General features: G+C 41.3%; 2 protein-coding genes across 2 annotated transcripts; both read left to right on the forward strand.

Moving 5' to 3' along the window:
• The first annotated feature begins 7,958 nt into the window (after positions 1-7,958).
• On the forward strand, positions 7,959-41,970 carry gpc1a (glypican 1a). The gene is made up of 10 exons (XM_079158591.1): positions 7,959-8,443; positions 29,932-30,090; positions 31,492-31,709; positions 32,818-32,991; positions 34,700-34,865; positions 35,689-35,819; positions 37,092-37,229; positions 37,570-37,700; positions 39,895-40,070; positions 40,399-41,970. Exons 1-10 carry the CDS (start codon positions 8,293-8,295, stop codon positions 40,578-40,580), a joined length of 1,626 nt encoding a protein of 541 aa, XP_079014717.1. The 5' UTR covers positions 7,959-8,292; the 3' UTR covers positions 40,581-41,970.
• Positions 41,971-43,397: 1,427 nt separating this feature from the next.
• On the forward strand, positions 43,398-119,715 carry LOC306694888 (ephrin type-B receptor 1-like; the record flags this gene model as incomplete). Its single annotated transcript, XM_079157932.1, has 22 exons — positions 43,398-43,470; positions 43,574-43,580; positions 45,738-45,838; positions 73,406-73,470; positions 74,092-74,382; positions 75,293-75,511; positions 75,615-75,795; positions 84,338-84,493; positions 89,066-89,328; positions 91,432-91,507; positions 92,844-92,968; positions 100,672-100,837; positions 101,257-101,362; positions 102,108-102,169; positions 102,270-102,467; positions 107,147-107,394; positions 109,570-109,637; positions 112,427-112,574; positions 112,961-113,110; positions 117,767-117,963; positions 118,052-118,210; positions 119,604-119,715. 22 exons carry the CDS (start codon positions 43,398-43,400, stop codon positions 119,713-119,715), a joined length of 3,171 nt encoding a protein of 1,056 aa, XP_079014058.1.
• Between the last annotated feature and the right edge of the window lie 24,464 nt (positions 119,716-144,179).

A 144,179-nucleotide genomic window follows, 5' to 3' on the forward strand; every position in this document is an offset into this window, starting at 1 on the left:
ATGTGAATTAACTGTAATTCATGTTAATTATGGCTCTGAAGTCCTCCCGCCTCTCTGTTGGATCTCAAAGCCCCCAAACTGCACAGCAGGACGGACAACTGGAATACTGATTAACACTCAAAATGGAGTTAAAGAACCCTCTGAAGGACACTGTGCATTTCTGTCTGATTGTGACTGACTTTCTCCTCGTAATTTTCTCACATAGTCCTTTGAATATCGCAGAATTCTCATATAAATCTATTCTTTTGCTGAAGAAATGTGACTGACAGTTGAGACAACATAGAAAATACCATTAATAGCCGACGTGTGTGAGTTATCTGGCAGTGAGCCCAAATACCGTGTTAGCTAGCGTGATGCTAAGTGGTGCTATTATTTGATTCATATTTAAACGTCATACCCAAATGAGATGAGAGTTTGGATTTGATCCCACCCCTTCATCTTTCACAGCTCTTCCTCTGCGACCTGAATAAACAAAACACCGGATGGTCTATTCACAGAAATATTTGAGTTTTGAAAATGTTAAAAAAAAACATTTTATTGGCCTATAAATTTGCAAAACATAAAACAATGAGCATTTACAGCTCTCTTGGGTAATCGTTCAAATGAAATCACCTGGAAAGTGAAGGTTGAATTGATGATATGATGTTACAAGTCATTCTGCGGATGCAGGTTGAAATCTTTGCAGCGAATGAAGTGCGAATCTTGTTAGATAAGCAAATGTTCTTCATATTTAGCATAGAAGGGACTTTCTGTTGTTCTTCCAGCACTGTGTTATCATAATGCTTCTCAGCGTGTGTGTTGAGGCACACTGGTGTGCCATGGGGGGGGGGGGGGGGGGGGGGGGGGGGGTGTCATTGTCAAAAAGATTTAATTAAATGTACTTTGTCATGGTTTAACAGTTTTTTATTGTGTGTGTAGAAATCTTAATGTTGTTGTAGCAGTGTGCAGGAACACCAGGATGCAACAAACAGCCAGTTAGCTACAGCGGTATGGTTTCTCTCCCCACGCTCTGAAAACCACTGTGCTAATTTAATTTGACTTAACCAGTTACTCTCATGGGAAACAGAAATAAACCTGCTGTATTACACTGTGTCCTGCTACTCTGCTGTGTCATTAATCTTCAGCTTAATATCATCAGTAATAAATTGTTTTCAAATACATACTGGACTTTGTCTTTTATATATTGTGTGACTGTCTTAGTGTAAGATGAGCCGCAAATAGGACTGAAATGAGGTGTAAAATGGAAAACATGATTTGTAAATAATAATAATGATAAAACGAAACTTCTTTAATTGATAAATTGTATGTGATTGAAAATAAAATATGGACATGGAGTAGTGGTCCTCGTGGAGTTAACAGTATGGTTCAAATTAAATCGTGTTGCTCTAAATATAGGTTTCATATGTGGTTGTGAAAAATCTTTAGATAAAATAAATAAACTTTTTTTTTTTTGCAGTGTCTTCTACGATCAGAGCATTTCTGAGTCGCAAAAATGTTTTAAATCATACAGCAGTTTGGTGCCATCACAGCCTTAGTACATATATATGCGCAGCTGCAGCTCTTTGGCCTCTGGCCCTTTGAGAGATTACTGTGATTGGATTGGCATGGTCAGGAAGTTGGCACAGATCGCTTGGTTGGCAGAGGGAACCTGCCAGGGGATGATGGGAAATAAAGACATCATTGAATGCAAATGTCTACGGAGAGGAAGACAGAGAGAGAGAGAAAGAGAGCATATAGGAGAAAGACTGCGAGAAGGAGGAGCGTTCCCATTACTCATCCTGGTGTTGGCACAATCTCGTCCCACCCATACCTTCTGTTGCAGTCTGAAAAAAAAAAGTTTCAAGATGTGTTTAAATGTAATACTTTAATTTTTTTGATCATTGTTGTTGGTTTGTCTTTTTGCTGTGCTGCTTTGATTTAACCACTTGGAAGCAAACTTGCACCAGTATACTCTGCACATCCCTGAACATACAGTAAGAACATACAGTGTATACTGAGAGGTGAAGAGGGATGCATCAGAGTTCATGACAGAGATAAGGAGCAAGACAGGAGATGTGCAGGATGTTGTCTCAACAAGCTGTTGAGCTTTGCTCTGCTGAATAATATCCTTCCTCTGCGCCAGCACTAATGAAATCAGAACTGTGATTATTTTAACCCTGCCCAAGGGTTAGAATTGAGGTGTGTGCTATTTAAATCATATTTATGTTCCTATCCTCGCCTTCGAGACACACATTATCAGATTACTCATTGTGTACATGTTGCAGCTCCACATGGTTTTTATAGCAGTTTGAAGCTATAAAAATATGAACAGAGGCTTTGTAAGGTATAGTGATCCCCCGGGAAAACACAAAACTACATTTATAATACATTTTTAAGGCTATGACAAAACTGTAAATATCAAATTAGGAAATGCATGCCCTGCACTAGACAGCATTTAAAAAAATAAATCTGAATCAATCTGGAAAGGGGCCCATGAATTTTTTTTTATTTTCTGATTTGCTCGAATCAAGTACTAGTTCAAGTTATGTGTCGGTACTTCTTTATGCTGAAGAACTGCAACGGAAGATTAAAGAACAAGCTCTTTTACCTTAAGTAAGTAGAATAAACTGCACTAGTCAACCTCGGATCTCTTATCCCTTTAATCTTTTAATTACTTTATTGTTACTGTGAAAAGCCAATTGTTTTCTCAAGCTTCTGGGTTAATAAAAGACCCTTGAATGTCAATGACTGCTGATGGAATCTGTTAGGCAGTGGTGTGGCAATAATTGTGGATCCGGTTTTTAGGACTTATTTAACCCTGAAAGATGATCCGCTTCACAGTGCTTGGCAGCCTCCTTATCCACAGTCTATGATGCCAACATAGAGCAGCTCTGCTGAAGCAATCAGAGATCAAGTGTCTTGCTGACACATCAGTTAGTTTCTGTGTGAAAGGAGAACTCTGAATCATCTAACTATCCTTAACACACCCATAGTTTCCCAATCATTCCTTGTATGCTCTGAACCACTAATTGTTTCCAGGAAAACCAGCAACTACAGATTTTGTTTTAAATGTTCCGGGCAGCTGAAACACGTTACAAGCACTGTCATATTATCACCATTTGAGTTAGCAAAGTTGCCTCTTTACACACCCAGCATCAGCCCTGTCTCCTAAAATGTTCCCACACAGTGATACTGCATTGTGATTTAAGTTTATTCAGCTTTTGACGTGGAAGAAATAAGTTTCAAATGAGTCCACTGAAGTCTGCATAGGTAGGAGGTTGGGGTGATGGATAGAGACCCAGGAGACTGCTGTTTGTGTCCCATGTGAACAAAGTACTTTTGTTTCCTTAACATAACCAAGTACACTGGTCTGTTGCTGGTCCAATCCACTGAGTTAAGTTCAGAACAAAACTAGCCTGGATCACAAAAAGCATTCACAAGCCAGTCAGAGTTGGCTGCTATTCCTATCTCACATGCATGTTCATTAGACTATATAGCCCCCCAAATGAGTATCTACCTCTACAGCTTGAGAAGTACTTTTGCAAAGGTGTAGCATATTTTTCTCATGAGCCAATCAAAGCAGGAGGGGGGCTTGAATAGACTGGTGTTAAGAGACAGAGGGTGAATACAGGTATAGTCTGACATACAGTATGAAAAAATAATGTGTTTTTTAACATTAAAATATTTCAACATGTTTCAGAAGAAACCCAAAATACAAGCATGAACCTTAAGATGAGCATGATTCACGCTGCCCTGTTTCAGTAAAGTCATTTCAGTTGGAAGTTTCTGTGTTAACAACAAAGGAGATGCACTTATGACTTCTGGTGACTAGTAGTTCCCTTGAATACCTATGTTGAATACACTTATTGTAAGTCGCTCTGCATAAAAGCCTCTGCTAAATGGCTGTAATGTAATGTTAAAGATTTGTTCGTACACGTCGTTGAGATATTTCAGTTTGGACCAAACAGCCTCATCATCAGCATTGCTCAGAAGTTACAAGCTCCTCCCCCGTCCGCTACCTTACGTTTACGCTAATGTTAACTGACTTTAGCCTTCAGCATTAACGTCACGTGCTTTTCAGGTTGAAGCAGGTTCACAATGATCTGGACGCCAGCCAGTCATTCTCTCCCATGCCATTTTGTCAGCATGTATTGGCTACGGCTCAGAGATATTATCTTAATTGACAAATAGTTGGGATCAAGTTTGCAAAGTAAGCTATTCAAATGTCATCATGTGTGATTTATTGCTCCCAAGAATGATCGACATGGGACTCAAGAGTGCCAATGGTTTAAAATCTGCTGAGAAGGAAATGTCTGTCTTACAGACTTGAAGGGAGAATGAGTCGAACAGAAAAATACGACAGTACAACACATTACAGGCCATGGCAGGCTAAGCTGTCTTTCATTATTATTCTCCCTGGTGTCTTCATGCTCTGCTGCTTCTCAAGCATGGATCTGGAAACGCATGAGCCCTCAAATGTAGAGCAAGGTGCAAAGATGGCGAACAGGGAATAGACTTGAAAAGTATTAAAGTATTAAAATGTTCTACTCTACAGTGTGTGGGCTTAGTTAGGGGCAGATGAAAGAGTGCAGGAAGTTCAGATGAGGAGAAAATGGAAGAAAACAAGATTGACGCCGAGTTTAAAAGAGACTGGGCTAAGCCGATGAAACTCAGTCATGTAATTAATGTAAGTGGGAGTCAATGACCTGGCTTGACTTGCCTCAGATACAGTCTTCAGCAAAGATCTTAGAGGTTCAGAATATGATAGAGACTCAGTTTGGAGGGAATGTTATTGCTCGGTCAAAGCACAACAGGGTTATATTTTGTCAAGACCAGTTTCCTACACTAACAACATTTTGACAACGTCGGCTCAGCGGCCCACAGTGAAGTCCTGTGGTGCCAAAAAGGAAAGATAACACTTGACTCCTCCACAGACAGTATCCACATTGTTGCATGAATTAATGAACTGAATATTTGTCTCACATCAGTTCAAACCAGTTTCCAGTTGTGACATCTTTGGTTTTTGTTGACGTGGAGCTCAATAACCTTTTCCTTGACTCATGCTGGATTACCCACTCATCCAAGCATTATCCGAGCTGCTTATCCTATTCAGCGTGGTATAGGGGGGTAGCCGATCTCACCTGGCACTGTTCGAAGGCAGGGTACACCCTGGACAGGTGGCCCGACTATCGCAGGGCACATGGCGACGGACAGCCATCGACGCTCACCTTCACATGCACCTACAGGCCGACGGGTAATTTAGAATCCTTAAGTCCTCAATTAAGCTAACCTGCATGTCTCGGGCAAGATGCCAGTTGGGACGTTATCTGACAGCCAGACAGACAGAAACCTGGCAAAGTAACCTCCTCTGTGGTAGTTCCTGCCGCTGTGGGTATCTCCAGGACCACATTTTACCATGATGACACACACACACACACACACACACACCAACTCACAAGGTGAGAACATTACCAATGTGGCTGTCTCGTAAAAACATCCTCATCCAAAATCTGGCTACATCAATACATTTCCACAACAGGAAGATGGCATGAGCACAGGTGCAGTCTGAGGGAGAAGCTGTTATTTGACATGTTACTCACCGTTTTATCTCACCGAGAACTGAAATAAAACGTCTTTCTCCCTGAAGGCTAAAGTGGCTGGTATGTGCCAATCGCTTTAAACACATTAATCCCAGAGGCACGGAGCCTGCCAAGGCAATAAATCATTGGCTGGATTAACACACTCACACTCCATAGGTGTGTATGGAGGGGAGCATGTGTGGGATTATGTGTGGGGCTCTAATTCTCTTCGAATGAGCTGGCTCGTGAAGGTGTGACCTAAAGATGTGGATGAACCGGTTGTTCTAAAATTAGATATTCCAGCCAAATAATAAATGGTGTATTTGACCTGGAAGTTGTCCTCAAACAGCCGACAAACTGGTCTTTAGTTAACTCCATGACACACAGAGGGGTCATGTGAACGTTCCTGACTTAACGAGTTGACGAGGACCAGCCGAGCGCACCATGGACCTTTTTCTCACATGTCACAGTGGGAAATGCACAGGTGAATAATAATAAAATGAATGATGTTCTATTTTTAGCTTCCTCTGTTTCAGAGTCCTGGTATTTTGCATGCTGGCCCATTGACACATGATTAGGGCTCAGTGGGACACCTACATCCTACAGAGCCACTGCTGGTGTTCTCAATAACACCTCTGCGTTTCCTACTATGACAAGTCAAAATGTTTGCTGTAGAAATAAAGATGTATTGACCAGTATGCTGCAAAAGAAGGATATTTTAGTTCTGTCTTGACTACCACAATGTTTTTTTAAATTCTTGGTTTATCTATTGGGTTCAGTTTACACTGCACTACCTGCTCTCAGCAGGCCAATCAAGTTCTTCAAAACCAAACTGGTTTGGTTCAGCAGTGTTTTTACTGTCTTGAGCGTTAGTTCGATCAAAAGATCAAACTGCGATCAGAGTTTCTAACAAGAATATTGTGATAAAGAAGTCACGACTGTGGTACAGTACACCGAGTTTCCTAATGTTCAGCGTTTAGTATTATTAATTAACATGCCTTAACCTTGTGCCTGAAGCATTAGCAGTGCTCACTGTTGCCTTCACTCTCTTTTGCCACATCCAATTTAAAAGTAATTAGGGCGCATTTAAACCCTTTTGTGGATTTCTTTTCACCTACAATTTGGTTTAATTTCCGCTGCATTTCTGGGGTGTGAGTCAGATTTCAGGACTGCCTGTGACCTTTCCCTGCCAGCCTTTGGACCCAGCACCGCTGATGGGGAGGATGTAGGAAGATTGGGGAGCGGCTGACAGCTCATCGGTCACGTCCATCAACACTGCCAGAGGAAGGCACTGAATCCTCACCAGACGCTGGTTTCTCTGCAGGGATACACAGCGTGTCTACAGCTTTGTGTGTGTTTGTGTGAGTCAGGTTTTGTTATGAAACACATTTTTTACAACAAAATTATTCTATTTCATCCCCTGTACTTTTAATATTTAATTTGATTTAATTGTAGTACAGAAAGTATTTTCCATGGAAAGTACCTACACCATTTTTTTTATTTTAATTGGTTGATCATATGTTTTAATTAGCGTAAAATGAATCAGAATAGACAACAGATTTGAGAGCTTCTCATGATTTTAGGGTCAATACAACATGCTGTATTTTTTTAAACTATAATGTGAGCAAATCATAAAGGTTTTATCATTTAATTTCAATCAAAATAACTTGCATTCGTACACATTGTTCTGGCAGAAGAGTTTTTCATGCAAAGAATACTGAAGATACTTGAGATTCAAAACATGGATCCCCATTTGATTTCATACAATGGAAAACTTTTTCTATATTTGTGATTTATAATGTTAAGCCTTGGCTTATGAGGACTGTGTGTAGGAATAATGAAACCAGTGTGTACTCTGTAATTTTCAATTAATGAGAATAAATATCATACATTTTTGATGGGGATTTCTCTGGAATACCTCTCTTCTACGCCTTCTCCCTAAAACCAGGACCTGCAGGTGGCGCTGTTTAGGCCCTGGTCCTTGCAGCAGAGGACACGCACTCATATTCACACACAAAGAGAGAACGAGAGAGAGAGAGAGAAAGAGAGAGAGAGCGTCGACACTTTCTACCGCACACCTTCTCATTTCATTGTCCCAAAGACTGGAAAGAGAGATGTACCGCACAGTTCTTCTCCTGTCTGAAACCTCAGTCAAGTACCGGGTTTTGCTCTATTGCTCCCTTTAAACGGGCTGATTCCCACAATCATGAACCGGTGGTCTACGCGTGGTGGATCTGCACCGCTTTGACTAAGCGACACCTGCTCGCAGACACACACACACTCTCTCTCTCTCTCTCTCTCTCTCTGTCTCTCTCTCTCTGTCTCTCTCTCTCCTTTCCTCTCTCTTTTGTCTCTGACACCTCTGCATCTCACAGCCAGCAGCGCTGAGGAAGAGGAGGAGGAGGAGGAGGAGCGGGGTGTACCTGACACCTACAACCGCGCGTCGCAGCTCTTCTCCCGCAGAAACACACAGGACTTGCCCGCCACCGGTGCCTTTTTATTTCTCTCTCTGTCTCGCCGGGTTGGTCCGTGCGTTAGTTGACCGGAGCTCTGTGCAGTTTGGACGGAGGAAACTGCTTCTCCTGACAGACTTAAAACTCTTAACAATATCTAAAAAGCAACACAGAAGACAGGGGAACTCCTGCTAGATTCACTGGGACCACAAATCTTCCGGATTTTCAGACTGACTGTGAGCAAAAAAAGAAAAAGGAAAAAAGGGACTACACTTCAGAAGATGCGTCTCCCGGTGCTTCTCTGTGTCTTGCTGTGTTTGTCTGCGGCACCGGGCCCGGTGGCCGGGGCGGACAGGAGCTGCACCGACCTGCGGCAGTTCTACACCGGGAAAGGGTTCACTCTCGTGGAGGTCCCCCAGACAGAGATCTCCGGTGAGTTTTTGTGGAGATCTTTCACATCACTTATTAAATCAGTCTTTATAATTATGATGAAAACATGACATAGCTGGCTCGCTCAAATATAACCGGATGTTAAGATATAATGTCCTCAACGATGACTTTTCTCGGACATCGTGGGGTTTTGTGTCTCCTATGGCAACAGTGCAAATGCTTGGTGAGTGCATTGTGAATACCGAAAGCTTGCTTAGCCAAGTTTTATCGTTGCAAAAGGCAGGTGTGATGAAATTAGGCTACATCTCAGTTTATGCCTCTTATTGTGCAATTGTCTTTATACACCCTCTCGTTTCTTTCCATTTCCCTCACTGAGCAATGCACCCATCCTAAGTGAGGTGTCTCCCAGTCGATGCTCTCCTGCACATCCCAGTGCTTTCTGGGGGCATTTTCATTGTCTGCTGAAGTCTGGGCTGCAGATGGGTGGGTGTGAGTAATGTGCCTTGTGGAGCTGTTGTGGTCTTTTCAGGGCATTTATGGTTGTTTGCGTTGCAGGTGTGAACAGCTTTTCATATAAACAAGAGAGGAGAATATGGATTTGCTTTCTGCCGGTGTCTGCTGTAACTCCATGTTAAACCACAATAATGTGTTCTGGGGCATTTTTTCATTGTCTGCTCTGCTCCGGACTGCAGGCGTGGGGTGTGTATGTGTCTATGTGTGCGTATGTGGGACTCAATAGATGCTGAAATGGCCTGTTTTTTTTGCTATTTGCGTAAACTAATAATTTAGACTTGCCTGGGGAAATATCCAATACAAAGCACAGCTGAGCAGGCTCGCAGCATAACCTGCTGTCACAAAGTTGGGATTGTTTTTCTATTCTTTTGTTTCATCGTGGCACCCTTCTCAGTCAGACAGCCATCCAGCTGTTCAAGCGATCATGTGTTTAATCAATCAGTCAATTACCCAGCCAGTCAATTAATCAATCAGCTCAACCCTCAGTCTACCAGACGTCCGTCTCTCTGGTCGCCACTCTTCACACATACTGATTAAATTGTCCCGGCCTTGAGGAAAGTGCAGATGGGATTTGTGGAAATGGAGTTGTTGCCCCCTTTAAGGCAATGGTCAGACTCTCTGTCTCTTCCTTTGTTTCACCTAAAGATGTACAGGAGGAGGAGGAGGAGGAGGAGATGAGAGAGAGGTGAGACTGAGGTGTGTGTATGTACACAGCGTGTATGATCTGAAGGTCGTTTCCTGTTGTGTCAATGAAAATAGTCATGTGTGCCGGTGAGTTATTGATATTGGATGTGTGTGTGTGTGTGTGTGTGTGTTTGAAATAGAGACCAACAAACAAGACAAGATTGAGCCAAAGAAAAGTGGAGACAGAAACAGACAGAGAAGGAGACAGACAGGGAGATGGGTTGACAGAGACCGAGCAAGTGAGTCGCTCAAGGTCTCAGTCAAACCCGACACGACTCTCTCCCTCCCTTTCCATTAAAAACTCATCTTTTATTGACAGATGAAGAACACAATGCTTCAGTCACTTGGACCTTGATCTGCTCTAGTTATTTGAGCAAGAGTTCCTCCTTCCCAGAACCCATTAAAAAACTGACAACCAGATAGGAACCGGGCCTCTTCAATCTTTCTCATCCCAGAGACCCAAGGTTGGTAAATTTAGCTTTGTTTTTTCCCCGCTCAGGGAGAAACCGACTCCCCTGCACTCCGGTATCAGTGTCACTCTGGAGGGTGTTAGCGTCGAGCAGGGTTCCTCACACAAACTAGCATTTGGTGCAACCGGCTCATGTTTGCACCTGAAATGCTGATTCATTCATTTGGATGCCTTTTCTGCACCTTTATGGCCATTTGGGGGAATATAAATTGTTTGGATGATGCAACTTCATTCAGGTTTGATGCCACCGCTGCCTGTCAGAACTTGTTAAAGGTCTTAAAACTGACGGGGAGAGGAATGCTGGATGAACCTAAGAAGATTTTAAGGATAACTGATCTGTAATGTCTTTTTTTTTTTTATCTAAGACTGTGTAGTTCAAATAATCAGTAAGTTAGTTACAAAATCATCACAAGTCTAATTTTATTTACTTTAATGACTGTGATTTTGTAAATCATAAATGGTCTGCCCGGCCCGCACTATTGACACAGGGGGAGCTTAATAAAGTTATATATATTATTAACAGATATATTAATAGAATAAACACTTAAACATGTTTTACTGAAGGGAAATTATGTGTAAAATCAGTGAAAAATCAACATTAGAAGCAAAAATAGTTACATTAAAGCAAAACATTCAGGCTGGCTTGATTTCTAGATGTATCTTTGATCCCTCAGCACTGGAAACAGACATATAGATGTTTCAGCCCGTATTGTTCACGCAGGCTCGTCTTCGGAGGATCAATCTGTTATTAATGATTTGGGACAAGATCCAGCTGTTTCCAGTCAAGAGTAGTTCATGATTAGCATTACCTGCAGAGCACAATAGTGGTCGGGAAGCTTGTTTTTACTGACACCACTGGGAGACAAATCCCTTAATATACAGGATAATACTCCTGGTTAGGGATGGCTATTGATTTGGAATCTGTTGATACCAATACCTGCATCTCATTACCAAAACAGTAGTTTTTCCACAAACCCTTTCATAAAGAAAAACTTTCATTCAAACAGCCTCACGGATAAGTGATTCAATGTCAAACAAAAGTGCTTTGAAGATTAGTAATACATGACAAGAATGTGGGCAGAAAGTTGTTATTGCGAGGGCATTTTTCATAAATTTATATTTTTGCAGGTGAATTCTGGCAACTGTCACCTTCTACTACTACTACTACTCGGACTACTTTTACTACTACCAACTAGTAAAACATCAGTGACATGCAATTCTGCTCAATCTGTATCACTTGTTATTTATTTAAAACCAACATCGTAGTGTAGGATCTCAGTATACTTGTATGCCAGATATGCAGAAGACAGTCTGGATATGAAATGCACGTTACTGCCAGGTGTAAACAGGTTGTGAGATCTTTATCTGTAAGTGGATATGATAAATAGCATGACACCAAAGTAAACAGTGTGCAATTTGACAAGCAGATGCTCTTAATTCCTGCGCAGAGTTTAGGAAAAAGCCTCTATTCTTCTCGCACCCTTTTGTCCCGTAGGTTTAACGCCATGTGAATGGAAGTCGTCTTTCCTGCTGTCTACCCATCTGCCTCTGTGCCTGCGAGCGTTTTTAGCTCACTCACATTGTACCTGGTCAATAGTTAAAGACTAGCTCCTCCTATAGTGTCTGTGTGTGTGTGTGAATGTATGTTAGTGTGTTTAAAAGTCAGTGTAAGCCAACACCTTCTCCAGGGAAGACACTTAGTTTCATTCACACATGCATTGTCCATGCAGAGAAGCACACACCCATGTGATCGTATGACACAGGACAGAGAGAGACTCTGTGTCCTACACGCTTCATATTGGGCATTGGGAGGTGTTGAGTTTGGACGCCCGTGTGGGTTATGTAGCCTGCATATAGAGCATTTGTCACGTTTGTTTTGAAAGAACATAGGAAGGATGTGTGTTTTACATGGTACACTGTGTTTTAGGTCAGATTACCTGTAGATTATGACACATTACTGGTTCAGTTACCAGTCAATAACTCTGTAACAGCGCCAAGTCAGCTAGGGAGCCGCCATTCATTTACATTCACACAATGTCAATCCCCCTTCTTTAGATGCACTGTACCCGAGGCTGAGGAATAATTCAATATATCAGTCAAGTTTCCTTCTGAATTAAGCGCATATTTTCACAGAAAAACAATACAAAGATGTCAGTTTGGGCTCTAAATAACCCATTGATTACTTTAAACAATAATAGATAGGTTAATTGATGATGAAAAGGATCCATAGTTGCAGACTTACAATTATATAAAGAATGTTTAGAGAGAAATTGTGTGCAGCATTTTAGAACGCCACTGCTTAAGGTGCATTTTGCAAATGGTCAGTTTCGCACGTTGTTGGGAACCTTAAGGTGAAACTGCTGGTCAGAGGAAAGCAAACGGCTCTGATGAAAAACCTGTGAGGTTCCCTGCCTAAGAGCGCCTGAAGAGCATTTCCTCTCTGCGTGTTTTTATGTTTTACTTTACCTGTGACAATACTGCAATACTACAAAGCCCATCACAAATGTGCGTGTGTGAATTTAAGCCAGTTTAACCTGCTCTAGCATCCGGCATCCGGCTCATATCTGTCCACTGTGTCTGTCTGTCCCTTGTGTGTGTGTGTGTGTGTGTGTGTGTGAGCGTTTACGTATGTGTGTGTGTGAGGGAGAGGAAATTGATACTGTCCGTCATCTGTCACACATCACATGCTCACTCAGGCGCTCACAGCACACGCCACCAAGTGGAACGCCGGATATCCAGTCCACACACACACACACACACACACACACACACACACACACACACACACACACACACACACACATGCACACAGACAATCTCTTTATCACTTTTGCACTCATCCATTCCCCTGTCCCTTGTTGTCTGTCTTATTCCTGCTTCCATCTCTGCATTGTTTTCCAAGACAGGCTCAGATCTATGAGAGGAGGGTTGCCTTGTGTTTGTGAGAGAGCGGAGGAGGACGGGAGGTGTGGTTGGCTCGATGTGTTAAAAGCAGAGCTGTGAATCTTTCATGATGTCTGATCCAGCGACATGAGAGAGAGAGAGAGAGAGAGGGAGAGAGAGAGAGACGGACAGAGATAGAGGTGAGGAGGAAGAGGAGGAGGAGGAGGAGGGGAGTGAGCAGAGGAGATCAAAAGGAAGAAGGGTGGAGGCTCTGTCCTGTCATCTCTCCTTCATTGACATGAGATGGATGTCGCTACAAGTGGTTTGATAGTTCGATACTGATCGTGGCTCGGGTGCTCCCATAGCTATTATCCAGAATGACTGTGGGGAGAGGCCCAATAGATTCAGTTCCTCCATTGCCAACATATAATCAAGTCAAAGTCTTGAATGCAAGAGTAAGAGTCATACAGCCCTCCTGCGTCTCCACTATGATCACATATTAAAGGAGTGGTAGGTAGAGGGGGGAAAAAAAGGAACGGAGGAGCAAAAGCACAAACCGTTCAATGCCTTTGCATCAATCTTTGCACCTAAAATCAATGTGGTACAAACCGGCATCGTCTCTCGGTAACCTCTGCTTCTCTCTCCCTCCGCTCTGGTTCACACCTTGTTCTCCTCTCCTCCCTTTGAATGTTGACTTCCTCCTTCTTATCAGCTGCTATTTTTACTTCCTCCTCCTCCTCCTCCTCCCCCCAGTCCTCCTCTTCTCATCTTTCTGCCCCTCTCTGGGAGTCGAGCGTCCATCTGTTTCCCAAATGAAAAGAAGCGCAGTTTGTCTGATGTGGTGGACTCGGTGGTTGCTTGGTTGCTTTATGAGTCAACGCTTTTCATATGCTCCACGGGGCCCTATACACTGTCTGTGTGTGTGTGTGTGTGTGTGTGTGTGTGTGGGATGAAGATTTATTGGTGTAACCTGCATCTACACAGTGAAATGAACTGGTTATACTGGTGGTTTCTGAGCTGATATTTAGGTTACATTAATGCAGTCAAATAGCAATTACGGTAGTTGATAAATTGATTAATTTAACAAAAAAAATCTGGTTAATTGAATAATTGAGGAAAACAGTTATGAACACAATAGTTCATAATGAAAATAAAAGTTACTTGCAGCCCTACATTCATCTATTACTGATTAATTCATGTTCAGCAAAGAGTTACATTTTTTCATTGTGCGTTTTAATTGCCACATTCATTATCTACATCTGATAAAAGAGATTAATGAGATGAGTTTCATTACGTAATATAGTGCAACACTATATATAGTTGTGTAGTAACTTCACTTGCACTTGAAGCACTTTTAATAACTTCTCATGACAGTGAATCGACAGGACGGGAACGGATGAGATGTGTCGGCTTAGTGCATTCACTCGGCAGCTCGCAGCTCTGCTTATTAACTGTCATGCAATGGTGGTTTGTAATTTCAGGGAAGGACACGAGTGCAGTCCCCTCAGTGGGTTATCTACATGCGGTATTAGAGAATGTAGCGAGGCTTTACAAAGTCTCTGACGGCCAGATTCCTATTAATTGGTTATTACAAGGATTGATATCCATTGTTGCAATTCAAGTCTTGGCAGCAAAATAAATGTCGATAAGATGAAACACAATCAGTCCAGTTTTCCATGACATTGATTCATCATTGTGTAATCAACTGATTCTTTTCAATTGTTTTCTATAAATACACACTAAGTTGCCAGTTTATTAGGTACACCAAGCTAAAACTAACGCAGTGTAATACAACTCTGGTGACATAAATCTTACTGTCGTGAAGGAGGATTTATCGCAGGACACACACAGAGATGTTTCTGGTATTTGGCCTGCCCTGATTGATATAAATGGGGTGAAAAAATAAATAAAAGGACCACCTGCTAGAAACACCACTGTTTCAATGAAAACCGAAAAATCAAGACCGTATGGATTTATTGCAGGACTGCTGTGTGATGAGTCAAACATCAATGCATTGAAGTTTTTCATGGACATGCTGCTGCAACACAAAGTAAGACAGTTGAAAGTGAGCCAACTGAAAATGGCTGAAAATCAGTGAAGCAACATTTTATTTGTCAAGTAACAACATGAAAATGACCATAAAACATAATGTATTCACATGATAATTTATATTCAATCAGCAGCCAAGAATATGAAACGGTCAAATTAGACTCAGCATGTTGAATGGGTACGTTGGTTCGCTGTACTGTACAGCCACCAGGGGAGACATTACATTATTCCCGCTAATTACATAGCTTGTAAGTATTTTCCTCAAACCCCAGCAGGGCTTTTATCCATTTTTATAGCTTGATACGGTCTCGTAAGAAGGAAATGTAAAGCAACTCAGTGCTTTCGTGGAATAGAGGATGTTTTTTGCTCGTGACATAACAAAGAAGTCACAACCACACATGCACCATGCACACCCAGAGCACTGATAGGATCACTGACCGGTGCAGAGTATTATCAGAGGCAGGTCTCGTTGAGTGTGATTGGGCGTCTGTGGCAGGTGTCTCTGTCACAGCTCTAACAAGCTAACTTGGCACCAGTTTCCAACAGCAACAGAGGGCAGTGATCATGATATACGTTAGAAGTTAGTGGAGGGAAAAGATGATTGATTTGAATGCTGATGAAAGCCAGATCAATAAAGGATCATGCCGAAGCTTTTTCCCGAATCCAAGTGTAAGCTCTTTTGCTGCTTGTCACCGCCCCCTGTGCTATCAGTAGATGTGTAAATTAATAGAGAACGTGATACTAAATGCAGCATCTAAAGAAAGGATCCATCGCAGTGTGTCTTTCTCATGTGTGTCTCAGATAGAGGCCTATAATTAGACATGTTTCTGTTAAAATCCAAACTCCATGCTGTGTTTGTGTTTCTATGAGCTTTACTGTGCTCCGTACAGCAAGTTCTCCTCTTACTTTTTTAAACCTCCTGAGTGTTTGCTCAGAGGCTATTTCATGTTATTCTTTATTGTTATTTTTATGGCATTCCTGCTTTATTAGATAGTTTGCCATCGGGAGTGACGGATCATTTTATTTGATAGAGGTGGCGAACTGCATAAAAAACGGCTCCTTGGCTCATAACATTTTGAAGACGCGATGTGCGTTATAATCCTGACGATGCACTAGGGTGTCCCTATGAGTTTTTTTAAAAATGTATCACATTTTGTGCAGTAGATCCAGCACAGTTCTTACAGAGCCTTGCCCAAAGGCACCATGGGAGACATAATAATGAATTTCTGTGAATAGACTTCCAAGCGGAAGAAGAAGTGCTCCTTATGAAATTTAAAGAGCTGCTTTGCATTTTCCTAACTTTTCTTTTGAATCTTGTCAGACATTGTCAGTGCTGTTAGGCAGCAGTAAAGCCAACACTGATTGTCTGCTGCACATTTTGTCCCTGGCTTTGACAAACCCCCATGTTTTCTGATAAAGTAGTACAACTACTAAAGCACATTGGTGATGTTTTAGGACTCCAGAGCTCCATCCTAACCTCTAATGAAACAGGATGTTTGTGGTTTATTAACATACCAATGGCATAATTCATAAAGCACTAAACTGGTTTGCTTATTGTATTACAGCACATTTAAAGATCCAGTCCCTACAAATCATATCCATGATTGGACAACTTTACCAATGCAGGAAGTAGCGTGCCCAATATATAGCGAGGTGGAGGTGGGGGTGGGGCGGAGGATTAGCATGTAGGAAATCAGACTTGCATTAAGAAGAAACTAGTTTTAGCCTGTTACAGACCTTAACCATAGTTTATTTCCCATAACTGTTATCGTTCCCTTAACCTTCGCCATAGCTGCAATGCACAGACATTGTAGAAAGCAAGCATTTTACAAATGTTGGCTCTTTTTTTTAATCAAGAAATGTCCGGTATCACATTTCTTGTCTGTTAATCGGGTTGAAAGATCACGTCGAGCAGCCTCCAAACCAGATTCAGACCCTACATTTGAAGTTACAGAAGATGCCAAACACCTTGGCATTTTCCAGTGGTAACATTGCATTCATTTCAGCTCATATTAGCTTGTTTGAATGATGCAATCTCATTGCAGTGAACAATTGGCAAAGTAGCCAGGAGTACTGCAAGAATTACCTTCAGATAGTTCTTGTTTTAAATAATAACCCCTCTTTAACAACTGCATGCAGATGTACAGCGATACAGATGGTGTTTGAGGGTATTACATCAAAGGCTACAAGAGAGTTTCAAATTTAGTCAAACGTCAGATCACATCTCCGTCCAGCTCCCTCCAAAATCCCGTGTCTGTTCTCCCAGCAGCTCTAATCAGGCGGCGAGTGCCACATTCATTCAGTTTCTCCACTGTTCTGACATTGAAGTCTTGACCTGGAAACTGCTGACCTGGGGCTGTGACCTAATGTTCCCCCGACCGCAGAGATTTAACGTTCCCTGCTGAGAAAGAGCAGGGACGGAGAATCTGCCTCTGATGTGCCCCCATTACCCCTCATCTCACACACACTCACACACATTCACATATTCCACCCCTCTATTTGCTACCTCACCGTCACCACCACCAGCACTGTGCATTTGGATTAGAGCCTAATGTCTAATCTCCTGCTAATCCCAGCCTGTTAATCTATGTGTTAACAGTTTTTCAGCTCACAGCATGACAGCTATAATGCACTGACCTTGCCACGGAGGGAATAACACACTATCTCACTGAGTAATTTGCATATTTGTTTCTGTCTTTTTTGACCCTTCAGCACGTTTACATTTGCAGAAACACTCACAGGGCAACACAATCACAGGGCAGCACAATCACAGGGCAACACAATCCCTTATTTACGGCCAACTGTAATCAAGGACTAATCCCATCAGTCAAAGATAGCTGATTGATCCTTGATTTATCCACCCACTCGCACAAACGTGCACCGTCAGACACCGACTCTCCGCAGCGTGGCACACATCAGTTGACTGAGTGAAGGGAAGTCAAAGTAGTAGTTAGTTTGGGAGCCTTTAACTACTCCGAGAAATAACATAGAATTATGGCATTATACGGTGAAGTTGGTGCCATGTGAACACACACACACACACACACACACACACACACACACACACACACGCGCACACTTGCTGGGCAGCAGACAGGGCTGGACTGTGGCGCGGTGGGGTATTTTTAGTTCAGTAATTGTATAAAATAAGGAAAGCTTCACCCAAAACACTGGTAGCCTACACCTCCCTCTCCTCCACTCGCTGCCTCTTTACTCCGTCTTTCACCCTTTCATTCCCTTTTTATTTCATTTTTATAAGTCTAGTCTCAAGACGTTAATAGCATCAGCAATTACATTTTTCATTGCTCTGTGTTGCATGTTTGTTTCTTCTCATTAAACATGCCTATATTGGCAACAATAACCACAGTATTTCATATCTATTGACCATGGTTAATGCGTTGTATAAAGAATGAGCAAAACAAGTGGTGGCACTTAAAAAGTACTCGCGTCCACTGATTCAGACTGAAATATCTCAAAATAGCATTTTCTTGTGAGAATGTTAGCATCCTGATGTTAGCATATAGCTGCACCATTGTGCCCAAGTACAGCCTCACAGAGCTGCTAGCACGGCTGTAGACTCTTAGAGTTGTTGAATGAAGGCTTCAACTAACGATTATTTTCAGTATCAATTAATCTGACGATAATGTTCTCGATCATTTGATTTGATCACTTAGTTTTTTAATTGTTAAAAAAAAAACACAACTGCGTAGCCTGTGCAGCATTGCGAGCAGAGTAGCAGTCTTCCATATGTGTCAATGCATGAAGCGTTCAGGTACAATAGGTATCTTTTCTTTCAGACACGCCATGAGATGGATGTGGGAATTCAAAATATTCATTTCATGATCACATAAGACAGAGAAAAGAGAAAAAAAACACTCCAAAAAACCAGGGGATGTTATTAGTGGAAGGTTGGCACTGTTGCTTGAAAGAGAGTTTAAGAGACAGAGATTAATCAATCATCAAAATATTGACAAATCAGTTCACCTTGACTTGAGGTACAATTTGCATCTGCAAATACTGGTATAAGCCGCAAGACAAGCAGCCTCATTGATCTGCATGTTGACCGCTTCACATAGCTCTGCTTGCTGAGGGAAAATTATGATGAGCCGTCACAAACTGCAGCGTCAGTCATTTCTTGTGATGATGGAGAATTGTGTTCAATGAAGTGTCTATCAATTACGCAGTCATTTGTGAGAAACTGTGAATAAATAAGCCAAAAAAGAGACTTTAAATCACAAAGTCACAGAGAAAAGATGTAAACTTGAGATTTATTAGACACTTAGAAGTAGATTACAGCTTTGTATTCCCTTTTTTCCCCCCCTCTCTGCTTCCACTTCAGTCTCCACCGATGATCTTTCACTCCCCTCTCCCGCCTCTCCCTCTCCTTTGATTTCCATTTTATTGCGTTCTCATCCCTCCATCTCTCTCCCCTTTCATCATTACAGCTCCTCGGCTCCCCCCCCCCCGCTTTTCGTTGGATAGTAAAAAAGTAAAAGTGTACTTTGGGGAGGAAGGCCATGTGGAACGTTAAATCACATGCAGGTGCCCTTAAGAGAGTGTGACACGGAAACACACACACACACACACACACACATGCACACATAAGCACCATCAGCCCCTCATTTAGGTAGCAGTAAGTTGCCGCAGTAAGTGACGGGGTTATTGTAAGACGCTCATTAAGAAAGGGAAGCAGTGAATAAACGTCTGACTGAAGGGAATAAATTCAAACCAGTGCACCACTTTTACTGCTCAGCAATAAGCCGCTTTGATGTGGTGTGTCACACCAGCGCTGGGGCAGACTCAGGGCGTGTGAGTGTGTGTGTGTGTGTGTGTGTGTCAGTTGTAGTTCTGTCCTCTAACACAGATTGTACATTTTACATGTAATGTGATCACAGTATAACGTGTGATATTTTTGCTCTGCATGTATCATGTATGTGTGCACTGGACTGTGTGTATATGTCTGTCCTTACAGCTTTAAGGGTCAGAGGTCAGATCAGTTATTACGAGACAGAACTGTTACTGCGGTAACGCAGTGCTGGGTCACTTCCCGTGACAAACTTTCATCTCAGCAGAAGAGAGGGAGGAGCAGAGAACAGGAGGGATGGGTGGATGACGTTAGAGGAAATAAAATGACTGGATCGAACATGGAGCCTAAAAGAAAGTGCAACGGTGACTTGTTGCGTTGGTAATCTGTTTGTGAGTCCGTCTAGTCGTATTCTATGATATGGGACATGGAATGACATTGGCCATGAATGACTTCGATGATTATTATAACCAACAATGTATTTCAGACTCAATCCATCATATTATGTATACACTTTTAGCCAGCTAGCGGTGCAGTTCGAGGAAGGACCATGTTGGTTTGGACTGAAATTTCTCTGGATTACCATGAACTTTTGTACAGACATGTTCCCCAGAGGCTCGCTACTAACATTGGTGATACCCGGATTTTCCCTCTAGCACCATTAACAGGATAACATCTATTTCTTTTGAGTGAAATGTCTCAACAACTGACTTGAATTTGGTGCAGATATCCACGACCCCCTCTGAATGAATTGTAATAACTTTCCATCATCAGTAAACATGCGTAAGCATGTTAGCATCAAGCTAAAATAAGATGTATGGTAAACACTGTACCATCTAAATCACAGCATGTTAGCGTTGTCATTATGAGCATGATAGCATGTTTCGCTCAAAGCGTTTGCTGTGCCTAAGCTCAGCCTCACAGTGCATTTTACAGACAAACAAACCAGGGAGCCGACATATGGTAGCCAGCACAACTTCAGAACACATATTAGATGATGTATTTAGACACACTCAAGCACTCTTTATAGGCGCAGATACTTCTGTGTTATTACAATGTTAGTCCTGTTTTTGTTGTTTTTGCCATCATTTCTATCAGTTATGACCAAAGTAATTACTGAGATCTGAGGACGCAGTAACATTGCTACATAGCGGTCCGAAAGGGTAAGAAACTGTTTGTACATAAACCAAACTCTTTCGCCAGATTATCTAAACCATTTTATTTTAAGGTGAAACTAATAGTGACCGCCTGGTTAATGTGGTAATTTGTAAAAAACTTGACCGTAGGTGTATTGCAGGTAATGTAAAATATGTCGTAACAACTGAGTGCTTGTATTTCTTGCTGACTTATCGACAAACTGACTTTCCAGATCACTGCAATAAACCTGGTGAACACGATGTCAGTAACTCCGTTAGAAAAGATGAAAAGTGTGACTGATGTTGTGATGAACTGGAGTTACCTTTTAGGGTAATTGTTTCATCCTTTTAAATGGACAACAGTGATGCTCCACCCTGCAGGAGAGCTGTTTGTCAAACTCCACTTTTATTCCTTTGTCAGCAGCTGAAACAGGTTGAGCAACGTTGTAACATCTGGAAACTAGTGATTTGAGAGACTTCAGTTATGCTTTACAGTGCGCTGATTCAGCACTGTGTACTGTCCGACCTCTGAGAAAGATTGGTCTGCAGTGTTGGTGCAGGTTAGATGTGTGATGGAGCACTTTTGTGGCTGAGACTATAATTGGATTTACACGTCTCATTTAACCTGCTCGATGCCTCGACAATCCCAGATATTGGAAACATCGCTTGAGTTTCTCAAGTAAAACCAAATTGATCTTGTATTTTTCATGGTACAGAAATAGTCTTTCATTACTGTGCAAACAAAAACAACTTTCAACCAGTTCAGCAAAGTTCAGCCATTTAGATACTTTATTATGATTAAAGTTATAATTGCAAAGTCTGTTCAGTCTTTTGTCTTCATTCAAAACATCGGGGAATAAATTAGGATCTTCATTTGGTTGAAGCTGCAGTGATCCACAGTTTATGAAACACCAAAAACTGATGCGTTAATGGCTTTACAGAACATATTAAAAGCTGTGGTGTGTGTATGTATGTGTGTGTGTGTGTGTGTTTTAAAAAGATAAGAGATTATCTTGTGTGTACATTCCTTTTAGCGTAACCTACAGCCTCAGGGTATTATGTCTGTAACATGAAATGTCTCCCTACCTTTGTGTTAGTGTGTGTGTGTGTGTGTGTGTGTGTGTGTGTGTGTCCATGGATAAAAGCTTACACATATAATTTAAATAACTGGTGTGTGTGCTTTATGAAATACAGTGACCTGATCTTCTTAATTGTGTGTCTGGTGACCCTGATCCACCTAATCAAGGCCACAAGAAGAGCCACGTGTGTGTGTGTGTGTGTGTGTGTGTGTGTGTGTGTGTGTGTTCTCTTAAGCTCCCATTCACTGATGGAAATGGGCCCTTTTGCTAGTAGTATTAATCTCACCCTGTTTGGATTATCATTATATGTAGAGTGGTTTATGATTCAATAAAGAGATAAACTCAACCACTGTAAGATGTTGAGGATCCAAACCTGTCCTGATAAAAACAGCTTTTGGGAACTAAAGTGAAGCGTATTTCCTGCAATATACCTAAAGTTTAGTTTTAACTAACACAGCCAGCTAGTCAGAGACCAGTCTTTTCTGTTGCCATTTTGTTTTAATGTTTCTAATATACTAAAAAGTATGAATTTCAAAGAAACACGTCAACATTTTGGTAAATGCGGCGCTTTCTTTCGGAGAGTGAGATAAGGAGGTGCGTTATCTCTGAGGAGCACTAATTAACAAGATATGACTTGTTCGTTTAATCCACACCAAACTGTAAAATCTAATTTGTAATGTGTGGTTTTAGAAGGAGCCAATCTATACAGCTTTGTGCTAAACGAGGTAATTTGCCTCCTCTGACTCTGTATTAAAGGAAAAGAAACATGAGAGTGATTTAGATCTTATCATCTAACGAACCATTCCTGTTAACAGATGACAATAGCGGATTAAAAATGCAGATGCCACTGATAATAACTACGGTTACATGATCTCAGTGGAACTACTCTAGTTAGATCAGGACTTAAAAATTGGGCAGTTCGTCACAGTCAGTCGAAAACAATTCACTTGAGCTCAGCTACAGAAAATGTCTCATGTTTTTGCAAACAAATTCCGGTCCATGGTGATTGCTGGACCAAAATCTGTGTAGTCAGCTTGCCATGTCATGAAGCAAAGATAAACAACGTGTCGAGCAACAACATGAACATAAAAAATTCAATTTGCCGCAGGGGAAATACCAATTATCAGTCAGCAGCATGACACCATAAGTCGAAACAAAATTATAGTTAATGTGTCAGATAGTAGTAAAGAGACAGCTGCTGTCAAGCGTTTTTAATCAATTCCTGTATCTTTTATTGAATCTGGGTGTTGCCAAAACTAGAATATTTGACATATTTGAGAGTTTGACTTGATGGGAGTTTAATTTGAGTTTGAGTGTACTTCTGCTTAAAGTAATGGTGTCTAGATTATAGATGTTTCCCTGACACAAGAGGCAGAAGGCAGAAGGCAGAAAGCGTGGCTTTGATTCAGCTCTTGTTGTTGGATGGCTTCCTGTCGACCTGCATTGCGGTGCAGGGTACCTGTTCACCTGCTTGGCACACGCGCCGACTGCCGGCTCACTTGTTGGGACGGGCTCAGGTATGTTGGGGTTGCCACAAGGAATGCAGCGAAATAACAGGGAGGCAGAGCAGGAGGGTGTGACAGAGAGAAGAAAGTGAGAGCCAGATGCTTTTGATGGGAAAGGGAAATTAATGGCCCAGCAAAGTTGTCTTGATGTAGTCTCCATGGCGACCTTGTGTAAGCTGTTAAACGTCTGCAGGCAAAACCAAAAACAAGTTTTGAATTAAACGGATTTACTAATGATTAAGTGCACAAATGCCCCGCAGCAGAACAAGGTTCTGCAGTTTCTCTACAGCAGCACTTAGCTCCAGGAGGGCTGTGGGAAACTGTGATCTCTACTTGGCACAATATGCAGCATTTAATGAATTTATACCCATAAATATTACAGCAGATATTTCCACACAATCAATACTGAAGAATTTACCCCATCAGGATCCATGCCAGTTCAACGAGGTGAATATACACTATATCTGAGTTTACATGGTTTTTACCTTGACTTCATCCTTTGAGTCAGAGGCCATGAGGTTGTCGGTTTGAGTCCCTGAGCTGCTGGTAAAATGTAAGAGGAGAAAGTGAGTGAGCAGTGGCCAAAAATAGAAGAATGTGATTGAACTAAGGAGCACTCAGGGTTGATTGTGATGATGATTATATTAAGAGAAGCCGGATTTTACTGGATAGGAGCCCAGCTGACCTTTCCTGGATACATAAATGTTTAAAATATGAGTGGTAATGATTGTACAAGAGGTTTTTAAGTTAGATTACTTCTTGTTGCTTTTGTTTCTTTAGCCAATTTTTCTGGCAGGAGCGTCAAATTCATGTCAGGCAGAGGGGAGACACTAAATAACATACTTTATCTTTTCAATTTGAGTGCAGCTCCCCTTACAAAGTATAATGCATGCCGGATACATTCAATTAGGACATACTACTGTTGCACAACATTGGACCCTGTGCAGAAGATTGTGGATCAGACTAGTCAGAAAACCATGCTGCAAAATGCGATGATGCTTTTTGCATGCTGCATTTGACATACTACGTGTTGGGACATACTAAATATTTTCCTGCCATACTAAATAGTACAGTAGTATGGGTATTGATTGCACAGAAGGTCTCTTCTTTAGCTGCACACTCTCAAGTTTCATCTTTGTTTACAGTGCTGCAGGAAATCACCTTCTGCTGACCAGGTCTTTTCTAGGATGCAATAAAAGGTCATAATGTTCACACCGGGGCCCACTTCCTCCACTGTGACGACACTAGCGCCTTTCTGAAAGAATCGGATCATTTCAACTATAGAAGCTTTTCGCAGTGGCTGCGCAAAACAAGTCGGAGCTCTCTGATGATGTGACCACCGAGAGAAAAAGTGCTGGATCCAGCTCTACTCATTAGGAACAGTTGTGAACGCACGGTCAGCCTCACACTATCATACTTCTTAGTGATAGTCCATAAGGAGTTTGTCTTATCACTGCTGGACAGAAACTAAAGCTCTGCATTTATAAATAAGTGTGTTTCTGTTGTGTTTCTGTGCTCCTGTAATTCTACCCTATCTTTGTGCTGACCAGTTTCCATTTTCGACCTTGAGAGGTTTTCACTTCTTTAAAGTGCTCTTTATATGTTCAAACTTGGTAAAGTAATGCTTTCCCCCGAGTCACAAATCAGTTTGGAACAGACCACCAAGAGCAATGTTAGGTGAGGTCAGTCAGTGGGATAAGAGTGGAAATAATAAAGTGGAAATATTTGAGGTCAGGGTAAATCTTTTGTTGAGGGGATAAGAGAAGCTCCAGATTTAAGGGCAAGAGTTAGTAGCATAGTTGTGATTAGATTTTTTCACTCCCACATTAGCAGCAATTGACCATTCGCTTAGCCCCGCCCCCTGCTGCTACCATGGAGGCCACACTGTCACTAACTGTACTGGCAAGTTTGTTTGAAGCATACTGTGGCCTTTAGGGTTGGGGACGTACAGTATTTTGATAGGACGGCTGTGATACTGACTGAACGCAGCATAGACTAGCTTTCAAACCAGAACAGGCAACCAATGACTGACAACAAATCCTGGAAAACCAAATTATATTCCAGCGTACTTTTTATTGCATTTATTACTCCTGTCTCAAGGTTGATTTATTGTCATTGTACAGCACAGGGTTGAACAACAACATGCAGTTGTAGTCCCTTTATGCTACACAAGAAACACAAAGCAAAACAAAATCAGTAGTGCATTCCAGTAGTGCATTTTTCAGATAATATGGCCGACATCTTAACATTAACAATTCAACATCGGGCAAACATTTTCCATCAGCTTGGACTGCGTTTGAGCACCAAGCTGTTATTGTGTCTCACGATATCTCCTCCTCTTCCAATGCTCTTAGCGTCTTGTTTTTCTCATCTGAATGAGGCCTTGGGCACAAGGGATTCTTTTAAGTCAATGAGGGTCCTCGCAAGTGTGGTACAAGCTTGTGTCTGTGTGTGTGCCTCTCGGGATGTGGACTTTACTAAATATATACTGAAGCTTGAGGGAAAAAATAATGTGAGCAACCAAATCACCTTTGGAAATTGATTTTATTTGACCCAAATCTCTCCTCTCCTCTCCTCTCCTCTCCTCTCCTCTCCTCTCCTCTCCTCTCCTCTCTGTGTTTACACCCTTTTTCCATGCAGCACTTAAAAGCTGTGTTTTCTCTTCAAGGCTTTGCTTAAAAGGACTTTCCACCATTGTGATAATCTCACCCTCTCACTATAAGAAGATTGTTGCCCAAAGGCTTTACATTTCCCACCACAAAGCCCTCTTATTCACAGATTTTGCGAGATAGCCTGCAATAAGTTTTGATCTTTCAACTCCTGTGATGTGTCCGTCTGCATGTATTAGCATGTTGCCAAGCTTGCTTTTTGAACATGTGTTAGTGTGTCACCACTGTGTTCAGTTCTGTCTTTTCCCAAGTAAATTGCAAAGTACATTTTTATAGCAGGATGCCAGCTGCTTCCATTACCCAGTAACACAGGAATGCAGTAAAGCATATGTGTCTGTGGTAAACGCCCTGCGTCGTCGAGGTTAGCAAGGTAAGCAAACCAACAACTAAATGCTACTAACATTAGCTGCAGCACGTGAGCGTACAAAGAGTGTGTCTACTGCCTCTGACCCACATGTGTGACCGTGATGGTGTGGTTTGAAACCCCAGCAGAGGACTCTGTTCTCATTCTGTGAAGCCCTCTGAGACATTTTCAGAGAGGTGGTCTGATCAAAGAAAATGACATTGATTGATACGTCAGATCTCAGCTGTGTCACACATTATGATCAATTGACATTTTAGGACTGGCATTGCAACGAGAAGCACCAAGGCTGGATTACTAACCAGTCCCCAGACGGTTAGGGCCACATATTCACTGTATGACCATAGAATGTATGTAAGAAGTGGATGTAGTCATCATGACGTCACCCATTGGTTTGTGGACTGCCGTTATGAAGCCTCGAGTTCGGCGATTTGGCCGTCGCCATCTTGACTTTTTATACGGCTCTGGTAGCGGCAGCGACCTGTCAATCACAGTAAACCCGCCCCAAAGCATACTCTATAGGACCATCATTTACTAAATGAACAGGATGCTTTAGTGAAGAAGGAAGTTAAGTGACAATATCGTTGAACTATTGTAGGGTTGATTGATTGTATGAGATTGTACAGGCGCTGCTTTCTGATTTCAGTAGCATTTATGAAAAACTAAAGATTTCCCTCAGATGTTGCTCAACACAGAGGTGATGCAGTAGTTCTCTCTGGAAACTTACAGGATCCTGGTCGTGTGAAAATGAACAGCCAAAGTGTGAAGAGGCCGTTACATTTTAAAAACTCTTTCCAACTTTCAATAATCAGACTGGCACACGCACGCAAATGCACACACACACACACACACACACACACACACACACACACACACACACACACACACACACACACACACACACACAGCTCAGTAGAAAACAGGTGTGATTAGCAGGAAGTGATTTTGTTTGCTGGTGTTTGGCTTCAGAGGAGTGAAGCGTCTCATCTCAGACTGACTGACCTGCAGTTGACACTTGAGGATTACTTAAGAAACGAGAATATTAAATGAGTGTCGTGGTTGATCTGTGGAGTGTGTGTGTGTGTGTGTGTGTGTGTGTATTTGTGTGAGGTTTCAACTCCAGCTCCAGACCTGTATTCCTCTTCCACTTGTCCTTTTGTATTTGTGATAAGGCAAAAAACGGCTTCTTAAAATATCCCAAAATGGCACGTGAGAAAAGAAGTAAGATAGAACATAAACTGCTATTTCCTGTGACTACTATGACACACGCACACACAGACACACAGACACACACACACACACACCAGCCAGTGGCAATGAAAGATTCATGCAGGAGTGATGATTAAGGCGTCTCCTCTTCTGCTCCACTTACCCTGGTGGACAAATTCTGCCCCCAACCCACACATTCTCACACACACAAACACACACACACACACACACACACACACACACACACACACACACACACACACACACACACACACACACACACACACACACATACAGGACCTGTTAAGAAGAAGGAGAGCAGTGATGCACACAGCTGTGGGGTACTTACTTACCCTTAACCTTCCTAGGCGTGGGCATACACAGACACACACACACACACATTCACACACACACACACACACACACACACACACACCGAGACACACATCCAGTCTATCAAGAGACTGATGCTGCAGACTGCTTTCTAGGCTGTCTGGCAGACTCAGTGTGTGTGTGTTTGAAAAAAATCATTATTTTTACTCTCCCCCGTAGAAGTATCCCCCATAAGAATAGAAAGAAAACATGTTAAGGTTAGCAATTTTCTAGCCTCCTATTCTACATTTTTATATATTCTAAATGAGGGCAGAGGTTCAGGTTTTGTGTCACATGATGGTGTTATTTATTGGCTTAAGGATTAAAGGAGTCAGTAAAAAACAATCTCATTACTGTCAGCAATCATCCCAGCAGTTTCTGTGTTGCAATTCTGGCCGAACAAACTGTTTGTCCTGTAAACTGACACAAAACTGCACATGTAAAGGTTAATATAGTTACTTTTATTATTATGTTTTAAATGTAACTACATTTACTCAATTACTGCACTGTACATATCTGAGGTACTTCCACTCTTGACTATATATATTTTGTGCTACTTAATACTTTTGTCCTTTTTACACTACTAAATGTATTTAAAGCACACACACATACAACTAAATGACCTAGAGCACACTGTAAGTGAGTATAGAAAGAGACAAACATGGCTGCTAAATCAAGTTTACTGTTTTTACTGTACAGAGAGCTTTTCTGGTTGGTAACTATAAAAGGATTCCAATAAATGATTCATGCAGTGGTGTGAGAGGCACTCAAATCCTTTACTTGAAAAGTAGCAGAACCACATTGGAAAAACACTTCAGTCCAGCATTCAAATTGTAATTAAGTCAAAGTAAATAAGGAAAATGTACACCACACATCACACCAAAACGTTTCGCTCTAGAGGCTGTTTAAATCCTCTGTAAACGTTTACCCTTTCTAAAACTTTCTACATTATTTTTAAACTATCCTGATGCTAAAAGCTGGTTTTCTTTTCCATATTGTAGTTCCTGACAGGGCTGAGATTTGGAGATTTGCATCTGGATATTTCTATAAAAAGAATATTTCTATAAAAAGAACATCGATACACAGTCGGCTGTTGCTTTGATGAGTATAAGTATGTTTTCCATTGTCACACAGTGCATCTTACAGGCACAGCTGTGCCTAAAGCCTAAGACGAATGTGATTATGCTAACATGTTATTGTTCAGCAGGTATTATGTTTACCATGTTCAACATCTTAGTTTAGAATGTTAGCATGCATAACATTTGCTAATTAGTGCCAAACACAAAGTACAGCTGAGGCAAATGGGAGCTTTGAAGGTATTTAGTCTTAAATCCATAGTATAGATACACCTTAAAGTTATAGGACGCCTTAAAATAGATGACCTGATGAGAAGGCGAGGGGGGACATGAATGTCTGAAAAAAGATTCATCAAAAAAATAATCAAAGCCACGAACGTCAACCTCTTGGTGGCACTAGAGAAAACGTTAGGGGATCAATGCAATAATCAGACAGTAGGCTTCACCCTCTGGGAACCATGAATGTCTGTACAGAATTTAATGGCAGTCCGTCGAAAAAGATACTATAGATACATACAGTAGGGCCATGCCACTAATGTTGATAATAATAAATACTATACACCTGCATTTATAATTACTTTGCTTTTATCTTCCGCTCATTTAAGCCTGGTGTTGATTTGGTGGTACATGTACATGTTGAAGAGCTGACATATGCAGTGATTAAGATATATCAATTGAGTTAAATAAAACAACTAACGCTGTGTCTTCCCCACCTCGCCAGGTGAACATCTGAGGATGTGTCCTCAGGGTCCAACGTGTTGCACCAGCACCATGGAGGAAAACCTGGGCGGTCTGAGCGCCCGAGAGACCGAGGGACTGATTAAAGAGGCCGGCAGGTCGCTGCAGTCTGCCTTCAACGCTCTCCACAGGGCCTTCGACAGTAAGTACGATATGTGTGTGTTTGCAGGACAGAGATGCTCATTACTGCCTGCGCTCAATACCAAAGCGTCAGCAGTGGGCCCAGAGGAGTATGACATTAGTATGTTTGTTATTTGTGAATTTGTGTTTGGAACAAGCTCTGACTGTGCTTAGCGCTCAATACTGCAGCTTCAATATGCCTGCGCGTGTGTGTGCGTGTGTGTGCGTGCGTGCGTGTGCGTGTGTGTGCGTGCGTGTGTGTGCGTGTGTGTGCGTGCGTGTGTGCGACGTGTTTGTGTCCGGTGCGTCAAGGGGACCCCTGACTGGGTGTTATAATGACAGCGGAGTCAGCCAGACACAATGAAACGTGATAAGCCGATCCCCTGATCTCGAAAGGACACACATACACACGTGCGCACTCGCACACAAACAGAGGGGTGTCCCCTTAGGCAGCGGCTGGTTCAGCTAATGAGCAGTTGACCCACTGAGGAGCCGAGGCTGCAGATCACTGCACATCAGAGAGAGTGGGAGGAAGAAAAGAAGGAAAAAGGGGAGAAGTGCCACAGCTAACAACAGGACAGACAAATGCAGCGAGTGAGAAAAGTGTCATTAGTAGGAAAGAAACCTAGGAAAGAGTCAAAACAATGAAATGAAGAAGAAAAAGGAGCAGGAGGAGGGCTAGTCAGGGGAGAAAGAGGAGGACAGTAGTATTAGTCTCAAGGCAGCAGGCCACCTCAGTAGCAGTAATGTGGCCGCCCTTCTGGTTGTGGTTACAGCAGGCTGGCACTGGTCCAAAGCCTTTGAAGCATGAGGGAAAAAGCCCAGACCAATATACTGTAGAGACAGCGAGCTGACTCCCTTATTCTTTCTGTTTGACCTCTCCATCACTTTGTTCTCCATCTGGCTGCAAAGAAAAGTTCAAGGAAACCTTTAAAAGTGTTAAATAAATGGGCAGAAATTTAACCACATAGCATCCAAAGCCCTTTTCTATACACCATCTCATTCCTTATTTCTTTCTTTATGCTTCATGAGTATTACAATTGTGATTGTATATTTTTTTTCTCGGGTGTTTGATGTGAAAGGGGCTCATAACGACAAACAGAGAATTATCTCCCAACTCTGCAGTTTGCGTATTGATTTAACAGCCCACAACCTTTTCGTTGTGGTTCAACCTTTCCGCTCTCATTAGTAAAGTTCACAGAGGTAACAGGCAGCTCTGATAAACCCTCTACTTGCCCAGCATCAAAGAGCACATTGACAAAGGTAGTGGCTACCTGGGGAGCACCGTGGAGCATTTAGCGGCTCAGGAGTTGGTTTTCTGACTCCTTCCTCCTCCTCTTATTTCTCTGCTTATCAACTCTTCTCCCTCTATCTTTCCTTTGTTTATTGTCTTTTATTTTCTTTGTCTTCTCTCCGCCTCCAGCCTATTTCACTGAGCTGCATGGCCGCTCTGAGCGCTCCCTCCAGGAGATTCTGTCTCCCCTCGGTCCTCTGTACTCCCAGAACACCCGTCTCTACGGAGACCTCTATGCTGACCTGCGACAGTACTACCGGGGCTCCGCTCTCAACCTGGACGAGAACCTGTCTGAGTTCTGGTCCCGCCTCCTGGAGCGCACCTTTAAAATCTCTGCTCCCACAGATGTGAGTATAGAAGTTAAACCTTTTGACACACTTTGAATTGCTGGACTGGTGTACAGAATGATGAAAACAAAAGATAAGAATTAAAACAGTAAAGCAGAAATCAGAGTGCTGAAATCCTTTTTTTATATATTCAATTTAAATTCTATTCAGTTTATTTATATAGCGTAAATCATAACAGAAGTTACCCTGAGACACTTTTCATATAGAACAGGTCTAGGAACCAAAACATTTCCCCATGAAGAAGCTCTGGGGCATTACGATGGAAGGATTTTGTGAACTAGTTCTCCTGATCCATTCAGCTGCTGGCTGAACGGCCTCTCGTCAGTTCCTGCTTCTGTTCTGGCTCACAAAGAGAATAAACATGCAAAACTTCCATTTTTAGATGCATCACGCGGACCATTTTCATCTGTTATCACTATTAAATGCGAAACCATGAGCTGATTTATGTTCTACCGGTATGAAGTGCATTTTGTAATCTCTTCTAAATGACATACTTTTTAAGGTTCGCGTGGCTGCTCGTGTAATCACAATAGTCCTGGCCTGGAGTCTGGCCTGGGACCTTTGTTGCGTGTCCCCGTCCGTCTGTCTCTCCCTACATGTACCGTCAGCTCTCTCATGCACGCTATCTAATAACGGAACAACAGTTGTGGCACAATTATTGCTACCACTAAATCATGTATCGACCACGACTAACTGTAATATATTGTGTTTTGTTTACAGTACAATACAGGAACAATGTTCATGTCATCTTAAGTCAAAATAATTGTGCCTGGTTCTCAGAGAATAAACACACTGGTTTGTTTCTCCATTGCATTTTGTATTCATAGTCTATATTTACAGAATGCTACAAATGAAAAAATGCCAAAGACACTAGATAATAGTGTTTAATCAGTTTACAGTTGGCATATGGAAAGAGCCATTTATATGGTGTTTGTATGCAAAGTAGCGATGCAAAAATGTTTTGTATTTAGTCAATCTGTTTCTGCTTTTTATGTGTTGAGATTTGACAAAGAGTGCTCTCATTTCAGAAATGATGTTTTAGCAGTTGCAAAGACACTGTAGCACTCTTCACCTACATTTTGTCTTCTTGTCACCTCCTGTCTGGCAGGTCAGCCTGTCAGAGGACTACCTTGAATGTGTTGCTAAGCAACAGGAGACGCTGCGGCCATTTGGAGACATCCCACGGGACATGAAGGCGAAGCTGATCCGGGCTTTTGTCACAGCCAGGTCGTTTGTCCTGGGGCTGATAGTCAGCGGAGAGGTGGTCAGGAAGGTCTCACAGGTGAGAGAGTGTGTGTGTGTGTTTGTGTGTGTGTGTGTGTGTGTGTGTGTGTGTGTGTGTGTGTGTACATGAGACGTAAGGAGAGACACGGAGTGAGTCAGACAGAGAGAGACAGGATGAGTTGTTGGTGTGACAGAGACAGAGTTCAAGAGTCAGTGTTTGTGTCTTAGTGGGAGAAAACCGTGTGTGTGTGTGTGTGTGGGGGTGTGTGTGTGTGTGTGTGTGTGTGCGTGTGTGTGAGTGACACTAAGGCTGCTGGGCTGAGTCCCAGGAAAGCAGATATGATGGATGCATGGTCGTCACACCCTAACTGTCAGAGAAAACGTCTCCACCCTAAAAATGAAAAGAACAACAAAGATCATCAAGAAATGAAGCGTCAGACTCTGCCATCAGAACAATGTTGTCAAATTACGGGTGTGATGATGTCTTTTCAGCTCTCGGTGCAGTTTTCCTCCCAACACTTGAAGATGCAGTGTGTCAGATGTGACTGCGTGATTGTTTTCTTCTGTGTGTATTGTTGTGAAAAGGCTATTGTTAATATTTGACACCGCTTACATACTCACAAAAACATTTTTTACATCCATGCCCTATAAGTAATATGCTAGATTTACTGTATAAACTCTATCACAAATTCTGCAATGTACAGGACCATACCAGTGATTTTTCAAGTTTGAACCTGTTTCCCACTACTCCCATGTTCAGTTCTTCACAACACAGTTAATCATTTTGCAAAATGTTCTACTATCTTTTAGCAGTTTATATTAATTTCCCATTGATGTAAGAAACAAACCACGTTCTTGAAACTAGCCTGAAATGTGTAATCTATCACAGCGAACATCATGTCTGCATGAACTCTTAGCTGCATTATCGTTGCGTCCAGACTTTTTGTATCAATACTTCAACAACATTACCACACAACAATAGTGTAACATGAGCAATAGCAGAAGCAAGTGTATTTCTATAGCACAGTTTGTACACGGGGGCAATTCAGTGTGCTTTGCATAAATGAAAACAAAAAGGAACATCCACACATATAGAATATGATTAAAAGGTAAAAAGTACATAAAATACTAATTAAGTGAAGGGCAACATAATTAAAACATAAACAATATAAAATAAATACAAAGTACATACATACAATAGAATGATTCATCATATTTGATCAATCATGGGTACATTGACACAGTGAGGGATTATATACAGCTCAAGTCTGTAGACAATTTTTCATACTATAAAAATCAATGGATGCATCCAAATATCTAAAACTGTCTAGCATGGATTTTAGAATAGTCGCCACAATGTAGTGGAAATCTTGCAAACTTACTGGCGTGATCCCTTCTCTCCCTGCCCCCCATTGTGGAGGTGTGCCTCCATCACATCTGTGCAGGATAGTGGTAAAACAACTCCACTGTGGAACTGGACACCTTTTCATGACTAGCGAACATAATCAGAAGCTGACAGTGTAACAGAAACCATGTACTTTCTAAAGACAAGGAGGGCTGTCACTGCTTTCTTGTTCAGGTTGTGTTCCTTATAGTGTTACCATACCGCCCTCTGCTGTTTGTCCTTATCTTTGGGCTATTTGTACGCCATCGTGGAGTTAAATACACAGGGCCTTGTATGAACAAACTCCTGCGATATTAAATTCCCTTCTTTTACTGCTGGCCCTGAGGTTTGTGATGCTAACTGTTCTGTGGAACCTCCGCAGGTTCACCTGAGTCCAGAGTGCATGAAGGCCCTGATGAAAATGGTTTACTGCCCCCACTGTCGCGGCATGGCCTCGGTCAAACCCTGCTCCAACTACTGCTCCAACGTCATCAAGGGCTGCCTGGCCAACCAAGCTGACCTGAACCCCGAGTGGCAGAATCTTATCGGTGAGTGTCAGCACCCTGAACTAAGACATTGTGGAGTAAAGCTAGATCATCCAGATGTACTTAGTGTATGGACAAACATTGGTCCTCATGCAAGAACCACTCGTTTACAAACAGATTCATTCTCATGTGGCACATACGAATGATTTAAGAGAATTTGTGGAATTCAGCAATTTCCTTCCACTGACGATAAGTTTATTCGAATTTTCCCTTTGGGAATTAATGAGTAGTCCTCATTTTGAGCTACAATTATAATGGCTTAATCTGAATTAGTTCATAGTCAAGATATCATAATACAATGAAATATATAACTAAGACAAGCTTGATAATTATGTCTTCTCCATTTACTGAGAGTTCTTTTAACTGAGCATTTGTGATTTTATTGACCAACACGGTACCTTGCAGTAGTTGTCAGGATATTTCTCTCACTTCAACAGCTACTTCAGGTACTTTATGGTGGTCACTGTTCGTATCATCCTCTTTTGCACCCAACAATGAAACTTGTCCATCCATATATGGCAATTTTAGCAGCGATGATAGTGACCACATCTCAGGAACATGAACAGGTGGCTTTCATCTGGAGAAATTAAGCGATTTACTGACATGTTTGTCCAGTTAATAAAGCGTCGGGTGAATTCTACTTGGAAGTCTTGCACAAGCAAGTATGACAGATTTAAGCTAATAATACGAAAATGTTCTTGCATGAGGTCCACTGAGTGTAAGTCACAATGACGTTAAGATTAGAACTGCAGAAAAAAAACTGAACATGCATTTTAATGTGGTGCATAGAAATGTATCCCAAAAATCCTTCTCCCTCTCCATTCAGACACCATGATCCAGGTGGCCTCTAGTTTCAGCACGGAGCCCAGTCTGGATGTGGTTCTCTCCTCCATCCCGGCTCGAATCTATGAGGCTGTTCACTTCCTGCAGGAAAACATGGGCACCTTCACAGCAAGAGTAAAACATCTCACTTTCATTCGTCACGTACAAAAACTTCCCTGGGAGCATTTTTATCTCCAATCAAATGCCGTCTTACCTCTTACCTAAAGACGTGTCACCTCTTTATCAGATTGTCTCATTAAAGCTACAATTGGTCATTTCTTTGTCATATTTGCTCAGACTGTCAGGAGATCCGGACATTAGAACACGAGACAGATAATCTGTGAATACTTTTTAGTGCTCCTAATGGCATTTGCAAGATTCCACTGCCAATCAGAGCTGAGGGATCTCTTAACGTGGCTGCTCGTGAAGCCCGTGAACTCTGATTCAACTGTGAAACTAGGCAGCGCTGGTCAAATATGAAACAGGATTCTGTTACTGTATTGCCTGTTTTTGTGCCTCAAATGTTTTCAGGAACATATTTTAGTGCACTGTTTGGCTGTAAACTGCTCTGGTTGTTTTTCTTTGGGTAAAATCTTGCATATGCCATTAGCCACACTAACATGAGGCAGAGGAACATGATTATTTGTTTACAGATTGTCCGTCTCATGTACTGTCAGGACATGAGACGGACAATATAACAAATATGACAAATATGTTACCAACTGTAGCTTTAAAGGGCATGCAAAAAGTTATTTAAAAAATCTATTATCCTCCAGAAGCATTTGCCTTGAGCATACCTGAAGCAGAGCTCAACAATGTGCTCTAGTTTGAATGGGATCAACGTCTCACCACTGCTTTGTATTGGTTTTATAGATGCATCCTTCAAATAAGGCTTGGCAGCATTATTAATTAAATTGCATGGCTTTCATACTTTTACAGAAGAATATATCAATGCCCATTTATGAGACAAGCAGTGAGTGCCGCCATGAACAGTCTTGGTCTTGTTTTTAAAGCCGAGCCGCTCTAATCTTCACTTTGTTAAGTGCAGTTTTCAAGTGTGTTAACTTTCATTTTAACATCTATGTGAAGTGTAACATTTCCATTTATATCTGCTTTCTATCATACTTATCACTGTAGGCAACGTCAATGCTATGCTATTGGACACATAGGCCATGGTTGCTCACATGGCAACCAAACCAAATCCTCACAGTTTGAAAGACTCGTCGATGGCGACATCTAGTGGATGTTTTTAGTTCCTACAAAATGTTGTACTACAGACCAAACAATTTTATATGTCAAACTTCAGAGTTCACCGCTTCAAGTACGTGTTTGTGTTGATGTGCGTCTGTGTATCTGTATGTTTATGTGTGTGTGTGTGTGTGTGTGTGTGTGTGTGTGTGTGTGTAGGTGTACCAGACATGCGGAACTCCAGGTGAACCAGGAACAGGAAGTCCCACTCCCCATGAGCAGAAGAAGAAGAGCGGCTCCCTGACCGCATCTGAGTACAAACCCTCTCCAACCGCTGGGCTCAGATTGGAGATGCAGGTGTGTGTCTACCTGTGTGGATGGGGAGATATTATGAAAGAAGAGTGTAAATGTGAATGTAAGGGTCTGTTATTGTGAGAAGCGTTGTATCATTTTTTGTGAAAGAAAAGATGCACTATGTCATAGAAAACCTGGAATGTTTGAACCACTTAGTGTCTTATGTTGAGACTTCATTCCAGGATGTCATTGTCTATGTTGCATTTGAGTGCCTTTGTCAAATGCATTACAATGGATTCTACACTTTGTGTACAACACTTAATCCTTTCCTTATTACTTTCTGAAAGGGTATTTAAGATTTAAAACCCTTGACATACGAAAACAATACTGTCTCTGTCCTCAGGTGTCAGATCTGTCCAGTAAGTTGAGGGAGATGCGGCAGTACTGGACCCAGCTCCCTATGGCACTTTGCAGCAAATTGGCAGCAGGAGGTGCTGGTCAGGATAAATGCTGGAATGGCATCACCAAAGCCAGGTGAGGAAGAAACCTGCTCCAGGAAAACGGTGCTTGTCACTGACTGATCACAAGCTTGTTTCGGTTTAAATTATGACTTCAAGCACTAACTCCATCCATCCTGCTCTCCAAGAATCAAAATGCTCCTCAAATCCAGACTTTGTCTAGATTCTGTCGACTAGATTTCATTTAAACTCAGCATTGAGATTCCCACAGAAAACTGGATTGCAGAGAGTTGAATTAAAGGCTTTTAACGTCTGAAATCTGTTCAGCTCAAGTTGTATTCATGCAGCGCGGGAAATGGTTCATTACAGAAAGACAACTCATGTTCTTCAGCACTTAAAAGCTAAAAGATACTCCTGAGGTCAGGAGTATAAAGCGATGAAAGGGGGCGACTAGCTTCTGGTAAAGTTGCTTTGATACACGCCAGTTCTCTTCTTGTTGAAGGCCATGTGTATCCTTTGTGTCACAACAAAGAGGCAACAAGCTATTTCTTCTCAGACAACAGCATTGAATGGAAATGTATTCTATAGTATCATGAACTGACATTTCTTCCACATACAGCAATTCAAAAGCTCGTGGAGATTCACATCCTGCAACACAAGCAGTCATGGCCACACACGAACAACCCCAACGCCTCCCTAATCCACGCGTTACAAGTGATTCCATGTTGATATTTATGCATGTTGTGTGTGTGTGTGTGTGTGTGTGTGTGTGTGTGTGTGTGTGTGTGTGTGTGTGCTTGTGACTGTGAAAAGGGCCATGAAATATAGATGAAACGCTGACTGCGTTTGACAGATACAATAAATGATTGTGTCGGTGTGGCAGAGTGAATTGTAGCAGTTTGAGACTCTACAGCGACATCTCGTGGATTTCTTAAGAGCTCAATAAATGTCACACACACAATTATAACTAATAAATTCTCAGATGCAAGATGGAATGTAGTGTTGGAGTATGGAGTTTTAATAGGGTTACATGAATTCTGTAGCTGCAAGAACATAAATTGTGTGTGTGTGTGTGTGTGTGTGTGTGTGTTTTTTACCTCTATCTTTGTGAGGACAAAGAGTTTTAATCCTGAGGACCTTTAATTTCTCACTTTTTTCAAGGGAAATTTGGGAGTTAAAGCAAGGCTCAGATCTTTCATATGACAGACCTTGCTTACCGTAAACATTCCTCCTCTTCACACTCATGACAATGAAGAGATCCATGAAGAGAGACTTGGTTTAAGGATCGAAGTTGGATTTACATTTAGATTGGTTAAGGTCAGGGTAAGGATAGGTTTGAGCAATCATTCAAAAATATTGTATTTGCACTTTCAATGAAATTGTATCATGACGATACGATGACATTGTATAACAAAGGAAAATAAATACAATTAAAAAAGAGAATCAAAATGATTGTTAGTAGTTAGGAATATTTTTGTTCTGTTAATAGTTTTTTGTGATATGATACATAACTTAAATATGCTAAATTCAGCTATTTAAACAAAGCACAGAGAAGCTCAGACTACAACACACTGAGGGAGAGTGACTGGATTCTCTGCTCAGGTAGACATTACTGCACTATTTCTTTACATTACAAACAGTTGTTTGATGCAACATTATTGATCTGCATATTATATAGAGACTCTCTAAGTTTCAAGCAATAAAAAGCCAAAAGCTCGATCTTTATCTCTGCTTGAGGCTATCAGCTCGAGGCTAGTGGCATAACACACCCGAATCTCTCCACTCGAACTGTCAGTGATTGAGTTGCATTGTGGGTAATGAAGGCACCAGGGTTTGACAAGAAAGAAAAAAGCATGGAATAAGACAGACAATATGTCTGGTCCTGCTGCATGTTGTTGTTGTTGATCCTGTTCTTTTTTTTTAAACTATCCATGGGAGTCAAACAGTGTTGTGGGAGTGTAGAATCGGTGGAGCACTCTTGTCAGTAAAGGTTCCTCACAAGTGCAGAAGCACAAGCATCCGTGTGTGTGTTTGTTTGCTTGTGTGAGATTTATTTGTGTTCTTCAGCCTATCTGCTGACCAGGCGCTGTCAGCACAAGATGACATATGTTATTTAATAAAATTGAGCACAGTTGTGCAGAGTGAGCGCAAGCATGTGTTTTCAAGTTAACGTAATATTCCAATAGAGCTATATACCCTTTCATTAACCAGATCTTCTCCCTTATAACCATACAGATTTGTTTTTTCTATCCCTGCTCTCCTCCAATCAGGTACCTTCCAGAGGTGATGGGTGACGGCCTGGCCAATCAGATCAACAACCCAGAAGTGGAGCTTGACATCACAAAGCCGGACATGACCATCCGGCAGCAGATCATGCAACTCAAAATCATGAGCAACAGGCTGAAAAATGCACTGGATGGCAACGACGTGGACTTCCAGGATGCAAGTGGGTCTCTTTCTAATATTTGAATGAAAGATGGTGTTAATATTTCGTACACGGCACACCTTTTATGTTGTGTTTCTGCCTTTCACAAACTCAAACACGCACATATACCCCTGTATGATAGTATTTAATGGTCTGATGCCCTATTTTAAACCAGAACAAATACTCCCAACTGACTGATCAATGTAATTAGAATATTGATTCTATTCATGAAGGTCAAATGGTGCCCACTCAGTAATTAACACTTGCAAACTGAAAAGTGGGAGCTTAACAGGGGCTATTGAAGGTGACATCTTTCTTGTTTTCCGTCTCACTCCGATGACCTCCCTAGGTGATGACATCAGCGGCTCAGGAAGCGGGATGTGCGTAGGTGGCCAGTGTTCTCGGAACAGACCGGGATTGTACGCCTACGCGCCAGACAACAACCGGGTCAGAGGCGCAGCCGCGTCTCAAACCCGCCTCTCCGGCCTCCTTCTCCTGCTCCCTTTGGCAATCCTGCTGCTTCAGCGATGATGGACCGCCGCTGCCTCCAATCCGACTCTAAAGTCTAGAGGAGGGCTGAACGTCGGGATGGACCAAAAGGGGTTTGGTGGGGGGGGGGGAAGATTAGTAACGTAACTTTGCCAAAAAATGAAAATGACATTTTTCGAGTATGAATGGACGACATTTTCTTTGAGCAAGAGAAGCAAAACTTGACAGTGACAATGTTCTTTTATTTAGTTTTGCTCAGTTTTAATGTCTTAGTTCGGGTGTGATTCAGTTTGTTGAGCTGGTTTCAATGGATTGTTGGAAGAAGATGGAGATGACGAAGGTGACGAAGACAAAGAGAATGATGGCTGTGGATGACGATGAAGATAATGATGGTGATATTGATTTATTGACGCTCTATCAGGTCCATTCAGCTCAACTTTCCAGTCAGGAGGTGGCAGAGCTCAGTGTTTAGTTCCCCGATATGTGGTGCGTTCAACAAGGCTTGTTTTTTTATATTTTAGTTTTTTAACTCAAGTCGAGGTTGTCTACCTTTACAAACATTGTGTAAGTTGTAAATGTGTGTGTACATTAGCTAAAAGACTGGCACCATATTGAGCCATGAATGTACAGTATAATACTATATTGGCAATGAATCCCCCCCCCCCCCCCCCCATAATCTGTGATGTGGTCGTCCAGATGTTTTGGTGTGTGTTGGCATAAACATTAGGATTTATTTCAAATATTGCAGGTAAATTATCCCAGTCCTGAAATGTATTTTTGTTGTGATTTCACCTCAACCTAACCATCTCGGAAGAAAAAGGAAATGACGAACCTTTTTAACAAAACGAGCAGTGTCATGAAAGCCCTTGTAAACGAGCACAGACGCGCAGTTTCCTTAAATCCATTCGTGACGCACTAATGCCAGAGAGGACTCCTTGTTGAACGCACGCCTGCATTAAATAACTTTAAATGAAGTCCAAGCAACACAGTGGCTGATCTACAGCAGGTCAAACCAAAGCACTTGTCACACTGTACACTTTTTTTGTTTAAATGTTTTGACATCAGACCCCCCCCCCCCCCCCCCCGAGTACGTTGAACTTTAGTGACAACCCTTTCACAATGTTTTGCAACTACATATGTTAAAGAAGAAATATCAACACTAAGATAACAAATGTTTTGTACAAACAGTACAGGATATGTGCAGAATATTGACGTCATGTGTACAATTTGCCTGGTGATACATCATTTACTCGGCATGCCTTTCTTGCAGTCTACACTACTATACCGGTACATATGGGACTCCTGATTCACACAAGTCTCTTGCACATACACACATTTACACACACTGGGGTTGTGTATGAAGCAGATTTTTATTCATCGCTGTATTTAATCACACATTTCATTCATTAAACTCTGTTTGATTGTTGCAGTGGATTTTGCCACGTATATCTTTTGATTTGATTGTTTCTGATTAGCATCCATTAATAAGAAGGAAGCTCTTTATTTAAGGTCAGAATTGTATGATGTCCTCTGTGGCTCTGGATGCTGGAGCTTTCCAAAAGTTTGAGAAAATAAGCCTGAGATGGCCTTGGGAAGTCATCAGCTAGGGCTTGGAGGCTGAAATGTTGTGTGTTATAAACTCGGGACATCAAATTTGAAATACGTGGGTTTTTACCGGGCATGGAGGGTCAAACTAAATGATTGAGTTGAGCCTCTGCTGCTTCAATTTGTACCATTTTTTCACCACACTAGTAGCACGTCTGTAAATTGTTTCGTCACTTTGGTCCTAAGTGAAATATCTCAGCAACCTTTTGATCTATTGCCATAACATTAGTGTTCGCCAAGCATCCTAATGACTTTGATGATGCCTCGACTTTTCCTCAATGGCACTGCAATGAGGTTGGCGTTTGTGGTTTTAACTTTTAATCCGCCGCCATCAGCGGGTCAAAGTTGACACGTGTCCAGTGCTTTTATTTATGCCCAAGTACCTGCAAACCGCATTACATTCCCATGAACCTCAGCTGTGCGTAAACCAAAGGTAAACTAAAATGATGTAAACAGTATGCCTGCGTGGCATCATTTAGTATGTGAGCAACGTTATTGCGAGCATGTTAAAATGCTGATGTTTACACTGTGCCCATGTACTGCCCCACAGAGCCAGTAGCATGGGCACTTAGTGTCGTTCAAAAGTCTCTTACAAGTTCCCTTAACTTTATGGAGGTGCTTTCTGTTCCTCTCAGTGAAAAGCCATCTGATCCAGCTTTTCATTGTGTATCCAGGAATCTACCCATTAGCCACAGAGATATGACCAAGCACCAGTTGCTGTTGTCTTCACATTGCCTGTGCCTGATGCTCTGTGGCCACCAGATTTACCACTCACTCCCTGATTTCGCACTTTTTCTAGAAAAGCTCAATTTGCCAGCTGCACTACGGCTATAAATAAACATATAACTCTTTGTAACAGGCGCTGACAAGCCTCATGTGGCCCTGCTGGAGAAAAAACGGGGCCACGTGTTGTGTGTGGGGATGACAATCCTGCACCAGTCCGGGGATTTGGCATTAATGAATGATTTATTTTCCTGATGCGTGCAACATAATGAAGCAGAGCAGCAGGCACATGCACAAACAAGTTTCTGTCTTTAAATGATGGGAAAGTCTTACATCTTTTAGTGTACAGGGCTCACATTTCATTTCTCAACACCTGATCTGAACATCTGTCCCTTTTCTACATCGTGTGTCTTTCCTGTATTGTGTCTTGTCCTGTAATTGTGAATGATGTGGAAGTAAAAGTGAAATCTGAACTGAGATTCAATGAGAGCAGCCACAGTCTACCACACTGTTGACTTTCCTTGTCTAGACATGACGATGTATCGACGCTCAGCAATCAAAGAGTTGAGCTGTCCGTCTCCGATCGCCATGTTGAGTCCCCCAGGTGGGAGTTACCTCTGAACAAAACAACTCTTGCTGCACAAATTCAAGAAATGTAACGTAACTCTGGAGACAGCTTAAACATAATCGTTCTGCCCGTGTGGCAGCCGGCAGGTCTAGAATTGATTTCTGGGTCTCCAACGATTTATAATGCCTCCGACTGCTGGCTTTAAGATAAGAAGCATCTCCCTCTCTTTGTCTGCCTCTCTCTTACACACAGACATGAAAACAACTCTACAATACTGGTCAATGTGTACAAGGATGCGAGAGCCACTGAATAAAGGGGATTGTGGCAGTGGTACATGGTGTAGTGACACGAAAGCTATACTGACAAGTGAAATGTACTGTCTGCCCAGCAAATGAACTGTCTGAACTGGAAAATGCAGTGTCACAGCAATGATCTGAACTGTCGTGCTGTTCAGCAGCTTTCCCCCTTTAATACAGACAGTGTAAGAGACAGGAAGCTGCAGGAGATGAAGGAGGCGAGAGACAGGACAGAAACTTCAAGAGTAAATTGATCCAAGGCCATCAGGGGCTGAAATGTAACTTAGTTCAACTTTTAGCTTGTTGTTGCAGAGGGCCAAAAAAACTTTTTCCTATTTCCGGTTCACTCATTGCTTCATGATACAGCTATTGGGGATGCGCATATCCTACTTTTTCTCTCCTGTTAGCAATTTCAGTAGCTCAAAGCACCAATCAAAGACATGATGCTGTGTTTTCTTCAAATTTAACCCGATTTAAATCTTTTTTTAAGTAAGATGGCGTGAAGCTGGTGATTGTCTGTGGCACTGAAAGCTGGATCAGTCGTGACTGAATGACTGTGAGTGACTGGAAAGAATAAATTCATGATGACATTCACAAATAAACGCTATTTAATGTCACCTAGTAGAAAATACTGCTTCATTTAAGTAATTAACCTTTTACCACCACCCACTGTTCTGCCTGTGGGATGCTGAGAATATGAAGAAGTTTCACAGACAGCGAGGGTTATTACAAGTTACATAAATATCAGCATGTACTATGTGTTGGATATTTTTGGGGGGGTAATTGTGGTTACTTTAAAAAATAACTCACAATCCAGGGCAGTCCAATAGTGTCTTTAAAAACGTTACGTCTAAATGTATAAACAATATTTTGTTTTTTTTTATTTAAATGGGCCGACTCCAAAAGGGAAATGGGTGTTAAAGGTTTAAAGTTGATAGACTGGAAGGTTAAAGGTGCAGTGTGTTGGATTTGGCGACTTCTAGCAGTGAGGTTTCACATCGCAACAAACTGAAACTTCTCCCGCGGGTCAAGTGTGAAGTAGAACTACGGCGGCCGACATGAAAATGCAAAGACGCAGTTGGCCCTAAATATCTAAAGCCAGTGTTGGTTTGTCCATTCTGGGTCACTGAACAGAACCCGCTCCGCATGTAGCTACATATAAAGGGCTCATTCTAATGTTAAGGAAACACAACAATTCTTATTTTTAGTTTAGTTTAGTATTTAATCAACTTTAATACATGTCCCACAAGTCTGTCCCAGTACACCAGGACTTTCCAGCCGTGTTGCCTTCATCAGAGTGGTGTCTGACTACTGGTATACTGGTAATAATGTGACTTATAGATCATCATCAATTGCCGCAACAGAAACCTCAACTCTGGTGAAGGCATAGCCGAAAAAAAGGTCTGGTGAATGAAGTCTAGTGTATCGATGAAGAGCGGTGCTGTGGTTTTGTTCTGATGGACTTGTGTGTAGTAAGTTGTCAAAAGTCAGTTTACCTCTTGCATGTAGACTAGAACACTTACAATTCATATTACTGCACCATGCTTAAAAGACCGCAACTGTAATCCTCTCCTGTCTTTAGGCACGAGACGCGTCCTCTTCATGGACTGTGGATCCTCTCAGTTGAATTGCTGTACTGCCGTCTGACCGCTGGGTGTCGCTGTCTCGTCACACAAAGCCGCCACGCTGGGGTAGAGCGGAGACCTGTCCATTGGGCATTCATCGTAGGTCAGGTGGAAGGGAACGGGTGATTGGTTTACGATCCGCCATACTGTCGCCTGATTGGACAGAAAGGGGCGAGAGGCGAGAGAGCGCCGGAGATCCACCAGCGAGTGTATCCGCTTCAGTCCCCGCTGACTCTGCCAGTGAAGCACACACATACACGCGCACCCCCCCGCCCCCCCCGCACCCCCTCCCCACACACACACACATTGGGGGCTGAGATGTGACTGTCAACCAGAGGAATACAGCGTGTTTCTGTGGGATTTTTTTTTTTGGTACTGTCAGCCGGCTAACGAGAGAGGACAGCCGGGGAGTGATTTTGGCCATGCGGGCCACTTGGGTTGCGGTGCTTCTCTGTGTGATTACTTCGGTGTGCGCAGTGGAAGGTAGGTGTGCAAAGAGGGGGACATTTGTCGGTTCCGATGGTGCAGGGTGACGGCTTGAATGAATTTAACTGTGGTTAAAAAGCTGTCCTGTCAACTGACCTGCTTCTTATTATCTTTGTTATATTCTCCTGGACTTTAACTTTCTAACATGCACTTACATGTTGACATTTAGTCTGAGTGACACTTCTTTAGGATTTATCAGGATAAGTTTTCCTTGTTCGTCAGGGTATCGGGTTTCATATCGGGTTCATTTACCTCTCGACTGTGGAATTGTGGACAGTACAGGAATGCAGCTGTGGCTTATTGGAGTCACAGCCCGCATTTCTGTATGATATGAAATTACAAAATAAGTAAGCTACAGCCTCTGTGTGCTACTGCTCCAGCAGGCTCTTCTAAAAATGTTTATTCTGCATTTATACAATCATCTAATTGTCTTCTATAGTAAATATATAATAATAATCTTGAGGGACACAATGTACATGCAAACTGCTACCAAGCATTAAATAGCATGATAATATGTCCTCCAATATTATGCATTATGCCAATTATGCATTATTATGAAGTTAAAGGCTTGAATTACACCAGGTATTCTCCCATAATCTAATTGCACTTTGTGATGTCCTCTGTTATGCTGAAGCATATATTGTGTGGTGTTTAGTATTAAACATTATTGTGTTTCTACCTTCTGAGTGCACTGGAGTATTAACACACTCGCTGCTGCACACTTGGAGTGGCAAAGTCAATCATAATTATAGCTCACAGCTGTAGTAGCAGTGGCGGCTGCCACCTTCCCTGCTCCTCCTCCTCCTCCTCCCGCTCCTACCCGACATCACCTCCTGCTCGTTTTCCAAACATAACCTGCTGCCTCTTTTGTTGCACTTCTCCAAGAATGATCTCCTCCTGCTACTTCTCCCAACGCATCACCAGCTGATGCCCCTGCTGCTCTTTAGCTCCTGCTCCTCCACAACCATCTCCCGCTGCTGTTGCTCCTCTTTGAGCATATCTTACTGCTGCTGCTGCTGCTGCTGCTTCTCTGCGAGGATCACCAACTGCTCCCTCTGTTACTTCTCCTCACGCATCTCCTGCTGGCAGTGCGTCTCTCTCCAATTATCTTGCTGCACCTCACCAAGTGTGACCTCCTGCTCCTTCTCTCAATGCATTACGAAGCCCCCGCTGCTCCTCGCCCAGAATACTGCTCCACCAAAAGCATCACCTCCCGCTGCTCCCTCTCTGACAGCTGTAGCTGCTACTGCTCCTTCCTAAGCATTTACTAATGCTCCTCCTGACATTTCTTCCCAAGCATCGCTGGGTTGTTTCATCCTAAGCGTCACCTCCTGCTTCTCCTTTTCCAAGCATCCAATTCTACTACTTCTCCTCTTTCTTAAGAATAACCAAATCCGCCTCCAGCCACTCTGCAATCCTTGCCAGCTCTTTCTTATGCTCCTCCCCAAACATGACTTACTTACTTCTCCTGTTGCTCCTCTCCAAGCATCTCCTACTGGCGGTCCTCCTGCTCGTCCCCAAGAATCGATCCTGCTGCTCCTCTCTGAACATTGCCTATAGATCCTTAATGTTCCTTTCAAAGAACCACTCATTGATGCTCCGGCTTGTTATCCCCAAACATTAACTGCCTCCTCTTCCTCCTCAAGCATGACCTCCTACTAATTATCCCGCTCTCCCCCAAACATCACCTACTGTTTTTCCTATTGCTCCTCTGCAATTATCTCCTCTTCCTGTCGCCGGCCATGCATCACTTCCTGCTCCACCCGCTGCTCTTTCTTACACTTTACCTGCTGCTCCAGCTGCATTCCTTGCTCCGACATCCTCCCTCTCTGTTCTTCCCGCTGCTCCTCTCCCACTCATATCTCCTACTGCTCTCGCCACTGCATGCTCCCCCACAAGATCCCCCTCCTAGGTCCCAGTAGCAGCATCTCTGTTTGTATCTTAGTTTAGTTCAAAGGGATAGACATCTCATCCATTGTTGTATCAAGGCCAAACAGACGGTCATTTTGATTTAGTCTGCTCAACCAACATGTGTAAGTGTGTGTCATCTGTGTAGCCGTTGGATTTTGGATTGAACTTGTAGCTGATGTCACCCGATGGAAGCATATATAAGGAAACAGCAGGGGACCGAGACAGCTTCCGTGTGCAATACCAGCAAGTCATGCCTAAAACAGTTGCATGATCGCCGTGTATGTCTGATCAAAGCCAGTTTAAAGCACTGTCAGAGAGACAGGGACCCATGTCCTCTACCGCGTCTCCTCCTGTTCCTCCTCCTGCTGCTGCTGGTGCTGCTGCTGCTGCCTTACGGAAGCGCTAGATTAGTCTGCTGCTGTGTTTTAATGGTGCGCGTAATGACGGGCTCCGTAGTGAGTCCCCAACATTATGAGACATGTAAATGAGCAGGTCTATTTTGATTAAACAGAACACTGTGTGTGTCTGTGTGTGTGTGTGTGTTTGTGTGTGTGTGTGTTTGTGTGTGTGTGTGTGAGAGAGTGAGGTAGGAGGTTAAGATGGAGAAGAGAGACAAATAGGTGCCGTGTGGGTGGTGGGTTGTTTTGTGGTCATGGTGGCCTTTTCATGGTAAGTAGGTGCTTAATGAACTGATGCAGAAGCTGATCTGAGTCTGTTGGTGTAAAACAGACTCACTGCTGATGACACAGTCACTGCTATTATCTCTGCTCTGTGAACTCTTTCACACTTCTCTGTAAACTTTCAGACGTTGCTTTTTGCAAGAGCCCGATTGATATATTCACCGGGCCGATATTATTGGGTGATATTAGCCTCTCACGGATATATATATATTTAATCCGTTGTAGGGCTGCAACTCAAGATTCTTTTATCAATTTGTCTGCCGATTATCTTCTTAAATGGTCAATTAATGGAAATGTGGGAAAAATGTCCTTCATGGTTTTCCAGAATTGTGTCTGGGCGATATGAAGATATATATCTGCAAACAGTTTGAAATGTCTATTATTTATATGTTGGCATTGCAGAGCCCCGCGCGCCGAACCACAGATAAATAATTAGTGTACAAAGGTGTAATATTCAGTTAATTAACGCTTTATGTTGTGATTCCCAGGCCCAGCCCACCCAAAACAAGAAGAGCTTGTGGAAACAATCTTTTGAAGTTTGTTGAAAGTGTGTGCCTGTAGGTCCACACTACAGGTATAGTTAGAATCAGTTGTCATACCCGGCACAGTGTGCCTTTTTTTCTTCTCCACCTTAAATGGACTCCAGACTCCAGTACACATGATAAACTAATACATTAAGGCTGCTTAAGTAGGAACAGTATCTCAGAGATACAATAGTCAACGGATAAATGAAATAATCGATGGAGAAGCCGTGCATTCTCTTTGTGAATCTCAAAAGCTGATTGCCATTCACTTTAAAAATCCAGTATTAGTCATACTTGAGTGTTTTCTCTATTTGCCTCTGTCTTTTTCTGTTTCGCTTGAATCTTCTTTCTGCCCAAACCCTGCTGACTGCTGCTGCATGAAGTGAGTACGTTGCTAGATTTGAAATATTTTTGTCTTGATTATATCTGTTGTTTACAAATATACCCGGCAGCAGCTTTTTGAAAGCCTAAAGTAAGGCGGTCTTTGCAGATTCGGGCCAAAAATACTGGAAACGTTTGCTCTCAGGTATGAAAGTGTAATGAAAACATCCGTCTGGCTATAGCTGTTTGCTGTCATCAGCGTTGCCTGCACAAATACACTGACCTTTTACATTCCTTCAGGGCTTACACCTTTTCATAGATCCCAAAATGCAGTACAGTAATCCATATTTTGACCCTGTAATTTTGAAAGTCAATGCAAAACCTGACCCAGCGGATATTGTTCGGTATGAGTGCTACGTATCCCACAAACAAGCCCTGGGAGGGGTGGCAAAGTCATCTGTGTCTGAACCAAACGCCCAGTCAGCAGCAGGCTCTGTCACTGAAATTGCTGATTTGTGTCAGTGTTGAGTGTTGAGAGGTCGAGGAGTTAATTTCTTTCGACTTTTCCCATGCAAGAGCTGCTACTGTAGTCGGAGCCTAAATGAGCTGTCCTGAATTTGTTTTGTCGGTGCGGCATGACGCCATGTAAGAAATGCACTGCACATATGATTAACTGCACAAATCATTCTGCTCCTACACGTAAACTATTTTGGTCCTTTCCCCCCCCGGAGCCGAACACGTACGTGCGGAGCCCCATCTGTCATCTTCTGGGAATGCTAAAGGTTAAATATCGTAGATCCGTTTTGTTTATGTTGGTATTAACGTGTAACAAGTGTGTGTGTGTGTGTGTGTGTGTGTGTGTGCGTGTGTGTGTGTGTGCGTGCAACTAATGATGAACACATTATTTCCTCAGGGAAACCTATCACATACTTATTGCAAATAGACATGCAGATGATACACTGCACGTACACAGCACTGCCGCCACACGTACCTACACACACACACACACACACACACACACATACTGTACCCTGCACCATGCTCTGCCAGCTCATGTTTTAAAGATGTGGTTTCTATATTCATCTGGTGACAGGTTATCAATGTGACAGACACATTGTTGAACTGGGGAAAAGTAGGAGCCTGGAAGAAGATCCTTCACACCGGTCCTGAGGCTTTTTGCTCCAGTGTTTCCCCAGTCTACTTTTCCTCAGGGCCTCCCGTCAGTATAAAATATTTATTTCCATGTAGCATTCAAATTGTTTCAGAATACATTTTCTTCTGTAAGGTACTTGGAAGCTGTGGGGATATTTACCTTCTGCTGAGAGACTCATATTCCTGGGCTTTGGTGCTGTGTGTGTTTCCCACAGTGAATTGGGCATCAAGAAGCAATTTCTGATCAGTAAGTCTGGTTTTGGAAACTCTGCTTCCCTGATCCCACACGGGCTATCAGACCGCAATATCACAGCTTTCAGTAGTTCAGGAAGTCATTTCCAAGAAAACACGCTCAATGTTTACTGAGGTGTGATTAATAACTTCTATGAGTGTGAAAAGATATCCTTGACGATGTATCTTCACAGCTTGTCTGTGAATTTTCACACAACTCAACAATCCTTCGAGCATTCGAGGGAGAACTTGTTGTGATAAGTCAGTCGTGTCAATTACGGAGGAAAGATAGCTTTTTCTTCATGCGTACTGTTGGCAGAATTTCTGTACCAAATGTTTTGGTCACAATGTTCATCTCTGTCTCGTGTGGATTGTGGATGAGATCTGTGCAACTTGATGGTCAATAGTTTATACTGTAGCTGCAGCTTTAGCTCGTTTTCCAGCTAGTTTCTCGCTCATTTTTTGTTTTTCATTGTAACTGAATTACATACAGAGACCTTATTTGGCACTTTGTGCTCGCAGTATTGTGACTAGTGACTAGTGACTGATTCTAGGATTCAGATAAACAAGAGAATGTAAAAAACACAGTATCACTATGTAGAGGTTACAGGTTTAGCTCCTACAACTTTCCAAAAGTCCTTAATTGATCTTAAATAGCAGAGAATGCAATTACATTACAGTCATTTAGCAGACGCTTTTATCCAAAGCGACTCACAATTCAGATTCATACACCGCAGGCACAGCTACGGGAGCAATGTTTTTGGGGTTAAGTGTCTTGCTCAAGGACACATCGACATGCGACTAGTGGATCCGGAGCTGTTGAAGGACGGCCCCGCTCTCCACTTAGCCGCTGTCGCCCATCAGTGGTCGGCACATACAACGTAAACCTGTAACCTGCTGAATACGTTGGCAACTTCCAACAACTATATTGGACTCTGCGATCGTTTTGTTCCAGAGCTGATGATGGAAGTAACAAACGAGTGAGCCAATCTCTTGCTTGCTTCTCATCACCGTTGAGAGTTGCACATAAGACACCTGTTGTTGTTGTTCTTGTGTAGCATTAATGATCTGATAAACCATATAATAACCGGATATTGGAACAGTGCATATAGACTTGTGGACTTGCAGATACCCAATCCAGTACTTTAGGCTGTATCTGAGGAACTTCTGATACTGGTATAGGTATCGGAACAACTCTATGATAAGACCGATGTGCATGTTAAGTGTGTGCAAACAGCTGCCTATTTAAACATCAGTTACAGAGCAACAATAGCATTCATTACAAGTCGTCGTTTTGTTCACCTGATGAATCTAAGATCAATGTTCTCCGCCAACTCCTGAGGAGAGTATCTGTCTCTTTTGCTGCTAATTGCTCCACTGCGATTTCACAAGATAGTTGCACATTTGTTCTGCCGGTCACTTGCGCTTTGCAGACAGTCTACTGTCGGTTTATCAGGGCTTAAATAAGGTGGAGCATTTAGAGTGAACCAAAAGACCCAAACAATGAACTGAGAGACACTAAAATGCTCAGTAGCGCTGAGGGGATCATAGAGCAGCTTTCAGCTTGACATGGAAAATCTGCGCTGGTGTCTTATACCTCACCTAGAAAGTGCTGTGAAACGAGACAAGTCGCTTCTCCTGCAACCTGCTCAGTGAATATACGGTTCATATTAACAACAGTCAATCAGTCTCTAAGCACCTTTATTACAAACATTTACCTCCAATCACTATTTCTCCTCCACAGCTGCCATCACTGACATGTTTCAAAAAAAAAAACTAAATTGATTTTAGCTGCAGAGAGAAGCAGAAGGCTTGTGCATAATAAAACACTTCACCACCCAAACTCCTCAGGTTATTTGCATAACAAACCGGTCTAAATAGATTATATTTCCCTGATATGAGACTATAATTGATACAGAGCACTGGTGGGCAGAAAAGAAATGAAAGAATCCTTTGTTTTCACCTAAAATGCCCCTTTTCCTTTCACTTGGATCCATTATGCTGTCACTTCAACTAATTTGCAACTCAAAGAGTCACATCAATACACCGCCGTAGTAGACAGATGGAAATGGCATGCTCCTTGAGTTGTTCTGGCTCCTCCACATGCAAGGTAAGCGATAGCAACAATTGCACCTTTGCTTCAGGCTAAGGCAAAACAATTTTGTTCCAGGCAAAGGTAAAACCATTTCTCTACACTCTTGCAGTAGACTTCACCAATAGATAAACACCTGATTTCATCTTGACCTCAGGCCTCTCGCTGACTGCTATACCTGCCGGCCGTAGAAAAGAAAAAAACAGGGAGAATGAGAGAATTTGAAATATGCATTTACTTCTTTTGAATGCAAATTAGGCATAATGGGAAAGAAAGATAGCTCCAGATTGCAGTTCTTTTAGATATCCTGGAGTGATGGCACGGCACCATTATTCCACCTCAGAAGTGTTACATGCATATTCTTGTGTGGTGCTGGCTTGAAGTATACAGAACGTTAAGTAATACACTTTAAAAAAAAATAATATCACAATTACATCCAAGAACAATGAGGACAAAGCTGGTTGGAATGCGAACACGTTTTTATATTATGGCTGCAACTAACTATCCTTTACATTGTCGCTTGATCCCTGTTATCTGTTGAAATAATTGCATGGTTTATAATGTATTATAAAATACCCATCACATGTTGAGCCCAAGGTGACTCATTTAGACTTGCTTGTTTTTTTTTGTTGCTTAAAGAAATGATTTAAAACCCAATTTTTTCTGATGAATCAATAAGTTATTCGGCTGTTGTTATTTCAACACTAGGGTTCATTTAATTTGCGTGTTGGGATTGTTTTCATTCTTTACTCTCAAGCTACAGTTTGGAAATCAAGAAATGGAAACACACTTCATCAGTTTAGCAGTTAATTGCCCACCAATCTCAGAACCCATCGGCAATCGCTGTGTGACGACAGATATATTTCAAACCAATAAAAAGCTAAATCATCATCAGATGCTAGCCGGTGTGTTCCAAGATTGAATTTCGGCCAATGCGTTCTGCCTCTTTTGCTCTCCATATTGATTGTTCATTGCATTCATTCAAAGCCTGATTAGAAACAGAACTTATGATACCTAAACCTTGTCCTGTTCTCTTTAGCATATGAATGCAGAATTTGTTGACAGTAATTGCATACAATCAGTAAGGCATAACTGAAAGCTGTTAAGCTTTTGTGATTACATTTTTAATGAGTAACGATTACAGTGTGAAATTCATGAACATTTCGGTTACTAATCCCAGTAACAGATTGTTCTCTGTCGCACCGGGAGCGTGATGTTTGTTTCGTGTTTTCTTAGTGTTTAGCGGACAGACGTGTCAGCTTAGCTCGAGGTGTGGGGAGGCGGTTCGAGGTGAAATGCTTGTCCAGGTAGCTCCACGTTGTCTTACTTACATGCTGTTTTTTTGTTAGCTTGCCAACGTCGCAACCTTCAACCAGTAATCACAGGGTTGATCAGGTTTGGAAGGTGTTTACAGTCCCTCAGCTTCACCGAGCGGACAGCCTGTGTGCAGTCACTGGGTCTAATGCTAAGTGTCCTGTGACATAAGCTAGATGTTTGTGGATATTCCTCCAAACTGTAGACTGAAAATGGTTTTACATGTGTTAAACACAGAACGTGTAACATGTGGGTGAGGAGGGTTTGAAGTCGTTTAACAGCATCCTCGATGGGACTGAGTAATGTAATGAGTGGGATAACATAACAAATTACCTTTGCTGTTGAGTAACAGTAGTATCGGAGTATTATTGAAAGTACTCCCTTCTATTCGGTTGTGTTCTTTCCTGTTCTTCCCTCTGTACGCTGCATACTGCAGCTCTGAGCTTTAGACCTTTATAGCTCAGCATATGATTGAACATAATGGCCCATTATTTATTTGCTGGTTGAGAGTGGGCTCTCTGCCAGCATCTTCAGGGATCCTGCTGTGGGCATATGGTCTCACAGATAGCTGTGCTGGATATTAAGGACTGTGTCAGTGTTGAAGCAAAAGAAAATGGGGAGGGAACATAATGGGTGAGACAGCGCACATCAGTGAATTCGCCTCACCTTGAAAATGTTTTTTTTTGGGGGGGGGGGGGGGGGGAGTACCTCATCCGGAATTTGAATCAGTTTTGGATTTTTTTGTTTTGTTTTGCCGGCTGTATTCATTCCTCCTGTTGAAACAGACCGTATTCCCTCGTGATGTGCTTCTAATCTAAGTAATGGGGGACGAAATCCACAGCCCTCGTTCAGTGGAAAACAGCTTTATCTGAAGTTAATATGAGGCATCAGCATTCTGAGTTAGACAAATGTTGATATCCTTCAATTAGATTCCCTCTCTGTGTTTCCCTGTTAAGCTGCAGTGGAGGAAAACAATATTTGTTTAGATCTATAAAGGCTGTAACTGAAGAGATATCCACTAAACGCTTTTTAACAAAGGGACACGGGTGAGGCTTGAACCCATGCTGCTGCGGCTTGTGGAGCATCACCACTAACTTCAATATTCATATGGGCACCTGACTACTATTTTAATAAGATGGACTTGAAAAACTGTGAACCTTTGCTTTTAAGTCAAAAACAGTAAAAAAACAAAAGTCTATCATGATCAAGGTGATGTCAACCAGCAACATAAAAATAATCCTCACAATTGAGAAGCTGGAGACGGCACATGTCTGGGATCTTTCTTGATAAATGACTCAACGGATTTACTTTCAAAATCTTTTTTCTCCATGTTTGCTGTCAATTTAATATCATGATCAACGGTCTCATTGAAATCTCCCATTTTCAGCAGCTGTCAGAAACCAAGAATTATTTGTAGTATTTAAAATAAAAGAAGCAATATCAGCTCATAGCTGTAGTTCTCTACCCGCGCAGAGTACAGGTCATGTTATCCGGTGTTGCCATTTCAGTTTAAACTTTATCAACTCACGGTAGGTTGACCAAGCGCCCAATGCTCTTTTAAAGCTGCTTCACACTTGCTCGGTTTCATCCACACCTGCCTTTTACAGCCACAGGCTGACCGCTAAGCTGCTCTGCTGGAGCTGTGGGTATTCAGTGATTCTGCTCTGGAATAGATGGAAACTGACCGCAGGAAAAAGAGAGATTACTGTTCAGGTCCGACATGTGTGCTCTGAGTGTTGGCTTTTGTCCGGCAAAATGTCACATGCTTGAACAGTGCACGTATCGAGACCCAACATTTCAGGCTTTTTTTTTTTTCCTTCTTGTTTTTTTGGGGGGCCTTTTTGTTCTCCTGACTAAATTTTCATCGCACACAGGGGGCAAAGCAAAAATCAGGGCAGAGCAGTCAGGCGACGGGGACAATTTTAGTTTGACAGTTTTACTCTGCGTGACATCAGTTCTGATAGAAAATCTCCTGAGAGATGGAGAGCGCAAAAGAGGGATGGAGGAAGAAAGAAAACGAGTTCAAGCAAAGAAAAAGACATCAATACAGAGACGATGAACCCGGTGGTTAGCCCTCTGCAGTTTGATATATGGAGCAGAGAGCCAATAAGTGTCAGGTCCCTCCCACCAGGGAGCCATTTTAACAAGCTCTTAGTGTTTGAGTGGCTGTTAGCAGCCTTGTAATCCAGACTTGCAATTTCTGACTGCTGTGGAATTAACATTTTAAAGCTGTGAACTCACACAAAGGTATACACAAGTAAGCAAAATATAGCAACCTCTTTTTTTTAATTATTATTCTCGAAGGTATCGTCTCAGATGAAGATAGAAGAGATGTGAGGTAGAATGCATGCAACATTCTGTTGGTCGTGAGCCAAATTCAATATCCACAACGCAAACATTCAGCTACATTGCAAACATACAATGTGTGCTTTCAGCCAACGGTCCACCTGGACACTTCTGAGCTCGAACACATTTCTTCACCTCAAAATGAGAACATCTATTTTGTATGTGGGTCCTGGCCTGGAGTACACAGTAATGTACAGTATACTTGAATGTTTGGTGAAAATCTCCTTCACTGAGGACACTGACCTCTTTGGTGTACTCTTCAAGCTCATGACTCTCGCAGCTCTTTCTGACAGAACCATCAGTACACCGACGGTTAGCTGTCATGCCGAAGAGTCTGCCAGGAAGCTCACTCCTTTCCTTACAAAGTAGGCATTTTTGGTGGGATTAATTCATATATCAATGCATTGTTTGGTTTTCATACTGCGAATAGAGGCATCAACCACTCAGGTTGTATGAAAGGGACATATTCAAAATGTACACCATAGTGTACAACAACAGGGAGGCTCCATAGCCCGGACCAAGACGGCTAAACTTAACCCTTTTCAAGCTTGACAAAGGCAGCGCATACCAGATCCACTCCTTCCGGTCTTACCTTTCACAACATAAGCCCAGACGTAATACAATGCGTTTGTCAGAGGGAACTCAAATGAACTTGGAGCATTTTGCCAAAAAGGAAACTTCATAAAATTGCTTACAGTAGCTGAGGCTATACAACTGTTTACCTCAAACAGACTGCAAGACGCTGCTCTGGGTCAAAAGGATCACGGTTGAGTCCTTTGCCTGCACAAATGATTTTGTTAAAAACGTGTTAGCAAAATGAACATCTCTGCCGGTATGAAGGGTTTTGATACCAAATATTTGCGGTCAAGTCTTTAGCTTTTTCATGTTGTTCATCTGTCACGCCCCCGGGTTGTGTAAAGGCCTTTACTGTGCTTCATTTAATTAAGTGTTTAAGGTGTCTTATCTTTTCCTAAATTTATAATTAATCCATCATTAATTTGCCGTACTGAACTGCCAGTAGCTTATTGTTTAAAATGGCTTCTAGTAAACATTTCAAAGGCAAACTCTTCAAAAGTCTTCAGCTTTTATTGGAAGTATGTTTAACTTGCTGCATAACTGTGAACCTACACACACAGTGGAGGAAGAGGACGTATTCTCAACAAACTGTACATTTTAGGACAAATTTCATTGCAACTCTGTCACGTTGTTTTCAGTAGAATCTTTGCCAAGATGCTGATGACTACCAGACAAATGAAGAAGGAATGGTAATAGTTATTTGGTGTCCCCAACCTGATATGGAAGCTAGCTAAACAAGCTGCAAATAAATTAAAATAGGCATTTTGTTAAACTAAGCAATCTGTATGACAAACTTAATCCCGCCCTGACTGGTGCAATTGATAAAATATTTAACTAATATTTTGTTGGGAAAACATAATGTCAGTCCAACTTGTACATCACTTACTCTACACTGCTTCTCTGAGTGTAGAGTGTATATTTAAGGGACTTAGGAAGGCCACAACAAAGAGTAGGCTTGCTCTCAGTCGGGGACCCAATTTATACTTGAACACTGACAAGCTGTGCTTCAAGACCCTCCGAAAGTAAAAGACAGCAGTGATGGGGCAGAGGTGGAGATGGGGAGGGAGGGAGGGAGGGAAGCAGACATTCACAGAAGAAAAGTGGAGTTGGATGCAGCTGTTGTGTTGCAGCCCTGAGGGTGGATCCAGGAAGAGTCACAGGCTCATCTCTATTACAGTAGATCAAACTGTGTGCATATATGTGTATAAATGCACTCAAGCGAAGCAATGCGGTTGACTAGACTCCAACACTTGACTTTGACAACCCTCACACACACACACACACACACACACATAGCATCTTCAGGGCACAGATGATGAGCTTAGTACCCATCAAAGTGACGTGGAAACACTGCCGATGGTAAAACTAAACGCGGAGAAAAAAAGACAAGGTTAAAATCGGAGTCATATCTGAAGCTGTATATTAACAAATGTGTGATCTTTTCTCTGAGATGAACTGAACTCACGTTTATCCACTTGTCCTTCCTCAAACCCCCACCAGCAACTCATCCTCCGAAGGTTTCTACCTCGAGGAGCAAACTTAACACTCTAATCCCACGGCCAAACGTGTCTTTCACATTGCTGAAATTGTTTAGGTATGCTTGGTTTACCTTAGCTCGCATGCATCATTTACATAACCATCGTCACTGACTCAGAAAATAGCTGTGGCATGTCACGGTACAGGCGACCTTTTGGCGAACTCTGCTTCTTAAATTACATATCTTCACGTCTAAATCTGTTCCCCTCACCTCCGTGACACAAAACTGGTGGGTTTGTGAACAGAGAAATGGATTTTGAAGAGTTTTTCATGTCTGTTCAGTGCTGGCACTTGATTTCGCAGCACCTCTCCAAAATGTTTAGAGTGGCCTCTCAGAATTTAAATGAGTAACAGGAGGTATGAAATGCTACATGTTAAAGCGTCTTATACAGCAATGGAAAATGTCTATTCCACTGTTTGGAACAGTAATGATAAATTAGTAAAAATCTATTTGCAACTACTATTTCATAGAGGTGGTTTAATTTTATTTACAAGTTGTAGCTTTATCCTAAATTCTTTAAGTCGTTACAAAAATGTCCATGTGGTTACGTTGTTTTTGTTTTTTACTGTGTTACGTTGGGGGGAATTGCATATTGTGTTATTTTATTGCCAAAGTGATTGTGCAATTACTTAAAGACCGAAGTAACTACCTTTTTAATTGTATGAGTGTCTCATCCAGCATTTGTAGCTACACTTACGACAAGATAATGCATCGTAGTTCGTTATTCAATTATTTTGTATGTTATCCATCAATCATGACCGATGAAGTAAAAAGATTGCTAAAGCACACACAGGCCGGGTGGATGAGTCCAAAACCAGCAATCTCTCACCCAGGAGATCGGTGTTGGTTCCCCATGTGATACGAGACCTCAACGTTGATTTATTTGTCACGTAACTTGCGTACTTCAGTAGTGGCATCTCCGAAGTTATTTTCACCCAAACATCAATCTTTTCCTAAACTAACCGAGTAGTTTTGTTGCCTCAACCCAACTGTTTCCTGTGAAAATGGTTTGTTTTGAAAAGACACAATGAATATGCACGATGAAATGTAAGTTGTGGCATTTTCGCACTGCACACACTTAGAACATGTATACAAATATTTAAATTTCAATAAAGTAAAACAACACATGCAGTTCTTTATGTACATGATTATTCATACATGTATAAACCCAGAACGTGTGTACAGTGTGTGTCAGAGTAATTTTAAATGATGGTATATGGACTTTGGTTTATAGTGGGGATGAGTGTAGTGCAAAAGGTTGTGGTATGGTAATGTTCAAAACTAGCACAACAGAAAGTTCCATGTCCTGTATGAATGCTGTGTGGAGGATGAGGTGGAGTCTCACAGTCTGAGGAAAGAAGCTGCTCTGAAGTCTGGCGGTACGGCAGCTGATACCTCTATCGCTTGCCAGCCGGCAGCGGGGTGAGCAGGCTGTGGCTAGGGTGGGTATTGTCTTTTAGTATCCTTTGAAAATAATTGGTTAGTAACCCACAGTTTGCTCAGCAATGTGACATCTTCTGATTTTCTGTTGACCATGATTACGTTTCTCTGCCAAAATCAATCCTCAAAGGTTGAATCTTTGATGTACTCTTTTAAAATAAAGACACAGGTTTAGGATGGGTAATATATCTGTGTGTTGTCCATGTCTGGATATCAGGATAGATATTGTCTTCGATTTTTGGATATTGTAATATCGTAATATGGCATAAGTGTTGTCTTTCGGGAAAAATGCGATTCACAAATGACTGCTGCCCAAGATTACGTCTTCAAATGTCTTGTTTTCATCTCAACCAAAGATATTTAGTTAACATTGATATAAGATGGAGAAAAGCAGCAATGTATCACATTTGAGAGGCAGTTCTGAGACAATTTGGGTTTGAAAATAAAAAGGAAATATTTGTTTTAGCTGTGGATTTCTTTTCTTCAATGTGAGCACCACAAACACTTTTAATCTCACATCCATTTTATTGGTGGAAATGCACAAATTGAAGAAGTCTCAAAGCCTCAACATATACAACCAAAAACATCTGTCTGCATGACAAGACAGACTAATAGTAGACTTTCACAACACCAACCCAGTGCTGCCTCATGATCTACAAAGGTGTCTTCCTCTCAGGGCTCACGCCAGCAGCTACTCCACCCTCACATCGTGGTCCACAGTGAGTCTGGTAGTGTGCAGCACCACGCTGACAGGACCAAGCTTCATACTGTGCGAGCATGTGTCTCTCAGACATGTTGCACACTCCGAGTTAGCGCAAGGTGTCTCACTGAGCGAGCGGATGTCTTCCAGGCTGGCTTCGGCAGGAACATCTGTCACCAGATTGAGCCCTCTGATAGATTGAGACTGTCAGGGGAGATACAGCGGAGGCATGGTGGCATGTGGTCAGCTGATATCTTTCTTTCTTTGTTCATTTCTGTCTTTCTCTGGCTGTCTCCAGGGAGACAAGCGGAGACACATGCTGACATGTGATAAACAGATCTGTGACTAATGGTCTTGCCTTAAATGAATACCAATTAGACGATTAGACAACCTCTTTTATGCCAAGCAAGGAAAAGCAAGGTTAACAGTCTAATGCTTAAAGCTGGAGTCTGCTTGTTTGTAATTATCTTCTTGTATCCCATAAATGGGAGGGGGATGGGATAAGATGAGAGCTGGCATGGCTTGGTGATGTGCTTTGGTTTTTGGAAAATATTGATTGGCTTGCAGGTTATGCCTGTTCTGGTGTATAATGTCAGTAAATTAAAGAATATGTTCATGTTTAAATAAATATCGTGATTAAATCATATATTGAGATGTCATGATACACAATTATGGTCGTCTAAATTGATAATGACAAGCACATACTAACTAATTAACTAATTTTGCACTATAGAAAATACTTACTTTTCATTTGTCATGTATTTAATCCATCCTTTTATATGGCAGCCTGGGTTTTTTCTTTTTTGGTATTTTGTTTTTTTAAAGACTTAATTGATTACTTCAGAAGAAGAGAATACATTTTTGATTAATCAATAATATAATTTTCATTACAGAAATGATCATTAGTTGCAGCCCTAGTATGTTTTTATATTATTTGTCCAATGTCTAATGTTTGCTAAAACACGACCACATTCAGCACAGTTCAAAGGAACTGTTTCTTCTTACAAAGACTTGTAATTGTGGGCTCGGATGAAAATGTCGGCTTGTTGCATTCTTCAATACGCTGAAGATGTGTCATTTCTTAGACTTCTTTTTCACGATCCACATTTCCTCCTGAATGCACTTCTATAAACTTAAGAGGCTGCAATGCTGCTGTGGGTGTATTCTTTGTGAAAAGGATGATCTTGTCACTGTTTGAGATGCGTTGTAGGTTTACAGTACTTAGACACACAATGCACACTGTGGCCCATTTCCTTTCAGCTACGCTCTATTCAGCTATCAAGTCCTTTTCTATCAGGCTTTTTCTGAGTCACATGTAAAATTATTTTGACACCCCACTTTGATGGACTCCAGTGGGTTTGCTAAATTATTGTCAGTTTACATGTCAAAATGCAAAAGAAATATATAATGGAAGTATATTTACTCAAGATTGAGTTGATGAAAAATGTGGGGGATTAGGGCTTTGATGTCGGGGGCATGGAGATTAAATGTTGGCGTTTGGAGCTGTAATGCTTCAATGTGTAGCTCTCAGTTCTGCCTCGTCTGATTTCGTGTCCCACTCATCTTTCATTTCTGACTGGCAGCTCTGCGACACACTCAGTGAAAACATTGGAAATCTCTTGACGCTCTTAAAGCCCTGCTGGATTTTGCTGCGTAGTTTTGTGAGTTTGTGAGTTTCGTGAAAGTTGAAGTTGTAGCATCATTCACAGTGTACTCTAGGTGTCATTTCAAAAATAAAGTTTCTGACTATCAAACAGATGCCAGTAGAAGTTCACTTGACATATCAGTCCATTAAATGCAGTAGTAGTAGCTAAAAAGATGTGGGTGCTCATGAAGGGAGGGGTCTACCAAAAACATGATGTTGGTTGAATTATGAAAAATGTGATTCATCATTTTTTGGAACTCGACCTACATTAGAGACTAACAATCCTGATGTCTCTGCTTCAATATTGACCAATCCCTTGTTTCAATCTGTCTCTTATTAGTTCGCCAACTTTATGAAAATGCAATATTAAATCACTGAGATACCCATTTATCTTTTGATTTGACCTTTTGAAGCATTCATCTCCTATCGAACGCAACTGAAGCACGTGTTGAGGGGTGCATTGATCAGGATTACAGTGCATTTCAAGTGTCAAATATTATTCTGCAGATAAACATCAAACAACAAGCAGCAGCTTGGGAAGTATCAATCCGACTTTGCTCTCTCCCGATACAAATTCAGATACCGAACCTCTTACTCTACTCCTTATCCTAACCAATGTTGTTATTGTTTCCCTAATCATGATAATGCTTCCCTGCTGCGTTGCACACATGTGGCTCAGTCATGTTAAGAAACATCAGGCTGTATCTCCAGTCTCCTAAATAAGGCCTGTATCGGAATTGGTGCATCACTTGCTTCAGTATTCAACAGCTGTTTCCTCTCTCGCCCGGTTTTCACTCAGATGCCTCCAGACGTCTGCTGACAGTCTTCATGCACATGGAAGACACTCTATTCAGGCACACCAGAAATCAAACCAACAAACAAAGTATATATCCATTGTCCTTTAGCCCCATCACACATTCCTCCATTTTTTTATACCCATCTAACAAAATAGGACAAATGGCTGCCCATCCCACTCATCCATGTGCTCCACAGTGAGCACACACACTTTAACTTGCGCCTCAGCCTCACCGGTGCCCACTCATGCAGCCCTCTGAATTTCCCTGTCCAATCAAAGCACTCAACATTCACGTTAACAAATGTTTAATGTGGTGTCTACAGGCGTCGCTCTACTTAAAATACAGAGCATGTCAGTTAGAGGCCTGTTCCCCTTGTGTTCGTCACAAAGGCACAAAGGATTCTGCAACACTGACAGACTGGATGCTTCACACAGAGCTTGTGTCTCTGAGTGAGCGTGTGCACATGTTTGTGTACGTCTGTGTGCATGTGTGTGTGTGTGCGTGTGTGTGTGTGTGTGCGTGTTTCTTTTTGTGGTAGGGACAATTTCATGTTAAGCTTTCTTCCAGAGAGAGAGAGGAGAGGAGAGAGCGGCATCATCAGGACTCGGCTCTAAAAATACGAACCCAATATGTTCTCGTTTTACTGTTGTGCCACTTTTCTAAAAGACAATAAGTTAGTTATATATTTATTTTACAGTGACTAGCACATCCTGTTGTCTAAAAACTCAATATGCTGCAGTTGTATTTATAGTGACAAGCCTCTACTTTGACAAGCAATCATATTCTGGAGGACCACGATACATCTTCTGTGTTTTAAAGCCACAAACCTGCCCGGCTTCTTTAAAGGTTATGTATTGTCAGGTGTGCCCTGTTTTCCTGCGTTGTATTGAATTATCGAACATATCATATGTCTTTGTGACAAGTCATCAAACTATACTATTGTAAAGAAATCCAACATTATAGGAGCTATGTGCCAGCATTTCTCAGCCTTGATTTTCTAGACCGAAGCGATGAAGAAAGCTGTAAATTGTTAAAACGGACCGTTATCAGGTGATTTAACCGGCCCTTTTTCAGATTGCAGGTTTCTGTAGGACAGCGATGATGGGATATCTTTTCCAACAGTGACGAGCATGTCCTCTTTCATCAAGCGAACTCATGACACCACACATTTTCTAGGTCGGGGCTGTTGAACAACAGATGGAAGAGGAGAATAAGAGGAGAGGTGAAATCAGAGGGTGAGGGACACGGTAGAGAAAGAAAGAAAGAGTCTGAGCCTGAAAGTGTGTGCGTGTGTGTGTGTGTGTGTTTTTTTGTTTGGGATGCTTGTTCAATAATAGACTGCGACACAGATAAATGCTCGTGTGTGACAGCTTGGTTGTTCTTTTTAACACAGTGGCCCTGCGCCTCACCCAGCTCCCATTCACAACAGCGTGTCAGCAGTGAGAAAAACAGCCTGATAAGACAAGGCATTGGTTACACTTGTGCTCACATCTGATCCTACAGATCTGTAGCCGTGACAGCAGCACACTGCTTTGTGGACACATTTGGCCTGAAAACGTCTACAATGAGTGTGATGGATGGATGGATGGGTGGAGGAATGTCTTTAAATCTGTGTCCATTTATTATCTGCTTATCACCTGTGGTCAGCTTGTTCATGCTGCTGCTGCTTTGGATGGGGTTTATGGAAGGGTCAGAAGTTTCACATGTTTTGAAGATATATGAATAATATTGTGAAACCGGAGCTGAACAATCTATAAGCACAAGACTGACATCAACTCATTAACCTGGTGTGGTGTGTGCGTTAGCGGAACAGCTGCCTATTTACACATCTGGCAGACGCCGAGCAACATTAGCATTCATTCGGACCCATTGTTCTCATTTATCGATGAGCTTAAGTACAACATTCACTCTCCTTTTTGCTCTGTCGGGTCTTCATCAGCACCTGAGGGAAACATCTGGCTCCTTAGCTTCTAAGTGCTCCACGATGTTCACCCACTAGTCGCTAACATTGTTTTGCTGTTTGGTGCTGGGCAGGCAGCGTAAGGTGGGCTTATCCAAGCATCTTTTGCTGCAAACAGCTGTCTGCTGCAGCTGGAAAAAAAGATGAAAATAAAAAAGTTGCTGAGCCGAAAGACGCTAAAATGCTCCACAGAGCTCAGGAGGACTGTTGAGTCGGGCGATAATTGTCTGTGGGTTTGTCACTGTGAGCGACTTCTTTCTCATAGTCATTTGCTGCATTGTTACTGTAATATGAAATGTTTATAGTGCAGCTTTAATTCAGCTCAATTCAACACAGGTGGTAGGATCCGTGCAACAGCACAAATCCAAAAACATCACATGACAAATAACAACCTATACTTAACCTTCATATATCACACAACATGTAACATATATACACAACAGCATGATAGTATATCAACATGGTGCATTGGTGCATAAGGTGATCAGCTGAGGAGTTTTACATTTGAGGAGTTCAAGATGTGTTCTGCGGGGGGAGTAGTATCTTATTACTACTTATATTAAATGATAGTGGCAGTTGAAACACTGATACGGGCGTACACATAAAATCATTTGTATCAGGCCCTGTTATCCGTTTTTATGGTAGAGAACCAATATGTCACTGCAGTGGGCCCACTTATATCAAGTGACCAATTCAGCTCTTCCCATTTGACCTGTTTTACTACAACACTATGTTATGACTTCAAAATTCATTGCATGTCGTTCAACTGAACTGCTCTGTTCAGAATGGTCCGTGTGCCATAGTCTGTTTTAGCAGGGATGGAGTCTTGAATTACCCTTCTTGGTAAAGGAAGTTTAAATGTGCAGAAATAAGAGTGGAGCTGACAGTAGCTGAAACCAAAAATACTTAAAGAGGCGTAGCACCTAATTTAGCAGCTCGGAGCCGGAGAGCAAAAGCTGAAGAGCAATTCAGCAACCTCAAGTGGAACTTTGACACAAAGTTGCCTTTATTGATAAAGCATCACCTCTAGTTAAAAAGGAACCTCCGGTTCTACAGAGTGAAGCCGATGCAAGTTTTAAATGTCTTAAAACTTGGATTGAAAATGACCCTACTTCTCATTTGATTTATTACCTGAGTAACGATGTAAACATGAGTTAATGGTCTCAATCGCTAGTTTCAAGTCTTCTTCAATACAGCATGATGTTTATTTCTTAAATTCTGGTCCCTTTTTAGAGTAAAATAGACCATAAAGTGGAGTATGCTTGAGGGGGGGGGGGGGGGGTTTACTGTGATTGACAGGTCGCTGTAGCTACCAGAGCCGTACCCGGCATCACTACGTCAGTCTTTTGCATTCCAAATATGATAACTTCTGTTCATCTGTAACAAAAAAGCGAGGATGGCGATGGTCGTATTCCAAGATGGAACTCGAGGCGTCATAACAGTAGTCCACAAACCAATGAGTGACGTCACGATGACTTCGTCCACTTCTTATATACAGTCTATGGTTACGTGCTATGTTCACACTATAAGTGACAAAATCAACAAAATGGCCAAGCGTGGCCAGCTAGATGGTCGGCAGGCTGCTGTTGAAGCGTTGCTTAAGCACACGTTGACGTTTTATGTTGCTTAAATCGCACTGGGAACCGGCTAGTGTCATTTCTTTATTTGGAACAGGACAGGTTGAAACCAAACACATGATTGGTTGACGCTTGGCTGTGTCATCGGAGCGCTGAAGAAATGTTGAGACCAACTTTGATTTAAAGTGTCAGGCGTCACTTTGTAGCTTCATGTCACCAGCAGCCATGGACAATAACTTACTTATTAATAGACCGACTGACAGTTTAATTAATAATAGTTGAATTTACATCAGGGCTTCAGTTATAAAAGTGGCACCAGTATGTGTTAGTTTCACTCTGATGGATAAAATGAAGAAAATGCCCCAAAACCAAACTCTGTCCTTCATTCATGACATGATGGTGTTGTAGCAGAATTGTAATTTTCTCCACAACACTCCCTGTGTAAATCTACCCTTGTTGCATAGTTATGTCTATTTTGTGCTGATACAATGTGTTTTTGAACTGCTGAGCAGACTCTTTTAAGACAACAGGGTCAGCCCATTAGCCAGTATATACTTCAGATTGTTGTTGAATGTGAAAATTATCAGGTGAGACTTGTGTACCAGCCGACGCTGAAGGGAAGAGAACTGCGTGCAAATAAGTAGCAGTTTTGAGACACTAGGGCATAATACAGAGTCTGCCGGAGCTCCTGTGGGCCTAATACAAGAAAACATTTTGACAGGAGCTGGAACTTGATAAGACTTGTTATATACGTGCTTTTATTCTTTTTTTCTTATAATCCAAGCCATTTTTTTGTTTTCATCCCAGTGTGTTTAATTATAATTGCCTAATTTCCTGCAGATACGTAAATGTTCGCAAAGGTTACATGTGTGAAAGAGTTTTTTAGATGTTAGGGCAGTGTGCCCTGCCTCATACTTGTCTTCATAAACGATTTTAGTGGAAATGAGAGAAAAGAAAAGCTGCTCTGTGTGAATCCTGCAGAGTTTATTTGTGTGTGTGTGTGTGTGTGTGTACTGCATATCTTTTATATGCCTCTGAGAGAAAGAAAGAAAAGTACGCCTGGGAGCATCGTATTTATGGTTAAGGAAGCACACACCAAAATAACATGCACACCAGCCGAACGCACGCTAAAAGCCCTCCTGGAGTGAAAGACGTCATGCCGCCAGCAGAGGCAGCCGTTGACCAATCAGGCGTTAAAGTGAAATGGCACAGCATCACGGCAGGACAAGCGCATCACACATTCAGACGCAGTGTATGTGTAAGTGCAGATGTGCACTTACACATATCAAATATATGTAGGCTATACACATACTTGTGTACACCCTCATACACACACACTCACACACACACACACACACACACACACACACTCACACACACACTCGAACACATTAAGAGGCATATAAATCAGCACTTATTTGCAGTCTTTGAACAGTAGACTAATCTGGTTAGAACACTCTAGGCTAATTAGCATAAGAGGAACCAACCTTACCACCTGTACTTCATCACACACACACACACACACACACACACACACACACACACATACACACATACAGAGAGAGAGAGAAACAAAAGAAATAAGAGTTGGCAGTGAAACAGTAAAATTACTTCTAATTCAGCGTCTGTGATGGAAATACTTTTATTCCTCCCTCTTGGGCCACAACAAGGATTTAACAGCCTTTTTGACTGCTACAATATCGTACAGATTTACCTGCTGTTTCCTCTGCCATACAATGGTTTTGGTTCTGTTCAGTGGTGTGTGGATTTGTTTGAGGAGGTGCAGCACTGCGGGGGAGGTGGGCACACTGCTATCACAGCCTCCAATATGTCAAAAGTAATTAGGCTGATCGGAGAGTATACCCTATCATGCACAAAGAGGTGTGTGCTGTGCGCCGTTAATTAGACTGATGAGTGTGCACTCTAATAAGCCAAGCGTAGACTTCTTCTCTTAAAGTGAGAATTCACAAGGCATGTTTGCAGATATGGTTTGGTTATTCTGTGCCCATACTTGTAATTTTACAAAGATAAGAAGACAATCAGCCGAATAAATTGTAGATCGAAAGAAAACGAGTCAGTTAATAGTTAATACAAAAAATTTGGGGGCAAAAAAGGACAGAATGCTCGCATTTCACTTGTTTAACTGACTTGTTTAATAGACATATGCTCATACGTTTCGATACGAAGCCTTCTGCAGAGCGCTTGATGTAAACAGATTCAGTTCAGTAATAAACACAAGGGCAGAGTTAACACACAGCTGAGTGTTGGATTCAATTATTTAGGAACCAATCACTTTTCTTTTCCCATGGCTCTGGATACAGGGACCAATCACAAGCATGTAATCAAATTTAATCCAAACCCCATTACATACAATATTGAGCTCCACAAAACACTGTTTCTGGCCATCATTGTGTTACTGTCAAACTAAAAGAGGGGACACTTTAATAAAAATAAATATTTGATATATATATTGTTTAATTATAGGCTGGTATTACTGATGATCATATATCATCAAGAAGTCAGTGTTCACATTTGTAGTCGTCATAGGTTTGCTTCAACATAGTGTTTTGCGATTGCATATTCCATTCTGCTTGTACAGATTGCAGTTTTATGCTCAGATATTCAGTGTTTAAGGCGTTGTCTAGTTTCTCAGACATATGCCAGACCACGGGGACATAGTAACATATAGATCATATGTGTTCATTTACAGTTTAGCGGACGGGAACTTTCCTCCCTTTGTGGGGAAGATTGATCGATTTTGTGCTTGTTGTTTTGCTGCAGCAGGCGCAGTTCCCACATGGACACATGCCAGTTGTTGTCATCCATGTGGTCTTGTTTTGAGTCATATCTTTGTACGTGACGGTACTTTTAATTGTGGGTGCTCTCCTGAATGAGTAAAGGGGCAGTGATTTGCATTGTTTCAAGCAGAAGTGGTTCTGCTTGAAACACATGCCGGTGTCTCCTGAGTGCCTCTTTAATCTGTGAAGCACAATGATCGTATTCTGCGGAGAAACAGGCCCGGCTTGAATTCTTTGTTGTTGTTTTTTGCTCATTAGATAAGAGATCAGAGCGAGAGGTGGTGTTTACAAGATGCAGGGCTGTCTGATGTTATTCATGAACAGTTGTGTTATAACCTCAACAATTGACCAACTGGGATTATATTTTACTGGGATGATTGCTAGCAGCATGCAATATTGAGTTGTATTGTCCTTTCCGTAGATGGAAGTATGGCTCCAGTTTCATCTGCTTGCACGGTCAGGTTCAAGTAATTGATTTTGGCAGTGCTGTATTCACAGGTGATTTTCAGGAAACTGGAGCTGTTATTAAGATATGACACCATTTCTATCAATTCCCCCTGCACCCCCTCCCAAAATAGCACAATGCCATAAACAGACCATTTGTATAGCTTTGTCTTTGAGTGATATGGGTTGTTTTTGGGGTCATGTATAACCGTTTCTTTCCATTCTCCCACAACCAATCCCGCCACAGAGGGCACTGTTGCTGTCCCCATTGCAGTCCATTTCTGTTGGAGGTACCAGTTGGATTTGTATTGCATAGTTACAGATTATTAGCATAGCGCAGGACGAGGTGTCGCAGTTCAATAGGAATGCGTTGGTTGGACTTTGGTTTGTTTGTGTCTCGGATCGGTAAAAGGTAGAGTTCAAAGCCTCTTCATGGGGAATGCGACCATATACGTTTTCTACATCAAGGGAAACCAGTTTTCTGTTCTCATTCAAAGTGCAATCACTCAGAACATTCAGTGCATCTTTTCTGTCTACAAGAGAGGATGCATTTTGACAGAGCCTCTTCCTGAGACTGTTGGCCTGAGAGTGGGTTCTGTAGGATGTTTTGGGATTTTGGGAATGCTATAAATAATGGGGGTAACTGGATGCTAGTTAGTCAGATAGACACTCTTTGTTTTTGATTGCCAATGAAATATCTTTGTTTTTTTCCTGTTGGTCGACAAAACACAGGGTAAGAATGTTACCCTGTGCTTTGGGTAATTATGAGGAGCATTTTCACTTAAATGTTTGAAAACCTTCATGTTTTATAGGTACCTAGTGAGGTGCCTGTTCAAAACGTGCCCGTTTCGAATGGTTGGAAATGATTGCTTGGCATCCGGGATTGTTATTTACAGCTTTCTCGAGAACCTCTGAGTTGCATCATTTGTCTTTTGATGTGTGTATAGAAGACACTACTAATTAATATATCTCGTTGTTCTCAAAAGTTAACACTCGACACTGGAATTCAATACACTGGAAGTATGAAGGCGACCGGATGAACGGTTGTCGAGAAAATCAAAGAGCAGCCAGCCAGAAAGAGACTCAAAGAGAACCATTTTAGTTTGACAAGGTGCTGCTGTAATGGCCAGGATACAAGAGATTTTGAAACAAAATAAACATAATCAATGATGAAAATGATGGTTCGTTGCAGCCCAGAAAGAAGATCAGACGTTTGGTAGAGTTTCATATTTTCATTGATTTATTGAATATATGATAAGAAGTCTTTTCAATGTGTACACCCACATTACTCTCCCTGCACTTGGTCTTAATGCTCAAGCTGTGAACAGTATGCAATAACATGAAATGATGAATCGCAGAGGTCTCCCAAGAGTCCCTGGGCATTGTGGCGCAATCAATTTTCAATATACGTATTACCAGCAAAGCTGGTATTGTATGCTAAAAGTGCATGAGAATATGCCTTGAATACCCTGTTCTTGAAATAGAAATATGTTGGAGTATGACACTGCACAGCCATTGTTATATTCTTTAAGCAAAGCCCTGAATCAAATCCCGTCTTCTTTGCTGCAAGGTATAGCTTGTAAGACTACATAAGCTATTCCAACATCTCTTCTGTCAACATTGTGGATTTCTCTCGATATTACCATTTTTCTTTTAAGCCTCTTTTTTTTTTAAACCCAAACTTCAAAGACCTCTGAACAAGCAAAATATGCAAGGCATAAATATACTTGGTCTATATTCTGCTGTGGATTGGTGTTTGAAAATCTTTGTTGACAACATGCCACTAAACGCACTGAAGCTATAAATTAGATTGTGACAATTGTCACCGTTTGAATAAGCTTTGGTCCAAGACTTTTGATAGTCAACCACATTTTCGTGTGACAAGCATTTTTATATTCACAAACGACCTTCTCTCCCGAGGGAGAGCTGGAAAACTGGGTTCTGCTGTAATTAGGCTCGCTCGCTGGCAAGAAAAAGAAGCACCCAAGGTAGAGGGTGAGATAAAAGACGGGGAGGTAGAGTGAAGGAGAGGATGAAGGTGGGGGGGATGTGAGGAGGAGGAGGAGGAGGAGGGAGGGAGATAATGAGAGGCAGGGTGACGAATTGAATGGGTGCAAGAGGAGGAGAGCGTGTCAAGAATCAAGGGGGTTGTTTGCCTGTGGCTGCCTCGTGGTGTGATGTCGTTGAATCTTCTCACTATGTTTTATTACAAAGGACTAAGTGTTGAGGTCTGTATTGTCAGCATGCCAACTAACTTATGTCGACTCGCGGACCACAGCCGGTCCACTCACTGTACATTTTGCATACAGCAGCTTATTTCACCCACAAGTAACGTAGGAGAGCAAAGAAACAGCCTGAGCAAAATGGTGTTTAAAAACAAAAATGATACAACAAAGGGGAAATTGTTTTTTTTTTAGCTTCCTGTGTGGTTCAAATATTATTTTGGGTTTTACTTTTAGTCTAGTCTTTTAGTTGCAGGATAAGTAGCATTTCATGCACATTTTAAGGATTGCCATCTTGCTCCTCTGTCTGCAATAGAACTACCAATATGTAATGAAAAGTGTCTTCCATAACCGCCATTAATACGAATGGACATGTTGGCGCGTAAATCATTTTTTCTCTCATGAAATTTCTCTCATTTTCTAATTTTCCAGCCTGCCTTGCTTTGCACACACCAGAAAGAAAGGAAATAGTCTTGGGCTGCTCACATAGCAATATTTCCCCATTAACACAGTAGATGGTATAATATGAAGCGTTTTACTTTCACAATTAATGTTGCCATCTGTTTTTTTTTTGCTGTCAAGTCGGCTCGCTTTGCATTCATCTGTGTTGCCGTCTGAGAGGGAACATTTAGCTTAGCGATGCAGTATGTACTGCGCTCGGTGTGGCTCCCTGCTGTGATTTAATCAGGTTAGTATGTGAGACTACTGTAGCAGATAAAGCTGATACTGTAGGTTCAGGTGGGGACATGTAGTCATTAGTGGCACCCACATCAGCTGAGGGCTACCTACACACATTCACATGATATAGTTGTCTATTTAATTGCTATTGCTGGCACTGACTGATTTCTCCTGAATGTAGTTATTATTTAAATAGTGGTTAAAACGATACTGCCGCCACCTTCACCCTCACCCTTGGCCTTTACTTGACGTAAGACAATGTTGCCGGTAATTGCTTTCTGTTGCTAACTGCTCACTGCTGCTAACCGTCCCCTGTTGTTGCCAACTATTACAGCTGTTGCAAAGCTGTTTCCTTGTTACTTTTGTTTTTTTTATAATAACCAGAGGCGTGTTTATTTGTTTAGGTTTATTTGTGGCTATTATCTCTTTTTTGATAGGATGGAGAGGAAAAAAAAGGGGAAAAGCATTACAGAAAACAGAGTAAAGCGGGATTTTCATGAATATAAATGACCTGCATCACTATGCAGTGCTAAAGTTGGTGTCTGAGCGGACTATTAATTAAACTCATACCTCCCTCTTTTCACCTCTCTCCTTGTCTGTCTCTCTTTTTGTCTGACAGAGACAGTGATGGATACAAGGACAGCGACAGCTGAGCTTGGCTGGATATCGTTCCCTGCCAACGGAGTAAGAACAATGTGGAGAGCTGCAATGTGCTTGTGTGTAGTCGTACGAATGTGTATACTGTGTACCCTTGGGGAAAGCAGTTTGAGTACACTTTACTGTGCTCTAATATGGAGTCTGTCAAAATCCTAATTACAGTTGCAAGGTGACACCAATTAACCGCTATTGATGCAGAACAGAATGGATTCCAATAGATCAGGGAGGTGTAGCTTACAAGAGTCTGCAAATTAATAGAATAGATCAAATAAAATTGAATAAGAGGAAATTTCATTTCTTGAACTTCTTTGATTGTTTTAAATGCTGGCTTGGCTACTAGCCCGTTACAATAGTGTGGTCTCTGTGTGTGTGTTTGTGTTTGTGTGTGTGTGTTTGAGGTGAGCGGCTCTAATTGTGATGAATGGTTGTCCCTCTTTAAAAAAGAACAAGGTAGCAAGGAGAAAAAAAGCGAATGAGGGTGGGAATTGGGGAGGTAGGAAGCGAGAGAGAGACAAAATGGTAGGGAGGGAAAAAGAAAGTTTAATTTGTGTCAGGTCTTGGTAAACCCATTAATCATTTTGGCCTCCCCTCTCATCCAAACCCCCTGCCCCGTCCTCACACACACACACACACTCACACATTCCCCAGTGGGAGGAAGTGAGCGGCTATGATGAGAACCTCAACACCATCAGGACGTACCAGGTGTGCAACGTGTTTGAGCCCAGCCAGAACAACTGGCTCCTCACGACTTACATCGACCGGCGGGCGGCGCAACGCATCTACGTGGAGATCCGCTTCACCGTACGCGACTGCGCCTCCATCCCCAGCGTCTTGGGCTCCTGCAAAGAGACGTTCAACCTGTACTACCTGGAGACTGAAAGGGCCGTTTCAGAGGGCATCAAAGGGGTGGAGTACTGGGCCAATGCCCCCTTTCTTAAGGTAATGAGTCCAGAAAAGAAGCAAAGTATGTTGTCGGATTATAAATTGGCATTTCAAAGTATAATTTGGATGGTAATCTCAATGTTAAACACCTTGATTTTTTTCATTTAACATGGGAGTGCTAAGTGCTGTAGTACACATGGCCCTAATCAGTTCACCCTGGAGAAAATGTAGCACAGAGGCTAGAAATCTGACACCTGTGCTAATTCAGTATATTGGATTGGAGAACCCATTAGATTATCTGAAAACGTCTCTGTCACAGAGTTTACACCAGGATTTAGTTGTTCATAGCCTCGGAAAAGATGTCATTTTGGAGATACATTGTTTTCACTGGAAAGGGACAATATGCAATCTGAAAGACAACACTGCACAGAATCCAAAAATGTGCTGATAGTCCAGAAGTGGATCACAACAAATGCTGATTTTATTGAACAAAGTCTACAAGGTTCAAACTTTAGTTGTTAGAATTGAACACTTACTGATTGGATGTGTTTTTTCTAGTGCTCTTTGGTAATAATTATCTCTTAAAAATGTCATTTACACAGCCTCATGTGTTTGCGGCTTTTCAATTAACCAAATTGAATCAAGTTTCTGTGTTTCACACCGTTTGTGTTGATGAATCAAAGTGTTGGAAAGCATCCAAGTGTTGGAAATCTCCTAGCAGCCTCCTATCATCAAGGTTCATTGGGTAAATTAATAAATTCTGACTAAATTCTAAAATAATGAATTGATACAGTATGTGGTCATACAGCATTTATCCAATATTATACAGCAGATTCAAACATTACTTAGTGAATCTTAATTAAGAACCAAGAAACAGGGACAGAAGAACCTTAACTAATTCTCTTTCTTTCCTTTGCCATGCCCATCCTTCCCTCTGTCTGTCTCTGTCTGTCTCTGTCACTGTAAGGTGGACACCATCGCAGCAGATGAGAGTTTTTCCCAGGTTGATTTCGGGGGAAGGCTAATGAAGGTGAACACAGAAGTGCGGAGTTTCGGGCCACTGTCCAAAGGCAAAGGCTTCCACTTGGCCTTCCAGGATCTCGGTGCCTGCATGTCCCTGCTGGCTGTCAGAGTATTCTACAAGAAATGCCCCAGTGTGGTGCAAAACTTTGCTTTTTTCCCAGAGGTATGACTGAAAACGGTGGTGCTCTTTTCATCAGACTTTGGTGCAGCATGTATACAGACATTCAAGTATATATATATTTTTTTATGATTCTGATTCTCTGCAGACACTGACTGGAGCAGAGTCCACTTCATTAGTCATCGCTAGAGGAAACTGTATCCCCAACGCTGAGGAGGTGGACGTGCCCATAAAGCTCTACTGTAACGGAGACGGAGAGTGGATGGTACCCATCGGCAGCTGCAGCTGCAAGGCGGGTTATGAACCAGACAATGGCAACGTCTGTCGAGGTAAATCTGTGCATTAATGAGGCTGTGCCAGTCCAAATTGTGCTTGTGAAAAATGAAGAGGCATGTTTGCTGTGTTAATTCTCCTTATTTAAAACATTGTTCTGATGACCTTGCTACAGCAAACACTGTTGCATGCTGCACATAAATTTCGTATTGTTTTGTAGCACAAGCCAATGAGCCGGTATGACAGAAAATCAATATCCAGCAAACAAGCAAACATGCTTCTCATCAACCGTAGCAAACTATAGCAGCAGGAAATATCTCACAAAGCATACAACACAAGCACCACAAGAATCAAACAAATAGTTTCAACCTTAATTCTATAAAAATGTGTGCGTGAAACAAATATGGTATTCAAATTATCTTTTGAACAAAATATTTGCATATCCATTCTCTTTGTTTTTCATTCACTTAGAAAAATGTGCCATATTTAAGTGCTGGCCTGCTTTACAAAATATGGTGGACTATAATGCTGAGTCAATTCTGTTGAAAATGCAATTGTTTTTATTATGTGTAAGTGTGTCATTTCTGGCAGCCCTTGCTGTTTAATCACATGCATGTATACATTTTCAGATGTATTTTTGCCCAAGGGTGCGCTGTTCCATATGTTAATATTAGTAGAAGCAGACTTGGGTGAACATGGCACAGAAATAGCTCCTCTATCTCATTTACGTCCTTTTTATATCTGGCCTCCTTCCCCATTTCCTCTCCAAAGTAGTACCCATCATTTCCTATTCTGCCTGGAGAGTCTCATCCATTTTGTGTGTGCAAGAGAGAGTGTGTGTGTGTGTGTGTGTCTGTGTGTGTGTGTGGGGGGGGGGGGATGTATGTACATATGGTGAAATGATAAGTGAGGGGCCGCTTCATCCCATGTTAATTAGTTTAGCGTGTTCCAGCCAGATTAGTCTACTGCAAATTAGTCCTGAACTGCCAGAGAGTGTCGACAAGATAGAGGGGCATCTGGAAGGAAGGAAGGAAGGAGGGAGGGAGGGAGGGAGGGAAGGAAGGAAGGAAGGAAGGAAGGAAGGAAGGAAGATAAAGAAAGTACAGCAAAGCCCTCTGGAGAGTTGGACTGGCAAGGAAGTAAAAAAAAAAAGACAAACCAAGGACAGAAAGGTAAAAACTGTGAGAGATAAAAGAGATAGAGAACACAGAAGGGACTGATGAATAGTAGTCTATCTATCTCCAGTGAAATGCATTCAATTTGAGCATTGCCTTTGGTGTCAGTGTCTCTTTTGCACAGAAATACTTTTTCTTCATATCATATTTGTGTGCATAGAAAGCCAGAAAAGATTCATGGGAGACAGTGATTACATCTGACAATATTACAGGGCTGTTGATTGCCACTGCAGAAGGAATTACGGCGAAATCTTCCCAGTAATTTTCTGTCGATCTCTTAAAAGATATTGAGCTTGCAATTGTTGCCCTTGAAAAACCAAACCAGAAAGAAGATATGACAAAATATTTTATTGCAATAATAGGTTTCATATCAGTTGATGCGTTGGAATAAATTGTATATTCATGACGGTATAAATTAGTTGCGTTTCAGCTTGAAATTACCTGATAGGAGATTCACAACCTGAAACATGACAAAGAGAATCATACGAGCAGAAAACAGAATATCTAATTAGATCCATAAATTAAAATCCAATTTTAGACAGCACCCATTGGCACCATGTCTTTTGCTATTGTGTGATGTCGTAACGGAGGAAACACTATGATGTTACAGTTTGTTCGTGTTCCTGGTGATGGGTCTAATTGCTGGTGAGACTGCACTTGCTTAATGCTTCAGGTGATGAACTTAGGTCATGGTATTTCCTGTCTATGACGGCACAGCTTTTCCACTTTCTTAACCCATCTGCTTCGTGTCACGTTAAATAGCGTTAGCCGGGCTCTTTCTGATACTGTATCATCCACTGCATGACCAAACAGGACATTGAGTAGTCAGCGTATATCTCCACATTTTGTCCACAATCTTTCCGTGTTGTAACTATGTAGCTGCTGATCTGGGTGCCGACATGAAATAGTTTCCCCATCCAACTTCAGACATCAAAAGAAAGTGGTGTTTTAAGTGACTCAACCACTTTTTCAGTTCCTATAATACTGCTAAATGATTGGTTAGAAACAGCTTTGTTTCTGTGTTGGGATCGGGTTATTTGTAAGTTGTCACGCAATGTAACTTATGGACATTATATCAAAGTTTCTCATTTTCTGACAGAGAAAATGTTCCATTGTGAAAACTGTTCATATTGTTTGTATTGCCCAGCTGTACTAGAAAGGCATACTGGATGCAGACTTGACAGTTTCCACGTACACCTGCCTTGTGTGTTTTATTTAAAGCTTTCGTGCTTAAACGGTGATTTGAGACGTCGTAGGACGGAGCCTGTCCCGCCTGTCTGCATCAAGCTGGCATCTTTTGGGTGTGCTCTTCTGCCAATCAGCTGATAACAAGTTGGCAGGAAACTGGTCTGACTATTGGAACAGATGGTTGTCTTTCTGTGTGTGTGTGTGTGTGTGTGTCAGGCCACAGAGATGGTGTTTATTTTGCACTAAACCAGCATATTATGCAAACCATCCAGCAAAACTGGCTCGACAGTACAATAACTGTGTGTGTGTGTGTGTGTGTGTGTGTGTGTGTGTGCGCAAAGTATAGTAAACATATGTAAATAGACTCTTACTTCAAATGCACCACACTACAAATGTCAGCACTACCATTGAATACACACAAACAACCCCTGCTGTGGACTTCGACAATGAGAGTTTTTTTAAATCTGCAGCCTTTCACCACACACACACACAAACACACACACACACACACACACATGCAAGTCTTAAATAATTGATCAGTGAGTCTGTATGCCAACTTTCGACAATCATCCAGTCATCCACATGGTCGCTGTGTGACTCCACACAGCTGGCTAAAGGCATAGAGGAAAACGGAGGGAATAATCTTTTCCTCTCTCTTTGTACCTTTTTTAACTCTTCCTTTCTTTCTTTCTTTCTTTCTTTATCTTGAATTCTATGTGCTTTGCTATTATGTTTTTGTGTCACCATCCATTCTTAGATTTCTACTATTTGCATGATGGATTTTCTGTCTTGTGAGCTACGTTTTTTATTTTTGTCTGTTCCATCCACACCAAATATGTTACATTAAACTACAAGAATTAGAGTACATGTATCTACTATCTTCTTTTGTAACGGGATTCATAGCTTTTTCCATTAACTGATATTCAGTATCTAAAATGTCAATAACAAACGTTCAACTAGTGCCCCTAGAATGTTACCCTCCAAAGAGTTGATTTCAAACAGTGGTACACGATTGTGTGTGCACGTAAAGGCAAACATTCCGTGCTATTAATTCGCATGTCAATATAATTTTTTGTTGTCTTTGTTAGGAGTACTTTCACACAGTATGTGAATATTATGCAGCAAAAAATCGACATAAATCTTTTGCAGAACGTCAATTTTTTGAACTTTGCATCTGGAATGAAGGCATCAACCAATCCCGTTTTGCAGAACAGATATATTCCAAATGTACAGTATACGTATAGTGTACAACAGCATGGAGGCTCAATAGACTATCAAGGTTGAAAGGAGAAACAAAGTTTGCAAAGGCAGTGCAGATCCACTCCTTCCGTTCTTACCTTTCACACTAAAAGCCCGAGACATCCATGCTGCGTAACCAGAGGCAAATTCAATCAGAGCATTTTGCTAAAAGGAACCTCAATAGAACAGCTTACTGTGTCTCAGGCTAACAACAATGTACCTTAAACAGTCTGATTGGTCCTCTGTCTGCACAAACCTTTAATTGAATCATCACAAATTCCTTATCGCTGCCGGTATGAATACTTTTGATGCAAAATATTTGCTGACGATCTTACATTAATGAATGGCTTTTTAACATATTGGAGGCGGATAACATCTCAATCCCTCTCTTGTCAGACAGCAAATTGGCAGTTTTATTCTCCGACAACGGTACACTACCGTTCATGTGTAACAACATGCACGTATAGTGTTCGTAGAGACAGCGGGACACGGGGTGAGAGAGATAACTGTAGGCCACGGAGAGTCATTTAACAGAGAGGAAGGGAGCGGGACTCGTTGCCATGGTGACACACCCCATGATGCGTACGAGCAAGGTTGTTGAATAAATGACCTCGACAAGCCAGCTGTCTATCTGCCTATTCAAGGCACAAACAGGTAGAGAAAGGTCTGAATATAAAGAAACTAATAGAAAGGGAGACTGACACAGACAGACACGGAGGGAAAGTGTGTCTGACAAACAGGGAGATAAGAGGGAGACGACGGGAAAACTAGCTGAAGATCATTTGAATGAGTGAGATCAAATAATGGCTTGAATTGAATTTCACCCAACACACTTTGCGAACCGGTTTCAAGGGTACGAGACTCTCTGCCTTTCACAGCTATTCACTTTTTTTTTAAAAAAGTATTTTTGGGGGCATTTTTATTAAAGAGAGTTGAGAGATGAAAGGAGGGAATCTAGAGCTGCAGCTGCCGGAGTCAAACTGGGGACATTGCAGTTCATGGTCGCCACTTAACCCCGAAGCTACAGGTGCACCCTACAGTTCTCTACTATTGCAATAGATGATTTCTTAGGCCACTTTGGGGCAGCGGCAACCACAAGCACAAAATGGACTTACTATCGCCTTATAAAGTTGTTCGGGTGAATGTGTTAGCAAACAGTTGCTTTTACAGAGCAACGTTCTTATTCACTTGAAGTCGTGTTTCTGGTGCACACACGTTCAATATCCACTCGCATTTAGCTCCGTCTTTGGTCTCTTCCAACTCCTGAGGGAAATATCTGACTTTAGCTCGTAAATACTCAACTACGTTCACCGGAAGGCTTTTCAGCTAAAACAGCCACATTCTGCGGACGAAAATTGCGGTATGAAAGTGGTGAGAGTAGGAATGGTTATAGTCAGGCTTTTATCAATACTAGTGCTCTTATCGATACTGCCTGTTGGTTTGGTTCCTTATTGATACGCTTGATTATTTTGTGAAATAAAAAGACAATTAATTAGAAAAGAATCGACATTGCTGTAGACTATACTATTTCAATGCCAACAACAAATGTAAATAAATCAATAAATAGTTAAAATATTAAAATGAAGTTCAAACACGCAGCTGCTCCCCTTATTATCTATGTATTAAACAACTCAATATACACTGAAGGCTCATTAGTTGTTACCAAAATCCCTTTGACCCTTTGTCATCTTCCTTGTAGCTTCTAGCGTGATGGGACTTGGTAGAGGGAGGGGGGGGGGATGTGCTGGGTCATTGCTGCAGCCTCAGAATCTACAAAAAGTTCCAGAAACCTTAAAATACAGTCACAGCTAAACATTAGCTAAGCAACAGTTAGACTGTTCTTTTTATCAATCTCCGCATGGCAAAACTAACGTTACCTGCAGTGGACGAGGGTGGTTGTCTGCTCGCCAAACAGTGGGAAACAGTTTTGCAGACTTATGTTCTGCTTGTTATATTGTCTATAAGGTTTTTATAGATTGCTGGTGTAATACCTGTCTTACTTGTGAGGGTTCTATTGCATTTGAGACGACGACAGTTATCAGCATCTCCTCAAGTCAAATGTAGCCACACTTTCCATCTTTTTCTTCTCTCTGCCATGATGTGTGTCTCACACTGCACTGAGCCGGAGTTGGTGTGTGTGTGTGTGTGAGTGTGTGTGTGTGTGTGTGTGACAGAGTAAAGCACAACTCCGCCCCTCGTGTAAAGACAGAGACAGACAGAGAGGAGGATTGCAGGAGGTCGCTGCTTTTTTGTCTTACTCCGTAACTTCCAAAGTAACGATAGTAGAACCGTTAACTCTGGACCTTATCGGCACTCCGGGTAGTTGCTACTGTCTTATCGGTTCCCGTTTAGAACCGAGTTTCGGGGGGAATCCCTAGACATCCCTGGACAGATAAAAAAGGAGCAGAAAGTTCATATTTAATACAAGCTTGATAAAGTCCTGCCATATGATATGGAGTGTACTTCATATCTGAGATGTGAGTAGTTTCTTCAAGCTCTGCGGTTCATGCACAATGTAATATGCAGTAAAAAAAAAATGGGGGCAGAGCACAGCATCCTCCATTGTAAGTCATGTTAGAACAAAAGAATCAGCAAGGCCAAGAAATAACATGAGCGTTTCAGTAAGGAGAACACAATAGAGCAGTGCTGCAGAAATAGTGATATTGAGAGGGAAGAATAACAGCATTTATTTTGTTCCCCTCATCATCCTCAGCTCGATTTCTTAGTCTTTTCTATTTGAGTTTCCGTCTTTGTTTTTTCCTGACCCGTAAACCCTTTAATGTTTGATTAAGTGACACTTTGAGGCTCTCAGCTCGCTGGCACTTTGTCTAATTTACCTCTTCCCCTCAATTCCAGTTATCATTTGGGCTCCAGTTTGTACAGACTCCGTAAAAGCCTGCATGTGCAATCCTCGTCTGCCCGCCACCATAAATCTGTGTAACATTTGCATTTTGGTCTTACAGCATCTAAAGCATCTCCGAGATAAAGTGAACATTCATTACAGCGGAGGAAGTGCTAAAGATTAATCAAACCTGGAAACAAGTAACATTAAAAAAACTCATTTGGTTTTTCCCTCAGCCTTTTGGCAGAGCTTTCGTTTCAGTCTAATTTCTCATTTCACACTTCTGTTTCCCTGTTCTACTTTCTATTCTACTTGTAGTCATAATTCAGAATGTGTTTGTCCTCATCAGAAAAGGCACTTATGAAATCCTATGTGTTAATTAAAAGCAGGTGTCCTTCTGGGGTGCAAAGTACTCTCACTTAATGTGATATATTTAACTTAAGATGTTTGACCATGTCACGATGTTGCATTTCATTTGTTTAGTGAATCTTTTTCTACTTTTGCTTTAAACTAGATGTAAGACATTTATTTAGAATTGGCTGCCGGTCACGCAGTCAGTTGTACTGGTGCTGCGGAGGTGGCTGTGTTTTTGCACAAATTGGAGCTTTGAGGTGTTTAATTTACCCAAACTACTATCAAAATGCCTCGGACAAGAAACGTAAGATTAAGCAATCTAGCCTAAAAAGTGAGTTTGAACTCTTCTATACCTGAATAGATGAACAGTTGCTGTTCTTGGGTTTTACTTAAGATTCAAACCTAGATTTATTGATTTATTGATTTATTGATTTATTGATTGATTGATTGATTGATTGATTGATTGATTGTAGCTGCTCTGAAAGTTTTTTATTCATCTATTTATTATTTAATATTTGTAAACTGTTTTGGCTTGGACTTGCTTGAAAAACAGTTTTCCTGATCTCAAGAGACCCTTCTAGTAAAAAAAAAAAAAAGGTTGAATAAATATTACCAGCAAACAGTTCCAGAAAACATCTTTGAGGCAAGAGAGACGTGACATTTAACAGCAGCACTATTACTAACATGCTGTGATTAATTTGATCAAAGAGATGGTAAAATTGATACAGATGGCTACATTTAACCGGAACAGTAGCAGCCATGATTCTGGTCTGTGACATTATGTTCAGACAAAGGTCTAATAATAAAAAATGAATGCCAAAAATTAAAAATGCAATGGTACTTTCAGCAGACCAGCTGGAAAAAAGGGGATGATGTATACATAGGTGGCATCCCAGAAACTAAAAATACAGGGCGTGGTGTGAATTGGCAGTTGTGTAACAGATGGGTATTAAATGCACATGATTCAGTGGGGGGTACCTACAAAAGGCGTGTGTAAATGGGCGCTGTTCTTCCTCAAATTCAAGGAAGCAGAGGGACACATAACAAGACCTGCTGGCATTCACATTTAATGAACTGAAAGGGAGGGCCTTCATACAGCCTACTAAACACTGTCGATGAGAGACAGGCAGCTCTTTACATTCTCTACACAAGTGACACACCGACTCCAACCTCTATTCCTGGGCTTGTCTTATTCCAGTGGAGTTCAGTTCAGTCATTAATATCCCAGATGGGAAACTTGATTTGCACTCAGGTGCACACGATAAAAAACACAGGTACAAAACAAAAATAAAAACAGCAATATGCTAATGTGGTGCAAATGATGATAGTCCATAAAGGTGTATGAAAGCATGCTGTGCGCTCAGAAGATGAATAACAGTTGTATAAAGGGAAACATCATCTTTAAGAATTCATATATGCGTTTCATGTCACAAAGAATAATTCAATAATATTTATGGATAAACAACTATGACCCAGTTAAAGGAGCCAGATAAATGAAACTATAGTCTACAAGGAAGATAAACAGTGTGACACTGTGAATGTACACCAAATGTTTTTGTGTATCTTGTTAAGATGATGTGCTGCTCTTCCCAGAAAATCCCCCTCTGTGCTTTGTCAACCTTATACCACCAGTAATAACTCCATCTCTCTGCAACAAAGTTTGCCAAATGTCTTGCAATCAAGACAAACAAAAGGCGCAAACAGATCGTTTATTTGTTGTGTTTCATTCATGTCCATGGTTATTGAGTGTTTAATGTTTTACCTCTCTCTCTCTCTCTCTCTCTCTGTCTTTCTCCTCAGCTTGCCCTCAGGGCACCTTTAAGTCGTTCCAGGGGGTAGGATTGTGTCAGCAATGTCCGCTCAACAGTCGCTCTACCATCGAGGCCGCCACGATCTGCGGTTGTCGCAGCGGCTATTACCGCGGAGACATGGACAAAGCGGAGGACGTGTGCACCAGTGAGTCTGTCTTTCTCTGTCGAACAAACGCACACAAAGAACAAAAATACATACTCAATAAACCTTTCAGGAGCATAGCTGAGTGTGGTTGTGCCTCAGGGTGACCGAGACAGGTTTGTGAAGGCAGATTTTTGGACTGAAGTTACCAATAGCTGACATATTACCACAAAACAGCCGGTGACATCACTGACAGTCCAATATCTCATTATTGAATTAAAGGCCAATATCTGCTTTGATTTATTATTCCAACCCTAATTTCATGCACCTCATTCAGAGCTGGTGTGCCGTAATGTTCCCGTCCTTGTTTGGGGATTTGGGGAGCAGTAAGTAATAACACTGCCACACTCCTCAGGCTTTTCATTGAAGTGAATATGTGTTTAGTGTGTCAAAGAGGCGATGTTGCTATGCAAGACGAGGCACAGAGTTTGAAAAACGCTGCCTCTCTGTTCCACAGAGAGATGGTGTAAGTAGGTTGAGACATGAATCATTTTCGACTGTCTCTGTAGCTAGTCTCAAACTGTGAAACTGTGTGTTTATAGTCTGGGTGTGTCGGTACATGCCCATGTTTGTGCGCGCCCTGGTGACCTGAATAAAACTTAATGTTTTTCAAGGCTATAAAAAGCTCTGGTTCATTCATGGGCGGATCATTATTTTTCTGTCTTACATTCATGAATGAATTTGCAACATTCTGCAAGGAGAATGTATAACAGGTAACCCGAAAACTGTGTGCTGCAGTGTCAAAACGTGTGCAACGTTCAAATTATGAAAGTGAATATTGGCGACCATTTTGTTTCTCCACTTTAGAGAACTAGTTTTGATCTCTGTCTACTGTTGGGATCTGGCAGGAGCAGGTTTGGTTATTAGCAAGTATGACAACTAAACGATTGACATTAATACAATTATTATTATCAATACAATTATTAACATATATTAATAATAGGCGATCTCCCTGTGATCAGGGACCAATAACCAAACTTGCCTCCACCCGGGTCTCAACATAGTACGGTGCTAACAACACGAAGAGTGCAAGCAACGAATATGAGCGGCAGCCTGGTGTTGTAGGCTAGCCTTTGGAGCACACACACATGGGCTTGCATGCGCTAAAAGCACCTGCAGACGGGCCGGCTACATAAACAAAGCACAGAGAAGCTCAGATTACAACACACAAAGAGGAAGAATGACGAACGGTAGAAACGGGATGAAAAAGAGACATATTGTACCTTATGAGGGGCAATAGTTACTGCTTGGCATCGATGTTTCATTCACTTTTTAATAGGGGACTAACTATTAACTAAATTCCTGGATTCACTTACTGACACACAGATGTGTTTGGTTACCAGATTTGCTTGAGTAAGTGTAGCCTATAGTGCAGCGTTTATACTGTAATGACCACCCTATTTTAGACAGTTCCTGAGTTTATCTCTTGACGTCATGCTGAAATGACTCATCTGCTATCACACAATCCTGTGGTTGGTTTGCTCTGTGCTAATACCACAAACTGCACCTGAAGCAGTTTGCAAGAACCAACCTTTGAGGCAATCTTACTCTTTGTAAGTTGTCCCAAAGTTTGATTGATAGTTTCCTCTCCAGTCTATATGAATTGAACCAACAGCTCAAATGCTAACAGAGGTTAGGTGTGAAAATAGGCTTTGAGGCACAGTAAGCAATGTTGTTTTAAAAATAGTGACATAATGATCCATGAGAAAATCCATAGAGGCAGTAAATGATGTGATTTGTCATCAATAGATTCCAGTTCAGAAGGATTAAAGTTATTATTATTTGAATGTTATTATATTGGGGCTACATGCTGCAATATTTTCAATAGTTTTTGTTCCTTTACTGTTATTGCAATCAAACCATGTCAATACTGATGATCTATTGCAGTATATTACAGAGGGGAAAATATTTTGCCTCAGTAGTTATGGATCAATTTCTGAGGTTATCCTTTTCTGACAACAGAGAAATCGCATGAAAAGCCTCACCTCAACCAAGCAGCAGCACGTTGTCAAATTGATGCTGACAGATGGAAAAAAGAAAAATCAACTTTTCCAGTGAAAAGGTGTCGGGTGTCACCTTACTCAGCCTACACAGCTTTCTGAATTAACTTGATTCTTTCAATTTAAGGGAAAAAACAAACTCAGTCACAAGTTTTTTTTCAAACAAAAGCACTGGAAAAGAAGGGTTAGACTTTAACAATAGGAAAGAGCTTCAAATTATTTTTATTTGGTAAAAAAATCCGATATAAAATCTGATCAGTGAGATGGAAGCGTGGAGCGCAGTGTGCGAATAAGCTGCCTGACGGAAAATCATTCCCTTAGCTTGCCTCATTGACCGCAGGTACGGAGGACGTGTGTGTGTGTGTGTGTATGTGTGTGTCTAGTGTATCTGTGTGTTGTTTTTTGTGAAGTGCATTTTTGTGTCGGATTGATACTGAACAGACACTTTTAAGACAGTGAGGAAGCAGAGTGGTTGTGCATAGACGGCATTACAGCTAACCCTTTGAAGTGCAGCGGTTTCTATTGTTGCTGGAGTTTGAAATGATCATTACACCTTTTCTTACTTGTTTAGCATTTGAATGTTTACTGTATTTGCTGTGAACTCTGTGGATTTCTGACACTGTAAAATATTCTTTTATTTATGCTATTGACATCAAAAGTAAGATTTGAGTTAATATCGGTGTCGATTATTGTGAGTATGATTAAAATGCACAGTTTCTATCTCTGTTTATAAAATGGTACTACTTTAGATTTTCAACCTGTCACTGATTGTTTGCACTTTGATTCTGCAGTGTAGGTGTAATACACACATATTCATATTCCACAGGGCTATATTAGACGTTTCTCATGACTCTTTGATTTAACATAAGCCAGGGTTGAATACCCATTTCATTTCTTGTTCCAGCATGTCTTGTGGATGTGTCTGTCTGGGTCTTGGGTCTGTGTGATGTGTGTGAACAGTCGAGAAGTGAACCCGCTAGGTTTAACCTTGTGAAAACTCTGGGTGTGCGTTTAAGACTCACTATAACACCCTAAAAGCCAGAGTTTCTCCTCAGATCAAAGGGATGAGCTGACAGAAAAGAGAGGGAACCACCAAGAGAGAGACACTGACTGACTGAGTGAAGAGTGACAGATAAAAAGATTCTTTGGCTGGCGGTGAGCTGTTAGGTCACCTTCTGACTGTTAGCGACAGGGTTCGCTGAATTATTACAGCACTGACTGCCAGTAAGGTGAAAGTAAAGTAATCACCCTCATATTCCTCCACAGCGATGTGTCAGCGCTAAAGAAAAGTCTGACTCCACACATTATCATTCTGGTTTGGGGGAAAAAAAATGCCCTGCTGTGTTTATGATTGTTTTGAAGAAATACAATAGTCTTAGGCGACACTAGGCCCACAATGCAGCAGTAGATGCCGACTGAAATTGGCGACCAATGGCGGGGTTTTAACCAAAGTTTACATCGGGTGAGTCAGACTAGAAGAAATGTCCTGTTGTTGTTTCTCTTTTCTAGAACTTTTTCTATGGCCAGGAGTGTGTACCACTGTCCGCACTTTAATGCAGAAAATAATCCTGGTAAATAGTGAATTAAGGCTTCCACAAATACACGATTGATGGAGCCAAGGCGATATGGAGAAAATCAAATATCACAATATTTTTGACGGAATACCTCAACTATTGTTATATAATATAATATTGTAGGGTTGACTTTTTACAAAAAAAAAATAGAGAGGAAATGACTGAAATGCTTCCTTTTAAACCAGGAAAAGACAACACTCATGCCATATTGCAATATTACATCCAAAATCTGGTCTCATATCACAATATCGAACTAATATTGATATATTGCCCAACCCCTTTCTGTTGCAGCCCCAAGGGGTGTAAGAAGTATTTAGCTTCTTTAGATTAATTCATGTTTTGTATGAATAATTGAGGGTGCAGCTTATGATAATATCCGTATTAAAGAATTGTTTGAAAGTTGAAGAATAATCATTTATTAAGATTGTTGTCCTTTTCATTTTCTGTGGACCGACTAACTGTTTTTGTTCTATTGTCAAATCTTTATTTAAAAATGAGCTAGTAACTACTGCCATTAAATAAATAATAAACAAAGTGGCGCCTCAAATGTTTTGGAGGTTAGTCAGTAATGCTGTGTTTCTTCTTTGTCAGCTTCAATTTAAAAGTTTATTTGTATATCTTATCATGAGCCATGGGACACAAACTGTACTGTGTTTGTTAGTTTGTTGAATTTTTCACATTAGTTCGATAATGGGCCAGACTTGCTTGTGGAAAATATTGTGGGCAAAATGACTGATACTCAAGCTTTTGATGCGCTGCTTATACAACAGCTTGCTTAGCTATAAAATACCAGACATCCTGTGATAGTAAAAAAAAATAATGTCCATATGTAAGCCATTAGTAGGCACTGCTTAATGAAAAAACATATTTTCTCAAGTGCTTACCGTAATGAGGTTTGATAGCATCCAGGTGTGGCGCAGTAATTCACTTTAAGTTGACAGACTGACACAAACTCTGCAAAAATGTTGTCAAACCCGCAACGTGCAATTATCTTTCTCCAGGCGTCCCTTCAGCTCCTCGCAACGTGGTCTCAGTCGTCAACCAGACATCGGTGCAGCTGGAGTGGCACCCGCCACGGGACATCGGGCACCGTGACGACCTGTCGTATAACGTCGTGTGCCGGCGGTGCCACAGCAGCGAGCGCCGGGCGTGTCAGCCGTGTGACGACAGCGTGGCCTTCGTTTCGGGCAAGCAAGGGTTAAAGGAAACGAGAGTGGCGATCAGCAAGTTGCGAGCCCACACATCGTACACCTTCGAGATACAGGTTTGTCCACTGAAGATCCTTCCTGAAGCTTCATTTATTCAACATGCATGCTGTACAGTCTTCATTTCGACTATCACACGGTTACTACCTGTAGGCTTGAAATGTGTGTTGAAAGTCAACGTGTTCTTTCTGTACTTGGATCAATTCTTGTGTTAATATGCAAGTAGATGTCAGATATTCACTGTGGTGCTCAAGGATACTGAGGCTACATAGTTGCGTGCTGACATGGAGGCTTTTATGCACAGTTTCCAGTTATATTATGTTCCATCAAACTTCAAGGCCACTGATGCAATATAAAGCCAGTACGATGGTGAACCTTCAATCTGCTGCTATTGGCCGCCTTTACCATCAAGGCTGGGTGTCCAAATCAAGGTCACCAATGTTGTAATTGCTAAGGGAAGGAAGTGTGATACTTTACTTCCCCCATTCAGTCCTGGATTGGGAAATCTCTCATAGTCAGCGAATGTAAATGTGGCCAAATCTTTTGTCAAAGTCTGATGGACCTATTAATAATAAACAAGTTATTTTTGTAGGAATGCATGGGTTGATCCATTTTAAATGCAGTCTGTTGTGGGACGGGCGGATCAATAATGATGAATGAATGAATGACTTAAACAATGACCACATTGTGAAAGTATTGATTGTTATTCAATGTGCTCACTGAAAGCAGTCACTGTTGAAGACTGCTGAATATCCATGGAGATATCAATCAAAAATGTAATTATCCAACAAGTGAAAACACTGATAACCAACTGCTTTTAACAAAATGAATGGTGCCATCAAAGTTAGGACTTTTACCTCCCAAAGTAGTTTTTGATAGTAGAATTATTTATGTATCTAGGAAATAGTCACTAGTGAAATGTAGAAACATTTTTAAATATTGGCAATAGTGATATTTTTTTAATCTTCAGAATCTCAAGGAAAGAAAAGACACAAAATAAAATGTGAAATGAGAAAGAAAGAAAGAAAACAACATAGAATTAGAGCTTGGAGTAAGCCATTAAGCTAGCGTCACTAATTATTACGTCTTTGTTTAATGACTTGCTGTGACTGAAGACATTGTTTTGGCCGTCAAAATGATTAACTAAGCTCATGACAAACAATATCAGGCAGCTAATTAGGTGTTTTATAAAATGCACTCGGAACCTGTTAACTGTGTCTTTGTGTTGGCAAGATGAGACAGACGGTGAGACTTTACAGTTTGATAAAGACATTGGCAGCGCTTCTATACTGAAATTGAAACCATCTCATTGTTGCTGTTAAATTTACTTTTTGTTGAATCCCTCCCCTGAACAGCGACTGTCTAATCATAGCTTAGCAGTGTTAGACTCTGTCTGGTTCTTTAAAACTTAACCACTTATCATTATGTTTAAAAACAATCTCATTCTAAAAGCATTTTGCTCGTCATATTTAAAAAAAATTGTTTTTGAAAACTGCAAAACAATAAAACTTAAATAAGCAAAGGAAATAAGTTTGATATTACATTTCCTTATCATACTTATAATTGTAGAACTATAGCGTTACAGTGAAATACAAGAACAATGCTGTTTCTTTATTTCCTTGTATCATCAACGGGACATGCAGCTTTAGCCTTATTCTTTTAGCACAATTGTAATGAATATGTCCTTTGAGTTCATATTTAAGATCCATTTATGGTGCCATGCCATTGTTCAGACGGCCCATTATTCTGAAACCTAATATTCCCAAAAGTGTCCAAATCGACCAAAATCCAATGTTTCTGACAGCCTGTTGTACCAAAAACAAAACGCGGAGTCCTGAAATAATGGGCTGTCGGAACAATGGACAGTCCCCCCATTTACACTGGTCTCCTTTTACAACCAGTCCATCAGTATGTCAATGAGTTTTTAACCAACTGAATTGTTTGTTCAGCTAAAATCAGTTGCTGGTTAGAAATGAGAAGCATGCTTTTGTCTACCTCTGTCTGAAATCAAGTGCCTATTTATAGAATTACTGAGAGTTGTGAGTGTGATATCTGCCACCGGTAACATTGTAAAATGCACATGTGCCGGCCTAGCAACAGCAAATATGGGGGTTAATGTCTGTCGGGTGGAATAGCTGACCATTACACTTTTTACTCCACAGGCAGTCAACGGAGTCTCCAACAAGAACCCTTATCCCGCCCAGCAACTGTCAATCAACATTACAACCAATCAGGCCGGTGAGTGGGGAGTGCAAATGCTGTGTGCATGTACGTGCACGCATCTGTGTATGTGTGTGTGTAAGCACACCCTGGGGCACAGTGGATTAAGCGAGGGAGGGATGGCATGGGGGGATAAAGGAAATTGAGCTACAGCTTTTTAATTCATAAAACATGTTATAAGCGTGTCATCTCTGTCTCTGTATCTCTCTATCTCTCACCCGTTATCTGTCTTTCCTGCACATCCACAGCTTTCATCCTGTTTTCCTCTTTCCCCTCTGCCGCTCTCTCTCTTTCTCTCTGTTCTCTTTCTCTCGCCTTCATCCCCTCTCCCCGCCCTCCCCCCTATGTCCCCCTTCTCTCCGTCTCTGACAGTGTAATTCTTAGAGACTATAAAGTGAGCCGAGTTACCGCTCCATCAATACTTTATAGAGACAGACACAAGTGATATTTTCACCGCTACCCAAATTTAGATTTAAAAGCCGCTTTGCTCTGATGGAAAACACATCATTTACCTCATCTACAGCAACCCAGGCTCATTCCTAATCGAAACATGATCCATTGTCACCCGGCCGCTTTCTGAGCGCATTTTTTTACCACTGCCGGGTGCAAAACTCTCTTATCCCTGAAATCTTTTAGTACTCAACAAAAACTGATTTATTTTCAGGTTGACTGCATTGGAGGGGGAGGGGGGGGGGGGGGTACATTATACAATAGGTTTTAGCGTATTTCATAGGACCTTAGAATATGAAACTCACTCGACATGTAGAGAACCCTGTAATAAATGTCAATTGTGGCAATATTAAAAATGACTGTGAGCTTTCCAGGTACAGCGCGCTCACTCTGTCAAATTATGACCACAGAGGGAGATGGCTCATGAGGTATCACAGCATTTACTGAGGATTATGGCGGCCCCGTGGTGTCCTGATGACTCAGCTGTGTAAGATGGATACATTCACAGCATAACTTTGATCAATTTGATACTAGTTACTTCCCCTCTTCACTGTATGCTGTGACGTGAAGTACAAATGTGATGAAAACCATCCCATAAAAAGATCTGGGAGGCAAAACCATGAAATACATTATAGCCATGAGCTACTGGTTCCTAGAATTATGGGTGAAAATGTGTTGCAGACATAACTCTTGCTTTCCAATCAGTGACAAGTGCAGTAATTTGTTTTCATGAGCCTGACTTGAGGAAACATTTTTTCCCCTTTTGGGTGTAAATAATCGTCGGCAATATGTCATTACATTACACACAATATTTCCATATTTATGGAGTTTAAGCATGCTTGCGAATCTTATTACAACTATAGATAATTGATTGTGTGTACTTGCGGTGTGTGTTTTTTAACAGCTCCCTCTCTAGTTCCCATAATGCACCAAGTGAGCTCAACGAGCCGCAGTTTCTCGTTGTCATGGCCACCGCCCGAGCAGCCCAACGGAATTATCCTCGACTACGAGATACGATACTTTGACAAGGTAGAGTGGGGTGATAAATGTCTGTGAGTGTTTTTGTGTCCGTCTGCTTTTTGGTGTTATGGTCACAGACGGTAATCCATTAGAGTCGATAAAACAGGCCAATCAATACCGGCTACATCGAAGTCATCTGTTATCAGGACTCACTGATATGCAGCAACAGTCTCACTGCTTCAAACACTGTCAAACACTTCAGCTGTAAGAGAAGTGAACCTCCTTGCATGCTGTCTCGCTCAGTGCTGGAATGGTCATCTTCATCAGGTATATGGACAAGAGATCACAGTTCATTATGCGTGCTCAGAAAAAATGGTTAAATTAACCAATTCATTACATTATGAATCACATGACAAGAAAAGAATTAGGTCAGTTGGTGAATAGAACACCTTGAAAAAGCATGCACATTTGTGTTGGTCCTGGATTGATCAATGCATATTGCATGGAGCCTGTAGTTCTACTGATCTGGTTGTACAGGGATGGAGAGCCTCTCTTTATTCCACCACACATCAATGGGTGATCGTAGTCATGCAGCAATCTATTCATTAATACGTGGCTACAGCGGGATTCTGTTGACTGTAAGACTACATCACTCCAACTACACTGTGAAAGAAACGTGTATTCATTTATTGACTCTACAAAACTGTGTATGTTTCTCTCATGAACAACTGATGTAGTTTGAGGTGCCAACGTTTCATAAGCTGTAACACACAATATGGAATTGAATTAGGATCTGTTGGATCTGGACGATCCAATTAAAACCATTTTATTGGTCAAGTAACTCATCTTGTGTGACTTGTGAAGGTCACATTTTAATCAGAAGACGGAAAAAACCCCGATTATGGGCAATGATATAGACGTACATAAATTAAACCAAAAACATTTACTTCTGTACATCCTAGTTGTATTATTAAATATGTTGATGACTGCAGGAGATGAAACTATACGTTTTATAGCCGTTTTGTATAAATATAAGTCTTTATATAAGAACAGCTTGGATGCAGTTCTTCACTGTAGGCTCTTCGTGATGATGGTTGCACATATTCCAAAGTGCATAGGGAGGAATGTTAACAGTGTTTGTGGACTGAAGCTACTAATGTTGCTGTATTGTTTGTTGAGTGAAATTTCAACGCACTATATTGACTTTGGTGTCTCATTATGTGCCAGAAGTAAAGCTAACCGATTGGTTAGCTTTACTTATGAAGCGTAGAGTCTTTCCTCCCAAATAGAGAGACTCACCACCACAGAGAGTAGCACATCTCTGCAGGAAACCGTCCATTCATCCGGGCTCGGCTGTTTGTCTCAAGTTGCTGAGGTGGAAGGGAAACAATAGATATCCGAAATGATTAGTTTTATTCTCTTTGCAATTGACAATGCTCAGCAGATTCTTTTTAATTTATTTAATCTTTATTTAATCAGGCGGTCTCATTGAGATTAACATTTTTTTGCTTCACAAGAACCATTAACAAGAACACAATCAGCAGAACAGAAGGAACACAACTACACGACACAATAATCAGGAATTTAAAACAATTATAATAATTAAACATCAGATAATGAAGCTTTAAAACCTCCAAGGTCAATGTAAGGACAGTTTGCACAAAAGGTTAAAAAGGTGCTTAGTACCTGAAACCAGTTCTGCCAACATTGGTGCACACTTGAGGGATAGCCAAGGCTAAAGGTAGATACTGGATTGTGTACTGTACCAGATTTAAATGAGTGAAGAGAAGTGAGGTGGTTTGGAAGCTTTATAGATAAAGAACATGAGACGGCTATTTCTTCTTGACTGTCTTTAACAGCTGAAGCGTTGATGAGGCAGCATAACAATACAGAATATCTCCATAGTCAAAGACAGACATGAAGGTTTAATTCTAAAGTAAAAGTTTGATTTTTTAATTATTGAGTCAAGTGTTGAATATAAATCTTGAATGACTGCTAGCAAGCCAAGTCTTAGGCTTACTGCCATTATGTCCTTCTACCAAACTCTTTGGAAGTTAGCTTCATCCTTCCCACCTTGGACCGCTGTGCAAGAGGCACTTCTCCATCCATCCATTTCTCTCTGCTTCTCCGGGGCCGGTTTAAGTAGTCCAGACCTCCCTCTCCCCAGATACGTCTTCCAACTCCTCCTGGAGGATCCCGAGGCTTTCTCAAGTCATGTGAGATATATATATAATGCCTTCAGCGTGTTCTGGGTCTTCCCTGGGGTTATCTTTCAGTTTGACGTGCCCAGAAAACCTCCAAAGTGAGGCGCCCAGGAGGCATTCCTAACAGCTGCCCAAACCACCTCGACTGGTTCATTTTTAATGCACAGGAACAGCGACTCTGCTCTGATCTCCCTCCAGATGTGTGAGCGCCTTACCCTATCTGTAAGGGCTTGTTTTTTTTTGTGTTTTACAAAAGAGATTAAACTGTGAATGTGATGATGAAAATGTCACTCCACTGCTTTTTGCTGTGTATATCAGCACCTTGAGAGCACAGGAAGATCTTTCTATCCCCCGAGCTGAATCACTTAAAGACAAGAAGACACATTTATTCGCTGGTGGATGCTTCTGAAATCAAAACTACTCTGCTCTGTAAGAGTGTCTGACTGAAGCCTCCAGCTGTCCTGTAGTGGACAAGGTCCTAGCGTGTATCAACCAGGAGACTGAGACATAAAACGCTTCACTGCAAGAGTCCAATGATCAATAGCCTGCACAAACCCGGGGCACCCATGACGGCCTCTGATTCAGGGGTGAAACATGCAGGACATGATTGCTTTCCCAATAGAGACTGCTGCTCCAGGACAGGACAAAACTCCAAAGAAAGGACATATCTTGTCTTCTTTATAATTCAGTCAGTGGGAAGCAATGTATTTGAAGGACTGAAAGTTAAATTAAAAGCATATCTCTGTCACCCAAAGCTAAACATAAGAATATCCTCATCTGTTCCGAAGCTGAGCCAAAAGCTGCAATAACAGATAGACTTTCACTGCAGACAGATTAAAAACAAAGAGCAAAGCACCTGCGAGGGATTGTGTGAGTTACACCAAAAGAACAACATGCCTCCTCGTCCACAGCCCACGTTTGATTTCCTGCCATCTCGCTTTCCTTTTTACAAAGCAGAAGAAAATAGTTTGGGGCATTTTTTGGGATACCACTGCTGGTCCCTGTGCTCATTTCTTTCTTTTTAATACATACTGTCAGTGAGTTGGTGCTTCCATAACTCACTAAAATTCTTAGATCCAATCGTAACTACAGACTGTAAATGCTCAGGACTGTTGTCAACTGTCACAGTTCTAGAGTCCATGACTCCCGAGGGCTCGCTCACAGATTCCAATTTTACCGCACAACATAGTGTAGTGTATGGCTATAATTTCACTCTGCTGCACAAGGGAAAGCGAGAGCGTGTGTCATTTTCTATTATTGTGGTTGCTTTTCATGGTTTAGTGTGTGCTATACTAATATTTATATCCAATAACTAAATGCAGCACAACAGCTCTTTAACTATTACCACAAAGTTTGCCCTCATGTACGTTGATGCTTTTGATAAATATTCAACGTTCATCCAAATCAGGTAATCATTTATTAATACCGTTATAGGCTATAAGTATGCTTAGTATAGTGTTTTTATCCTACAAATATGTTATCCTTATTGCCTCATTTATGTTTACACATTATATATTCAAACCATGCTCTTTCCTGTCTTCCTCTCACAATTAGCCTCGTAACTGATTTTCTTTCAGAGCTCATTGACTGTTATTGCAATTACTGAAATACGTTCATGTCATTATCAGAATGTGGTGTGTGTTCAGAGAAGAACTATTGCAGATTGAACTTTGCAGAACTCACTGTAGTTCAAATATTAAGTGTCGATCTGTCCCAGATAAACAGCAGCGTTGTCGTTTGTTGAAGTTCCTGAATATTTATGATGTTTGAATTCTCCTGACAGCTAAACTTTTGTGATGATTGCAAACAGTGACTGTCCTTTCTTAGAGTAGCATGACATTATTTTGCTGTTGCAAAACCTTTTAGGAAGAAGCTAAGGTGGAAAGCAGGCTGTGCAAAGTGTCACTGTCAGCAGAAACCACAGTCTCTCCGACCAACAGCCAAGACTGGTTTCTGTCCTTTACCTCAACTATAGAGGTGGCATCTCAGAATACACTCTAATGACTATAATGATTCATTTTAGAAGGCATTGAACAACTATTGTGTTGTTGTCACATGAGGGCTGGAATGATCGTATACAGTCAAAGCCACTTGGGTAAAAGGGGGAAATTGAACTTAATAAATCACATATTTGAACATTAGAACAACAAAAAAGCACAATACGGCGTCCTTGCAACATTGTAAATCACGTTTTTACTGCACTAACGTTATGTCAGTATGTCAACATGAAAATGGCAAAGATCGGACATGTACTTTAGTCATAAAGATAACTGCACTGAGTCGCCACTCATGGCAATGCTGCACTTTTTAAAGAGCAGCTGTTGGATAAAAACTGCATTCAAACATGAATAGTATGTTCATGCTGAAGAGTCTGAATCTATCGGACCCTGTTTATAGGAAACCATGGAGAAAGCTCACGCTTCTAGCGATAATTAATAGAATAGCAAAAACATAAAAGATGTTGTGGGTAACAGGGGTGTAACGTGTAAAACATGCACCAATACAAATGCATGGCCCGTGGTGGGGGTGCTGCACTTAGCGACGATGGTGCTACTTTGCACAGTTTGTGTAAAAGTTCCAGGGATTAACAGAGAATAGCAGAAAGAGAAAGTTGACACTCTGCCTCACGGAGAGCAATTAGAGTGAGTTAGAGTTCGAGTTTAGGACAGAGTGAGAAGAACTGCACTAGAGAGATGTACTGTAGCTGCAGTCTGACAGTCACAGATAAAACACTTACATTGTCGAAATCAGGGCAGAGAGTTTACTGTAAGCCGGCCTTATTTGCTGCTGCCTTTGCTTTAACATTATTTAACATGGAAGCTAATAAGGACCCAGAATCAAAAGCTGGCAGTTAGGTTCTTTCATTGTTTCTTCTTTTCATTGTTCGTCCTTGATACACATCTTACGAAGGGGGGAAATAATGCATTTTACACTGACAAGCTAACCACATAAAGTGACTAATTTTAGCTCATGGCTTCAAGTGAAGAATGCCTCGGGGAGCAGTTTGATAAGCCTGGTGAAAGCGAGCGTTTCACCAGGCAGCTGTACTGTATCTCCTTTTCTGATACTTTTCTCCACCTGCCTTCCCTCCCATCTCCTCCATCCATCCCTCCCTCCCTCTCCTCCTCCTCCCCTCATAGCCACTCTATAGATAATGAGGTTTTAATGTTGTAAATTTGATATGGCACCAGTGAGGCCGGAATTTTCCCCACTACTTATCTCTGGCTTCCAGACCTTCCCAGATGGGTTGCCCTCTAACCTTTTCACTGTGGCAAGCCCCCTCCACACACACACACACACACACACACACACACACACACATCTCCAAATCCAAACCGCACCCCGACACAATACCCCAATTTCTGTGGCCACTTCCGAATATAACTATTATTATCTCCCAGGTTTCAAAATTGCAAACTGTGTTCTTGTCCCTGTGTTGTGCGTCCTAATTATGAATCTGGCTGGTCATAGTGGAAAATATATCAATAGTGCAGTTAAAGAAATCAGAGCAAAACGATGTTTAATACAGTATATTAAGATGCTGTAGGTAACAATAATACATGACACAAGACATCTCATGTTTTATAGTAACAAAAAAGACAACAAAAGATGAAAAAATCCAGAAGAACAACAAATTGTCTAAGATGACGTTATAAAGAATTATAATGATAACAGTAATGAAAGCTCAATCATCTTTAACCCCTTTTTATTCACGTGCATGTCCTCTTTGGAAAACCCTCCCACTTCTTCTCTCTTTCCACCCCCAGCCCTCATTTTCTTCAGGCTCTCTTCCCTCCTGAACTCTCCGCCTCATCATCTCTCTTCCTCTCCTCTTTGCTCTCCCGTCGACCCCTCCACCTCCTTCATCCTCACGGCATGATTCCCTCCCCCGTCCTTTCATGCCATCACCACACCATATCTGTCCTTCCCTTCTGGACAGTTTTGATCTTGCTGCAATACAAACCTTTTTTATTTAAAAGAAATGGGTGAGAGGAAGCATGGAAGGAAGGGCCTGGAATGATAGAGGTAAAAGGTTGTAGCTTTGGCTTTATAAAATGGGCCTGATGCCAAATTTACCTCAGGGGGAGGAGTCTGTGAGCAATAACTAATTATCACTTTGTTATATCTGAAGGAGATGGAGGAAAGAGCGGGTAAAAGAGGACGAGATTTAACAGTTGTTTTTTTTTTCAAAGTATGAAGAAGGTAGTTGTGGACAAAATGACTTTGATTGATGATTTTATTTTCAATTTAAGTGATGTCTTGCATTGCAAAAGGTTTTGGTGCCAAGGCTTTTAATCTGGTCACTACTCTAGTAAAATGGAAGTGAATACTATTTTGTTTTTGCTGCACAAAACATTGAAAATGACAATTTGTAGGATTTGATGGCAGCATGAGCTTCCAGAAACAATGGCCTTGTATCTCTGAACTTACTTTTACCAGTTTTCATATACAACTTATTTAGCAGACTGTAGTTCACATGAAAGCTTTTCACGCCAAGGCTCGATTACCCGGAGTAAGATGTACAATATTTCTGCAACGACAACTTGCTGTTGAGCTTTTTAAAAGCCATTTCAAACCATGGCAAGGTACCACTTATAGAGTTAGTTACCTGCAGCTGTAAGCTGAAAATCATGTCTCTTCAGTGGTTTCTCACCTTGCTGCTCTGATATAGAAGTTAACTCCTGCCTATGTCCGTACACCATGACATGGCTGTTAGATGCAATCTTCTGGCCACACCCATCAGTGATGCTGGATGTGAGCAGAGGCGCAACAGAGTGGAAACATTAAAGCAGCAAGGACAGTAAAAATTAAACATATTTTATCACTCAACGCCAGTGGTGCTTATATGCCGAGGTTTTCAGATATGCCCCTTTTTGAAACTTCTGCCCCAGCCCAGTACGTTGAGTGTAAATCGATATTTTGTTATGCTGCTCAAAATACTCAAAAATATGATTTGGAAAATACAACATGACCCGGTCACTCTGGATAATCGACACAGTTCTCTGTGAACGGTTTTCTTAATGACTTTCCTTCAGTAGAAAATAATGAGGTCTGTGGATTATTCTGAGTAACTGGGACAATATTTTTGGAGAAAAAAAAGAAATTATAATATATATATTTTTTTTTTATTTGAGCACCACAAACAAAATTCCAATAGCTTGCATTGTATCGGTGTGAAGGCAGATATCTCCATATGGACAAATAAAACCCAATATAATTCTATGAATAGACAACCGAGGGTAGGTGTGAACATGTCTGTATGAATGTTGGTGAACTGACCCTTTAAGGTGTGAATCGATAGACCGAGACAAATGGATGGAAATAAATTGAGGGTATTTGGACTGTTTCTTTTTACTGTTGGAAATGGACAATGACATAAAATGTGATAGCGACTGGCATAGTTTGACAAGATGAATGAAAAATCTTTGGAATAATTAATCTTGTTTTAGCTGAAGGCCAAAACTGAGTACTAAATTTAGTCCCTCTCAGTCAGTGACTGATGAAGTGTTATGGTCTGTCTTGGCTTGCTGTGAAACGTATTCATCCCTCTCTTAACCTCTTCTTCAGTCCCTGTCGTCAGCGCAGAACAGTTCAGTGGTCCTGAGCAAAACACCCAATGTTGTTCTGGAGGGTCTGAGGCCGGGGACCGGCTACATGGTCCAGGTGAGGGCCCGCACTGTGGCCGGCTACGGATCCTACAGCAAGGAAATGCTCTTCCACACGCTCACCGACGGTAAGTGGGCGGGTGGTGTGTGGAGGTGTGTGTGTTGGTGGGGGTTTTATGGTGGAGAGGAAAGAGAGTGCAGGACTGAGAGGAGGAATGTTCGAGGTGGAGCAAGAGTGAAAAGCTGGTGGTGAAGTAATTAAATTCTGCCCTACTTTGTGTATGCATGCATTTGGGTGTTGCAGTCATGTAAAATGAGCCATGTAAATGCAAATGTATGTGTGTTAGAGAGAGAGAGAGAGAGAGAGAGAGAGAGAGAGAGAGAGAGAGAGAAAAACTGTGTATATTTTGCATTCCAGAAATTCTCAGTTGTGTTTATGTAACAGAGTCTAAAAAATAGAAAGATAATACTGTGGCTGATTGTGTGTTTGTGTGTGTGTGTGTGTGTGTGTGTGTGTGTGTGTGTGTGTGTGTTTGTGTTTCTGCAGATGAGTATAAGTCAGAGCTGGGACAGCAGCTCTCCCTGATTGCAGGCTCTTTAGTGGGTGGAGTGTGTATCGTCTCATTGGTAGCTATCGTCATCATCTGTACCAGGTAACGCACACACACCTACACACACACACACACACACACATCAACAAAAAAAATAAGGTGTGAAAATGTGGCTATTTGCAGTGTAAACACTCTGCATCCCAACAACGTATTGGCCCTTTTCACAGAGGACATTTTGATTGTCATGTAGGCAAAGCACAGGTGTTACTAATAACATTATCAGTGGCTCCTTTCTATTCTAGTGTCATAGCACGTCCTGACAGTGTGACAGTGAGCCAGCATGCACAATACCAAAATCCTGAAACTGAAGCAGCTAAATTGGAATTCACCCATCATTCATTTACACACATTGTGACGATGATTCTTAATTCAGATTTCATTCACTAGCATTTTCCAGAGCTTTTTCAACCACACCTCACGGCCTGGAAGCTCAGTCACGTTGATAGCAGGTGTAGAATCCCCACCGCCCAAACACACGACCATCTGTTATCATGTGAAGCTACATACTTTGGCCATCAGTTTATAACTGAGCCTTCTCCATGAGAAGCAACACTGTGAGACGTGGATGTCAGGTAGTAAGAGCACCTTGAGTTAAGAGTTTTATCGTAAAATTCAAATTTTTGAACAATGACAACATGGCTTTGCACAAAAATGAGTTTCTGTGACCCCACGACCTCCCAGATATAGCACAACCAATTAGCATGTCTAACTTTTCTAACTTTTGTGTAACATTTCTGTCTGCTTGCCTTTTTTCCCCAAATCTCTGCGTTTGTGCTTCTGACTGCAGAAGAAGGCAGTGTAAGGAGAGTGTGTACGGTGACAAGCTGCAGCAGTACAACGCAGGAGGAGGTACGACCAGCACTGAAACTTTAATGGAACTTTACCTTTATACACACCAAACTTCTAAAAAAGCGTTTATGTTTACACTTTATTTTACTTTGTTCCTCAGAGGTGACTCTGAGGCCCGACATGTTCAGCGGTCCCACCCCCACGGTGACCTTTCCCACGCTGTCGGAAGGCCATAGTTCACCGGGGGTCAAGATCTACATCGACCCCTTCACCTACGAGGACCCCAACGAGGCTGTTCGGGAGTTTGCCAAGGAAATCGACCCCTCCTGTGTCAAAATAGAGGAAGTCATTGGATCAGGTAGAGATTTTTATAGACTTAGTGTCTTTGACCCCATGGCTTTCCCTTCTTCTCTCTCTCATGTTGTTTCTATAAAGTGTTCAATATTAACTCAACACCTAACATGAAAATCCATGATTATTTCAGTATGTTTCAATTATTACTGTGAATGTATTCACAAGAGCTTTTGTTCAAGAGTAAGATAAAAATCAAATGTACGGTCCATGTTCATATATGTTATAAACTGTTTCTTCTAATGAGACCAACTGTCACTTGAAACAGCAGATAGTCTCCAGTAAATTAATATATTTCTTCAACTGTGCCAGACATTTGTGTCAATGGAAAAGATCTGGAAACATGCAATGTCAGTTTATTATTTTGCGTTATTTTTTTCCTTTGAAGTCAGGAGAGATGTTTTATTCATGCTGAAAACTTTCACAGGAATAAATTAAAACTGCCTTCGTGCATTCTCTTTGGCTATCTGATCTGAACTATAAAAATGCTGTGTGAAGTTTGGCAAATAGAGAAATTTGGATGTGAAATGGAGTCCCAGAGCATCCTCTGAATTTTTTGGGGGGACAGAGTTTTTGCTTTCAGATGGGGGAAAAAAGATGGAAATAAGGTACAAAAAACACGGACATATTTTAAAGTTGCTAGGATGAAATGCCTTCTTTTACCACTGATCCCTGGGTACTGCAACTATGCAACATCTTCAATCATTTCCCACAAAATGCAGGAAAAATGTGTCTGTCAAGAAGGCAAAATACTTGAGAACAACCTCGGTACTTGGTTGCCGCGGACAGACCCAGGTCTAGCTTTGCTGCTGCCTTCGACCTGCAGTCGGAGCTCCAGCCAGAGCAGGAGAGCTCAGCGCACAGCAGCAGCATCTCTTCCTCCAGCCAGGAGCAGAGCTTCGACCCTCTGCTACTCCGGTCCCCGCCGGGAGCCAACGCCGACATCACGGCACTCCTGGCACAGAAGAACCGGGAGTGAGCGGAGCAGACTGGCAGACTGGCAGACCCTGCCACAGTAGAAATGAGAGGTTTTCTAAAGGGACTCTAGTGCTCAGAAACGCGAACACTTTCGTCCACAGGCAAAGACAAAATTGACACAAAATGAAAGTTCAACCCCGTCATCCGTCTGCAGCGCATTCGGATTTTGTATTCGACCGCTTTGCTTTTTTTAACTAATAAACAACTCATTATCTTGAGCACATTTTGGGGATATTTGTCTTATATCTCAATCGACAATAAAGAGAGGATTTTTTTTTTACTTTAAAGCATTACTTTTTTTCTTTGGACCAAAACCAATCAAACCCAAATGGCCATGGAGCTCTTGGTGATACAGGTCATGAACTAGACTCAGACCCTCACCGCTGTGAGTATGTGCTTTCGGCTTTGGTCTGTTGAGCCGCTCTGAGAGGCTTTCTGTAATCCCTCCGTTTCTCGCTTTACTTCTCTCAGGGGAAGGTTTCTCACCTCAGCCAGAGGTGACAAAGGAGGGATGAAAACAACGGGTAGGGAGAGGAAGATATGAACCGGGTGATATGAGATGTGGCTGGATTTTGAGCCCTTAAACTGTTGAATCTCCCATTCTGCTGCGGTAGAAAGTGAAAATATATCCACATCTCTTTCAATCGTTTACCCCCTCTCCAACTTCCTCTTTTGTTTTTCTTTCTGTATTTCTTTGATACTTCCTCTTATTTTCATATCTCTGTGAGATTCAGCCCCTGTGGAGTTTTAGAGTTTGTTTGCGTATGGAGAAATGCTAAAACAAAGAACCAAGGGGGGAAAAAAGCAGAACAACAGATTGAGGAGGGAAGATAAAAGGCGAAGGCACCCTTAGGAGATGATAAAAATATCTCACCTCACTTTCTCTTACTCTGTGTCTCTCCGTGATAACACGTCTCTCTTTTTTTCTTTCCTTGTTACTATCACTCGTAAATGTCCCTCATAAAAAGCACTTTAAGCCCTGAAACACTTTCATTTACAATAGAAACGAGCGATAACATCTCCCCTGACAGGCCAGTTAATTTACTTAGACTGTGTTTAGAAATACAGGAGATTTAAGACAAGATTTTAGAATAAAACCAATGACTAATTCTTGTAACGCTCCATCTTCCCATTGACCACCTCTATTATAGAAAAAGAGGAAGTGACAAGTCAGCTGATCTCGCCTCTGTCTTCTTCCGTCCACACTTCCTTCCATCTTCTCCCGTATTTTAAATACCGTCTCATTTCCATCCTTCACTCTTTCATTTCTTCACCCTCTATCCCTCCTTCCTCGCCCCATCCTCTCTTTCCATTCTCCCTCTTATTTTGTCCTCCATCCATCTCTACTTCAGGTTGATTTACAACAGTGACGATAGATAGTTTTTAATGAGCAGTGAGATGTGGAGCAGAGATCACAGTGAGACAGGACGACACAGCCTGTCATCCAATTCCCATCACTCATCCATTATTCACACATGATTTATATCTCTGAGATGACACCTTTTATTTTGAAGTGATATTCAATTTTCACGTCCCCAAGCAGCATTTGGCTGCATTTATTTTGACAAAAGACATCTGTGTCTCCGGCACTGTAGGAAATTGTCTGTACATTGAACAAGTTCAAGACATATCTTTGGCATTGTAACCGACTACAACCAACCGATTCATAGCATGCATTAATAAGAAAGCAATAACAAAAGACACATGAAGAATTTCCTCTTTTTTGCACCGGATTGCTTTAGTCTCTTCCACACTTTGTTGCTTTTGTTTTTAACATAGTGCATTGTGGGACATTGAACTGACAGATCCAAATGAGAACATGTCTCATTCAATGTCAGTTCAACTTAAATAATATGGGACACCTGCTGGATCACAGTTTCATTTCTCCCTCGAACTCTTTTTCTCATTCTCACTCTGCTTTCACTTTTCCAGTGAACAAACGAGTACAATACTATGAATGTCTGGAAATGTGCGTCGTAATCCCAGTATTTAAATGATATCGCCGCCCTTTTCTATGATACCCGTCTTTTCATCTGTTGCCTAGATGGCTGTTCAGTACAACTATCTACAACAATCTAGTTCTAATTTAGCATAACCCGACCCTTAAGTCTTCTTTGGCTCTGGTGGATCTTTTTTAAAGTCTGACAAAAAAAACAAACAGATGGTGTCATTGTTGTGAAATAGTCAGGTTTTGTCAGGTAGCAAATGCTAACTAGCTAACTAGCTGACAAATGGCAAACTATGCGACAACAGGGACCTCAGTACAGGTAATGAATGCACCAGGGAACATGAACAGACTTAGAAAACCTTTTAGCCAACAACATTACATTAAACTGGAGGCAGAGATTGAACATATAAACATTTGTCTCTTTATCCATGAGGTCACCTTGCTTCCTTTGTTTAAACTACGAGAGGAAATTTAAGGTGTGGTGTGCAAAGCCATGTACCTTTGCAATAATAATGACATTGTCCCTTTTATCTTGTTTGACACCCCTGCTGCAAACCTCTTATTACCCCCGAGAGGAGCTATTGAGGGGATTGAATTTGTGTTGTTCTTTCGGTCTGCAAAAATACCATCGATGGCCCCTTTACCAAAGCCCTCAACCTCAATCTGCTTGAGCAAAGCTGCTCAAACTACATCAGTATGAGACTGAGGGGCGGCTTTTGCAGTCACTAAACCTGCACAAATAAGACAAAAAGAAACTCAAATAGCTCGATCGGGTATCAGTGACGATAGGCCGATCTGGTATCGGTGACCATTATTTTAATAAAAAACAATTCAGTACATTTATATCTGTTCATGTATTTGTTACATTTTGTTTCACAAAGTTAAGAAAGCAATGTTTAAGTCAACCATGATGTTGACTTACATATAAAAGAATGATCCCAGTCACTTCCACACAGTGATCCATTCAGCTTATTAATTGAACACTGGTGTCAGAATAGTACTCGGTATTGGCCGATGCCCAAAGCCAAGATATCCATATCGGGACTGAAAAAGTTGGGTCGGTGCATCCCCATAGAATTCGGTAATGTAAAATGTTTGCATACATTTCGTGTAAATTAGGCCCCTTTCTTTGCAATGAGCCTCATTGCAAAAAGAAATCGTATTCATAAAAATCAGCGCATATAGCTACTCACAGTTACAGTGAAACTATCCCAAATACATTTGAGCCCTGCCACGTTTCTATTCCTCGCTTGAAGTTTTGAGGCCTCTTTTTTCTGCCTACGCAAAGGTAACATTTATACTTTGCCACATAGATAATTGCAATCAGATTCAAAAAAAGGAAAATTGCTCTTAGCTGCAACACTTTATGGATGAGTTTGCGCTGTATGGGGGCAGATAGCGGTTGCCAGTGATGTGCAATTCATTGTGCCTTTCTCACTACTGCCCAACTCAGCTGCTGCAAAGGACAATGTGCTCCTTCTCGTTTGATTGATGTAGAGTTTTTAATAATGAATGGTCGCCAAATTGTTTGAACTTCAGCCCGCCTGATTTCTCAGCCTGGTGACTCATTTATACATCTGAAAATGGGATTGAAATGGAATAATGTATTCACCCCTTTTAATATGTAATCATTGATTTCCACATTTTGAATTCAGAGAAGCATTAAAAGAAAAGCCATCCCCAATAATGCACTTGTATTTTCCTGCTGAGTCACATACTGTTTCTGAAGAACTTTAAATGTTTACATTTTTCTTCTTCAGGTGAGTTTGGGGAGGTGTACAGAGGTCGCCTGAAGCCTGTTGGGAAAAAAGAAATTCCTGTGGCCATCAAGACCCTGAAGGTCGGTTACTCTGAGAGGCAGAGGAGGGACTTCCTGTCCGAGGCGTCAATCATGGGTCAGTTTGACCAACCAAACATCATCAGGCTGGAGGGCGTCGTCACCAAGAGCAGGCCTACGATGATCATCACAGAATTCATGGAGAACGGAGCACTTGACTCGTTTCTCAGGGTAAATACTGTACACACACACACGCACATGTCTATTAGATATTTTAACAGTGTACTGCTGAACTTTCCTCTGCATGTTGGCACATGCAGAGGAAGTGAAGTAGTGTACACTGTACTACGACCATGACCCCAAACACAGTTGACAGTCTCAACCGAATGTCTACACCCTGAGCTGAGATTAGTTTGTCATGTGTTGATGTTTTTGCCTACAGCATACACACTTTTCTTCAGTTCAAAATCACCTGTTGTCCAAACACACAGATACCTAAACGGAGAGACAGATGGAAAGGGGGAGTAGAGGGAGTTTTTTGAGAATGGGACTCAAAGACAGAAACAACTTCCTGCTCTTCTTTTTCTCCTCTCTTTTCTGTCCTGCACTCTTTCCTCGTCGTCCTGCGAGGATGTCTGTCTGTCAGTCTGTTCGTCTCTTTGATCCTGCCCTCCTTTCGAGGTGCCTTTAAAGACAGAGAGAGAAACTCTTTGATGTTTGGTTCTCACAGCGTGACCCCTTTTGACTCAGAAATCATCCGCTGACTCATGCGCACAAACACACACACACACACACACACACACACACACAATGATCGATCTCACTGGTGTTGCTGTCCTGGTGTGACCATCTTGCAGGCACAAGACCCAGAGGATCAATGTGTGTGTTTGTGTGTGGGTGTGTGCGCATACGTGTGTGTGTGTGTGTACCGAAGAAGGTTTTGCCTGCAGAGGATTAGGCTAGAAGAGCATCAAAGGCGAGGTTTGATGCACAAAGTGAATTAAAAGGCGCACACACACACACACCTTCGACTGCAAGTATGTCAGCAGGGATGTTAATAAGAGACTGAGACTTTTTGGGGAAAGGTGAAAAGAATAAAATAGCCAAAAGGTCAACATGTCTCCTAAATACAACAAACCAGCTCTTCGAAATGTGTGTTTCTTTTCTGTTGATTTCCAATATTCAGCTCAGGACATTTTTATTTTTGCTTGTGTACATTAAGGAGATATTGGCAACATTCTCAAATTGTTTTAATTATTCTATAAACATCTCCTCTTAATTATCTGATTAAAGTTATTTAGATTATAGGATGAACCACTTTTACATCATATTAAATACTGTACATCTTTAGGACAATGAAAGATTATCAATGAATGTTATCAAAGTCCCCGTTTAATAATTCCAGCTTAAAAAACATCTTTGGCCAACTGAAATATTCTTCAAGGGGATACAGCATTATTAAAGAGTAACTGCACACTTATACATGTTTTTCAAGCTGTAACCTAAATGATATGACTGTACCGTGATGAAACACATCAATGCGGGTGTTCATTTTGACATTTCTCATCACATTTATAAAAATCGCCATTTCATGGTTGAAAGTGGCTCGAATTAATTATCTTGCTAGGCCATTTCTGAGACAGAGTCGACCGTTTGGGAGTAATCATGAATTAAAAGAATGCTAATGCCCTCTAATCAGACCCCCTTACTCGCCTCACCCCATAGCCTCTATCGCTTTTTACTTTTTCCGTAACCACTGTGTGGCATCAAGGACACAAGCCCGTTCACTCATTTCTGTTGACTGGAAATTAAGCCATCAGCACATCACACAATCCGGTGAATCAGTTTTAATAATGAATGAATTATCTCTCTGGCGATAGCAATCGGCTTTCATATGCTGTGACAAGTTCAAGTTGCTACTGTCACGACAGTTTGTCTCTCAAGCGTGCGTCCGCTCTCCTCCCGGTCTAAGCAGTTTCCCAGCAGCGGGGAGTGAGGTGGAAGGACCTCCAGATGTAATTCTTGTCTGATAAACAGTTGACAAAGATGTGGTGTCACTTTAGGGAAGTCAAACAAAGCCCTCCAGCTTTCAAATTGGAAATTGTTTTTTTCAGACACTGTTTGATGATCTTACAAACACTTCTAAGCATACCGAGGGCCTTAATAATTATAGAAAGTGATATATTGAATCTTTAAAATTTGTACTGTATGTTAAAGTTAAAACATGAAAATCACATTTCCACATTACCAGCAATCCTCTCAAAATTGTTTGTTATAACTCCTGTTATGACATTGTATGTGAAATAATGACATATATTTGACTTTCTCAAAAAAAACTACACGTAAGTGAAAAAGTCTGATAACGGAAAAATATAAATAATCCTGTCACGGTTCATGGTTTTGCAGCAAAATGATGGGCAGTTTCCAGTGATCCAGCTGGTTGGTATGCTGAGGGGCATCGCGTCTGGAATGAGGTACACAGACACAAACACACACACACACACACACACACACACACATACACACACTCACTACTGCTACAGAAATCCATATTTATTATAAAGATGGAGAAGAAACTTTTTCCAAAAAGTACCAATTTGACCATATTCAATCCAATCCATTTTGTCTAGCCCAAATTCACAAATCACAAATTTGCCTCCAAGGGGTTCACAATCTGTAAAAATATGACATCCTCTGTCCCAGGACCCTCACACCGGTACAGGAAAAACTCCCCCCCAAAAAACCCTTTAACGGGGAGAACAGAAGAAACCTTAGGGAGAGCAACAGAGGAGGGATCCCTCTCCCAGGAAGGACAGAAGTGCAATAGATGTCATGTGTACATAATGAACAACATAACAGAGTTACAACATATTCAATGTATATGATGTAATGATTCATATAACGAGAGTAGTAGGCAGAATAATGATGGAAAAATGACGACTACTAATAATAACAGCAGCAGTGGATACAATAAAATAATATTGCTAACAAAAGCATTAATGGTATCGGTAATAGTAATAGAAATATGACTAATAATGATGATGGTAGCAGTGGGTGTCAGCAGGGCCACGGCAGGAGGCACGACCATGGTCCAGGTATAACCCCGATCCATGGAAACCTGCGAAGCAAAAAAGCACAAAGACTCCGGGGAAGAAGCAAAGTTAGTAATGTGCGTTAATGGAACATGAATTCATGCAGAAGGAGAGAGAGAAGAGGAGAGAGGAGCTCAGTGTATCCTAGGAAGTCCCCCGGCAGTCTAGGCCTATAGCAGCATATCTAGGGGCTGGTCCAAGGCAAACCTGAGCCAGCCCTAACTATAAGCCTGATCAAAAAAGAAAAGTCCTAAGCCTACTCTTAAATGTGGTGAGTGTGCCTGACCAATTAGGGCTTTGCAGGTGAGGAGAAGGATTGAAGTAACAAATGCATGAACACATTTTTCTGCATCGCTTTGAGACAGGATGTGCCTGATTTTTGAAATGTTACGTAGGTGAAAAAAAGCAGTCCTTGAAATGTACTACATATCCTGATCAAAGATAACTCAGACATTCTTTACAGTGGTGCTGGATGCCAGGGCAATGCCATCTGAATAAACTATATCATTAGATAATTCATTTCGGAGGTGTTCTGGGATGTGTAGAATAACTTCAGTTTTGTCTGAATTTAACATCAGGAAGTTGCAGGTCATCCAGATGTTTATATCCTCAAGGCATGCTTGAAGTTTATTGAACTGGTTGGTTTCATCTGGCTTGATCGATTGATATATTTGGGTATCATCTGGATAACAATTAAAGTTTTTGGAGTGCTTTCTGATAATATTGCCTAAAGGAAGCATATATGAGGTGAATAAAATGTATCCAAGCACAGAACCTTGTGGAACTCCATGACTAACGTTGGTGTTCATCGAGGTTTCATTGTTTACATATACAGACTGAGATCGATCTGATAAATAGGACCAGCTTAGTGCGGTTCCTTTGATGCCAATCAAATGTTCTAGTCTCTGTAATAGGACGTGATGGTCAATGGTCAACTGCTCTGGCATTACAGAGGGCCTTCTGACATGTTTTAAGACTGTCTCGCCAGACTAACCGAGATTCTTCCAAGTTAGTGGAACGCCATATCCTTTCATGTTTTTGCGATGTTTGCTTTAATTTGCGGCTTTCCCGGGTTATACCATGGAGCGAATCTCCTTTGTTTTATTATCTTCTTTTTTAGAGGAGCATTAGAGTCTAGTGTCATTCTCATTGAACCTGTAGCAATATCGACAAGATGATCAATCTGGCACGGACTAAAGTTATCACAGGAGTCCTCTGTTATATTGAGGCATGGTATTGAATCAAATTTAACATTTAGCTATACAGCACTATCAGATAGACATCTAGTGTAGAAGCTTTTGCCTACTGGCGTACACTCTGTAGTAAAAATTCAAAGGTTTTTAGGTAATGGTCCGATAAAAGAGGGTTCTGTGGAAAGCCTATTAAATGTTCTATTTTAAGGCCATATGCCAGAACAAGGTCAGGGTGTGGTTAAAACAGTGAGTGGGTTTCTATACACTCTGACTATCTCTGAGATACACGTACTAGTACTAACAGTATGAAGGCTATCATTATCGACGTCTACATGAATGTTACAATCACCTACAATAATTACTTTATCTGTTTTAAGGACGAAACTTGAGGAGAACTCTGAAAATGTCGACAGGGATTCAGAATAACACTGTAACAAATAGAATTGTCTGCAGTGTTTCCAAGGCTGGATGTGAAAGATTAAGAACAAGGCTTTCAAATGAGTTACAATATAATTTAGGTTTAGGGTCGATTAATAGGCTTGATATTGAGATTTCAAGTGATGATATCGTATACTGTCTGGTCTGTCAGCAGATATCCCCCCCCCCCCCCCCCCCCCACATACACACACACACACACACACACACACATGAACAAACACAAGTCTATTTATTTCAATAAGAGTGCCACAAATTATTGGCTTGGCAGCTTGAAACTGCTCACACACGCACACGCACACACTCACTAGATCCTATCTGTGTTTTATTGCAGGTATCTGGCTGTGATAGCACACAAATGTGTGTACAGGTGCACAGACATTAAATCCCATTCCTATTTCATCAAAGGTGGCTGGAAGTGATAACACACACGCATACACTGACACGCACGCACACTGAATCCCATTTGCTTATTTTTGTAGCCCAGGTAGCTGGCGATGGATAACACACACATCCACACAGTAAATCCTGTTTATGTTACAGGTACCTTGCGGAAATGAGTTATGTTCACCGGGACCTGGCTGCTCGGAACATCCTGGTTAACAGTAACTTGGTGTGTAAAGTGTCTGACTTTGGATTATCTCGGTATCTGGAGGACGACACCTCTGACCCCACCTACACCAGCTCACTGGTAAGGACTCACACACACACACACACACACACACACACACACAGGGAACATGCAATAAACGTACCCTCAAGAGAATATTTAATTTCTGCATTTCTACTATGGTCAAAACGTCCTTCTCGTTCCCATGATCATTTTGATCACTATGTGAGAGGCTGGGCCGTTCCATACACATAAAACATGCTCGTGGCCCTGTGAAGCTGTAGTCGTTACTACACGGTAGAAAATGAAATTGTCTCACAGGAGGCATTATCAGACTTAGGACTGTGTGATGCATGTGTAGGTGTTCGTTTCCAGAGTGGAACTAAACAGCGAATGAGTTTCCATTGCTTTCTTTCCATCATTTATCTTCCTCTCTCTTCTTGCCTTTTCTCTTCATTTTCTCTCAGGGTGGTAAAATCCCAGTGCGGTGGACGGCTCCAGAGGCCATCGCCTACAGGAAGTTTACGTCGGCCTCAGATGTCTGGAGTTATGGGATCGTGACCTGGGAGGTGATGTCATATGGAGAGAGGCCTTACTGGGACATGAGCAACCAAGATGTGAGTCACTGCGTGTGTGTGTGTGTGTAAGAGAGACAGACAGACAGACAGACAGACACGGAGGCAGGGAGAGAGAGGGAGACAGACAGACATGGAGGGAGAGAATGGGAAAGAGAGTCTTTGTCTTGTTTTCTTCTGTTCTCATTGATTTCGAAAACTGTCTTGGAATGTATACGTTTACCCATTTTTGTCACACGCTGCCTTTCTAGTGTGTGTGTGGGAGGGGTCGGTATGGGTTGGGGGTGTGCATGTTCGTTTCCTTTGCCGTCTCTCACAGCGGGTGTCTGCAGTTCTTGGAAAAACACTGAAAATAAGGGCATCAATTTAAGTGTCACAGAAATGTCTGTTTCCTGGATCATCAGACCAAAAGGCATCAGGATTTGGTTTTCCAGCTGATCTTTCCTTCAGGGAATATCTCATTGTTCTGACAACTTTATTCCAATTACCTTCACAGTATGATACATTTGCTGCAGCATTTTGATACCTTTTTATTTCTTTTTGCTGGCGTCTCAATGATGTTATTAAGTGGTTTGAGGTTTCATTTATCCCTGTGCAGTTTGGGCACAGAAATGATTGGCATTTATTTTCTTTTAAAGTCTTCAGTTCTCTGCTGCATGTTGTGTTAAAATGTGTCATAAAAAACACTCTTGTCCTTTCGTTAGGCTGAGTATTCAATTTTGCTGTTAAACCTAAGGGAGATCACGCACCGTACATGAAAAAGGAGGTTCCAGAAGATCGGATTGCTGACATTTTTATTTTTAGGTTTCTATTCCGAGAAGAAATGTGATACTCAGATTATAGTTAGTTTTGGCACTAAAACCCACTTCAAAGCACTGAGGCTCTAAATCTCAATTCTTGCTTTCTGAAACGATATATCTAATAGCTCTGACACAGAGGAACCGGGGAATTTTACAAGCCTCCAGTTTGTCTTGAATTTAAACGTGAAAATGAATTTTGTTCCTTCAGAACATCTTCCAAATCATTGCTGAGCGCCTCAGTTGTGCTTATCACCTGGAAAATATTCTGAATAACTTTCTAGTAGGAATTATTTATAGCTATCATTTAATTTTCCCAAAAAGTAACATATTCAGACACACAGCTCCACTCCAGCAATGTTTAACCTGCTTTAGACCTCATTAACTTAGACTATATGGGACGTTTTCTCTTTCTGGTTACCCGTCCGATTGATGAGGAGGTAATCAGTAGCGAGATGTCTTTCTAACTGTAAGACAGACACACATTTTTAACTGATAGAAATAAATCATTCCCCCATTTTTGTCAGCAGAAAACCATTTCCCTGCATTAGCATCTACATCACTTAAACCGTCTCTTTTTCCGTTATTTCACACTTTCTCCTCTGCCTCTTGGCTCCCCCCTGCTGTCTCTCCTCACCTCCTCCCTTGCAGCCTCACCCCTCGTTCTCCTGTGGTTGCTCCTCCGAAATAGAAGCCGTCTCTGCAGCGGTAATGACAGAGTCAGTCTAATGACAGAGACAGTTTTATAATGGCACACACAGTGTATAATGATGGGGAAAGTGTGCGTTACCACTATAGCTATAACGAGGGTCTGCTGGGGCATTAACTATGCATGAACCTCACACCCTAAACTCACACATGCCATGAAGCCGAAGCACACACATGCAGGCTGACATGCATGAAGGCACATACACACACACACCCACACAGGATTTCAAAGAACGGTGAGATTGTCAGCGGAAGCCACCACAGGTGCTGTGTTCGACATGAATTAATCATGAAAGAGACCTGTGATGTTTTACTACACTCGCTGCTATTTTTGATTGACAGCGGTGCTTAGAGGGAATTTATGCGGCACAAAGCCTGAGAAGTGTGTCGGGGTCAAATAGAGTTCACTCAGCGAGCAGACAAATCCCCGGCGCTGAATTTAGTCGAAGCTTCGCATTCCCTCAGCTTACTGTTAGGTAGGCTTACAAGTACACTGACACGGGCTAGTAACTTTAAATTTACGGGAAGTGCGGCGAGTATTATTTCAAAGGAATTTAACAGCCCATCTGCTTTGTTAAAGGCAGAATCTGTCTTTACAAATGTAGCAGCAGCACTCGAAACTAAAGGCTCAGTGTAACAACTTAGAAGCGAGGTGTGGACTCAAAAAGGCAAAATAGAGAGCACTGCTTCACATCAGTTAAATAGGGAATAATGAGCATGTGTGCATGTGATGGAGAAACACACTGGGGCCAACTAAGGGAATAGCAGGGTGACCGGCAGACAGAAAACATTGAAAAAAGATGTAGGAAAGCCAGAATGTGTTGACCTTAAACTCATTTTCCTATAACTCCTGGCTTATCTGACTGTGATAGCAAACGCTTTGGGAAATAAGCATGTTCTCTTTCTTGACGCGCACAAAGATTTCAAAAGTAACAAGAGCTGTCTCCCAGCACCTCTAAAGATAAAAAAAGTCAACACATTATATCTCTTTGGTTAATACGTACAAAAACGGAAGTGTAAAAGGTAAATAGGGGTTTAAGAGTGTGACTATTTTTTACTGCTGTTAGCTTCATATTTACTGTACACCAGATCAGTCTTCTCATCTCACTCTAGCCAAGAAAGCAAATAATCAAATAATCCAAACATATCAAACATTTCCTTTGAACATAAATGGATGGTTTGAATAGTACTTTGGAAAGTGTTTTCCCATACTACACATATTGTGATTACAATCAAAGGAAACTGATGCTGCCACGTCTCTAGCTTCCAGACAGTTCTCATTACAAAAGTGTTGCAGCCCCCCTGTTTCCTGATGCTATCAGAGGTCTTCAACAGGGGGTCCGCGACCCCTAGAGGGTCCGCGGAGGTACTCTAGGCGGTCCGCGAAATTTTTGGTTGATTAGACAATTTAAAAAAAAACCATGAACATGTTTTTTCAAACATGAATCTGTCCATTATTTTAATCGTTCAGTATTGTATGCAAGACAACAGGTATGTTTATGCATGGCAGTGGCACTAATAAGTCATTCATTTTCGTTTCCACATTCATGTTTAAAATAAAAATGTCAATTTGAATAGCTTGTATGCATGATTACAATTGACAGACAATGTTGATATTGGCATTGGTATCAGCTGACAAGGTATGTTTCTAAATGTCAGTGGCACGGCCACCTCACTGTACCTTCACATGTTTAAAATGAAAACATGAATATATGAACCTGTGTCTTATTTGAATAGCTTAGTATTGAATGCACAATAAAGAGGTATGTTTATACATGGCACTAGGCCCAGTTTAATATAAAACAAAATGTTATACTATATATATATATAATATAGTCGGGGGTCCCTGCTCCATCTCTCTATCAGTTTGGGGGTCCCTGCAAAAGGGTTTGTTTACATGAAAAATATTCATTGGGCCTCTAAAGGATAGAGTGTGGAGGGTAAGAAGAAAGATAAATATGATCTGAAGTCTTTACAAAGACAGAAGAAGTTAAAAGCAAGGCAATCGGGTTACACAACAATGTGAGTTTGACACATTACAACTATCATAATTAGAGTTTGGGTGACAAATATTCACACGTTGCTGGCACAGGGGGCTGACTAATTTGAGGTAATGATCACAGAACTTTCTCCTTTCCTTCATTTTTTTCTTTTCTTCTTTTTTTGTGTGGCGAGGCAGCTAGTTACTCTTTCAGTCAAAGGAGTTTTTGAATGCTGTGATGTTCTGGATGATTACATTCTACACTCAAAGGTGTGCTGGCGTATTTAGCACAAGCTCTCTGCTTTACAAATGTTTTGCCGAAAAGTTTTCACAGAAAAGCCTTGACAGATGCTTATCGTTCTCAATATCTGCATTGGCATAATGAAATCAAAAGCTCCTCAGTGTAAAACTACCTGCCTCCACATCAGAGACTGCAGCAGGCGTCACCGCTGCTTAGCGATGAATATCTGGATGTGCTGTGCGACTGCACGCGGTGTCAGGATGAAGTTCTCAAATGGAAATTGAATCCTCTTAACTAATCCAAGTTTTTTTGTAGTTTTAATTAAAGCTGAACAAGGCAGGATTCTTCTGTGAAAATACACCTTCCAAAATCACAAAGGAGTTGTAACAGAGAAGACTGAACTCTTCTCTGCCAACAGGAAGTCACAAATCAAAATTTGAGAGAGAAATATAGTGTCCCCGAAACAGCAGGTCTCAGCTTCTTCATCTTTCTGCCTCTTTCATCCGTCTGATATCCTCAGCATCATAGACCAGCACCATGCTGAGTGCAATTTACTGATGTCTGATCACAAATAACACATATCTTTCAAAGTTTTCTTCCACTTTGTCATTGGACATCTCACATTTTCCAGTTCTCATTCTTTTTCCAATGCATGTCAATCCTTATCTTTTTTCTTTCTGCAAATCAATTTTTGATAGCGTATCCTGCATGAAGTTGTTTATAATGAATCTGTTAAGAAACCATTTTTCTATTTACACATCCAGCAGCTACAAAGAATCAACTATAGCTTTTATTTAGAGTCATATATCTGGTGACCTGCAAAGTACCAATGAGTGCGGTGAGACTGAACCAAAACACTTCAGTTACGGGTTGTAAAACCCAAATAAATGAGCTGAGAGTCAGCTATTCATTCTCTGTGGGTTTTGTCTCTTGCTTCTTCTCCCTTCCTTCCCTCTCTCACTGTGTCCCAGGTGATTAATGCCATCGAGCAGGACTTCAGGCTGCCAGCTCCCATGGACTGTCCGGTAGTGCTGCACCAGCTGATGCTGGACTGCTGGCAGAAAGACAGGAACGCACGGCCCAAATTCCCCGATATTGTCAGCATGTTGGACAAAATGATACGCAACCCTGCATCTCTCAAATCCGGCACCAACAACGTCGCCCCCGGGTGAGGAGAGATACAAATTTACATACACAAACTCTCAGAATTCTTTTTTGAACACCTCCTTGTCTCTCCTCATCTCTGCTCTCTGCAGTCCTTCCCATCATCCCTTGTTGGACCGTGGGGCTCCAGACTTGAGCAGGGTGAGCTCTGTGGAAGACTGGCTGGCTGCGTTGAAGATGACCCAGTATCGAGACTCCTTCCTGGGCTCAGGCTTCACTTCTTTGCCGCTCGTCACACAAATCACAGCCGAGTAAGTCCCCCCATTTATTAACTGCCTCTCCGTTTTTGTGTGTCTGTCTCTGCCTTCCTCGGTGGTCGGTGTCTTGTTCGTTGGACGACTGATAGGACGGCTGGTTGGCTGACTGCTGGTCCATGTGCAGGCCTATCTGTCTCTATGAACACTCCCCCAGACTTGCTTCCATCCTTTCTTCTTCTTTTTATCATGATATGACAATTACAAAACACTAAAACAACTCCGTCAAATAAACTGTAATTGCTGTGAAAGGATTTGAACCAGTCAAAATAATGAGAATCGATGTGTGATGCTGTTGTTTCTTTAAAGCTTACCGAGTGTTTCTGCTCGTGGTTTGTTCTCTCTTTTACTCTAATGACTGTGTTTTAATCAGAATTTCACTTCTTTCACCATATGCCATTGTGAGAAATTCTGAGAGTTTGTCTTCATTTCCTTTGTATAATGCACAGTGGAATGAATTTGGTTGTTAGCTATTTAAAGAATTGTAGATTCTTGCTTTTCCTGCCTAAACAAGCCTGTATAGGAGGCAAATTAGCACCTCTCCTTCCGTCTGAGAGCTACACGGTGTGGCTCCTGCTCCTGCTCCTGCTCCTGCTCCTGCCATTATCCTTGGACGAGGCACCAACCTCAGAACTGGAGTTGGTCCCAGTGCACTTCACTGGGGGTCAAACATATAGGATGATTTTCCCCACAGGGATTAATTAAGTATATTTTAACATAGAGCCAGTGTTGAGACAGCAGATATAGAGCCACACAGAATTGGCTATGTGCCACTGAACTGTATTCAAAAGGCTTTCAATGGATGAGACACGACTGCAGGGGGAAAAATGGACGCTGCACCTTTCTGATTTCGTTTTTCCTGAAAATAAACTAAACATTGAAAGACAAAATTAATGATGTGTTGCGTGAATTTAATTATATTTTAAAATACAGACCCAATTTAGATCCTATGCTTATATAGGCTGAATAGGTTTGTTTTTCATAGTAGTTAAAAGACAATTCAGTAAAATAATGGAAATTTAAATAGGAAAAAATAAGACATTTCTTTGCTCCTTTTAATCCTTGAAGCAGTTTATCCACAAATAAATCTGTACTTTAAAAAGCTAAGAGAGAACTATGCGAAATATTTCATAATTTTTTTATTTTCTCTCCAGAACATTTTAGTTAAACGTAGGTTACGACTGAGTCATTATTTAATCAAACCAAACACAGTCATTACCCAGCATGTTCTTGCTGTGCTCATTTAAAGTACAAGTACCTTTTTGATTCCAATTCAAGCACCACTCATGATCGCTGTAGCAGAGATTTACTGGTGTCACATGCCACCTTTAAAAGTAGTTTGTGATGATGAAGCAACCTTATATCTGTGCCTCTTTCTGTGTTTTTCCAGAGATCTTCAGAGGATTGGAGTGTCTCTAGCTGGACACCAGAAGAAAATCCTGACCAGTGTTCAATCGATGAGGCACAACATCGATGACCAGTCTCCTACTGAATCTGTGTAACCACAGAGGGGGAGTGACACAGTATGAAATATTTCACGTGTACAGTCCGAACGAGCAGGCTGTCACCTTTACGCTTCTGTTTTACCCTCATACACCTGAACAATGTGCCGCTCTTGGAGATCTAAACCACCGTGTTTTTCACAATCGCTGTGGCCATTTGTGTGTCTGCGTGGCCTCAGCAGTCACCAGGTCATCCTTCAGTCATTGGACAGACTTCTTTCACAACATTTAGCAAATTGATTTGAACTAAATGGCTCTTGGAGGGAATTCAATGCAGAGTTTGTGCATGAGGAATAACAAGGCAGACATGATGTGTGACTGCAAACCAACATAAAACTAGTGTCTGGTGTTACAATCCCTCTCCCCTAAAATCTCCCTGCAAGATAACTTCCATCATTGAATTCGACAGACCAGTTTTCACCCGCCTGGTTTTTATTTAAGGATAAATCGCACAAACATGCTACTGTGAAGAGGAAACTGACTGAACAGACAGTTATATGAAAGGACACAAACTGGATTAAAAGCCTGACAAAAGGTGATTTAAATCAGTGTTTCTGGAGACCCATCGCAGGCTTCGCTGTTATCTCCGGTATGTTTTGTTGAGAATGAATTGCTAACATCTGAATCCAGATAAGAGCCAACAGTTAAATGGGACTTTGTGAATCTTCATATTGAAGAGTGTGTACATATTATGATATGGGATGTTTATTTCCTATTTGCTTTCCCTTTTTGCCAACAACGTCGAACATGTTAATTGCCACTGGAGTATTGTGTGAGTTCTCTATGATTATCTTCCTCTGATTCATCACTGGAGCAAACTTTTAAGTGCTGTGGACTGCAGACAAAATAGATAGAAAGAATAGGTTTAATAATTCAGTTTTTTGTACTTCCCATGCAACAAAAGGAAAAGAAACTTCTCCATGCAGAGAGCTGGAAAAGCTTGGCCTACTTAAAATACTTGATTCAGAAGTTACTCATAATGGATGAAGTTTAACAATCAGAGTAAAGGCAATTACAGACCAGGAAGCGGAAACAAAATCAGGTAAAGGTATATGAAACCTTTGCAGTGTAATAAGTCTTTTTTTCCAAGTTATAAAGCAACTGCAGACATGAAAGTATAGAGGAAAAAGGAAAAACATGTTAAGAGAATGTAGATAGGGAGTCGTTACTAGCTGCTGAGACGAAAATGTTGTGAACACACAAAGGCAGAAAAGGTATACTCGTCCAATGTTCTTGTGATTTGGCTGCAAATCCTAAAGCTGACTGCCAGTCAGGCATTAATACAACGCATGAACAAACCAGGATTCCTATGCTCATGTTCTGTGTCCACGCATGAAACAAATCTCATTTCTGTCAAAACTGTATGGCTGCCCTCCCGATGGTAGTCACTCTACAGCAGGCAGGCAGGGAGGGGCCTGTGTATCAATTCATTTTTGTATTCATTGGCTGCTGAATATGTCATCGTTCTCGGAGTCTGTTTTGACAGACACATCTCCTCCCGATTGACATCAGTGATTAATACTGTTGTCAGTTTGCAGATGAAATGACATGAAGTGACCTATCCACGTACGCGCGTCTGTGGAGAGCAACCTTTTCAATGGGGCGCTTACGCAACACCCATTTACGAGCAACAAAGACTCATTTCTCAGACATGTCAGAGAAATTATCTAACAAGCAAAGATAGGGAAATACGAAATGCTGGGGGGGGGGGGGGTCGAGAAGGAAATCGCTGGCGTATTTATCATGTTTTGGTGCAGACATAAAAATATATTATCAAGAAGGCCTGATCTCACTCTGGGGCGCAGTGGTGGAGAAGCGCTGAGAGATCTCTTTTATCTCAGCGCTGAGCTGATTACCAGTGGTGAAACAACAGCAGGCCCCGCTCTGCCTTTAGCCCAAACCTTTGGTCGTGCGTGTGCCCCCACATGCCAAGGATTACCAGTCTGCAGCCCCGCATTGTATTTTGTGATCATCATCCCCTTGGAGCCGTGCTCACAATAACAGAAGTGACAGTATTTAGTTGTTTGCTTTCAACACGTTTTACCGCTGGCATGTCCTACAGGACGATGTGTTTGTGTTTGTCTCGCACCACTGCTCTCCACTGCTGGGATGGCCCAAACTCTTTTATTTATGAACATTGTGACATTGAGACAAACCTCCAAACATTTCATTTTTCCACTGTTTTGTAAAAATTGTCCGGAATTGCATTTGTTGCCCGGGAACGATAGCTTATTGAACCTTTTTTCAGAGAGTATTGAGATCAACTGGGGTGGTGTAAGTGGTTTAGAGGCATAATTCGTTGTAAATAGATGTCTGTGGAAAAAATGTTTCAGCGCTGGCTCGGGGGTTTTAACAAAGGGTGAGACAATGTCATATTGAACGCCATCTAATAAATATGTCGTGCAGGTAAAAAAAAAAAAAGCGATCAACCCAGAGAGGCTTCTTGATACATTACGTAACTTGAAGCTACGTATGATGTGTCAATCCTTTGCTTCATGTTTGTTTTCTTCTTTCTGACGAGACTAGATGTGAGCTACAAGATGTGAGCTTTCAGAGGCTTTTTACATCTTCCCGTGTCAGTGTTTGTGAAAAGACAATGAAGGACGTCTTGTATTTATACTATGACGCATTGGTTTGAGCAGAAATATACACCACAGAGAGGACGTCTCAGGAACACGACTGATGTGAGTTAAGTCCACATTGCTGCATAAAATGGGGTCGTTTATTGTTTAATCATGCACTACATGAAAAGGTTAATACAAGATGAAGTGCTTTAAGAGTTCATGGAGAAAACTGTGTTTGATCTTAGTTTTCTGAACTGCTTATTAAAAGTAAAATCCACCCAGAATCAAGCCCCTAAAAGAGGGGAACATTTTACTAAATCCTTTGAGAGTTTTCTATTTGTGTATGTGGACAAAGAAACAAAGAGATACACTTTTGGGCAATGAACATTAGTTAGAGTTAATAGACTTTGTGATTATGTCAGTGCTGAATCTCTGGGCACATTTTCGAGTTCAAAGCTAAATTCGTTTTTTTTTAAAGTAGGAAGTTTTGACATTATGCTTTTAAAATGTTTCACATTTTGCTTTTTTTTCATATAAAGAGTCTCATGTTGAACAACAAATAACCAAGCTTCCAGTGAAAGTCCATTCTTGTTATTTTTTTTAAACTATTTTACAGACATATCTTGCGCTAATTTACTGCAGATGTTTTTTAAATCCAATATTTACCTAAGACATTAGCTGTGTCCTAATTCCATACTACAGTACATAGTAAAATCTTAGCAGGTTTTTCTATAGATGGAGTAGTGCAGTCACACTGAAAATGTGTATTAACTCCAAAAAAAGACCTTGATTTGTGAGCTGTTAATGGATATTTGACATTTGAAAGTTGCAGTTTTACTGGCATGCATCTATTTAGTGTTGCTCACCAAAACGTATTGTTTAAATCCTTGATTTCTAACAAGCATGTTGAATGTAATTCTTTCCTTATAAAACACAGTAGGTTTGTTTGTTTGTTTACTTGCCACGCAGTCTTCTTCTACTACTACTTCTTCTTCTTCTTCTTCTTTACCTTTTGCTGGTGTATTAATGTGAAACAAATGTGAATCACGTCACCCATGTGCATGTGAAGAAAGAACCACCACTCATACAAACATAAATCCATCGTGCTACTAGTGGGTTTTGACCACCAATGTGATTGAAGACACTTTAAATTGCACGGTCTCTGCACTGATCACAATCTGGTTTGGTTTTACTGGGCTCGGCCCTCCTCCAGGTGCTAACGAAGCTGAAGCCGTTTAGTAACTGCCAACAGCTAGAAGAAGAACTTTTGCACTTCAGCCAGTTAGTTACAACAACAACAACAACAACAGTTAAGCTGGTGTTAGCTAACAACCATCCAAAACCTAATGAGTGAGACAACCTCCTTCTCCAGAGTTGATCTGGAGAAGAGACAATCTCATTCCAATCTTTCTTAAATGGTTCTTGGACGCATTTACACTCAGCTGTTTTGAGATCGGACTCAGCGGTGGAACTTGGGTCATTGTCTTTTGGAAAAATGAATAAGCCTTTAACTCGCAAACCAGAGGCACCGAAAATTGCTCCTCCCACTTCACATCCCTGTATAGTATTGGTTTGGGACACAGCTACTGCATTGTTTTAGGTGGGTTACTCCTTTTAAAGGACAGATCCAGCTATGAATATCCTTTTAAGGTTTATCTATTTGTAATACGTGGTGTTCATTAGGACGTCATTTTGTTATGAAGTGTTGCATGTTACTTTAGTGTTGTGTGGGAACTTGCTGCTCTGAAAAAGGTTGGCCTATATATCTGTGACCACAGTCTCTCTTCTTTCTAAAAACTCATGCATTCTGGTCTGCTGGGATTGCTGTCAATAGGGACGACTATGATGAATTTCTTATTGTTGAATGCGGTGCAAATGGCAGCTGCAGACAAAAGCCCTCGCTCGGGACCGACACCAAAACCTGACATTTAGTGCAGATGTTTTAGATGGAGAACTCCATTCAGACTCCACTGTAACTGTGATGAAAATATATCAACATGATCAACCACTCTAACTGGATAAATATACCAATATACAACAAAATAGGCCCATAAATGAAAGGCGCGTCTCCAGAAGGACCTGTACGTGCTTTAGGGTGGATTTATCTTTTAATTGCAGTTTTTCTTTTCTGAAGGCTGGACGGACTCAGCTGCTTCTCTCTTTTCCTGTTTCTCTGGTTTAATAGATACTGTAGGTGAGGTTGGAGATGAGAGGGGAAAAAAGTGAAAGGGAATAGGTAATAGAAGGAGCCAGAGGAGAAGGAGAGAAGAGAGAAAAAGGAGGGGTGGATGGGCGAGAGGCAAAGCTTGACACTGGTGTTTGAATAAAAATGAGCCTGGGTGTGGAGAGATTACTCTTTCTCTTTTTGTCTCTCTCTCTCCCTGTCTCTCCCTACTCTGCCCGGCTGTCCTCTTTCTTCTCCTAATGCCCACAACCTCTCTGTACAACTCAATCTGCTTCCAGTCTGCATCTCCACAGTTTCAAAGGCAAGCAAGTTCAGCACTCATTTTATTCGTAGATAAACTATTCACAAACATTTAATATTTTAACTTTTAAGGATGTTATTGGCAAGTAACACTTTTAAACACACACACACACAAATCTGCAGTGTGTTGTTGTTGGTTTTCAGAAGCAATTATCATGAAACTATGAAAGTCAAGGTCTTTTCTACCCAGAAAAGAAGTGTCATCTCATTGTAGCCTTCGATCCATGTGTTTAGACATGTTTTATCAAACTAACCTGAACTGAAACACTCTCTGGTAATGCACAAAAGTCTTCTTTTTCCTCCTTTTTAATTATTACATTTCTATTTATTTTATTTTCTATTGCTTGCCATTTTTTCAGTATGTATGTAATGTATATTGGTTTGTGTTTGAAAAAAAAAAACAGCTCAGTAATCAGCTGTAGTCTGCCTTTCTGTGTTTACCTACAATACTGTTCTAGGTGTTACTGCTCATATAGTCAGAACATCCCACTGTAATGTATTATAATGCTGTAATATAACGTGAGTATGCGCACGCCTGTGCATCTTTTGTGTGTGTGTGTGTGTGTGTGTGTGTGTGTGCGCGCGCGTGTGTGTGTGTAATATAATGCGTGTGTGCTGTTCAGTGTGCAGTTAAATGTTTGTACATCGTACGTGCGTGAATTTGTAGCTGTTAACTTTCTGAGTCTTACATTTACAATGCACTGTTTGTCAATAAAGAAGACAAATCAATCACATTGATCAGCTTTGGTATTTAAGTGTTTATGCTATAAGGTAAGATTTTTACCATTTTACCGATATTTACCGTTCAGAAAAGAGACGTATCGATCATCGAACTCTCAGCAGGAAATCGGATAAACATATTTCCCGAAGGGTCAAATTATTTCTTTAACAACTTATACGTTTAATCACCTTGATAAGATGAGATTTCTTTTATGAAAAGTGCGTATAAACATGATTTTCAATTGATGACATGTTTGAAAATGATGCATTACTTCTGTTTGTTAGCTGTAAAACACGATTAACGTCAAGAGTAAATTGAAAAATGCCTTTTTAACCGTTTGAGATCAAATCCCCGATCCAATCGTCTTACGTGTGATTACGTGAACTGGTGTCAACTAATTTCAACCAACAATATCATGACATCCAGCCATCAATTAATCTGCAACTTTTAGCAACAAGAGAAGTGTGTGTTATCTCGGTCCTCTGTAGCTCTGTGTCGCGCTACGTTTTGAACCCGCCCACATTCTGTTTCACTGGGGATTACGTCACGGTACAGAAGCTAAAGACGCTCCATTAAAACTGCAAATACAATGGATTTTTATCTGCTCTGATTATCAGTTTGTTTTCTTCAGCAGCACTTCCCTTGCAAATCCCAAATATCAGATTCCTGTTTTGGGAGTTTAATAGTTTGTTCTTAGTTTATCAGGGTGTTGGACACTTACACAGTTAACTGGGTGTGTCAGATTGTTAATAATTGTAATAATGCTAATAATAATAATAAGGGCAATTCAATATTCTTTGCTTGATGTTCTCTTCTGGAGGCAACATTCACATTCATACTTTACACACTTTGCAATAAATTCCTTCGTAGATTATAGAAGACAACTGCATTCTGAAAAGTAATAAAAAAAGTAATAAAACTCTATGATGAGTTCCACTTGTATGCCAGAAGACTAAATTAATCATTGATGGGAGTGAGAGTCAGTTTTCTAAATGTGTGAGTCTCGTGTTTTTGACTGTAACTCTTTGTTTATAAATGGCAAAGTTTACAACCTGAGAGGACGACTTTGAATGATCCACTGTAGTTCTTCAGAGCGTTGTAGAGGCGTTTAACACAGCTGAGCTGACACAAGAATTACAAAAGCTCAAAAACCCACGAGGCGGGCTAAATTGAATCACATTTAAAGTTAGATTCACTTATAAAAGAAACCCATTACCTGCCTGTGGAGTCTGCTGCGGTGTATTATTCAGAGCAGTGAGAGCCCCATCAATTCATACCAAACAGATTAACAGCACAGGAACTATTGCAAATTGCTAATGACTGCCATAAATACACGTTAGGAGCGTAATTGACATAAAACCGTTAACTGTAGCTAAGTGACAGGAAATGAAATTTGATTACAATAAAAATGTGGCCTGTGAGTTAAAAGTATTAAATACATTGTCCATTTATTTCACTGAAGCACTGAATTGAAAATGCAAGTCAAACACCCATACAGCTAATCAGCTACATCACATGAACCTGCCCTCTAAAACAACCAACTCATAAGAGCTTTAATTGATCTGCCACCTGTGATTAAAGGATAACTGTCAACTAATCTCAGTAACAGATCAAGACCAACAATTAACAGCTTTTTTCTTCTGAAAACCTATTAAAAATGCAAGAATGAGACAGACCATTGCACTTTCCTTTCTTACCATGGACGTGGGCGCTGTGGTTTATTTTGAGTCAAATACATCAACCTGCTGCCCTAAATACTCACTACAGCATGCTGTAGATTTTTGTATTAATCCGCAGCTGAAAATAGTGCCCAGCAAATAATAATTAATAATTTAGACCTTTGTGGTTAAAGGAAACCTATGTCTACTGCTTTTAAGAGACCGGACGCAAACAGCTGTTTTAAGCTTTGCATTGATGTAATTCAAAACTTAATCCAGAGTTACATCTTCATCTGTAGGTTACTCTTCACATATTTGCAGCCTGTGTCTCTTTGGCTTCTTTAGTTTAGAAAGAAACGGCCCAGAGCTCATATTTTATGGATGATACTGTGCGTGTCGCCCCAACACTCTACTTCAAGGGTTAATGGCTTTCAGTAGTAACAACCAAAGTCTGGTCAGGCGTGTAAGAGGGGGGGGGCACAACACCGGGCGTGGTGGCATGACTTCATCGCCGGTGGAAAGAATGGGTGACAGAAGGAGGTGAAGAGGCAGAAGATGGAGGAGGGAGGGGAATGTGTGTGTGTATGTGTGTGTGTGTCACATAGAGTGAGTCATCTTCACACGACCTCACCAACACATTTCTGTCTTTGCTCTCCTCCCCCAACAGCCCCCTGGATACATAATTGACTCTCTCTTACCCCACACCGGTCCACTGGTGTGAGGCATTCTGCTCTCCCGACTTTGTTCCTGGAGATGAGACAACGTGATTCTTTCTCTTCCTCTCTGGCTCTGTCTCTCTCTCTCTCTCTTTTCATTCGCCTCTATCTTTCCCTCACAGAGCTCTCTGCAGGAAAACGATGAATAGTGAGCGCATTTCTTTTTTTTTTAAAGGGAATGAACGGTTATCTATTATTGAGCAGCAGTCCGCAGCAGCTATCTCTATCTACTAGGCTGCTAAAATAAATATGACACAGCACTGGAGAGATTTGCACAGATCTGAACTGAGCCCTCTCGTGCTCTTGAGTTACATGTTCGACAGCAAAGCAAAAGCAAAACCAGAGCAGGACAATAGCTCAAAGCAACTAGTGAATCAAATGTGTGTGTGTGTGTGTGTGTGTGTGTGTGTGTGTGTGTGTGTGTGTGTGTGTGTGTGTGTGTGTGTGTGTGGTGACATTAAAAATGGAGAAAATAAAGACATGTTTTGCTTGTCTCATCTTTGGATGAAACTCTCTTGCTGAGTGAGTGAACAGGACTCTGGTAACACCACTGTGAATCTGTTTCAGGTGCTTTTGCTTCTCTTTCTTTAGATTGACATGTTGATGCAATATTTCACTTGAACTGGACTTATCCTAAATCCCCTGTGTCTATTTTACCCAACTCTTCCAGTCATTTTAGACCCTGTCCCCCACTTGTCCTGCAATTGCTTACAATGAGCTTCCTGCCGTCATTCACCTGATTAGTCTGCAGCGTGCACGTATGCCCCTTGTTAGTCAATTACCGCAGCATTCTCTCCAGTGGAAATTTACAGCTTACCTGATGAGCTGTGTTGCCTCTTTGTTGGAGCTTTCCAGCCTTCTTCCCTGTGTTGCCTGCGTTGGTTGTTTTAGTTTTTTCCCTGCTGCGTTTGCCCTTTTTTAATTATTTCTTTCTAATTAATTTGTTTTGCTCATTCTGTAACATGTCTCCTAAAAACTAGGAAAGTCTGGTTTCCCTCAATTAAGTTTAATCCACCTAGTCTGCTTCTGAGCAGAAGATAATTTTGCGACATTGGATTTTTCTAAATACACCTCTGACTGGTTGAAGAGACGACCTTGTTCAGAAATCGGAACAGAGAAGCCCGAGAGCCAGGTCCTTGGGGTGATACTTGCAGGTAAAAAGCCAGACAGACTCACTACCTTGTGGAGTTGCCATCTGCAAGGTACAGAGTTTGGATGCAGGAAACAGATTTGGGCATTGTGGGACTTGGCAGTGAAAAGGCAAGAACGTGTAATGTCACCTCTCTGGGCATCAGAGGCTGGAGCTGGTGTGTGAGGCTGATCTTAACGTGAATGTGAAGTTGTTGGATTAGCACGATGCGGTGTTTGCTTGAAAGCCAATCTCAGGGGTAAATCTAAATATACACATACTCCTCTGCACTTGCAGATTTATGGACTTCAAGTACATTTTACAAATCAAGTCTATTCACAGATCAATGGGAGTACATCTGCATATGTGAAAATAATTGTATAAAGCCTTTTGTGGCTCCAGAGAGAGCTGCGCTAATTCTGATAAATGTCATTAAATGGTGTCACTTAGCCCCAAACAGGTCCACCACAAATGATCACACACCTGCCATTCTCCCTAAAAACACTAAAGCTGTGTTATGAGTAAGAGGGAATCAAGTAATATTAAGAGAGACAAAACGTGATGAATAGGCTACCTTCAAAAAATGCCATTATGAAATTGTGAACCCCACTTTGATAAACAGGGTTTCACTACATACACATAAGGATATGTGGGAATAAGCCAGCTAGGAAGTTCAGTGGGCCATAAAAGCCCAAAAGTGGTGGCCTCTGGCACATTATACTGCCACTATTTTCACTCTGACATCTTAAATATTGCATGTTTTAATGAGTTTGCCTGCCTGATTTTAGTGAATTATTGTAAAGGAGAATTAGCCTTCTGTTTTTTTTTAGCCTACACAGACTGTTGATATCTATTAATATTTAAACCAACGCTTACTGACTGACAAGAACATGTGTGGAGGCAACAGATGTGCTCTGACTTCCTTATATTTCCAGGAATTATACCAACGTGTATGTGATCATGTAAAAGTGAATGACTAATAATAATAAGTTGTGTTTCATGTGCAAACAGAACATGCATAGGGTCATTATTTCGATTTGTTTATTATAATCTGCAATGTTTGACCATTTAGATTTTTGAGATTGGTTATGGATTAGTTCAAGAACTTGCATTTGTAAACATGAAATGAGTTGGGTTTGAAGTCCTGTCTCATGGCGTGTTTTATCCGCTCACAGCCCAGCAGCCTTGTTGATTTGACATGATGACACTGAGCATGTCACTGTAGGCTACTAATGACCAAATTGTATTTGCACGGCCATTTTTTGAATTCCTGAACTGTGTGCCACGATGCATCACCCCTGCAAGCTTTGTCAAAGTCAGACCCGCAGTGTCTTGAGTGATCACGTCTGTGGTAAAGATGTTGACCTTTAATTATTGCACCCCATTAGGCTAATCACTTTAATTTGTAATGAATACAAAATGTGTGCAGAAAGCTCAATGTCAACCAGATTCACAGTGTTGGAGTATGGGCCCTTTAAAGTTTGACAATTTGCTCTTTAAATATCGTCAGACCACAATTACGCAAAAGGCCACAAGAGGCCGTGATTTACAATGATTTTAAAGCGACTAAGGGGCGTCGCGGAGCAATAACCAAACAATGTAGTTCTTCAGCGACATTTAGCCCAATGGTTGCCAAACAACACACAGGCACATTGGAAAGCCTGCTTAAAGATTGAGGTGATTATTGCCATTTATCTGGTTATTGCCATTAACTGGGCAATTGTTGAAGTTGTTTTCAATCATGTTAGCACTCTTATCTGGGAGAGGGATGTTTTACTCTGGACAGGTGCGTTTTAATCACCTGCATGGACTCTCTAGTCTACCTAACTTGAGATGAAAGAAAAGAAAGGCTCTTACAATGTTGCAATTACATTATAAATACATGTGAATCTGCTCACCTTTCCTAGCTGTTGTCATTTACCAGCAATATCATTTTTGTAACAAAGTAGCCCTGTCCCTTAGCTGAGTAATCAAGCTACACTATAACAGAAAGTATATCACTAGCAATTGACAACATAGCTAGAGAAAGTGTAACAGGCTACATAGTTAACATTTGGATGGAGATAAAAGGCTGGCTGATTGGGAGCGGCAGCAACAACAGGTATTTCTCCAGTGTAGCGACCGTTGGTTCCCTGGCTGCTCAAACATAAAACCCTGAAGGCTCTCTTTGTTTATTTTGCTGCCACCTTTGTGTTTTTGTGCATTGATTGAATGACAGCGTAGACCGTTCTCGTCCAGGTGATCAAGTCTGATAACAGTGAACAGAGCAAATAGTCTGTTTAGACCCGTCTACGTTTCTTGACTTTTCCAACCTCAATCGTCGTCTGCTTTCATTTTTTTATCTTCCTCCTCTATCCTGTCCATCTCTTCCAACTATTTATCCACGCTTTACCCAGTAAATCAAAATTCACAACAAAATCTGACTTTTTGTTTGACGCAGTTATACTGTTGTAGTTTGGTCACAACTACGGGTTTGAACACGACTCGGCCAATCGTAATCAAGAACCGAAACCAACTTTTTTTATTATCAGTTTATTTTTAAGACTGAAAAACAATGTAAAGATGTATCATCATCACTATCATGAATCAATGTATCATCACACCAGCGTTATATCAAACATGATGACAAACCTTAAAGAACAGATGAAGTTCTGTGGAGAAGGCGAGGGAGCAAGTGTTAAAACAGTCAAGGAAATTCCAGAAACATCAGCAACAGTGCTATACATAGTAGACGCCTTGTTTTAAAAAAAAAAAAAAAAACTTGTGGTTTATGGCATTCCTGCCTCTTTGAACCGTGAACTGCCTTGTGACATAAATCCCTTTTGACCTCATCATGTCAAAGCTAAACAGAAAGGGCTTCCAGTGATTCACAGCAGGGTCATATGACATCACTGAGGGTTTAGTATAAGTTTGGCCTGGTATACAATGTCTTAAAATGTAGCCTTCTCTTGAATCATGCATTGTTTTCTCCAGAAGTACCTTCATTTTAAAAAGTGTGATCAAATGTAACTTTAATGCTCAACTCTCGGAGCTTCATCTACACTTAGTACCCTCGTAAGTCTTCCCTGAAGTTGACGCAGAGGGAAGATAAACAACTTTGACTTCAACGTGGTTCAATGCCGCACAGACTGTCTGCCAGCTTCTTCGTGCCGAGAGAATAATCTAAAATTAAGATTTTATTAATATTTAAACCTTGAATGTACTTACCTGCTTATAACTGTAAGTTAATAGCAATATTCATTTTTAGTGGCTCAAGTAAAACCTAAAGTTTGAATCAGTGTCAAAGGTCAAAACATCACCGTGCTATCTACGGTCTGTCTGCATATTCACACTTCTCTCTTCCTCTTTCCTCTTCGATCCTCTTCATCTCTTCCTTCCTCCCACCTTTACCTTCCTCTCCCCCCTTTGTTTCCTGCGTCCCATTGTTCTTTTCTACCCTGAAGCCTCTGAAGTTTAAATTTAGCCAGTGATTCTTCTGGAGGGATCAGTACTTGTGTTGCTTTCTGAGGACACACTTAGTGTTCGCAGGAAGTAGTTCAGTCTAATCTTATTTCCACGGTGTGAGTCTTCTCCTGAGAATATTTTAAAGTATGAACACGACCAAACTAAGTTCTGCTTTAAAACTAACACTAACACAGCCCAACTGCATGTAACTCAGCCATTAAAGGTTTAAATTGCATCTTGTGGAACATTTTTTATTTTATTTTAGTAGCTATTTTTATATATTTCTATTTCTCTCAGTGTCTCATGGGCACAAATTATCCTGGAGCCTCTTTTATAAAACTGTGTTTAGAATTCACGTCAGAAAGTTGTTTACTGGCCCAACAAAAAAAGTGCTTAAACCCATAAATATTCTGATATATAACACAGTGCCCAGGTCCCACGCCGAATTCCCTTTATAAATCCCATGAACTTGAAAATTGGCGCACATGAATGAGCTTCTTGCCCCACCCTTTCGGTATGCCCATAAAAAGTAAGTGAAATGCCCCCAACTAACTATTAATCGATACCGACTCCATGCAGAGAAGGACGGCGAATTCAGAGAAAAACGCTGTAACAGAAACGTCACCCAGCGTGAGATTGAAGTACTTGTTGGGAAGCTATAGGCAAGAAATATATTGTTTGCTGGACACACGCTGCCAAAAAGCTTTTGGCAGCATGTGATGGAGGCAGTGAATAGCCTACTGCCAGCTCTGAAGGTCGGACCGTCTCCGAAATATAAAAGAAGTGGTCCAACATAAAAGTCAAAGCTAAAAGCTGCATAGGTGTGCAGAGTGTTTGTGCCACAGTGGGGGCAGGAGGACACCGGAGCTCAACCCCCATGATGAGCGACTTGCTGCCTGGGTGGGGTAGTGAGGGATATGCAAGAAGCACCGAATGACCCACCAAGGTAATTTGTAGGCCATCGTTTGAAAAGTGAGTAAACCCAATGCATTCATTATGAAGCTGTGTTTATAGAGATATTAACACAAGAAACAAATGAGAAATGTTGTATTTTTGTATTCTTTAGGTGTTCCAGCAGACATTATCTCTAATTTGTTTAATCTGTTCACAAACAGAAAGGCAAGTTGTCTTGAGAGGTGTCCTTGGATGTAGCCAGGCTAGCTTTTTACCCCTGCTTCCAGTCTTTATGCTAAGCTAGGCCAACTGCGTCCTGGCTCTAAAGCCAAACTTAACACACACAGGCCTAAGAGACGTGATCTGATCTAACTCTTGTAGAGAAAGCGAATAAGCTATAAACCCAAAATGTTTAACTGTTACTTTAAAAAAACAAACTCAAATGCCATTTTTGGTGAGAAACAGCTAATACATGCTTTCATGTCCCAAAGTTACTTGAGAAGTATGTAATCTTGTCCTGTCACATTTAATATGTTGATATAATTGTAGTGGAAACATGCTATGATTTGATGAATATATTTTGGGAATATTTCAGAACTCAGCAAGTAAAATTAAGTTTATTTTGTGTCAGCGTGACCAATCACCATGACTAAAGAGAGTGTCACCGACAGAAACGTCAGAAAGACACAATGCAGATCATGCTGTCACTTGATCGGTGATCTCTGAGGTATATCAGTGTACATGTTTCATGAGGTTATGATCCATAACTTCCAGTTTACAGGAATTCATTGTTTTTGCAAATCCATTCTGGAGATACAAGGTTTTTCGACTGCAGCAGCAGCAGCAGCAGTGGTGCGAGGAGGTCCCCTAACATGAGATCACACCGGTCTGATTCATTCAGGCTCACTCATTGTCACCAGATAATAACAGCAGCAGCACACACACACACACACACACACACACACACACACACACCTACACACACACACACACACACACACACCTACACACACACACACACACACACACACCCTGCAGTTTGCCTGCCTCTGTGTTCAGGACTGCACCCACATGTTGATTTGATGATCTGACCATCAGAAGGAGAGAGAGAGAGAGACTCAATTTTGTATCGCCATAGCAACGATGTCGGTAGAGAAATCTGGTTCTCGCTTTTAATCTTTTCAAATCATCTTTGAAGAGAGTTCTCAGTCACAATATGTGTGTGTGTGTGTGTGTGTGTGTGTGTGTGTGTGTGTGTGTGTGTGTGTGTGTGTGTGTGTGTGTGTGTGTGTGTGTGTGTGTGTGTGTGCGTGTGTGGTAGAGAGAGAGAGAGCTACTCTGAGTATGAGAATGAATCTCTACAGTAATTGTGGCCTCTCTCCACACCTACTCACACTCACACTCACACTCACAGACACACACACCCTTCACTTCATCCTCTTTTGTCAGGGTCTTGTCTTTCTCCCTGCACAACGCCACGTTTCAGAATAGCAATCAGCCTGCCTCATTTGGCCCCTGTCTCCTCGTGTACCAATGAATACTTCTGCTCTCAAGTCAAAGTCGGCTCCCTGAAGAGGTCCAGGCATCCCTTCACATGAGTAAATTAAATATCCAAGTGTTGAGATGCTTTGTTGCAACTCGGGTGGTGAAAAGTCGAGATTAAAAACAAAAAAAAACAAAATCACTTACAAACACGGCAAAGTTGAATTAATTAATGGCAGATTTGAATTCCAGTTTGCATCCTTGTTTTTGCATTTCATGTCCTCTTCTCTCCTACTCACCCATATCTCCATCTTTGTTTTTCCCTATTTCCCATTATTCAGTGAACAGATGTCAAGTCATCTTGTTGGTGTACAAATTTAAATTCTGGTCTCTGCTTGCAGCGATTAATGAGCATCATTGTAACTTCTCGAGGGGCAGCCTTTGTGCTACATCTTTAATAATACGACCAACATATGATGAGGAAAAATATTAAAAACAGAAGACATGCATATATTAATTGTGTAGTCTGCATATTTTCTCTGTGTGTGTCTCCATTGCAGGATTATTGCATCATGTTGGAGTTCATCGAAGTGCTGAGCTCAGACTGACTCACAAGCAGTCGGGCTCAGAAGGTTACTTTAAATGATTAGTCATTGATTACCTGTTTAACGCTTCAGTCAGTAAAGGACTCTATCAGATGACTCCGTTTAGCCATGAATCCTCAATTAAGTATTCAAAGATTTTCTTTCTTTGAATTTCTATCACTTTTAGCTCTTTTCAGCCTTTGGAGCTTCAGAAAATAGCGGTTTGACTGTGGCTTCCCTTCTCTTACTTATATTCTTCCTCTTTAGAACAAAGTCTCTTTTTTAATGCCTTCTCTGTCCTGACGTTAGGCAGAGGCCAGAGCTGTGCAGCTGCTGTACAGTCCCCGGCCTTGTTAATATTTCACATGGTTAGAAGCCAGAGCAGACGCCTGGTTTTCTCCCAAAAGGAAAGTCTTCTCCTCATTTAACCTTCGGCAACAAATCTCCATACTAACCAGCCCAGCCAAGGGCACGACTAGAGACACACTGATTGTTGCATGTGTGGGTCCCTTGTTGTTTTCTTCAGCACTGTGCCACACTTTATTGCCATGCAAGATAACAAACACTTTAAAGGTGCAAGATCCGAGATTGGGAGCATTTCGATTGCCTCTCAACGGCTCTCAACATGGCGACTCATAGCTAACGGTGCTGAATGCGGCTATCGTGCAGACAAAGCTAACACTTTTTACCTGAGAGAGAACTGGAGGGTGGGTGCTACGCCTCTACGACGACACTGTCGGTTGGGTGGACATTATCAGCTGTAATGTTCGGCACCAGCGCAGAGCAGAGCAGCGACTGTGAGGTAGCCAGTGGAGAACGCTCATATGTTGTGGTTCTCTGTTCAACTGAAATTTCAATTAAAATAGCCTAAATTACGTGTTACATTTACGTGTAGAAATCATGCCTCTTGTTTAACATAATTAATCACCTCTTATAAAATGCAGTTCTTTTCTACATCACTGAGAGTTGTTTTTCTGTAATTTAAAGGTCTTGCCAGAAATGCTTCTCTCCTGCTGAACCAAACACACCGTTTCCGTTTGATTGACAGCCAAGGGGGCAAACTGAATCCCAGCAGGGGAACAGGAGAAAAAAGGAAATACATTTACAGAAAATGTACTTTACAATGGAAACAAATTCTGCTTTTTTACGCAGACAGAGAACCCGCAGCTTTCCGACTGGTTGATGCTAAAAACAGAAAGAAAATCAAAACTATAAATGACTCATTTAGTTTCTGATCTTTTCTCAAAGGACAACACGGGACATGTGATTTACAGATCAGATCTCTTTGTTGTGGCCGAAAAAAAATAATTTCATTTGGACTATGGATTTGGAGTATTTAAGCTTCTGTAAGATGTGAAGCCCTTTGACTGCATTAGAACACCCAGGTAGACAAAAATGCCCAAACCAACAGCGGCTTAAATCCTGTTTGCCTGGTTTCTTCACAGGTTCATTGGTCCTTTTCCAGATGCTGACACCAGCTGAGTGCTGGAGCTGTTTCTCAGCCGAACTCTACACCCCAGCATCTTAGCCAAATCTGGCAGCCATATATGGGCCAGAGCTGGCTAACATTTGGTCTTTTGATGCCAGAACACAGGTGAGTGCACCAACTCTCAGCTGATAACATTCTCAGGAAGACGATCAGCCTCTATCGAACGCTAGCCTACAATTTACATTATTTGCCCAGTTAAATTTGACGAGAGCTATACTTCATAGTTTATGACACAAACCAGGAAGAGATTAATGTTCTTCATGCACAAACAGAATGAACACTTCAGTTTATCACAAAGGCAGATGGTAGGAGGAGTGAAAGATAGATGGAAAATCACTTTCCAGCAGTTTATCCTCTTCAGTAAAGTAAAAGAGAAAATATTTGTCTGAAAAGATAACATCGTCTTTATTGTGAGGAGGTGTTGCTTCACAGGATTTAAAGTTTCTGTTTTGGGGAAACGTGGCCTTGATTTACAGTGAGAGCATCAATGGTGCAAGGCTCCGATTACCTGATCATCTGCACAATCAAGTGTGCTGAGGGAAAATAAATGAAATGAAGTAAATTTAAATTTCAGCATGAAACCAATAAATTGCATTTCATTATTTCACAAACAGCCGTGAGAATGTGTCGCACAGACAGAATGACTGATGTTTAAATAGCACCTGTATTTTCAAGTGTAGCCTATGTGTATTGCAGAGGAGCTACCTTTTCACAAAACAATGTCATGACGCTGTCATGAAGGTCTGCTCACCACTCCTCAGAAAGAGAGTGGGGGGATATAGGTTGAAACACTGCAATTCACTTAGAAAACTATATGACATATAATATAGACAGTTATTCCTAGTGCTGCTCTTCCAGCGGTATAATGAAGACTCCGGGGATATCGTGGCCTCAAAGGTAGAATAAGGGTCAAAGGTCATACAAAACAGCTTTTCATGATAATCATCTCACTCTGCTATTGTGATTTTCTGACTGTATTTTGTGAATCCTATCTTATGGAAAAGGTTTGGAAGGTGGTGATATATAGGCCACAGAAGTGGAATTTACAGTGTCTATTTACTTTAAAGTGAGGCCAAGGACCAGATTGTGGTGTGAGAAAACATTTTCTACACGGATCATCAAGTGAGCATGTTGACTTTTTGGATTCACATGGAGTCAGGCTGACGTAATCAAAGATCTTTCTTTTTTTTACAGGTTTCAATAATTCTCATAAATATTGTTTTCTCTGTCAACTGCATATATGCAGTAACTCCGCTGTGAATGGGCAATATAGCCGGACCGACATAATTATTACCTTTTTAAATGTATTATTTCATGAATCAAGAAGGAACTTTTTGAATTAATGTTTTTTTCAGGTCAGGAAACTTATTTTGATTTCTAAATGAGCCTTTTGTTCTTTATTATATTGAATCAACACACACAACCACAATCGCGCTGATGGCTCCATGGATTTGATTATGTTACGTAGATTAATACACTGGTAGTTGTGGACACCCACATTAACCTCTGCAGAAATAATCATCTGTCACCAGAAATATGACAGAAATATATGTGGATTTGTGGAGGATTTATGGCAGCCATTTAGGGAGAGGTTTACTGTTGCAGGAGCCGGGGAGGAAAAGCATGGCTGATGAAAAATAGTCTGTCAATCTGTCCGCCCTGGGTAGAATCTCAAACCTAGGAATCTGACGGTAAGAATGAAATATTACGTGAAATGTGAAATATTTCAGTGTTGAAATATTCTGCTCGGTCTGTCCTCATTATATCTCTCTCGCTCTATGTCTGCCTCTCTCTATTGTCTCACTTTCTACCTTTCTCTCCACTGACTGCTGTCTTCATCTCTCTGCCCTCCCAGTCTCTCTATTGTCTCTGTCTGTCTGTCTGTCTCCCTCTCTTTCTATCCCACTCAATGCTGCAGGGAGTTATTCAGCATCAAATTAGTCACAGCTTTCACAACTAAAGAGGAGAGGAACAGAGCAGAGAGTAAGGCGATGGTGAAATGGCATTACCCATCTGTATGATTTCTGTTTCCTTACGTCTACATTTATATTTTCAAATTATTTATGGAGATAAAAAGCGAAGTAGATAACAGCTTTCTTGAGAAAAGGGTCGTGAAAGTCAACACTCAACATACTGCACTCCTGGGAAATACTGTTGAATGTGATCTACTACTGGAGATCTACTGTATATAAAAATGTTAAGAACTCATTGAATCATAGAGGTGCTTTAATAGAAAATGGTCAGCGCCGACACTGTCGTAAACATTATAAGACTGTGAATAGCAGGGAACCTAATTATTTTGATTTGACTTCAACTGAAATGAAACCAGAGAGTGTCATTTAATTTAATTTGCATGGCAGGAAGCGGGAATGATTTTTAGCACAAACTATTAAGCTATTAGGCCTGAGATACAAAAGACTCAAATAGAAGTTGACAGAAAGGACAGCACAGGGTGCATTTGGTCTGCTAGGAAATGCACCTAATTTGATTTGCTAAAATGTGATAACTAGGAAAGGAATTGGAAATTTAAAATCTTTATACATGCTATCTTAAGGTCTAAGAAGTCTTAAATCGTAGAAAGCGTTGCATTCCTCAATACAGGGCATCAAAGAACGCTTGAATTAAATTGGAATAAATCTTAAATATTTTCTCTTCCCTGCTGTGGGCAGTAATTTAAGACATAAAATGTTTTGTATCTGATTGCATTGTTTAAAAAAGGGTTGTTTTTACAGTGGGCAATGTGTGCTGAAATCATCTTATGTGGGGTGTCAGCACCATTTACTCATAATATGCAAATGCATTTTCTGTCAATCACAATTCATGTCATGTTCAATTGATTCACTATATGATTTAAGATGAGAAATACTGGAATTTCTTTTTGACATAATAAGCTATATGGTCCCCAGTGGTTTTAGTTGTGAATAGTTGTGAAACAGGTATTCTATAATACTCTATGTGGTATTAAATGTCTTACATTTAAATGAATGAACTCTGCAGAACCCTTTATAGTGTGAATCACCTAGTGCAGGGGTCTTCGACAGGGGGTACTGCTGGGGAGTCGTGAAATTTGGTTGATTTCATATTTTTAAAAACACAATTTTATGCAATCTATATAGTCGGGGGTCCCTGCTAGTTGGGGGTCCTTGGCCTGAGAAACGTTGAAGACCTCTGACCTAGTGTATCATTAAAAATAACAAAATGTGAATCTGAGAATACAATTACAGTAAATAATTAAAATAGAACCTGACCTGACCTGAATAAAATAGCAAGAAATGCGTTTTCAGTATAATTGTATAGTGCTGCTGTATGCAGTGTAGGACATTTTGATTGAAATGTTAGTTTAATATTTATTTAACACATTTTCAAAACTCTATTCCTTTTAACAAGTCAGTGTCAACACATCACAGCTTGACTCGGGTTCGACTCACACAGTTCTTCTCCTCAGCCACATTTTCAGCATTAGAACTGACAACCTCCTGAGTTGCCCTCCACTTGTCAGACTTACATCATCTGAGTTACAGGCGGGGCAATTCTGCACCAGCCGGGGTCCAATGTTGAGATCTCAGATTCATTAATTACACTTCTCTTAAATTAATCTACATGGACTAATTGATCAAACGTTAGATAATATAAGTGATGAGACCTGAGGTCATGGTGCAGTGAGCAGGGTGCTGTCCATGGTGCTTATCAGACACTGCTGTTCGTGGTGCTGACAGCAACGCTTGACTGCCTTTATCCAGGTGCGGCACTCACAAAAGCACGTTTTAACACCTCCTGCAAGCTTTTTGCTGATGTAATTGATCGTGTCATCTCTTTTCTCCTGGGGTGAACCCCTTCCCACTCTCCAACACATGAGCCCTGTGCCTGCCAGCCTGATCGACAGTCATGCCACATACGGAGTTAATTCAAAAGCTTGCTCCCGAACGAGATGAAAGATTGTATTTGTGCAAGTGACTTGAACCGATTCCCTTGACGCTGTGACACTTGATGCGCCATAGCTTCTTTGTTGCAGGAATTCTAGTTGGAAATTTGATTTTCCGCAGGTTTCAGCTCACCAGAAAGCACCAGAAAGTGTCTGTAACTTTTTGGAAGACACCCACACACGAACGCACACAAAAACATGCCTCTTTCCCTCCCTCCCTCCCTCCCTTCCTCTACCACACACTCATCCATGTGTGCATGAGCACGCACACAAAATAGCACAGACGGAATAATGAAAATACCTCTGCACTCATGCTGAGATGAGAGCTTGCAAGTGGAAAATAATGACATCTATTGGGAGTCAAGAATCCCTCTGTGCAACACACACACATACACACAAGAATGCACATGAGCACACAGAAGTTGATAAATACGCTAATTCTCCTGTGCATGTTATGCATATTGGCTTGAAAGAGTTCTACCAGTCTTTTCAGTCCAAGTGGATTCAGTGTGTGTTTGGCGGGCATCGAGTTGCTGCTGTGGAAATTAACGGGACGTCTCTGTGTCACCTGTGGTACCTGATGTGCTGCCATGGCAGAAGCTTTTCTTGGCTCAGGAATCCAGTGCTGCTTGTGTTGTGCCAATTTTCTGTCATGCCAACAAAATAAATGAATCTGCCGAATGTTATTGCAGGTAACTCGGGTGTACATGTCCGGTCTATTTTTTTTTCTCCTTTCTTACTGGTGCGTCCACAACATCGAGCAAACTAATCCTGACTGCAACATAGAGATAAGGATTCACTGTACGCCAGGGGATAATCTCCTGGTACTGTGTTGTGTAGCAGCGTGACATGCTGTACATGTAGCATGTGGTAGTCGTTTAAAAGTCCTATTATCTGTCAAGTCAACAGCCTTAGTGGGATTTTCCAAATCATGACTCCAGGGAGAGGCAGGGGTTACCAACAACAGTGCAGCAGGAGAAAGCTCTACCCTGAGTGAGTCACTATGACTTTTGAAGGCAGACTCAGACTAGTGAGTTGGACAGGTTATATTTAGACATCCCAGCTGATAAACCAGAGGAGAAATGATCTGCTGTGGTGTAGATCTTATCAAATGATCAGCAGATGCAGTTTGGCTAGTTGTCTTCTAAACCTTTAAGATATTCATATTAATATGCTCATGTCAGAACACTGCAAGAGACAATCAGGGAAGATTTACTTCTGCTTTCTGTTTTACAAATGTTACCCCATTTAAAATCAATCACCCTAAAAGAGTGGTATGGGTATCCTTAGTATGGGTCAGGCTCCATTAAATGCTGGATAAAACATATCAGTCCTGCATTTTCAAAAAACGAGGTCAGTCCATTGACATCGCAGCGTTGGAAAGCCAGAGGATTCCTGCAAAGAATACACAAGATAGTCTGGCAAACAAGTTTTAACCTGGTTTAACTTTTGCCACAATGCATTGCAACTTTATTCAACACGGCCTAATGTTGGCCACTCACATACTTATACACTTTCCTGGCACATAACTTTGTCACGTAAAAGCCATATTTCCACTGTTTACCTCCCGATCGTCACGCCGAAAGAAACTGATTGCAACCGTGATAACTGTCCAGGGTTGTGATATTCTGTCTTTCAGAATCAGAAACCGCTGTACAGTGTTTTGCTGTCTGATAAGCCTTTAAACTCACAGATCTGTTACTGTTAATTACAACTTCCTGGATTGCATCCCACCAGGGCTTGAAACAACACAAGAGAGATCTCCAAATGCGATGCAGAGTAAGCACTGTGTCATGACGCAAAGCTGGAGGACAAAGCAGGAAATGAGCAAAATGTTCAATCACGCTCGAGTTATGCTTTGACGTTGACCTCAATGATGGATGCAGCCCTTCTCCAAGCATAGCTTCATTTCTGTAGCCCTTCAAATCAAAGTAGCAGAGAACTGGGAAGCTTTGAATGGTTGTAATCAGCTTCTCATCCATTTTTCACCCACCATTGTTCATGAAACTAAATTACAGTGATGGTGTTACAGCGAAGTGTGATAATTTGATTGGCTGTTGACGGCCCATTGATTCAGAGAAGTTCAGTCGTGGCCAACTTTTTGTCTTTTGAAGGGTTTGTGTGACATCCACACAACAGCCAAGTTTGGTTACTCGGCGCCAAAGGAAATTCATGGTTTCCCATGTGACTTGCTGATTATGTTACTTGCAGTGTGAATGCAGGGTTAAGTAGGAATATGAGTTTTTTACAGCAGTAAAAGGAAGCAAGTGTGTGTTGCATGAATACTAAAACTGAGAGACACAAGCCGCCAACACAATGAATTAACTAAACAAATGGAGCATTAAAATGAACGAACCAAGCTAAAGACGGTTGTCACTCCTGCTTTATATCTATGTGTAGTTCTCTTTATCACTCTTAATCAGTCTGTTAGTCAGCTTTTACCGTTCCATTAAGTGTGTTCAAACCTTGTTAATGTCCCACTGTAGAGTGTGTTTGGGTGTGTTTTTTTTTGGAGTAGCAAGGCACAGACTGTGCTCTGAGTCAGCAGACAAGAGTGGAGCTGAATGTTAAAATGACTAAATGCTAAATGCCAGCTCAGTAATGAGAAACTGTCTGAAGCTGTCAGTTGCAGCCCCGACCAAATGCTCCACTTTGATTAAGACACCTATCGTCTGTGTCCCACAAACAGAAAACACACTGCGCTCTAAAAAGGTCAAGCTTTCAGAAAGTGTTTGTTCATTTACTCAGTGACATCTATGCATTTCTCAAAGTATTCTAGTGTGTTTATTAACAAGTCAAAGTTTGCAGAAGTTAGTGCGAACATTGAACAACCTCATTATGCAGAGGACGATTAGAATGAGCAGGCAGACACTGCAGGGTTTCTAAACAGGTTTTTATCAAACTCTTCCCAAACTATGACTCAAGAATTTAGGCATTTTAAATCTCATCGTTGGACACATTAAAGTCGTATTCCTTCAGATTTCAGTATTTTGCGGGTTAATTTGGCGACACCCATCCAACCAAACAAACTCACATTACTTCAATAGTTCATGGTACGTAGTTTTCCAAACAACAGCAGGAGACAGTGTAGTTGGGTTACCTTGCTTAAAATATGCCAGAAATTAATCTTTTCCATCTTGGTGGACACACTTTTGATGAATAAAATTTACATTTTTTTGTCAAAGTGTGTATGTAAGCATATATTTGGGGCAATCGTGGCTCACTGGGTTAAGAGGACGTAACCGCAAGGTCGACAGTTCGATCCTTGGCTGGGACGTGTCATGTGCCGAAGTGTCCCTGAGCAAGACGGCTCTCCGAGCCCACTGCTCCCTCTGTACAGGGATGGGTCAAATGCAGAGACAAATTTCCCCCTGAC

Source organism: Pholis gunnellus (assembly GCF_910591455.1).
Source record: "Pholis gunnellus genome assembly, chromosome: 4".
Taxonomy (NCBI): domain Eukaryota; kingdom Metazoa; phylum Chordata; class Actinopteri; order Perciformes; family Pholidae; genus Pholis; species Pholis gunnellus.

What these genes read in the sequence shown, in the direction of transcription:
- gpc1a (XM_079158591.1), top strand. Translation starts at nt 8,293, where the DNA reads ATGCGTCTCCCGGTGCTTCTCTGTGTCTTGCTGTGTTTGTCTGCGGCA. An exon ending in CGAGTGGCAGAATCTTATCG is followed by an intron (nt 34,866 to 35,688) that starts GTGAGTGTCAGC and finishes CTCTCCATTCAG; the next exon opens with ACACCATGATCCAGGTGGCC. An exon ending in GGCTCAGATTGGAGATGCAG is followed by an intron (nt 37,230 to 37,569) that starts GTGTGTGTCTAC and finishes CTCTGTCCTCAG; the next exon opens with GTGTCAGATCTGTCCAGTAA.